A 142537-nucleotide genomic window follows, 5' to 3' on the forward strand; every position below is an offset into this window, starting at 1 on the left:
GCTCACAGAGGCCAGGCCAGGGTCCCAGAGCACAGCTTCTCTAGGAATGGATCCAGAACGGGAGAAGGAGGGAGCTCCTTCCCTCAAGCCCACCCCCAGGCTCATTGCTATGGGCTCCAGGGGTGGAAAGTCAACCAGCTTTTAAAAATTAAATGATTTTTATTGGTATCTTTTGCTTGGCTACCCTCTACATTTCCCAAAGTATCTTTCATCGTCCTCCCAGATGTCTATCCCTTTGGAACAAGAAAGAGTTCAGCATCCCCTGTAGTGCTCCACATCCACACCCCCATCTCTGGAGGGGAAACGTTTTCTCATCCGGAATCCACTTAATTGTCATCCCGTTACTGACATGTCATTATCCCTCATGGTCCGATGTGAAAAAAGAGCTTTTGGTCACCGCGATTCAACATCACCAGTTCCTCGGCAATCTCTGCATCTGACGCTATGAGTCCGAGGAGTGGCTACGGGTTTCACACAACGGGGTCCAAGATGCCCTGGAGGGCGGGAAACCCTGTCGTCCACCAGAATGACGTGGGATCTAAGAAGACTTTGCCTCCGGAAGTCCCTTGATCTCTTTGTCACTAGACAAACTGTCAAAGCGGAAAATGAGAGGAGTACAGGGAGACTGCCCCCTCTTCCCTATAGCCAAGTTTCTTCAGGTAATTAGGGGTCCCCAATATGCAATTCTCTCCTGACTCCCACCGTGGTTCCTTTACACCTAAACCCTGTCCCTTTCAGGGAGATTCCCCCTTTCCAAGCATAGGCTGGCAGGCTCTGCCCTCCCCATGGTACCCCGTTCGCCCCCTTGCTGCCCCTCTCCTTAGAGCTCATGCCCTGGTGCCCCGTTCTCTCCCTTGCTGCCCTCTCCTTAGAGCTTGTGCCCTGGTGCCCCATTCGCCCCTTGCTGCCCCTCTCCTTAGAGCTCGTGCCCTGGTGCCCCATTCTCCCCCTTGCTGCCCCTCTCCTTAGAGCTCGTGCCCTGGTGCCCCATTCGCCCCCTTGCTGCCCCTCTCCTTAGAGCTCGTGCCCTGGTGCCCCGTTCTCCCCCTTGCTGCCCCTCTCCTTAGAGCTCGTGCCCTGGTGCCCCGTTCGCCCCCTTGCTGCCCCTCTCCTTAGAGCTCGTGCCCTGGTGCCCCGTTCGCCCCCTTGCTGCCCCTCTCCAGCCATCACTGCGCTGTGTTGTACAGGCTCTGGTAGTTTGTGACTTAGACTGGCCCCCCACTTCATGCCCCCGAGCCCATCCCAGGCCCAGAGATCTCAGGGCCCTCCACGTCTCTGCTTTCTCTGGGCCTCTCCCTCTCTCCCCTTCCTGCTGGAGGCCGCTCTCACTAGAGTGCTCATTAGGACTGCCAGCAAACAGTGATTGAGAGCTGGCTCTATGTAGGGCATCGCGTCTCTGCGCTCATATTCCCAGCAGCTCATTAAAATGCACTCGATGCCCAGATTGAGTCATGAACAAGTGCAGGGGAGAAGGGGCGGAGGACAGGGGAGATGGGGATGGAGGGGCACCTGCCGCCGACTCTCTGGACATCCTAGATCCCCAGCTGCGGCTGCTCCCGGGCCTGGTGCCCATGGCCTGCGGGTGGAAGGGTCCGCTTAGCAATGGACCATCCCAAGGTGGCCGATTCCCTCCTTCCCCTCCCCCTCCGACCCATTCAGACATGTCTTGTCTCAGTTTGAATCTGCTCCAAGGACTTCAGCCTCGGTAGCTGCAGCTGCTCACAAACACCTGTGGTTTGGGCTTCTTGCTCCCTAGCCGGCCCACTGGAGGCTTCTTGGTGGGACAAGGCTTGCGTCCAGGCAGCTAGCAGCACCAAGTTCCAGCCTGGAGTCAGAGGACCCGAGTTGCCTCAGACACTTCCTAGCTGTGTGACTGTACCAGTCACTTCACTTGTCTGCCTCAGTTTCCTCCCCTGCAAATAATACACTTCCCTCCTGAGAGTCAAACGCAATAACATTTCTTTTTTCCTATTTTTCTCTGGATGCAACGTTTTCCATCCCAAGTTTATTGCCATCGTCTCAGATCAGCGTATTGCCGAGAAGAACTGCTCTGTCGCCTGATCATCCCCCAGTCTTGCTGTTGCCAGGTTCAGGGTTTTCCTGGCCCTGTGCTCTCTTCACTCCGCATTAGTTCATTTAAGTCTTTCCGGGCTTGAAATAGCGTTTCCACAGGCGGTTTTCAAAGTGCCGCCTCAGTGTGAGCGATTGTTCCAAAAGAGCGGCTGATGAGGGGGACCTGTCCTTCTGGGCTAGAGCGTGTGTGGACACTGCCGGGCCCAGGCGTGGTGAGGGGGCCCTTTCCAAAAGCTGCTGAGCTGCGTCTTCCACACTAACCAGAGCTGACCAGGGAGGCTGGGGAGGACTTTCTCTCCCACACAGGCCCGTCGTTGCCCAGGGCCCTTCTGGCTGCTGCCTCTGTCCTTATTTGCTCCTTCATTCTCTTGGGAGAAGGAAACGAGGGAAGCTCCCCCTCAGAGCCTTCGGCAGGCCAGAGGGAGTCAGCTGAGTGCAGCAGCTGCAGGTCAGGTGATGAGCTTCCAAGGGCCCGGAGGAGGGAGAAGACCCCCATGCCCTTTTGTCTCAGGCAAGACTGAAGGTGGCCAGGAGAGAAGGTCAGTGACTCCTTCTCCGCCAGCTGGGGAGAATTCAGATGCAGGCCTCCTCAAGCTCCTGAAGGGGAGCGTAGCAGCACCCTGAGGTCCTCGGCCAGTCAGTGACAGAAATCACCCTAGGTCTTACAGTCATAAGGATGGGACTCCAGCCTGATTAACTCCAGCCTTGTGGGGGAAGGCTAGACGGGGTTGTAAAATTAAATTTAAATGGTGGCTAAAAACTCAAGTGAGCGTGGAAGAGGGAGACCCCTGATTCCCAAGCGAGTGGGGAGCTGCCATGAATGAAATCAGCAGCACTCAGGGGATTGTGTCCGGAACTCCTGGCTGACCCAGTCTCAAGGAGTCCCTGGCTATACCCTCTCCTGCTGCCCCAATGTCTGGGAGTCTCCAGCATGGTCTGGGAGAGGGGGCAGAGAAAGGAGAGCTGTGCTTTGTTGTTGCAGGAAAGGAACAAGGCACACCAGGTCACTCCCCATGGGCAGCCTCTGCCCAGCACACACGTCTGACTGGCCCTTGGGTAAAGGAGGGCTGGCATTAGATAAATGTGCTCAGAGTCCTGGCTCAAAACAGCCTCTGGCCTTTCTCCACAGCCCCCCTGCTTCAGGCGCCCTGTTCTCTCAAGTTGCCCCTCCTGACAAACTCGGTCTGCATTCTGGGCACTGGCCAGGATGGCCTTCACATCTGGAAGGCCGCTGGCCAGCAAGACTAGACGCCGACAGCCCTCCATCGTCCGCTTACTGGGCGGCCCCGAGTGGTCCCACCTGTCACCAGAAATCTCGGGGAGCCCGGAGGTTTTGTCCAGCTTCCCTGGAGAGCAGAGTCCTGATTTAGAACCAGGCTTGGAATCTATCAGGAGTTCTCTGGGGAGGAAAAAGCGGGGGATGCTTGATCCCCAAGTGTCTGAGCCAGGTGGAGGAGTGCTCCCTGTGGGAAGGGAGGAGTCAAGCTAGCTAGTGTCAACAGTACCTTGCTGACTTAGGCAAGGTCCCCATTTGTCTGTGGTTCCCTTAAAAGATGTACTCGTTCTGAAGATGGCTTTCTGGATGCTTTCTGGCCAGGGGAGGGGTCAGAGTGCCATGGCCATTTTTTGTCTGGACAATGAATTTCTATTGGCTCCTTTGGGAGCTCTCTGTCTAAGAGATGCTGGCCCTGAGACAGACTCGGACGTGCTGGGGAGGGGTGAAAGCCGACGGCTTTGAACAAGTCACTAAACGCATCAAAATGGAAGGTCTGGCTTTTCTGGACCCCCCTGACCCCCCTCCAGCCCAGGGAGAAGGCAGAGGTGCTCACTGAGGGCAGCCCCTCAGGTCCTTGATGAACACAGAAATAAACAAATGTCAGTGTTGGGGGGGGGATGAAAGGAGGCTCATGCCTCCCTTTGGAAAAAGTTGTGTCCCTGCCAATCCAAAGGGAAGGATAAATCTGCCAGCTAAGAGGACACAGCAGCCACTCACCAAAAAGCCGGACCAGGGAACCTACCCAGCAAAGATGTGGAATCCCGAGAACTCTAGACACTAACTGCTTGCCTGGCCCCATCCAGCAGCAGTGACTCCATCTACCAGCCAACCTTCCATTCAGCCGAGTCTACACACAACATTCAGCAAGCTCAACCAGCAAAGGTACCATGCCTTATAAGGAGCCAGCCACACCAAGAAGCCGAGCATTTATCCATTACGAATGCCTTGTATCGGAGTTCCAAAAGATCTTCTGCATCCCCACAAAACCAGATTAAAAAGCAAATGGAAAATATCTAATAAAATTCATAAAATGCAATATAGCATAAGATTAATTTGTCAGTTTCTAATTCAATATCTAGATCACAGGGATCCATTTTTATTTGAGTTTGACACTATTGTTGTAGAGGCAGGTCTACTGGCTGAATATTAGGGAAAAGCACACTGCTGGGGGCTTATGAACTAGTTTAAGTAGAATAGTCATGCATAGGTTTACTCCTAGAACCCTGGTTATATTAGTAAGTAGCCCTCTGGAGACCCAGTCTTCTAGTGACAATGTAAGTTTGGGTGAATGAACCTAGAGGAGATATTACATTATCCTTTTGGCTTCTTCTCTTACATATTTGTTGATGACATTTACAAGCAGAGGTGTAATGATCATATACTTTGTGTTGCTATTTGACCAATGGGGCAAACTCAAGTAGTGATGGGGACATTAACCTGTATGTAGGGATCCCTGCAGGTAGCAAATTTACCATTTAAAATTGTGATGTTACCTATATTCTATTCTACTTATTCTGTTAAATAGTTCCCAATTCCATTTTTATCTGGTTTGGGTCACACATATTATAGCTCTATGGGTTTTGGACAGTCTCAGAGATTTGGTCCGTAAGCTAGTTCATGTTTTGAAACTATACTTCATCACTGGGAGAATCCATTGTTTAAAAAACATGAGTTTGAGGAGAAGCTTGAGGTCGTTCATTAGCAGTACTTCATCTTCTCCAAAGGACAGCTAACCTGCTCATCTCCTTTTCACTGTCTATCTGCAAAATCTGTCCAAGACAGAAGATATTTATATTAATGGGTCAACTCCATGGGCTATCCACCCATCTACTTATCACCATAGACAATAGGAATCATTAATCATCTTCATACTTACTGTCTATTTGTGTAGTGATTATGTGGTTTAGTGATTTTGGACAGTGCCATAGGACTGGAGGTAATCCCCACAAGGTGATCAACAACCAGGGGTATCTGGAGCATCTGCCCTCCACAGGAAGCTCCCTTTGATTTGGGTTTTGCTCTGGACTTCTTTCTTGCCAGTGACAAATTTCTTTGGTGTTAGCCAGTTTCCTATTTTATGCCTAGTCAATGAGTCATTGAACAAAGTTGGTTATTTTCATATTTTCTAGGAAATTTCATATGATTTTAACCATGTATGAGAGATTTTGTTGAAAAGATTCTTTAGGCTCCAGAAAAGTTTTAGTTTGTCCCCTTTTCAATAATTGTATGACTGAAGATAGAGTTTATAGTCTCATTTCTGAAAGCCTTCCTCCTTCTTTCTTACATCTTTATCAATGGAGCTCCTTGATCTATTTGTAAACAACTTTCATAAAGTTTTTAAAATAATAATAAGAGCTTTTTATCTTTCAAAACGCATGCAAAGATAACTGTCAACATTCACCCCTGCAAAACCTTATGTTCCATTTTTTTCCTATCTCCCTCCTTCCTACCACCCTCCGCTAGACAGTATGTAATACAATATAGGTTAAACATGTGCAATTTTTTAAACATATTTCCACATTTGTCATGCTGTGTGAGAAAAATTAGTTTAGAAGGGAGAAAATGAAAAAAGGCAAAAAGCAATAACAATAACAATACTATGGTTTTATCCACATTCAATCTCCATAGTTCTCTGGATGCACATGGCTCTTTCTGTCACAAGTCTATTGAAATTGTCTTGAACCACCTCATTATTTTCATAAAATTTTAGATCTAAGAAAGTAGGCATAGGGATCAACAAATGCTAATATTTTCTCAATTCTTACTTTCTGGTAGTAGTAAAGTTGTTTTTTGGTTTGTTTTTCTAAACATTTATTGTCTTTTCTCAAAGGAACTTTGGGAATGCCCTCAAAATTGTATTGCCTGCAGTTCCAATCTTTTCTGTGCCTATTTGGGTTGCTTTTATTCTTTTTTACACCTTTGTTTTCTTGGATGTCATTTGTCTTTGAAGTCCATTGAAAGACCAGAATGCAGAGTATATATGCCAGCTTCACCATCCTTGATGGAGGGAATAATTTAGCATAAAAATGTTGAACTAATTGCTGCTTTTCATCTATTTGTTGTACTCTTCTCTCCACTCCCACCTCTCAGTATCATCTTTGAATGTTCTTGGAAAGATCTATCTTAATTGGGCCTCTTATTACATTTCCTGAACGTTTGTTTCCTCCCTCCTTCTCTACCCTGTTGTTGTTTTGATGGGATGATATTGCTCACAGTACCTTCTATCATACTCCCCTGGAGAATTCTATGGATGAATGAGTATCCATTACAGCATTGTCTATGGATCTCATGTCTTCCCACATGCAAAGAGATGAAGAATTTGCTGATGAGGGAAGATTTTAAGCTCTTTTATTCTCAACATGATGGTTGATTTATATTGGTTAAACTTCCCTAGGACATATTGATGATCTTTGTCAGTGTCTGTTTAATCCATTTTCCATTTTTCAATATCAATAGTTCATTTATATAGGTAAGATTGAAGTTACTCTAATTGAACATCATACCTTCTCACTCCTGTTCTTTTTTCTAATTTGATATTGATTTTGATCTTTGCTCTAACAAGGTGATTGTCTCTAGGTGCACACGGACAGAAAACTGATTCCAAAATGACTTCCACATCAATAGCAGTTTGTTCCTATCTGGTTAGACACAGTCAGCTTTGTTTGCTGATGTACTCCAGGCTCATCACATCCACACATCCCCCAGAGTCTCTTCTTGAAAGAATAATCCATGCTGGATTGCCTTGAGGGATCCCTTGGGTCCATTCACTTCTGCCTTCCTCAGCTTCTTACATCTAAGACATTACTCAACATATTTTTTCCCTCTCTTCCCCATGCTCTCCTTTTATGGAAGTCATTGAGTGCTAAAGAATCTCTTGTCTTAATCTGGAGGGTTAAGTTGAGTTCTCCATAGATCTTCTCCATCTCCTCATTCTTGGCAGTAGAAATTGATGTATGAGCGGCAATTGTGTTCATAGGACTTTTTTGACAAATTAGAGACTTGTGAACTGCAATGCCGTTAGACCAAGTGTTTTTTTTAAATAGCCTTTTATTTACAAGATATATGCATGGGTAATTTTTCAGCATTGACAATTGTGAAACCTTTTGTTCCAATTTTTCCCCTCCTTCCCCCCACCCTTTCCCCCATATGGCAGATTGACCAATAATACATGTTAAGTATGTTAAAGTATAAGTTAAATACAATATATGTATATATGTCCTAACACTTATTTTGCTGTACAAAAAGAATTGGACTTCGAAATTAGCCTGTGAAGGAAATCAAAAATGCAGGCAGACAAAAATAGAGGGATTGGGAATTCCATGTAGTGGTTCATAGTCATCTCCCAGAGTTTTTTCGCTGGGTGTAGCTGGTCCAGTTCATTATTGCTCTATTGGAATTGATTTGGTTCATCTTATTGTTGAAAAAGGCCCCGTCCATCAGAATTGATCATCATATAGTATTGTTGTTGAAGTAAATAATGATCTCCTGGTCCTGCTCATTTCCCTCAGCATCAGATCCTGTAAGTCCCTCCAGGCCTTTCTGAAATCATCCTGTTAGACCAAGTGGTTTTTGAAGTGACATTTCATGTTGCCTGTGTGTCTTATAAAGCCAACTCCGCTGATTCCTTCATTTGTGTCACCAAAAAAGTCTCGGAGACTTTCTTCCTTATGTTTGCACCTTCTTGCTCTGATTTTATATATAAGAAGAATATTACCCTGAGAACATTCCCTTCCTCTAAGACCATGAACAGGATAGTCTTATCATCCCTCCAGATGCTTGTGCTCTCATATTGAAAGAACATCTGCACAGATGGCATTTGCTCCTTCAGGACCAAGGACAGGGGAGTCCTTCATCTGGAAGCAGGAAGTTTCTGATGGGAGACAATTCAGTACATCTGGATCAAAAAAGAGCATTGAGATGCATACTTGGGGGGTGCAGGGGTCCAGCCTCTGCAGGGAATCCAGGGAGGTAAGCAGGAGGAATAGGGTTGGTGTCAAAGGAAGACAGGAGTCGTGGGGTAGTTTGAGTGAGAAACTGATGGAAGTGATGCTCCCACTTCTCCCAGGCTCCTTCAGGCTTTATTTTATACTATATCATGATCATACACTTTTCTTTAGGTCAACATAGTCTTCAGACATGTGTCTGACTTATTGACTTTTATATGTTACTACATTTGACATTTAATATTTGAGTAAGTTTTTTTATGATTAAGTGTTCATTACTGATTAAATTACGCGAAGGCTATAATGAAAGATAAATGTCCTACAAGGTGAAATGTCAGTGAATTTTGTTAGTTTACTTATGTCTTCTTTGTCAATCCTATGGATTGTTTGATTCCTCTACTTCCCTGACTCGAAGCCATATCCATAGGCATTTAGGGCAATTCCTAGTCATACTTCGACCATCTTTTGGTTCCTAGGTAGACTGGTCTTTTCTGAGTCTAAGTCGGTAAACACCATTATTTCTTGGACCTTTGGATTCTCTCCCACAGTGACAATGCTTTCCATGGTGTTCTCTCCTTTATCATTTGTCTCAGTGCAAGATCAGTTTTATTAGGACAGAAATATGCCTGTGGAATCGTTTCTAGTTAACTTGTCCAAATTCCCCTGGTCACCAGATTTTTTTAGATAATGTTTTAGTGCTGTAATCAAGTCAATTATAAATAATATAGGAAATAGTAGTCCACTAATGAGAATCATAGAGGGAAATGTTGTTCCTGCATGAGTGCTGTGCACATTTGATCTCAGTGCTTAGCTTTGCCAATCAGCTTAGAGATTGCGGCTTCCAATAGGAGGTAAGGGAGAAGAGAGAGCTTTATGGAGAGAAAATAAGTCATAGGATTTCCCCACGAGGAAGCCTGGGATCTTTCTGAACAGAGGGGTCAATGTAGAGAAGGAACTAAGAATTACTAGTCTACAGGAAGCACAATTGTGATGTAGGAGAACCCAAAGAGGATTCTGAGGAGCCCAGAGATTCTCCTCTCCCACTTCTCATCACAGAGATGACCAGCTTTCTCTACTAGTCTTTCAAAACTTACTGAGAGATTGACTAATATAACAAAAAAGGAATATGATAAGTGTTGGAGGGAATGTGGGAAACCTGCAATGGTTTCCCAAATGGGAAACACTAATGTCCTGGTGGTGTTCTTCCTTTGGCACCACCCTGACCAGATTGGGCAGGTCCTGCTTAGAGAGATTAAGTGAATGCCTCCAAAAGAAGCATTCAAGTCAAGAGAAATGGTGGTCTTAAAAGTCGAATGTCTTCTGGAAAAGAGAACTTTGAGTGGACCTCACTGCAAGAAAACCTATTGTATCCAAACCTAGATTTTTCAGCCAAAGAAGAAGCAATCATTTAAGTAAGACCACTTTCTCTACAACAGGCTTCAAATCAAGGTTCCAGAGCCCTTTAAATAGAGCTTAATTTTTAAAAATACTTAAATACCAGTCTTTGGGACCGTGGGAGATGCATATGACAAAGCACACCTCCACCTACCATACTTCTGGACCCAGAACTGCTTCCATAGAGCTGTAACCTCCTGATATAGACACTCCTGTTTCCTTTAGGGCAAACTGACTTGGCTCTTCCCAAATATAATTTGAGTCTATTTGAGTCTTGACACTTCAACTAAACATGTGTAACTCAATCACCCCTAGACTTTAGACTAAGTGCCAAAGCCCTTGGAACTGGCATGAGAGGCAGTTGTCAGCACTGGCATCAAGTTGGCATTGAGAGCCAAGGACTGATCAGACTCATGGCTCTACCTGTTCAGGGGAACTTCATTGACATCCCATGAGTGCAAGAAAAGACTTTCGAAAAGCCAGGAGCCTGGCATTATCTGTTGCCATAAGTGCTCTCTAAGCTTGAGTTCACTCTCCTCTGGACTTTGTATGGACTCATGGGAGAAGGAGAAGGTCTCAGATACCTTGTATACCACCTAAAGAAATGCCCCTTTCACAAAGCAATTTAGGCTGGTCAATTAAGTTTTTTCAGCTAATTATCCAATGATTAACCAATGAATGGGAGCTTAAGCCAATTGCATGAGAGAACTGTCTCTGAGCCATCAAAAGTACCCCTGAAATATCTGTGGAGATATGTAGACAAGATGTGGGCACCTAAATCTGCATCAGCAGTGAGGTTGGGACAAGTATCCTCAAACTCATAGCAGCTGTCAGAAACTGCCAAAAATTTCTCTTTGATCAACCTCCAGCCTCCCCCCAAGCACTGGCTACCTCTGTCTGTTTCTTGGAATATTTTGTAAGCCTCTGAACAGCACTGGGGCTGTCCATCTGGTATCCCCACTCTTTCGTGATATTTGGGTATTATTTTTGGCAAATGACTTTTCAAGGAAATTCATATTTTTGAATTTTTAAATGTAGTATTTTTCTGACAGTTTATGCAAAATGGCTTAAATTAAGTTTACTTCTTTACCATCTTTTGATTATTAGCTAAGTATACTGAGAATGATACCTGATCCCCAGAAGCAGGAAAAAATGCTCCCAAGTTTTTCTTTCTATTCAGTTCTATGGCTCCCCAAGAGCTTATTTCCTGACTACGCAGGGAGGTGAGATTCGGGTCTGGGCTGCTGTGATGCAACGCTGGCAATTGCCCAATGCCACAGAGGAGGCACAGACACAGTTTATGTGGTAGAATGGGGTCCATGTGAAGGAGAAGGAGTTTAAGCAGACTAGATCAGAGGAAACTGTAGGGAAGGGGTAGCATTATTTCATCATTTGACAGGACACTGTCCACAGAATCTCAGACTGCACCTGACCAATGGTAATGAAGCCTTTGCCAGAAGTCTGAGAGGGTGGAAGGAAACTTTACCTCAAATAAGTCTCAAAGACAGGAAGTCCTTCCTGACATCCAGTCTAAATGTTCTTCTCCTTTCCTTCCCTTCACTGCCCCTAGTTCTGCCATCTAGGGTCAAGCAAAACAAGACCAATTCCTTTTCCACATGGTCGTTCTTCATGTGTCCTACTGCTCCATGCCTTTTCTTCACTGGGATAAACATTCCCTAGTTCTTTTAGTCAAATGGCAAAAACACAATACTCTTCACCCTGCTGGCTCCCACACTCTAGCTACTCTCCAGTTGTCCAATGTTTTTGGTCAAATCTGGCTCCCAGAACTGGATACTCCTGAAATTGACTGGTCATGGATCAGGTTGATGGGATGATCCTTTCCTTATTCTGGCCATTTTTCTTCAATTCAGCCTTGGATCTCATTCAATTTCTTAGCTACAAATCACATTGTTGATTCATGTTGATCTTGAACTCAACCCAAACCCCTTAATATTTTCTGAAACAATTAGAATGAATTTCTAAACGTAGCAAACCCCCAACCTTATACTTTTGAAGTTATTTTAGAATCTATATGTAATAGTTTTAGGAACTATATGAAATGTAGTTTTATGTATATGTGCATAAATCTATATATAATAGTGAAGTTAAATTCCATCATATTCTAGATTCAAACCAATGCTTTTGCCTATAAAGATCTCTTTGAATTTTGACCATCATATTATGTTAGCTGTTCATGTCACCTTTGTGTAACCTGCAAGTCTGATAACCATGCCACTTCTGTCATTATCCAAATTATTTGTAAAAGTGTTTTTTTTTAAAATTACACAGTACCAAGCACATATCTCTAAAGTATTTCACTGGAGATTTCTTCAAATTTGACATTGCACCAGTAACGATTATTTTTTGGATCCAGCTACCAACCAGGTATGGATAGATAGATGCATTATTATCCAGCCCTCATTTCTTTCTCTTTTCTTTAAGAACATCAGGACATATTCTGTCAAATGCTTTGCTGAAATCTGGACAAACTATATTTATAGCATTCTCTTGTCTAAGGTTAATCTGGTGTGACCTATTCTCAATGAAGAAAGGCTGGATCACTGTGTCCTTTTAATTTATTTTTTATTTTAAACTTAAATACATATTGAAAGTAGAAAAAAATTACTATATACATAAAAGAGCACAAGAGAGGATTGAATATATGAATTTCTGTTTCAAGAAAATCTATGTAAGAAATACTTCATATTATTTTCAAAGATGTCCAGCTTTTCTTTGCTTCTTGTTTGTTTTCTTTTGTTCTCTATTATATTCTTTTTATTTTGTTTTTTCCTCCCTTCCCTCCCCCTACCCTAAAGAAAGCTACAATTAAGTGTGGAGATATAGATATAGATACATATATAGATATATATGCATTGATAACCTATAATATACACTTATATACAGATTTTACTCATACACACATATGTAACTATACTATACTTATTCTACTTGCCATCTGTTTCTCTAAAAGTGGACAGCCTCTTCTTTCATAAGTCCAAGTATTTCCATGTTTTTCTAAATCAGCGAGCCCATTATTTTCCACCCAACAACAGTATTCTAACTGAATCACATCCTATTCAAGAGATTGTCTATGAAAGATTTCCCTCCCCCCAATTTTCTGTATTTCTTCTATTCTTGGCTACATAAGTTTTATTTCTAAAACAAGATTTTAATTTAAAGTAATCAAAATTATTCTTTTTATACTTCAGCAATGCTCTCTTTATACTATAATTTAAGACCTGTTATCTGTTTCTTTGAAGTTTTATTCTTCCAAATGAACTTTGTTATTTTTTTCTAATTCAGTAAATTAATTTTTAGCAATTTAATTGAGATGCCATTAAATAAGTAGATTAAGGTAAAATGTCATTTAAAATTAATTGGCTTTATCTACCCATGAACAATAAATATTGCTTCAATATTTAGATCTGAGTTTTTGTATAAAAAGTTTTATGTTTATGTTCATGCAGTTTTTATATCTGGTTTGACTGGTATATGCTCAAGCATTTTTCCCTATCTAGGTATTTTAAATGGTCTAAAACAATAGTGAATAATATTGCTGACATATTGCAGTTTTTTACTTTTTATTAAATCTATTTTCACTTTAACTTTGCTTGAGATCATGACTACTTTCTGTTTTTTCAATATAATAAATTCTACTCCTGCCCTTTATCTTTGTGCATATCTCTCATTTTTATAATGTTTTCTGAAAGCAACATATTGTTGAATTCAAAATTTTAATCTGCTATTTTCATTTTATGTGTAAATTTGTCCCACTCACATTCTAAGCTACAGTTGTGTATTTTCCTGCTCTCTATTTTTCCTCACTATCCTCCTCTCCCTATTTACATTATCTCTCCTCATTCCTTTGCTTTACTTTTACCTGCAACTGTGCCCCTCCTATTCCTTAATCTATCAACTTCTCTAATACATCCTCTCTTGTTCTCTCCCTGACCCAATCTCATTTCCTTCTTATTTCTGGATTTAGAAGAATATACACATACACATATATAAATATGCATATATATATATATAAATCCATTCCTGATGAAAATAAGTTTCCAGCATTACCTGCCTTCCCCCCGATAGCTTCTTCTGTATCAGTTTTTCCTTTTAGGTCTCATTTGTATGAGATAATTACTTCTTTTTATCTCTCCCCACAGTTTTGTTTTTTAGAATCACCCCATCATACTCAGCTCGGCCCAAGCCTTTCTTTCAGAGTAATCAAATTATGATGACAATCATAATAGTACTGTCAATATTTTCATATATACAAAATAAACAGTTTGACCTTATTGAGTCTCTTATAATTAGTCTTTAATGTTTACCTTATATTTTTTTCTTGATGTCATATGTCAAATTTTTCCTTAAGTCTGGGTTATTATTTGGTTAAAAGAACAAGAATAATAATCATGGTATCAGACAAAGTTAAAGTTAAAATAGATTTAATGAAAAGTGAAAAATAAACTACAATAATGTGTCAACATTGTTATTCAATATTATTTTAGACCATTTCAAATGCCTAGATGGTATAAAATACTTCAGCAAATGATGTTGCTCCCCAAAGTCCCTCAGGTAGCTACATTTAGGTCCCACCTACAAACTACAATTATCTTCTCTGCCCTGGACCTAAAACCAGGGACTCTGCTCTCCAGTAAGTGCCCGCAGGATCCCTGGCCCTCGCCACTGCACTTACCAGGTGTGTGCTAGCTCCTTCTCCCCCTCAGCAGCAGCCCCACCTGGGACTCTCTGGCCAATACAGCTGTGCTTAGCATCCCTCCACAGTGGAAGGTCCTCCACTCTTCTCCTACTCAGCCATCAGACCCCACACCCGCCTGCAAAATGAAAGGCTGAGGCTCCCTCTCAACCCAGCTGCCCCTGGGCTTGTTGTTAATTCCCCAGAGTTGGCCTGGACTTGTCTGTACTACACTCAGGCCAAAACTCCATCCCAGAGCCTCCAGAATTCCTCACCTCTGCTTCCTTTTTAGACAATTGCTGACCATGATTCATATATTCTACAACTTTGCCAGGAATTGAAAACAAGCCAGTGACCCACAGGCTGCATGCTCCAGGGTCAATCTTCCACTGGGTCTCCTTATTCTGGTGCATCGGTCCTGGCTCAGGAGAGGCAGCTGTTACCTCACTCACTGTCCCACCAACTCTCCTTTTCCCCACACACATTTTCTCAACATCATTAGGTTCCTATGATTGGGACAGATAATACCACTTAAGCTACTTGTACCCACAATTCATTTCTCCCCCTCCCCAGTATTATACTTTGTGACACTCAAGAAGTTACCACTAACCAGTCTTTCCTGGAGGATATTTGTATTCAGAAGTTGGGTCTTTGTGCAAGGGACTAGCTTGGGAGTACTTAAGCCAATCTGCCTTGCCCATGTTCTTCTATTTAACTTTGGCCCCAACTCAGGGCTGACATCCACACTCATCATCTCCCCAATACGAACAATGAGGCATTAGCTCTATGAACTGTTTGGAGGATGTCAGCAGTGGGAAGAGAGGCAATTTCATCCAGTTCGTTTTTCCTGGGTGAATTTTTAGGCTGATCTCTTTGGGAATCAAAGATCTCATTGAAGAAGCCCTGAAATTCTCCTTCGCACAATCAGTCAAACATCTATAAAGTACCCACCATGTGCCAGGTGCTGTGTTGGTCACTGGGTAAAACCCAAAGCAGTCCCTGTTCCATATTCTATGGAGTCGGAAGAGACAACAGGAGCCTAGAGTGCAGAATACAGCAGCCACAGAGAAACCTCTGGCAGAGGGAAATATTGGCAGCTGGGGCAGGAGAAAGGTTCAGGAAATGTCTCAGGTGACTCCTGAACTGAGTTTTGAAGAAAACAAAAAATTCAAGAGGGTGAAGTATGCTGGAAAAGTATTTTAGGCAGGATAGCCAGATGGTTCACAGGAATGGAGATGGGAGGTCCTAACTCTCTGGGCTGAATTCCTTCTGTCAGACTCTTGACCGCCTTCTGAAGCCCTCCTCCAGCCCTGGAATTCCCACAACAGAAGGATCCTTCACTGCTCTACAAGCCAGCCATTCTCTTTCCTGTCCAGGTTGAATTGCTAATTATCTTCACAGAACTTTTGGCTACTTTCTTCTCCTCCCCCATTGTCAGATCCTTTTATGTATTTTATCCCCTCCTCTGCCCTCCCCACTCCCATCAGAATGTAAGCTCTTTGAGGACAGGGAATGTCTTTCCTTCTGCTTTTCACCAATTTCATTGCATTTCACCAATACTCGTTGACTGGCCAAGTCCACTGCCAGGAGATCACTAATTTGTACTGGGCAGCACTAATGGCTGATATGACTAGAAACTGAAGTAGGGCCATAATGTGAAGAATTTTAAGTGCCAGATGGGGTCATTGACATTTGATCATGGAAGTAATAAGGAATTGCTGGAATTTGTCGAGTAGGGAAGTAATGTGGTAAGACTAGTTCTTTGAGAGATCTCTGGGATAGGGACTGGGAGGTGAGACAGGAAGCAGGGAGAGAGTTAAAGGTGAAAGGTGGTGAGAATCTGAATGAGATTATAGTGGCCACTATGTAAGTAGAGAAAAGGGGTAGGTGGTTAGGTGATGCAGTGAATAGAGGGTCAGCCCTAGAGTCAGGAAAGAGAGAGTTCAAATTCAGCCTCAGACACTTACTAGCTTTGATAGAAATAGGAAAGTTCAGAAGAGGCATAGGTTTGGAGTTAAAGAGAATGACTACTGAATTTTGATACAAGCGGTACAATACCATCTATGAATAGGATGCTCTTGTGGATTTTGTCATCCACAGAGAATCAAGCCCCTGGAACTACCCTGGGCTTGCTTTATTATGCTTGGATCCAGGTTTCCACTTCATTTCCTCACTGTGCCTTAATCGTACCATTAACCATGGATCTTATCCCTTTCTTTTTTTTTTAATTTCATAGCTTTTTATTTACAAGTCATATGTATGAATAATTTTACAACATTGACAACTGCCAAGCCTTTTGTTTCAATTTTTCCCCTTCTTCTCCCTACCCCCTCCCCTAGATGGCAGGATGACCAGTAGATGTTAAATATATTAAAGTTAAATTAGGATCTTATCCCTTTCAACCACCTTAGTGTGTTGTTGTCCACTCCAACTCCCTTTAAAATATAAGTTCCTTGAGGGAAAGGACTATATTGCTTGTTTGTATTTGGATTCCTAGTGCTTGGCATTTAAAAAACTTAAAATTATGCTCTCTCTCTCTGTCTCTCTGTCTCTCTCTGTCTCCTTTTCCTTTCTCTCTCTGAAAGTGATGACTGCAGCCCTCTTTGCTTCATATCTCATATGATATTAATAATTGAAGATCTCTTTGTTTTTCCTACATCAAGTAATTGAGTTTCAGCACATATGTTCAGGAGAGAAAACTATTTTTGCTTTGAAAATCAAAGGCTTTTCCAGTAACCAATAATTGATAATAAATGCTGAAGGACCTTGTATTTTCTGTATCTTTTGGTCAACTATGTGACTAAAAATAGTCTAGAGAAAACTATTGGTGAAATCCTGCCAGATGCATTCTTATATATTCATCAAAGGTACCCCTTGATTACAGAAGTGGCTCATCTTTATCAAGATTTTACAAAGATAAAAAGTGAAACTACATCTCAGTAGTCACCAATGTTCTATTTTTCATCTTCCATATATAAAAACATTTTTAACATTAATTTTTTTAATTATGAGTTTCAAATTCTCTCCCTTCTTTTCTCCGTTTCCTCCTCCCTAAGATGGTAGCAAATTGATATAGGTTATACCCATGTAGTCATGCAAAACATATTTCCACATTAGTCACATTGTGAAAGAAAACACAGATTCCCTCTCCCAATAAAAACACCAGGAAAAATGAACTTTAAAATGTATGCTTTGACCTGCACTTAGACCAAAGCTTCTTAAACTGTGATTGTGACCATGATGAGGTCTTATAACTGAATGTGGGGGTCATGAAATTATGATTTATTATCAGTAAATATTTGATTTGTACATCTATTTTATATACCAATATACCAGGAATCCCATAAAAATTTCTCAGGTAAAAAGGAATCATGAATAGAAAAGACTTAAGAAGCCTTGACTAGATTTGATCAGTTCTTTCTCTGGAAGTGGATACTATTTTTCATTATAAGTCCTTTGGAATTGTCATTCATAGTTGTTCATCACACTTCAATTTGTATAACATTTTCCTGGTTCTGCTCACTTCCCTTTAAATTAGTTCATGTAAGCCCTTCCAGGTTTTTCTGATATCATCCTGCTTACCATTCTTATAGCACAATAAGTATTCATCACAACCATATATCACAACTTTTCATCAATTCCCCAACAGACGGCCATCCCCTCAATTTCCAATTTTTTGCCACCACAAAAAGAACTTCCCTTAATATTTGTGTACATTAAGATCTTTTTCATTTCAAAAAATCTCTTTGCAATATAGACCTAGTGGTGATATTGCTGGGTCAAAGGCTATACACAGTTTTATGGAACTTGGAGCATAGTTGCATTAGTGCCCCAATTTTCCCACACCCCCTCTACTATTGTCATTTTTCTTTTCCATTATATTAACTAATTTGATATGAGGAGATATCTCAGAGTTATTTTAATTTGCAATTCTTTAATCAATAGTAATTTAGAGTATTTTTCCTATAACTATAGATAGCATTGATTTCTTCATTTGAAAACTGCCTTTTCATATTTTTTGTCCATTTACCAATTGGGGAATGACTTATATTCTTTCAAATTTGGATTAATTCTCTATATTTCAGAAATGAGTCTTTTCTTTTTTTCCTCTTATTGCTATAGCTAGCATTTCTAATACAATATTGAACAAAAGTGATGAAAATGGTCAATCTTGCTTTGCCCCTCCCCCCCAATCTTATTTGGAATACTTTTAGCTTATCTCCATTACAGATAATACTTGCTGATGGTTTTAGATAGATTCTACATATAATTTTAAGGAAAGCTTCATTTATTCTTATAATTTCTATTGTTTTTAATAGGGATGGATGCCATATCTTTTCTTTTCTTTTTTGTTTGTTTGTTTTTTCTTTAAATAACTTTTTATTGACAGAACCCATGCCAGGGTAATTTTTTACAGCATTATCCCTTGCATTCACTTCTGTTCCGATTTTTCCCCTCCCTCCCTCCATCCCCTCCCCCAGATGACAAGCAGTCCTTTACATGTTAAATAGGTTACAGTATATCCTAGATACAATATATGTGTGCAGAACCAAACAGTTCTCTTGTTGCACAGGGAAAATTGGATTCAGAAGGTATAAATAACCCGGGAAGAAAAACAAAAATGCAAGCAGTTTATATTCATTTCCCAGTGTTCTTTCTTTGGGTGTAGCGGCTTCTGTCCATCCTTGATCAATTGCCATATCTTTTCAAAAAGATTTTTCTGCATCTACTAAGATAATCATATGATTTTTGTTAGTTTTGTTACTGATATAATTAATTATGTGGTGGTTTTCCTAATATTAAACCAGTCCTGCATTCTTGGAACAAATCCTATCTGCTCATGGTCATTTATTTCTGTAATCTATTTCTTGGTATTTTATTTTAAATGTTTTCATTAATATTTATTAGAGAAGTTGTCTTTCTCTGTTTTTGCTCTTCCTGGTTTAGGTATCAGCACCATATGTGTGATTAAAAGAAACTTGATAGTATTTCTTTTTGCATATTATTTCCAAATAGTTCATATTGTTTTGGAATCAATTGTTCTTTAAATATTTAGTAGATTTCACTGGTGAATCCATCTGTTTTGAGGAATTTTTTCTTAGGAAGCTCATTGATGTCTTCTTCAATTTCTTTTGATAGGGTTATTTAGTATTCCAATTCTTCTGTTAATCTCAGTCTGTTGGCTCTGGCTCTGCATATTAATTCATATGTTTGGGAGCACTTGCTAAAGAGATCAAAAGTTGACTGGCTAAGATAGTTCCTGCTCTCTCTTGGCTTCCTAATTATGGGATAGAGCGTTTACATCATTTAAGCTTTTGTAGAAAATGGTGATAATGTAAAATAGTATCTTGGCCTTTTTTCTTTCCTCCCTTTTTTGTGCATCACTGTCTTGTCTGAGCAGGTCAGACAGAAGCTCTTTTAATTGTTCCAAATACGATTTTCTTTTCTTCAGTCTTTCTACTCTGACTCAGCTTTGCATCCTTGCAGCTGAATGTCTAGTTGCATCTCGGCTTTGGGGAACTCACTGAAGCTCAAGCAGATCAGATCTGTTTGTTGCGTAGTTGTTGTCTTTAAAGCAAGCACTTCCCACACCCTGTGCCTTCCTGCTCTCTCTTTTGGGAGCTAGTGCTTATGTTGAGCAGGAGCTTTTGAATAGACTGCAAACCTTTGGTCTCCTAACTCATTCATAAAGCCAGAGTGAAATTTGTCAGTATTTTCCATCTTTTCATAGACTATTCGAGAGTCAAAATTTATATGGACTTGTTTCCTCCGCAGAAAATTCCCCTTGACAATCCCCCAAGATGAGTATAGAGGAGGACACTGAGTAAGGAGACAGGTCGTCTCCCTGGTGCTAGCCAAGGTGCTGGAGTACCAAGGTAATCCCAGTGGGAAAATGCAACTCTCCTAATGCCAGTTTCTCTAGGGCCTGTTTTTTTTTTTTTTTTTGAGAGGATTAAGCTACTACTACCAAGGACTGGGAAATACTGGACCATGTCAAAGATATCAGGCTAGATACTTATTTAGGACAAAGCCAAGAAGCTGAGGAAGGAGCATTCTACAGATATTGGTCCATGTTTGAAGGCGGAGCCCACTGTGCCAGTTCTTCAGCTTGTATGTTTAATCTAGGTCCCCTAATGGACAGTGGTGAGGGACAGTGTAGGAAGGACAACCTGCCTGGGCGATCAATAAGAGACTGGACAAAATTCTCAATATGCCCTAGCTGCTAAAAAAAAAAAATTCCACGTGTTCAACATTGAGATTCTCCTGGGAACATCATATGGTTATGAGTCATGAACCATGATGTCCTCCACAGAGTGACTCTGGGAAAGTGGAGAGAAGCCCCATGGGTGCAGGCAGTGGAGACAGACTCCTTTTCCGCAGATTACTGAGGATAGTCTAAACCCAGGATGTGATGGAAAAAATGGCCAGTGTCATATGTTACTAGAACTTAGATGGCCACTGGTGGAATAAGAGTGGAGTAGAAGTGGAGGGAGAGGGAAGGGAAGCCTACATGTTGCTCTTGTGCTTATGAAACATCAGGAGATCACAAGGGGGAAAGAGGGCCTCTTAAACATTATATGTATGCTCTTTATGGAGAGTTTAGAGGTTTTGGAAGTATGTGATCAAGAATCACAAGGATAAGGAGGCATGGATGGTGGGAGTTCAGTGTGAGAGAGTGAAGATAGTGAAGAGAATATCCATGGATTGTAGGATCTAGGGAAGCAAATTATACACATAAAAAATGCTCATGAACGTGTACAAACACTGATGTACATGGAAATACACTCAAAAAGTTCATGTGAATGTCCACATAGCCACAAATGCTACAAAATAAGAAAAACACTTTTGTAGTGATAAGGAACTAGAAACTGAGTGGTTGCCCATAAGTTGGCAAATGGCTGAATAAATGATAGTATATGAATGTTATGAAATATTATTGTTCTGTAAAAAATGATCAGCAGGAGGATTTCAGAGAGGCTTGGAGAGACTTATAGGAACTGATGCTGAGTGAAATGAGTAGGACCAGGAGATCATTGTTCACAGCAACAAGATTATGTGATGACCAACTGTGATGGACGTGGCTTTCTTCAACGATTGGATGATTCAGGTCAGTTCCAGTAGACTTGTAATGAAGAGAGTCATCTGCATCTAGAGAGGATGATGGGAACTGAATGTGCATCACAACAGAACATGTTTGTTATTGTTTGCTTGGTTTTTTTCCATTCTTGGTTTTTTTCCTTTTTAATTTTACTTTTCTTGTGCAGCATGATAAATGTGGAAATATGTTTAGAAGAACTGCACATGTTTAAGCTATACTAGATTACCTGCTGTCGAGAGGAGGAGAGTGGAAGGAGGGGAAAAATTTGGAGCACAAGGTTTTGTAAGAGTGAATGTTGAAAACTACCTTTGTATGCATTTTTATCTTTTTAAAATTCAATTTAATTTTATTTTCAGTTACAAATTCTCTCCCCACCAGTCCTCTGCCCTACATGCTGAGAAAGTAAGAAAAATAAAACCCATTAAATACATACAGTTATGCAAAACAAATGTCCGCATAGTCATCTCTTTTTCCCCACCCATCCAAAAAAAAAAAAAAAGAGAGAGAGAGAGAGAGAGAGAGAGAGAGAGAGAAAAGAAAATGTGCTTCGTTATATACCATGAGTCCATCAGTTCTCTATCTGGAAGTTATGTCGTCAAGAGTCCTTTGAAATTGTTGTTGGTAACTTCTTGATTGGAGTTTCTAAGTCTTTCAGAGTTGATTACAATATTGTAGCTACTGCATAAATTATTCTCTCTGTTCTGCTCATTTCACACTATATTAGTTCATCTTTGCACGTATTTTGAAAATAAAAAAGCCATTATTTTTAAAAATTGAGGATATAAACAAAGACAGTGCCTATCTTCATGGGGGATACATTCTAATGGAGGAAGAGAACACACAAAAAGAAGCTATTGTAATACTCTAAGTAACTACGCTAAAATGGAATCAGAGTGTAAGTGAAGGGAAGCCCAAGAGGCGCGCAGGGAGGAACAGCAACTGATTGGATTCTGGGGAGACAGAATGCATAACAGGGGTCAAGGTGTGTGATCAGGAGAGATGGGAGCACTCGGAGTGCCACTGAAAGAAGAAGGAAAATTTACAAGAGAGAATGGGGAAAGTAATGGGAGTTCAGATTGGGACACATTGAATTTAAGATGTCAATGAGCCTCCAGCTTGAGATGTCCAATAGGCAGCTGGGAGGTGAGAGTAGGTGCCCTTTGATTGGGTAATAATTAACAAAAGGTGGTACTTGAATGTCATGGAAGATTACTGTCATGTCTAAAGAAAGTAGAAGAGAAACCAGTCGATAGGGAGAAGTTGAAGAGGAAGAGACAGACAGACAGGGTTAAGGTGAGAGAAGGAGAGGGAAAGGCACAAGATCAAGGTCTTGTCAAGGAGAAGGGTCACTTCTATCAGAGTCTGGAGGAAAAGGAGAAGTTGGGGGTGATGTCAGGAGGTTCTGAGAGTCCTCAAAGAGTTTGGGGTTGATCTGGATCTCTCCATGAAGTAGTCATCTAACACTAGACTATGCACAAAGGTAAGTGCCCCTGAAGGCAGAGAAAGCCTTGGCCAAGCAAACAGAGAGGGTCCCAACTGTGCCAAAAGCAGCCCTCTTCACTTCTCAATGCATCTATATCAAGGTCTTGAGGAATGTGATATTGTAGTTCATTATTCAGGGCTAGCTAAGGGTTACCATAGCACATAGAGCCCTGAGCCTGGAAGATGAAAAAGCTGAGTTCAAAGCCAATCTCAGACACTTATTGTTGGAATCTTTACAAACTGCTAACTAATTAGAGTTGATCTGATCTTACAAGAAGATGTTCAGGTTCTGCCCAAAACATCTTCTTGTAAGATCAGATCAAATCTAATTAGTTAGCAGTTTGTAAAGATTCCAACAACTTATTAGCTGTGTGATCCCAGGCAAGTCAGTTAACTTTGTTTGCCTCAGTTTCCTCATCTGTAAAATGAGCTGGAGAAGGAAATTATGAACCATTCTAGCATATTTGCCAAGAAGACCCCAAATGGAGTCCCGAAGAGTCAGACGTGCCTGAAAAACAACCATAAACAAGATGCTCTTCAACAAAATGATCCATCTGACTCCACAACCTAGAAGCAGGATCAAATTTAGAAAGGTGTAGAAAATCTTCATCATTCTCAGAACCATTCAAAATGGTCTGGACTGCCCTGAGGAAGGGGAACTTCCTGGATGTTTTGTCTTGGAGAAGGTGTAAAGGGAATTCAGAGGAGGACTTAGAGATTCTCTGGCCTCTGGTGCCCGTAGGAGGTGGGGACAACCCCGACCATGGCAGGCTCACCCTGCTCTTGCATCTCACCCAAAAGCTCCCTTCCTGCCTGGCAGGCTCTGAGGCTCTGAAGATGTGAATGAGAGAAGCAAAGAAGCAGATAAGAGAGGGGATATATGAGGAGCAGGAAGGGAGGAACAGAGGGAGAGAGACAGGGAAACATTGTACACACACACATATACATAGAGTTAGAGGCACATAGAGCGGGGCTAGGGAGAGATAGGGAACACTCAGAGACGCTCAGAGACCCCACACAGAGGCTCTGCAGTAGCAGAGAGGTCCCCCCCTTTTCACTTGCTCCCCCTACTCTGAGCTCAGATTAAAATGATAGAAGATACTTCCTGCTTCTCTGGCCCCTGCATCAGCCTGGAGATGCTTCCTTTCATTCAGGACCACGTTGCTATGGTGACCAAGTTTCTGACTCCCTCCCTCTGGCATCCTGTTAATTCTCTGTTCAGCCTTAGATTGTGTTGTCTCCACTGTCCATCCCTTTCCCTCACAAGCATCACTGAGGAACTTCTGGAGTATCCCTCAACTGCGTACCTGTCTCCCATTCTGTGCCGTGGCTGGAAGACACCCAGCCTGTACCCCTGTTCCCTCGGGACCTCCTCTAGAATCCCCACCTTCCTGTAAGTCCCCCTCCTTCTTGTGGCTCCCAGATGGCTGACGTTCACTAGAGCGCTCTCCCAGCATAGAATGAGGAATGTGGTAAGGGACAGGGAGCAGGTCTTGAGAGTCTCAATACTGTTCTGTTCTAAGTTGTCTTGGTTGAGCCATTGAGTTCTCTTGGACTTGTGCTACAATTATTAAAATCCTTGACTTGGGGCAAGCTTTTCTTCATTTCCTTGACCTTCTCCACAAAGTAGAGGGGAGCTGGCCATGGCTTTGGCAGACACTACTGGATGACCTTCAATAATGAGGAGCTCACTCACTGTGAACCAAGGAAGTCTCTTCCATTTCTGAATGAGATGGAGCCTAAACAGAACTCTCTGCCCCTCCCCTCACTATTGCTCCTGGGCTACTCTGGGACCAAACAGAACACATCTAATCCATTCTGCTTGTGTCCCATGTGGCCTCTGAGCCTTCTCTTCCCCAGGATGGGTCCCTTCCATCTTCAGCTCCCTTATCTGCCTTATCTGCTCCCTTATCTCCCTTATCTGCCTCTGCATGGTCTTGAATAGACTTTCCAACTCTTAATGGCCAAATGAAGAAGATGCTGTGTTTAGTAGGAGATGGCTCTCTAACAGACAGCTATCCCTGGTGCAGGAGGGTTCAGTGGAACAGCCTGGGAAAGCTCTCAGCTTTCCCCACCCTCTGGGGCCAAGGCAATGGAACAGCTCAGCTCTCCTCCTAGCACAGACAAGCCAGAGTTATGCTGATTCTCCTTGCCTGCTGCTCCTCAAAAACAAATTGGGGACCAATCTTGCTGCATGTGTGACTCTGGTACAAGGTATTTTCTGCACACTCGGCAGAATCTGCATCTTCAGAAATTATTTAAGGAACTGAATCAAATTTACTGTGGTCAGAGGTCAGGGAATCTGTAAGCAATGGAGTCCCAGCAGGCACTGAGGTAATTGGTGAAATCCTGAACCACTGTAGGACCTGTGCAGATGGAAGCAGAACTGCTTAGCTCCAGTTATGCTCTGAGAAATGGCAAACTGAAAGATAGCAGAAGCTTCTCACTAGCTCTGCTCGGTTCATACCAGCCCCAAACTCACTCACAAAGCCATGGAGGGCTTACTCACACTAGCTCTCCCTTGTTCACACTAGCTACAGACTTACACCAGCCAGGGCTGATTTATACCATCAGTAGCCCCACTCACACCAGCCATAGACTCACATCATTAATAGCCTCAACCATATCGGCCACAAATCCACTCATGCCAGTCCCAGGCTCATTTATACCATCAATAGCTCCCCTCATACCAACTATTTCCTGTTCACACCAGCCACAGACTCACACCAGCCACAGTCTCACTCATAGCAGTAACCTAATTCACGACAGCTCTGCCTTAAGTACATGGAATTCCCCTAAGAAAACTTACAGAAAGGTTTTTGCATATTCAGGAAGTTTAAAAGGAGGTGTCAGTGTGTGTATGTGTCATATAAGATCTGAGACCTGGTCATCTGGCAACTTGAGCAAGAATACCCACTTCATTCTTGTTGGTTTTGCCCTTTACGATCTGGTTCGCCGTAAATCTTACTGAGGTGGCTGGGACCCTGGGAGTCACTTTGGGCAGCTGTGGCTAGCACCCACCAGAAGTGCCCACCACTGCGGTCCCCACTAGTTCTGTTTATGGATGAATAGAGCTAAAGATTCCAGAGTGGAGCCCAGCCCGAGCCAGCTGAGAGTTTGCGCCTCAAGAGCAGAAACGCAAGGACTTAGGGTGTCTGGCTTTATCAGGACGCTTCATAGGGCAGGAAATGTTACGTTTGCTGGAGACAATATTAATTTTCTTGTCATCTGCAATGAGGCTCATGAAACCAGATAAAGCCAGAGGCTTTCAGCCTTGATTTTCCTGGAGGGTCACACAGCGGGATCTCTTTCACCCTTATCTCCCTGGCTATGTGCCCATGCAGCACAGAGTCAAGTCCTTGGCTCTGGGCTCAGTTCTTCTGATACATCTCACCTGGATGGGCTGATCTCCTGGGAAACTCAGTGTCTTCATCTCTACAGTGAGGGGGGAGGTGGTTGGGCTCTCAGATCCCCCACCTTGTATCTTACTTCCAAAAGCAGCAGGATACTCAGTCCACTGCAGCATATCCTAAGCTTTCATACCTTGCTTTAGGAACCCAAAGCTCTGTAGAACCCAGGGAATGTTCCAAGGAATTGTCCAAGAATCTCTCTGTGTAAGGGGATGGGATTGCTGCACATTCCCAGCAGGACCGTCTGGCCAGAATGATCACTGGCTGGCCCGGTGATCTTGTTCTTTTAAAATAAATAAGATGAATGGTTCTCTCTGGGGGAGAGGTGCAGGTTTCTCGGGGAGGTTTTCTTGGAGGCAGCTTTAGCATCAGTTGAAAGTAATAATCACCTCAAAACTCAGCCAGGTGATAAAAGTTCAGATCTTTTATTGCCTCCAATATAGCCCGGTTAGCTTAGAGGTCTATCTCTTTGCTTGGTTCCAAGAGCTCTTGCTGCTTTGTCCTTTGCTTCTGCCTCTGCTTTCTTCAGCCTCCAGAGCCAGCACCAAGTTGAATCTGTCTTGCCTCGGAGAGGCAATGGAGAGTCTCCATTGTAAGATGTCAATCAGAAGCCCACTACCCAGATCTTTCTCACTTGCACCCTTCTCTTCTCTCCTTGCTTAATGATGAGATTCTAGTACCCACTTCCATCTTGCTGGTTCCTGTAATGATTTCTGTTGGCTTGTGGGATGATGGGAAGGAAGGCAGATTTTAGATCTTATTATATAGTTTTTAAGTTCATCTGATGGGGAAAATACTGTAATTGATGCTATTGGTGAATATATTTCAAAAGAGCCACAAATTGGGTCAGAATTATATTCCATAAAATGAAGTCAGTTAAAGGAAGATTCCTCACTCTTTCTTTTCTTTTCTTCTTTACTTTCTTCTTCCCTCTCTCTCCCTCTCTCTTTCTTTCTCTCTTTTCTTTCTTTTTTCTTCCTTCCTTCCTTCCTTCCTTCCTTCCTTCCTTCCTTCCTTCCTTTCTTTCTTTCTTTCTTCTCTTTCTTTTTCTGTTCCCTTGTCTTCTCAGAACCTGAAATTGCTGGAGATAGGCAGATGTGCTTCCTGGTTAGGTGCTGTCCAACCACAGTCCTACAAACCAATGGTTTTAAGATAATTTATACCACAGTGAGAAGTTTGAAAATGGGTCTAGTAGGCTGCTAAAAGCATCATAAATCAGCCGTGCAGGAGGCAGAACAAATGCAGAGGAGGTGGAAGTGGGATGGAGGTAGGGTGGGGGTGGGAATGCAGCTGTGTTAGCAGGAAGGTTCCTGAGAAGGGGCAGCTTGGTGAGTGGACTGGCTGACTTCCTATAATTTCTACAATTCCAGTTACTGTGGGTGTTTGCCCTGGATCCTACAGAGCTTTGGGTTCTTAAAGCAAACCTTAGCTACCATGATTTCCTGCCTTGAACTCAGAAATCTAAAACTAAGATTTCCTTCCTCCTCCTCTTCTTCCTCCTTATCAACATGTTTCCAAATCTAAAGTGACGGCCTTGGGTGGAGGCTCCTTGAGGATGCTGTGTCTTGACTTTTATTTCCTCTAACTCTTTCATTAGCTCACAGCATGTCAGAGCTGCAAGAGACCTCCAAGACCAAGTCCACCCATCCTGCCATTTTACATAGGAGGTACCTGAAGTCCAGATCCCTTCCTGCAGACCCCCAGGAAGGTTCTTCCCTAAGGAATCTAGCAGAATGAAGCCAGTCCCTTCTCCAGACAACATGCTTTGGGCAAACAGTTGGTCCAGTCATTCTGGAGAGCCATGTGGAAGTCCTAAACAGTGCATATGCTCTGACCCATCCGGATTCCATAGGGAATCAAAGAGAACAGAAAAAGAGGGAAGGTCTTAAGGAAGAAACCGTCTTCCAGCTTGACTTCCTGATGTGTCCAAGAACTAGAGACAAAGGGGACCCTGTACGTTGGGGAAAGGCCAAATAAATCAATCCTACAGATGTTCCTGATCTGTAAAATGGAGATAGTCACAGCACCCATCTCCCGAGGCTGTCGAGGACCAATCAAGATCATATTTGTGAAGCATTTTGTAAACCTCCTGGTGCGATCTAAATGTGGGCTAGGATTATCGACTTGTATAAAGGAGCTTTTGGAATACATAAAGGAGCTCTGGAAAACAGCATGGAATTATACTAAATTATGCTAATCACTAATTTGAATGTATCCTTTGCCCCAGCGATACCAGGGATAGCAGGCATAGAATCCACCGAAGAGGTCAGAGAAGGAAGGACACCTTATGTCACTGCCTCCAGTTCCCTCTTCTCTCTCTCTCCGGATTCTCCCAGTAGCTCATGCCCTCCCTCCCTCCCTCTATCCACAGTACATTTGTTTTGTGCAGACCTCCATATTTACTTCTCTATAAGCAGGTAATTGCCACACTCAGAGCTTTCTCAGTCTGTATGTCAGTGTCTGGTCTTGGCTGGTACATAGTAGGCTTCATAAACACTGGTTGATTGGTTGAATACACTTGGAAATTAGCCTGGATTTGATTTCCTCCCTTTACTTTTGTAATTTTTTCATGGAGTTTTCCATTCTCTTTTTAAAATTTCCTCGATTAATATCTCTCTTGTGTTAATTTGGGGTGTTTTCTATTTTTTGCAGGAAATCATTCATTTCCTCTAAATCCTCCCTTTTGCCAGCACCTAATTGTGTGTGGCAGGCTCTGCTCCTTCTTTTCATTTTTGTTCTGCTCATTATGAACAGGCCTTGTTCATTTTTTATTGGGAGTAATTTGATTTTCCTCTCTCTTGTTTTAATCAGACCAGCTCAAGGGTTATTGATTTTGTTCATCTTTTCCAAGAACCGGTTTTTGGTTTGGTTTTTTTCTCTATAGAGATGAGTCCTTAGGGAAGGATGTGAAAGTCATGTCACCTGACCTTCTGACTTTACATGTGAAAAAGCTTCGGCCTGTAGAATTTGAATGACTCATTCAAAATCATTCATCAATCGACCAACAAACATTTATTAAGTCTTTCTTAGGGGCCAGGCAGCTGCTAGATTTTAGGGTTGCAACAACAAGCACAAAACATGCGCCCTCTCCTCCAGGAGACTCACTCTAACAAGACAGACAACATAGTCTGTAAGAGTTTGTTAAAAAGAAAAAAAAACATAAAGTGATTTGGGAAGAATTGGAAAAAGTGGAATTGAAGAAAACTATTCAGGGAACATGTAATGGTGAGGTAGGAGTGTATTCTGGGAATTGTGGGTAGAAGTGTGGGGCCTCTGGATGAAATGCTGAGTGTTAACAAGAGACATAAGAACAATTTGGCTGTATTATGTCTCATATTGAGGAGAAATGCAAGAGAGAGCTGGAAAGGTATATTGGTCTTGGGTTGTGAAAAACTCTAAATAGCCCATAGAAGCATGTTTTGCTCCTAGAGGTAATAGGGAGTGTTTGAGAAGGGGACTTGCATGGTCCCTCTTGAGCTTTAGGACTGTAACATTGCCATGGAAGATTTAAAAAGGGGAGATAACTGAACCAGAGGATAGGCTATTTCAAGAGTTGTGGTGACTGGTGATGATGGCTGAATTAGGGTGATGGCTGTGGGAGTAGAGAGAAGGGAGTGTATCAGAGAGAGCTGTGTGGTGATGGGTTAGATGTGTGTGAAGAATACGGGCTAGCTCCCTGGAAGGCCTCGGGGTCAGCCAGAGTCAGCATAAATTAAAGTCCTTGGTCTTTAGGGGGAAAAGTGAAGGGGGCAGGCAAACAGCCATGAGGCTTGCCAAAGATCTATCCTGGATCCTGGAGTCCAGAGTCACCAACCTCTCTCCTCCTTGTCCTGCCATCAAGTGTCTCTGCCTGCCTCCCTCCCTTCGCCCTCCAATTCTTGCCTATGATTATCTTAACACCAAACATTGAGCCAGCACCAACAGTGAGAAAAGCCATTTATCCAAATATATGCTAATAGAGTCATTGTCTCACATCGAAGAGATAATTAGCCTTAAGTGCTCGGTTGTCTGATTCAAGCTGCACCTTTTTGGAGTTTCAGCCCTCTACAATGTGGGGCAAGGAAGAAGGAAAAATTAGGGATGGCTCAGAGTTTGTGAACTGGGGTGACTAGAGAAAATGGGGTGCTTTTCAAAACTAGAAAAATTTAGAAGAGGAGTAAGTGTGGGGAGAAAGATGATTCTTTTGGATATGTTGGCTCTCAGAAGAAGTTTTTTTTTTTTTTAATAGGCAATAGGCTGCTTTTAGGGTTAGGGTTAGTGGTACAGGGCAGGACCCAGGAGAGAGACTGAGGTTGGATATAGAGATTTGGGAGTCATCTGCAGAGAATATATTTAGCCCTATGGAAGATTATGAGGCTTCCAGGAGAGAAAGAGAAGGAAGAGAAAAGGACCCAGGAAAAAAATCTTAGTGTCTATTCTCAAATGAGAATGTGAAAAATTAATGATGATTTTACAAAAGAGAGGAAAACTGAGAGAAAGGGATATCACAAAAACATAGATGAAAAAATCCACAAGAAGAGAAGTCAGTCAATAATGTCTGATTCTGCTGAGAAGCCTGGAAGAACAAAGAATTTTTTAAAGGCCATTTGATTTTGCAAATAAGTCATTACTGGTAACTTTGAGGAACAGGTTTCTTCCTTTTTGCATCTATAATTTCTCTACATGCTAGTGTATGGTCTATTTTTGTTAAGGTAACTTGTGAGGCTGAGAAATATATCTTTCTATTTGGAAGACACCATAAGTCTTTCAAATCTCAACAGTTTGTTCAGTTCTATATTTTCCATTTGTTTACCTTTCTGTTAGCGTTCTACAACTCGGAAAGAAGAACATTAAAATTTCCTACAATTACTGTGTTTCTATATATGGCTTTTTTTTTACTGTATCTATATTTAGTAGTGATATTTTTCCTTTTTTTCCTAATGTTTCCCATCTATTTCATACCAATATTCTACCAATAAGTGTGTTTGATAGTGAGAGATAGAAGACAATAGTCTCCAAAGGATTCAAAATTGATATCGCATAGAAGGTAATAGGGAAGTCTGGTGGATCTGAGCATAGAACTAATCAGAAACTTAGATCTAAGTAAAAGACATCACCCAGAAATTTTCTGGTAGTGAAAGACAGGTAGAAGCTCAAGGGTGCCAATGGCACTGCCAGGAGCAATCTGGGAAGGACTCCAGCATGTGGGAGGGACTCCCCATGCACAACAACAAGAAGACTTCAGGATAGACAGATGTGGATGGTTGTTAATATGCTTCTTGGCTTCCCAGCTACAGGAAACCTTTTCCAGTCTTCCTTAACACCAGTGCCTTTTCCCTGTTAATTATCTCCAATTTACCTTGTCTGTAGCTTAATTAGACTGAGTATTTGCTCATTGTCTCTCCCCATCGGACTGGGAGCTCCTTGAGAGCAGGCACTGGCTTTTCCCTTTCCCCAGTGCCTAGTACATAATAAGCTAGTTTTTATTTGACTTGACTTGAACCACTGGAGAGACCTCCCAAACTGCTGAGATTAAAACTTCATTTAAGTATGTTTTTTTTCAACCTACTGTGACTTTTAGCATCGAATCAGTCAGTTATCTAGGCTATATTAAGCACCTACTATTTGGCAAGACCCGTGCTAAATTGTGGGAATAGAAAAAAAAAAAAATCAGTCCTAGCAGCCAAGATAGTCGTTCTAATTCTAATGGAGGAAAAAGCATGACAATGATAAACAAACAAGAGCCACGCAGGAAGGACTGGTGCTCCTCGCAGAGGGAAGACACCCATGTGGAGGAGGGCTGGGAAAGGCTTCCTGCGGAAGCCAAAGCCGCTTGGAGGAGATGTTGGGCATCTTGGAGGCATATGAACAACCAGTGAGGAGGCTTGGGAGGCAGAGGTTGCTGTGTGAGGAGGGGGGGCAGTTCTGGAGCATGGAGGAGTCAGGTATAAGAAAACTGAGAAGGTTTTGAAGGGCTTAAAAAGCCAGAGACTTTGGTATTTGACCCTAGCAATCACAGGGAACTGGGGGAGGTGACTGAATGAGGAGGAGACGGATTTTGTCAGGTCCATGAGCGCTTTAGGAAGATCTCTTTGGCAGCTAGTAACAGGGAGGAGGGCAGCTACAGCGGTTAGGAAGTCAGGAAGACACAGCTTCAAAGCTGGCCTTGTGTGATCCTGGACACTGTGCCTCAGTTCCTCATCTGTTAAAAAGTAAAACTGGAGAAGGAAGTGGTAAATCACCCCCATATCTTTCCCCAGAAAACCCCAAATGGAAGCATGACTGACAACTGGACTGTGGTGAGGACAGAGTTGAAGCAGGAACCCCCTCCAGCTAGTTAATGGTGGTAGTTCTGTTCCGATGTGATGAGAGTCTGTGGTGTCAGAGGAGGAAAGGGAGCTAATGCTGATGGTTGTTATGGAGACAGAAATGATAGGATTTGGCAAAAAAAAAAACATTGGGACTGGGGAGGGAGAAAAATCAAGGAGCTGGAGATGCCCCTGAGACTGTCTGCCAAGGGGAGGACTCAACACTAACAGTAGGAAGTGAGGAGGGATTCAGAAGCGGAAGATTGAAGGAGTTTGGGGCTTGGTGAATTTATAGTCCGGTAGAAACCTGGAGATGGTAGCCTGAGATCAGAGCTGGAGAAGTGGACCTGAGAGTCTGATTGGGAAGAGATAATCAAGTGAAACTTCAAAAGGAGACTGAGTCAGGGGTGTGATGCGGATGAGCAAAGGGAACAGGCAAGGAACCAAGGAAAAGAACTAGGAGGGGACGGTGTCCCTGAGACCTGGGGGAGGCCATCAAGAAGCTAAATGGCAGCAGCAAGGGCTTCCGAGGAAAGTCGAGAAGCATGAGAAAAGACATTGAGGTTTGGCAGTCGGGAGGTCACTGGTAACCTCGGAGAGAGCAGTGAACCATCATTCAGGTCAGGCTGGAAGCCAGATCTCAGAGAATCAAGAAGAGTTCCAAAGGAACTGGAAGCCTGGATGCAGATGTCCTCCTCAAGAAGTTTAGCCCCGAAGGGGAAGAGGAAGCATTTTAAAGCACCCACTAGGTGCCTGGCGCTGTGCAAGCACTTTTACAAATTTCAGCCCAACAATCCTGAGGGGCAAGGGCTCCTGGGATCCCATTTTATAGTCGAGGACACTGAGGCAAAATGAGATGTCCCATCTGCAAGGTTGCTGAGCTGCCTGGGGCAGAGGCTCTGCTGTTGCCTTCCTGCTACTAGCTGTCTGATGGATGTCGCCTCTCAGCAGCTCTCGCCTGCTTTCTGCCGGGTCTTTTCCTTGCTGCTTTCTGCTACCTTCTTCTGCTCTGCCTACGTGCCTGGCACATAGTAGGTGCTTAATCAGGGCTTCGTGCAGCAGCAGATGGGGTTACAAGTTCTCCGTGCAGGGAGGAAGCTCTGCTCGGTATTGCCACCACATCCAGACGGGCGGCCAGCAAAAGCCAACAGAAGCCTTCAAGTGGGATGGAGTCCGTCTTTTGATTTTTTTCCCTCTTGCTGCCACAAAATCTTAACTCTGATTTATGGTCTAAATTTCCTTTTAGTTTATCCTGCCTCAGAGCCATGGCTTCTTGAACTTCCCAAAGGTTCCCCGCTCAGCAAAGCTGCAGAGGGCCTAAAGCTGAAGAGGGCCATCCCATTTAATCCCTGAGGATGCCTCTGTATGACCCGCAGATCTGCTCTGGAGCAGACCCAAAGGGACAGAGAGGACGTGGCAGAGCTGATAGAGCTGCCTCCCAGTGAATTCCCAACCCCCAACAGTCAGAAACTGCCCTCACCCTTGGGTTCTCCCTCATTTGAGTTTCCATCAAATAATCCCCCAAAGCCCTTCCCCACTCCTCGGATGACGAGCTCTCAGCGGCTTCCCCTCGGTTTGCCAGAGGTTAGCTTTGTCCTTAGTCCTGGGGGAGCACCACGACCTCGGGAGGATGACACCTTGACTTGCCAGCGAACTGGACGTAAGTGAGCCAAGGCTGTGCCAAATCACCGGCCTCATCCTCCCCTCTGGAGAAATGGGTCGTCTAGCTCCGACTGAGCTCTCGGGGTTCCCCTCCCACAGCTCTGCACTCCGGTGACCTGGTCTCCACGCTGCCTCCCCAAGGCCTTGGCCACGGCTCTAGGTATTTTGCTGTTCCCAGGCCCGGGATTCTCCCCACCCCCTGCTTTTGCCCACCCTCGTGGACGCCCTTATCCTTTCAGGTCCCCCCACCCCGGGGATCTCTCCTCTTGCCGGCAGGTGTTCTTACTGTCCACAGGCACACGCCTGGCACTGGCTGGGCAGTCCTGTGGGCCCCAGGAAGACCAGGGTCTTGTTTAGCTGTCGTGGCTGCTCATCCCTCATTCCCTGGCCCCACTCCCATCCGGGGCTTTGCCCAGGTCGGTGCTTGAGCGATGGAGCGCTCTCGTCTCCCTGCCAGCAGGGCTTCTCTGAAAGGGCCATGATGCAGCAGTGACCTTGGCTCAGCTAGCCCCGATTCTCAAGATGTCTGCAATGGTCTTTCTCGAAGCGAGCTGATCGAGTGTCTCGAGGCATCTTCTGAATCAAAAGACACTGATGAAGACCTACTGCGTGCACAGCCTACCTGGGCACTGAAGGTTCTGAAGTCCGAAAGTCAAGCAGCCCCTGCCCTCGAGGAGCTTGCTGTCCTTTGGGTGGAAGAAATGGGACATTCGTGGAGGTGAACATGGAGCAAAGACGTCTTCCTCCAACCCCCAATCTGACTGGTGGGAGCAGGCGGGACCAAGGAAAGTGGGGGCAGAGCATGGCTCCCTTTGCCCACATCACCAAGCACATGCACATACGGAAAGGGGCGGTGGGAATCATTCCACCCGGTCAGCCATGACACATGGATTCAGCAGGTGTGGACCCTCCTACGCCCGACAGAAAGTCTGTTCATGTTCCAGCTCAAACTAATAAACTCTAAATAAGCACCTCCTATGGATGCGGCTCTGGGCTGAACCCAGAATTGTTTGTCCTTTGCTTTGAGGAGAACCAATGTGATCATGGGGAAATGTCTTAATTCTTGTGTGAATTGGATTGAAATGAGTCCAGACTATGCAGAGTCATCAGCTTACTCTCTGTTCCAGAGCCATCATGCGGCAGGACAGTCTGGTGATGGTGACGGTAATGGCAGGATGTCTGACTGGTGATGGGGACGGCAGAATGACTGGTAACGGGGACAACAGGATGACTGGTAATGGGGACAACAGGATGACTGGTAATGGGGACAACAGGATGACTGGGTTTGGGGACAGCAGGATGACTGGGGATGGAGACAGCAGAATGACTGACTGGGGATGGGGATTCCAGGATGACTGGGAATGGGGACAGCAGGATGACTGGGGATGGAGACAGCAGGATGACTGACTGGGGATGGGGATTTCAGGATGACTGGGGATGGAGACAGCAGGATGACTGACTGATGACGGTGATTCCAGGATGACTGACTGGTGATGGGGACATGAGGATGACAATGAATGACTTTGACAACTTTGCTCTCTCACCACTCTCTAAGACTCCACCACCTTCATGGCTATTGGAGCAAGCTGTTCTGGAGGGGCTTATACTTCTTGGGGGGAAATAGGAGACAAGAAGAGGCCGGAATTGGGGTGAGAACTAGAGCATCTTGGTCCTGCTGTTGAGACCATGCAAAGCAGTTCAGTTTCTGCTCGCTTTAAAGGAAGGCTTTAAGGGGAATCTGGTAGCCACCCTCCAGCCCAGCAATCAGAGGGGAGAGGAGGCTGAGGGAGCTGTGTCAGCCATGGCTTGAGTTAGCAGGATGGTGAGGATAGAAATGAGGAGCTTAACCCGAGAGGGGTACCTTGCTCTGTGGGGCTGAGCCAGGCAGAGCAGAAGATACCCGGGGAGGGTAGACTGCGAGCCTTGTATTGCCCTGGAGGACTTTAATAAAATTATGCAGTTCATTGGAATCAAAGTTGAGTGAGCCAGAAGATTAAAAACTCTGGGCAAGCCCTGGAGAATTGGAAGGACACGTTGGAGTGGGGGAGCAGGGAAGAGAAGCTCAGAGTTGCCTTTATTTTCCTTCCCTTTGGACAGAACCACTTCTGTCCTGTGAACTCCAAGAGTGAAGTGAGACATGTGATCTACCCATCTTCCCTAGTGCAATAGTGGCCTAGAGCATAGGGACTATGTCAGTAGTTTGAGCACATGGTAAAAGCTCACGGAAAGGAAACATCACATCTGAATAGAGATTGAAGCACGCTGGACTTACTTTATTTTCCTTGAGGAGGGGTCTGTGTTTTCTTTCACAACATGACTAATCTGGAAATATATTTTCTGTGACTACAGACGGGTGTAGAGCCCATCTCAAACTGCTCGCCTTCTCAGAGAGGGGCTAGGGAGGAAGGGAGAGAACTCAGATTAAAAAAACAAACAAACAAATGTTAAAAACTCTTTTTTACATGTAATTGGGGGAAATAAAACCCCTTTTAAAAAAGAAGAGAACCATCAGCAAAGCTACACGACCCTCAAGGAGGACATGGTGGCACGGGGGAGAGGGCTGGCCTTGGGTCAGGAATTTTGTTGTGTTTGTGGTCGTTTAGTTGTCTTGGTCGTTTCAACACTTCCTGACTTGTGGTTTTCTTGGTAAAAACACTGAAGTAGTTTTCCATTTTCTTCTTCAGCTCAATTGACAGACTGGGAAACTGAGGCAAACAAGACTATTTGACTTGCTCAGCTTCATACAGCTAGTGTCTGAGAATGGATTTATGCTCAGTCCTCCTGATTCCAGGGCTCTGTCCACTCTGTCTCCCACTGCCCCGGAGAGAACTGGACATGACTGAAGCAACTAAATAACACGACCCTTCAGGACACATCTTCAGGGCTTCTGCAAAAAGATGTCCAGGAGCCGAGTTGTCCCCCTTTTCACCTAAGCTCCCTAAGCATGAGTCCACCTTCCCAGAGACTCTAGATGCTAATGAGAGGGTGTGCCAAAGACTTTTGGGTGGATGTTCTGCCTCCTATTTTACAGAAAGAGCTGAAGCCATTCACTGCGAGCTCTCCTTTGTCCCTTCTTGCCCATCTCCGATCACTCAGCCCCCTTCTGCCTTGTCTCCTCTTCCTCCCATCTCGCACGAGGAAACCGTCTCCCTGCTGACCAAGGCCAAGCCTCCCCCTGCCCAAGGTCCCCTTCCATCCCAGCTCCTCCAGCACACTGCCCCTCTGCCATCCCCGCTTTTTCTTATTTTTAATCAATCCCTGTCCACTGGCTCATTTCTTACTGTCTATAAACATGATTCTATCTCTCCCATCCTGAAAAAAACATCCCTCGCTTCAGCCTTCCATCCTATATCTCTCTTGCCCTTTGTGGCTAAATTCATAAAAGCTTGTCTACACCAGGAGCTTCTGTTGCCTCTCCTCCCACTCCCTGCTTAACCCCTCGCAATCTGGCTACCAACCTTGTCATTCCACTGAAAATTCTCTGTCCAGAATTGATAATTGCTAAATCCAATGGCCTTTACCCCATCCTCATTCTCCCTCACCCCTCTCTGCAGCAGAACACCTCCTCCATGATACCCTCTTCTCTCTGGGTTTTCAGGATTCCTTTCTGTGTCTCTGTCTCTGCCTCTCTGTCTATCTCTGTCTCTCTATCTCTCTCTCTGAGTCTCTGTCTCTCTGGGTCTCTGTCTCTCTAGGTCTCTATCTCTCTGTGTCTGTCTCTGTCTCTCTTTGTCTCTGTCTCTATATCTCTGACTCTCTTTTTCTCTGTCTCTTTGTTTCTCTCTGTCTCTCTCTGTATATCTGTCTCTCTTGCTTTCTCTGATTCTGTCTCTGCCTCTCTGTCTCTCTCTGTCTCTTTCTCTCTGTGTGTCTCTCTCTCTTTCTCTGTCTCTGTGTGTGTGTCTCCATGTCTGATTCTTTCTCTCTCTGTCTCTCTCTGTCTCTTTCTCTCTGTGTGTCTCTCTCTCTTTCTCTGTCTCTGTGTGTGTGTGTCTCCATGTCTGATTCTTTCTGTCTGTCTGTCTCTCTCTCTCTCTCTCTCTCTCTCTCTCTCTCTCTCTCTCTCTCTCTCTCTCTCTCTCTCTCTCTCTCTCTCCTCTCTGTCTCCATGTCTGTTTCTCTCTGTCTCTGTCTCTCTTGTGCATTATGTGATATGTGTAGGTGTATAAGTGTGTATTTAGCTGTATGGTGTGTGTGAGTGCATTATGTGGTATGTGTATTTTTGAGTGTGTGTATAGCTATATGGTGTGTTGTGTAGGTGCATTATATGGTATGTGTAGGTATATAACTGTATGGTGTATTGCATGTGTGCAACCTTGTGGTGTATGTGTGTAGGTGCATTGTGTGTGTGTGTGTGTGTAACTGTATGGTGTGTGTGTATGTAGGTGCATTATGTGCTATGTGTATGTACGTGAGTATGTGTACGTATATACAACTGTATTGTGTGTGTGTGTGTGGGGGGTGTGGTGTGTTATGTGTATGACTGTATATATGTGAGGAATTGTAGCTGTATTGCAGGGTGTGGGTGAGTGTATTGTGTATGTGTTTGTTGTGTGTATATATATGACTGTACATATGTGAGCACAGGTGGGGAGTTGTAGCGCTATTGCAGGGTGTGTGTGTGTGTGAGCGTGTGCACACCCGTGGCAGTGTGTGATCCCTGCAGCCGCCTCGCTGTGTGACTGCCCCAGGCAGGGCCCCGGGATCCCCTTGATTTCCGTGGCCTGCGCTGCCCCGCGTGTCCCTGCGTGGCCGTGTCGCTGGGTGTCACTGTGGCGCGGCCGTCATGTCCCGGTCACCGTCCGTCACCGTGGCGCGGGCTCCCGCTGGGATGCTCGGGGTGGCTGGGGGCCGCCGCCGGGGTCCCACTGACTCACGGGGCAGAGCCGGCCGCTACCTCTTCCCAGGTAGAGGGCTTGGAGGGCGGGGGGAGGGAGGAGGGGGTGCCGGGAGGGGGGCGGGGGCCCAGAAGCCTCCGCCGGCCCGCTGCCTCTAGGACCCGAGTGGGCCGCTCTGCCGAGATGCTGGGCATGTGCAGAGCAGGAAGGCGGGGGATGGGATGGGGGGGAGGCGGAGGAGCCGGAGGGAGGCGGAGCCCCAGCCCGAGCCCCAGCCTGGGGAGCGGGGCTGTGCAGGGCAGGGCAGGACGGAGCGGGGCTGGCGGGGGCGAGCCGCACGGAGCGGGGGCCGTGGACTGACGACTGACGACGGACCCACGGACCGACTGACGCCTCCGGAGGCTTCCCAGCCGGGGCGGATCGAGGAGGCGGAGGGGGAGGCTCCGGGGAGCCCGGCGGCTGCGGCGGCGACACCGGAGTCTGCTGACCGGACCGGAGGAGGGTCGGGAGGGCGGTGAGGAGAGCGCGGGGGGAGGCAGGTGCGGCGGCGGCGGCGGCGGCGGCGGCGCCGCCCCCCTCCCCCCAGGATGCCCTCTGGAGTCCTGACGCAGCGCGCTCCAGCGGCCCGGACCCGCCGCTCCCGGACCAGCGCTCCGAGGTGAGTTGAGCAAGCGGGGAGCGAGCCCGGCCGCCGCCGTCGCCGCCTCCGGGCCTCCCTGTGCTCTCTCGGGAAGGGGGGCTGGGGGAGGCTCCGGGGCTGGGCGCCAAGGTAGCCTTCCCCACAGAACTTTGCGTCCTCTTCCCCACCCGGGTCCCAGATGCGACAGCGCGCCCCGCTCCGGGCAGCCCCTGCCGCGGGCGCTCCGGTCCCCAGCTCGGGACTGGGGGCAGATTTGGAAGCGGGGGTGGGGGCTTGGTTCCTACGGAACGTGGAAGAGTGTGTGTGTGTGTGTGTGTGTGTGTGTGTGTGTGTGTGTGGCGCGAGTGTGAGCAGAATCCAGGGTGAGGGAGGCATCGAAGTGGCTGGGGGGGGGGACACTTTCACACACACTGGCGTGCCCAGCCAACAGAACAAACACCCGTTCGCAGACGCCTTCCCCGAGAGGGAGATAGGGCTGTGTGCCCTAGCGGTCCCGCTCTGCGCGTTCTCCCTCCGGCTCTGCCCGTTCTCCCTCCGGCCCTGCCCGTTCTCCCTCCGGTTCTGCCCGTTCTTTCTCCGGTTCTGCCCGTTCTCCCTCCGGTTCTGCCCGTTCTCCATCGGCCCTGCCCGTTTCCCCTCCGGCCCTGCTGGGAGCCCTCTGCCCACTCCTCTCCCGCCCCAGGTTCCCAGGCAGCCTGCATTTTGCTCTTCTGCGTCTGTAAACTCCGGCAGAGGGGCCGCCAGGGCAGACGTGAGCGGTTTGGAAATCGCAGGGGCAAAGCTAAGCATCTGCCCAGATGTTGGCTGGTGCTGGTGCGCGGGCCCCAGCCGCGGTAGCCCATGCTGGGGTCGTTCCTGCCCGGAACCGTGGGCATGTTGCCATCTTCCTGAGGGTTTGGGCACATGCCCAGATAAACACCAGCCCGACAGAGGTATGGGGAGCCTGACAGGGTCTCCTCCTCCTGGCCAGCTGTCACTGGGGCAGAAGAGTGGTGGGGAGGGCAACGGGGCGATCTCTCCGCTGGGGGGGGTAGCTGCCCCACTGGGCACTCTCTCCCCAGCCACGACAAGGCCCCCAGGATGGCAGTTCGAGTTCTTTGCCACCCGCTTGTCTTCCCCCCTCTCCCTGTTGCTGCCCCATGGCTGGTAGGGAGCAGAAACAGTATTTTCATTCTTATATCTGAATGACCCCCAAATTGACTCCTCCAAAGAAATGGCCCAAATCCAGGCTTCTTGGAAGATAGCCCCTCTTCTGTGGCAGAGCCGCAGGTGGCAGAGGCTCACCCTCCCAGGGCTGAGAAGAATGGCCTTTATTTCCCCCTGTGCTCTCTGGGTGTTGCTGTAGCTGCCCTTCCCCGTGGCTGATGGCCCAGCCTCCCAGCCTTCGAGGTTCCCCTCACTGGTGTGGGGGGCTGGAGCTCCTGCTCTACTGGTCACTCGACCCTCAGGAGCCAGGAGGCCAAAGGCAGACCAGCTGATGCTCAGCAGCTTGCCCCGTGTGGAGGGGGAGGGCCGACAGGCCGGCCTCCTCTGCGTCTGAGCCTGGCTGGCTCAAGTCCTGGCCCTCAGCTCTTCATGTCATCCATCCTGAAGTGTCACCATTATGCCTGAGGACATGTGGCAGACAGGAGGATGGAGGCTGAGAGGGCCTGCCCCTTTCCATGGGGAGCTGTCCAGAAGCTGAGGATGGTCTGAGAAGCCCCACAGGCTCCCCAAGGGATTGGATAGAGGTCTGGGCCCCCACTGCTAACGGGCATTTCACAAGGGGTGGACGGCCCAGGGAGGGGCAGCTGGTAGAGGAAGCACCCCGGAACAGACCCTCCAAACCAGGGGCAATGCCATTCCTCCCCGTCCCCTGCTGTGATTTCAGATAGAATTTCAGTTTTCCAGGGACTAAAAAGCCCCTGCTATATAAAAAGCCCAGATACATGAAAAACTGAAGCAGAGAACAAAGTACAAGCTTCCTGATTCTACTGTCTCTGTCTCTCTCTCTCTGTTTCTCTGTCTCTGTTACTCTGCCTCTGCCTTTTTCTCTGTCTCTGTGTCTCTATACCTCTGTCTCTCTCCCTCCCCCCACCCTCATTCAGCTTCAGGAAACCCTATCTCATCCCTCCCCCTGAAAAGAAATCAAGCACACAGATCTTCCTGGACACTTAGTGTGATAATTTCCCCAAAGCATCCTCAGCTCCTCCAGAAACAAGCAGGTGCCCAGAGGAGACCCCAAGCTTGCTGTTGCTAGGAGAGATTCTCAGAAGATGGAATCGTCTCCAAAGGTCGGCTCCCTTCCCCGCAGCCACCTGGTTGACTAGCACAGGGAACGGTAAAAAGGTTTCAGGCAGGTAGGCCACACCTGCAGTGTGGACAATGACCCCTGGGCTGGAGATTGCAAAGGATGTGGAATCTACTTGCACCCGCAGCATGGACAAAGACCTGCCTGGGATTTAATTGCAAGATCCCACTGTCTTATAGGAGGATCCCAGGTAGATGGTCCTCAGAGGCTACCTAGTACCACTGAATCTCCATGGCCATGCCACTCGGCCTCTGCTTACAGTCCTCCAGCTCACAAATCCCCACTTCCCAGCGCTTCCCATCATACTCCCTGAGAGTGAGCAGGTTCCTCCAGGGCATCCACTCAGCAGGAGCTGCTTTGCCACCCTGCCCCCCTTCCCCTGCCCCAGCTTTGCTCGGAGCAGCTTTGCAGGCTTAGTGACTAGTCTGTACCGGCTGGGGGTGGGCAGGTGCCATCCCGCCTTCTCTCCTGATTTCCTGGAATTGCCGTGAAGGTCGCAGAAGTAGATACGAGTGAGTCACTCTTGCCATCAGAGTCCACAGTCGGGGTCCCACTCGCCGGGCCCTGGGGGTGGCATTCCTTGGGCCTAAGAAATTGGGGCATCAGGGAACATGAGCCACAGCAGAAGGCCGGGTCTCCTCCCCTGAGCAGCTCCCCTTGCCTCCCCAGAGTCAGTCTTCTGGCTGCAGGGCCTTGTTGCAAAGGCATGAGCTTGATGGTTTGGCAATGGGGGGCCCCAAGGGGAGACACTGCAGCCCTGTCTCTTTGCTTCTGCTCTTGTCTTCACAAATCCTTGCTCCAGGAAGGGGTTGCCAAGGAAATATGCTTTAAGAGAGAAGTTAGCCAAGCTTCCCAGCAGGGGAACTGAAAGGGGGAAGGGTGGAGAAGCCCAGAGACAGAGCTGAGTTCAGCAGCTGGGCTTGGCCAGGGCAGTGGGAGCTCTCAATCAGTTGTGGAGAATCAGGGAAACTTGGCACAGGATGGGATCTATTCCACATGGCTTCTGAGCAAACTATTTTTTTTCCCTTTTGGGGTCTCAGTAGGCTCATCTTTAAAATGGGGGCACTGTTATTTGCTTGCCCACCTGCAGTGAGTTTGGGGTGGATGAGGCAATCTCTGTATGGCTGGTGATTAGAAACAGTCAAGTGTAGGGAGGATGCCAGTGAGAAGGGTGTTTGGGCATCCCAGGATCCTCCAATAGGGAATAATAATAAAGAAGCTAATAGCGACCAGGGGCAGGCTGGAGACAGAACTGCCAACACAATGCTCCGTAGCCCTGCTCAGTCAGGACCGTCCCAGGTCGGCTAGCTGAGGCAGGGAGAGAGTTGCCAGCCTTCTCTGTCTCTGTAACTAGCTCTCGAAGGCTTTCCCATGGTCCCATAGAACTTGCTATTGTATCTCTAAGAGAGAAGGGGATCTTGGGTTGTTACAGCATATCTGCCATCCAAGAGGAGCTGTCAGTTTAGAGGAAGCCATGTGTGAGAGGCAAGGGGGAGGAGAACTTGTCTCCTGAGAGGCTGACTGCATGGAGCGGTCTCCATGATTTTCTGTCTGTGATAGCTTGGGAGATGCTAAGAGGTGTTTGCGTTGGCTGCTTGTTGTCCTTCGTGCGTCGGGGTGCCTGTGTAGGGTGTCTAGCCGTGCCATCCCACCCAGGGGAGAGCGCTGCTTATTACAATGTCAGTGAGCTGTGTGGACACTTACAGAGGTTTACTGAAGCCTGCGAGGCCGGCTGAGATGGACAGGCATGGATGTGCTGCGTTACACATACATACACACACGTGCATGCACAAGCTCATCTCAGAGCCCACAGAATGTCCCAGCTCTAATATTTGGTGAATTCTATCCTAGGAAAGGGAGAAGGGTGGGATGGGGGCTGGGAATCCGAGGGGATCCTCGAGAGACCATGTGGCCCGGCCCCTTCCCCTGGAGAAATTGAGACCAGAGGGGATAGTAAATCTTGGAGCAAATCGACCCAAGCCCTCCAACCCCAAATCTCATGCTCCTTTGGCCTAGAACGTGAAAGTTCTAGTAGGCAGAGCTGGGCCCGGGCCCTGAGGAGTAGCCTGACTATTTGCAGTCATTTTTAATGGGATGATAGGTTCAGGGCTGGTAGGATCACCAGATGGTTTTTGCTCCAGGAGAGGAAGCCCAAGCTCAGAGACCTGCTTAGGATCATGGCACATCACAGTCAGGATTGGAATCCAGGGCTTCTGGTTTTATCTGCAGCACTTTGCTGTGATTCCAGGGAGGCGATAGTGGTTCAGGAGTTTTCCGAGGCTTGGCTGGCCCCACTTCCCAACTGTTCTCGTAATAAATGTCCTGTAATATGAATTGAACCAGACTTTGGGTTGGAGAGCTTGTGTCCTGGCTCCTACACGGATTAACGAGGTGGGAGTTTGGGCCCGCCGCTCGGCCTCTATGGACCTCAGGGTCTGACTCTAAAAATGAGAATGAGAATACTTATAGAGCTACATCTGAGAAAGGAAGCGAGCAAGCATTTCTGCAGCGCCGTCTAGCTACACGCCAGGCTGAGAGCTGAGGGCTTAGACAAACTATCTCATGGTCATTGAAGCTCGCTAAGAGCATCGAGGGAGAGGGAGACCGCCAAGCCCTTTGTCAAATTTAAAGAAAGGCATGGGTTGTCGTTGTCACTGTCATGGTGGTCGTCAAAATCATTGTCATTGTCACTGTCATGTCTGATGTCATTGCTGTCATTGTCACTGCCATTGTTGCCTTTGTCATGGTCACTGTCATCTGCCATTGTTGTTGTCGTTATTGTTGTCATAGTTGCCTTTGTCATTGTCACTGTCATCCCTGTCATGTCTGATGTTATCGCCATTGATGTCATTGTCGCTGTCATTGTTGCTGTCATCTGCCATTGTTGTTGTCATTACCGTTGTCATAGTTGCCTTTGTCATTGTCACTGTCATCCCTGTCATGTCTGATGTTATCACCATTGCTGTCATTGTCGCTGTCATTGTCACTGTCATCCCTGTCATGTCTGATGTTATTGTCATCACTGTCATTATAGTTGTCATTGTCACTGTCATTGACACTTACATTGTTGCCTTTGTCATGGTCACTGTCATCTGCCATTGTTGTTGTCGTTACTGTTGTCATAGTTGCCTTTGTCATTGTCACTGTCATCCCTGTCATGTCTGATGTTATCGCCATTGCTGTCATTGTCGCTGTCATCCCTGCCATTGTTGTTGTCGTTACCGTTGTCATAGTTGCCTTTGTCATTGTCACTGTCATCCCTGTCATGTCTGATGTTTTTGCCATTGCTGTCATTATTGTTGTCATTGTCACAATGGCATTATTGCCACTGTTGTCACTGGTGTTTCCTATGTGTGAAGCTTCTCTTTTTGGAGTCAGGGTCGCCTCTGGACGTGAGGGCTGTGGCTCCCTCAATGCAGCCCTTCTAGGAACAGGGTGGGTTCTTCCCAGTCTCCTTTTCTGATACGGTCGCCACCCTGGCAGACTGGGGAAGGGGGCGCCACTGAGGTCCGTTGCGTAGATTTTAGCAAAACATCTGACAAACATATTGATGCTGTTTGTCTAGAAACTGGACCAAATGGTGATAGGACAGGTGCCATCAGAGCAGGTGGACTGGATGTACCAGAAGAGTGGTCCTCCATGGTGCCCAGGGATCTGTGCCCAGGCTTGTGCTGTCAAACACTTGGATTCCGGCAGTGAGAACCAGGGCAGGTCTTTTTTCTAGATTTAGCCCAGATAAGGTATCTCATGGGTCTTTCCCTCTAGAAACCTGCTGGCCCTGGTGTAGAAGGAGGACTCAGAGACATGGAAGATGAGGGCAGGAGGAACCCTGGCACAGGACAATGGATTAACCCCTTTACTCTCTACCAGGACGGGAATAGTTACAGATGCCTGAAAGAGATTCAGATGTTCCAACAAGGGAATAGCCACCATATTCATTGAGGCACTTGCTAGAGAAGAGACCCTGGCCCAGAACTAAAAAGCTCCTTTTTACCTCCTTCTCCTCCCTCTCCTCTTAACCCCTAAACTGTCTGACCACTATGGCAGAGCTGGGGACCCAGCCTGGGGGCAGAGTTTTAGATATTAGCCTCCTGCCAAAGGGACTTCATCTTGGATGAAGAGCTGTCAGCCCAGCCCCAAGCTCTCTTCCTCTAAAATGTTACCTCAGCCCTCTCAGGATTCATGCCTGGCCAGGGAGGGTTAGAATCTTCCTGGCTTATCTCCACAACCAGACCATAGACTTCTTCACCTTGGAAGTACTTCTCAATGGACTACTTCTCACAGTGGACATACCCTTTGCCTCTGAGCCCTGGCTTTCTGATGGACTGAATCCTCCCAGAACCTTTAATTCAAGGAGCCCCAGACCAAAGGCTGCACTGATGACATCTCCACAGGGGAAGTGGTGCTTCCCTTCTTTTTTGGCCTCAATTTATGTATTGTCCTCCCTTTAGAATATAAGCCCCTGAGCAGAGACTCTCTTTCTGCTTCTGTCTGTATTCCCAGCACTTAGGACAGTACCTGGCACATTGATGAGGTTGAGTTTGGCAGAGATACTGGAGCGGTTGGCCATTTCCTTTTCCAACTCATCTTGCAGATGAGAAATCCAAGGCAAATAGGGTAACATGACTTGCCCAGGGTCAGCGTCTGAAGGCAGATCATCTTTCTGTCCCAAGGTCTGATGCCCTATTCACTTCTCCACCTGGCTGACTGAAGGTTCTGTATACCTAGCCCCAATCTCTGAATCACCAACCCCCTCTCTGGTGACCAAGAGCCACTGGCAACCTTCCAGTCATCCAGGCCAAAGACCTCCATTGTCCTGCATCCAAACAAGATGACTCTTCCTCCATAATCCCTCTGCTAGCCATCCCCTTCTCTCTCCCTAGTTGACTCTACTTCATAAACCCTCTTCTATCCATCTTCTTCTTCTCTCTCCCTAGTTTAGCCTTTTGTCACCTGTGACCTAAGAAATAATTGGCTTCCTTTCTCCCCATCTACTGTCCAGAGAGCCACTGGATCTTGCTAAAGCACCCCTGCTGCCTCTGCTGAGGAAATGCCCATGATTCTCTGCTGCCTGTAGTGCCTCAGCCTGACACTAAAAACCTTCCCTTCCAATCTCTGGGCTCATTGAACATTCTAAATCTTTACACAGTCCTCATTCCAGCCAACAAACTACCAGGCTATTCCCCAGACTTGAGGGTCCAATCTTGCTTGTGCCTCTGTACACCCCGTCTCTAATGCACAGAATGCACCCTCTCCTCCTTACGGTCTCTGGAGCCTTGGCAGACCACCTCCTACAGACTGCCCTCCCTGATTCCCCCAAGTTTGGGATGGATGGCTTTCATTTTTTCATAACTTTTTTATCCCATGTATAGTGCATGTGTCTGTATATTGTCCCCCCACCCCACGCAAGACAATGTTAGCCCCTTGGAAATAGGATTTTTTTTCTCAGCATCCCAAAGGTCTGAATATCCTGGCACAAACTAGGTGCCTGGGTTGCTTGGATTTCCTCTAGGTGACTTTGGCCAAGGTGACTTGGGTAGGCAGATGAAGTTGAGAATTCAGAGAGAAAACACTCAGAACTCGTCTTCGTTTCCCCTCCTCTCCCCTCTCTTCCTGCTTCTCTGCTCATATCATGAATGCAGGTCCTGGGTGCTGGGCAATCAGAGACCGATGGGCTGACCCACCAGGCTCTGCACAGGGCCCTCTGTTCATGACTTTCCCCGGGGAGGAGGAGGGGATCTAACTGGGGGCTTCTTTCTAAGAACTCCCCCAGCTCAATGGCTGATGGATGTACTCTGCATCCAGTCCCAGCCTGGAGCTGGGAGAAGCCCAAGTGCCAGAGGAAGGAGAACTGGCCTTGTGCCCAGCACTGAGACCCAACTTTCCTGGTCTTGCCATAGATACCATATGGAGGGACCAAGAATTTGGCCATCAAAAAGTTACACTTTTGGACAGCCTCTCTTGTAGTGCCACTTTTCCTTTCCCCGGGCAAGGGAGGGGTGGAGAGGGAGGGAGGAAGAGACAGAAAGAGAGAGGGAGGGAGAGGGAGATAGTGAATCTTAAATGGGAGGGATCTTTAGAGTGAGAATAGCTCCCAGAGAAGGGAAGGGAAGGGACTGGAGTCACACAGCCGTGGTTCCTGGCCCTCCCTACTCCTGCCCCAACCCCTGCAGTCCAGCCTTGCATTCAGCAAGGGCTCTGGCCATGGGGAGGGGAGGGCTGGCCCAGTCCTCTGGCTGATTTCATTAGTTTGGAGCAACATAAATTAAACAGGCAACAAGGGCATGGTTTTGCATCAGCAGATATTACCTCATGTCTGTCCTGTTCCTTATGTGTTTAATTCATTCATCCATAAAGTGTGTGTCTGCTCTTCCAGACACTAGAGTCTCAGCTCATCTAAAACCAAGAGGCTCTGGGGGCTTTGGAGGGGGCAGCCTCTGTGCCCCAGGAAGGAGACTTAGAAGGGCTGCCTTAGGTTAGGGGTGCCGTCCCTGACTTCCTCTCCAGCTTTAGGTCCAAGCCTCCAGGATTTGTTTTGGTTCCGGCTGCATCAACAAAACTTCCCTCACTTCAGCGTGGGGCCTGCTGGACAGGGACTGGACAGACCATCCTTTGCACAAGTCATGAGCCAGAAAAGGGGCTGCTCTCCGTGCAGAATGACCCTAAGCTCTGCAGGGGCAAGATGGCCAGCCACAGTGACCGGTCTGGGCAGGTTAGGGCTTTGCCGAACATTGGCAGGATCTGTGTGGGCCCGGGGGCTCTTGGGAAGAAGGGTGAGAAGCAGTCACTTTGCCATTCTATAGGACTCCTGAGCCAGCAACTTTCCAGGAGGTGAGAGGCAAGAGAACAAGACAAAGCCCGAGGTTACATGTTCCAAGTCTGGAATGATTTTTCAAGTCTCCTGCCTCTGGCTCTAAACAGATCATTTTACTCATGATGAAATCAGCTCGGAGGCGCTGAGTAACAGTCCCTGGGTCACACAGCTGGCAGGTGCTAGACTGAGACCATCCTAAGCAGGGACAGTCATCGCCCCGTGATAGCATCTCTCTCTTTTTGAATGCAGGAAAGATTTCTTTTATATTCTTCCGAGAATGGGTGCCCTAGGTTAGGAGATGGACATTGGAAACTCCAAAGGCAGCAATTGTATCCTGAAGCACAGGCCCCTCCCCTGATTCCTCACTAACTGGCTGTCCCAGAAGTTATATCATCTCTCTTGAAATAAGTGCACAAAGTGTGACTCCCAAGCAGGATGACTGGAGGTCCCAAAAACTTGGGTATCCCTTGAGCCTTGACAGACAGGCTCCATACCTGGTCTATGAGGACCCAGTGTTCTGCCCTTCTGGAAGGGTGTTTAAATGTCTAATAACTGGTGCTCCAGAAAAAAGTACATACAACACGATTTTAGGTTTAATTTGAAATATTAACATTTTCTCCATCATTTGCTTTGGATAATTAATGATATAAAACCAAGTCCTAATTTGTAACACTGGCCAGTTTCTGAGGTGAAAATGTAACCGTCAGCTCTCCTGACCAGCCATGACCCATCCCATAAGCACGTGCATTTAGGATTAGGCTTCTGACTTGGCCCTGTGGCCTTTACTTTTTCAAATCAGAAACTGAAGATTTATGTAGATGCACCTTCACTTAGCTTAGCTCACTTTTGGCTGGGGAAGGAGCCTTATTTTTCTAAACATCGATTAATGGCCAAGACGGTCCCTGCACTCTGGACACTTACAGTCTGAGATGATGTGCAAACACCTACAAACTAACAGATCCAGGACAAATGGGAAATCGTTAAGGGAGGGAAGGTGTTAGAATGTAGAGGGTTGGGGAAGGGTTCTGGTAAAAGATGGAATTATAGTAGGAGGAATTAAGAAGGGAGAATATCCCAGCCACAGATGGCCAGAGAACACTTTTGTTGTTCGCGTCTGACTCTGTGAGCCTGTTTGGGGTTTCCTTGGCAAAGATCCTTGGATGCCGTATATTGCCTTCTCCAGCTCATCTTACGGATGAGGAAACTGAGGCAAACAGGGTGAAGTGACTGGGCCAGAGTCACAGAGATAAGAAGTGGGTGAGGGCAGATTTGAACTCGGAAGTCTTCTCAGCATTAGGCCTGGTGCCCCATCCACTTCATCCTAGCTGCTAATACCTGGAGTGTCTTGTGTGTGGAGCAGCTAGGAGGCCAGTGTCACTCAAGATGCAAGGGCAGAAGGAGGAAGTAAGAAGCCTAGAAAGGGAGGAAGAAACTGGGTTATGAGGGGTTATGAGGGGCTTTGGATGCCAACCATTTTGTATTTGCCCCTGAGACAATCAGGAGACACAGGAGTTTACTGAATAGGGGCTAACCAGGTCACTTCAGCAGTTGGAGAATGGCTTGAAATGGGGTCCAAGATTTGGACTGGGGGGAAAGCAGATAGACCCCCCCCAATAGCTGTGGCAATGGCCTGAGGTGATGGGAGCTTGCGGCAGTGTCCGGGCAGGGTCAGTGCGTTGGAGAAATTCTCCAGTGGCACCATGTTGGATGTGGGCCCTGAGAGGAGGCCAGGATGGCCCCTGGGTTCGGAGTCTGGGGATCTGGTGGGAGGGGGCGTCCTCTCTTCCCAGCTGGGAAGGTGTTGGGGGGAGAGGAAGTGAATGAGTTCTCTTTTGGCCATGTCTACTGGGCTTCCATCTTGAAGAGATTCGAGTTTGAGGGTGAGGAGAAACTGAGAGAATCATCAGACTAGAGAAGGGCATTCAGTCTGTGGGAGCTGATGATGTCACCAAGGATAGAGAAGATGGCCCAGGCCAGAGCTCTGAGGGAGAAGAGGGAGGGGAAGGGAGAGCAAAGAGGGAGGGAGGGAGGGAGAGAGAGAGGGGGGAGGAGAGAAGGGGAGGGGAGGGGGAGAGAGAAGAAAGAGGAGGAGAGGGAGAGAGGAGACCGGCAAGAAGGCCAGGTGCCCTTGGCTCCTCTCTCCAGCGCTGACTGGGGGTGACCCAGCTGCTCTCAGTCCTCTCCTTCCTCTCTCCTCTCTTCCCAGACCAGGACTCTCTGCCGTCTCCTCTAAAGGAGGCTTAGGATGACTCCGAAGGTTTAACAGGGAAATCCAGGGGATGGGGGAGGTGTGGGGGCCCCTCAGCCCCGCTCCCATGGCCTCCCCCGCCCGCCTCTTCACGCCCAAGGGAGCCGCTCACATTTGGAGGCAGCGAGGGGCCGCCCACGTGAGGGGCACAGAGGCGCAATTGACCGGGAGGCTGGGCCCTGGCCGGGCCCCAGCTCTCATTAGTTACTGGCCCAAGGGTTAGTCACAGCTCACAGGAGCTTTTCTTCCCTGGACAATCCCCCGCCCTATGAAGAGTAGCCTTCCTCGCGGATCAGCCAAGGCGGAAGGCAGCTGAGGCGGCATCTGCCAGCCTTCCCAGAGGCGCCGCCTCTCGGCCCGGCCTCCGCAGCCGCGGCCGGCGCTCGGCCCTCTCTACCCCCTCTTTCTCCCCCCTTCCCCCCCGCGTCCTCCTCATTAGAATACAGGTGCACTGGCCCGGCCCGGCCTAGCGGCTCCCCTCCCCCCTCCCCCCTCACTCAGGCCAGGAAGGAGGAGGGGACGGCCCTTCCTCCCCTCATTCCCCTGCTGTTTGTCGCCAGTTCTGTCCCGAGTGAAGCCCGGGAAATAGAGCGCTTGGAAATAGCGCCGTGCGCAGACCCAGGCTCCCGGGGCGGCCCCGCTGCCTCCCCCGCCCTCCCCAGGGCCGCCCCCTCCCCCGGCCCTCCCGGCTCCCTCCCGCTGGCTCTGAGCCCCTCTCTCTGCCCCTCCAGGGTTCTGCCTAGCTCCAGACTCGGGTGATGGAGCCGTCCCTGAGGCTGCTCCGGAGGCTTCCGCAGGCGCCGGGCTCCAGGGGTGTCGCAGCCAAGTTGTGATGGGAGCCGGGATCCGCCTGCAAGCAGAGCGAGCGGGAGCTGAGGCCGCCCGGACCATGCGAGGCTGAGCCGGGGGCTGGAGGCGGCCCCCAGGCCGCCGCCCCCCGCGAGGGAATGGCCAAACCCTTCTTCAGACTCCAGAAGCTCCTGCGGCGCACCCAGTTCCTGCTCTTCGTGGTCACGGCCGCCTACCTGATGGCGGGAAGCCTCCTGCTTCTGCAGCGGTCCCGCCTGGCCCTGGCGCCCCAGGGGCCGCGGCCCGCGCCCAGCCCGCTGCAGGCTCTGCCCGTGGCGGCCGTGGCCCTGGGCGTCGGCCTCCTGGACGGCGGCCCCGGACCTCCCGAAGGTCCCCGGCTGCTCCTGGGAGTAGACGTGCTTCACCGGCCGCCCGGGGCCGAGCCCAGGCTGGGGCCCCGCTGGCTCATGGCCCGCAACTCGGAGCTCCGGCAGCTCCGGCGCCACAGGTTCCGTCACCTTGTGAGTGAGCGGGAAGGAGCTCGGGGCCCGGGCCCCCGAGCTGGAGACCCCAAGGCCTTGAAAGAGGCCGCCGAGAGCCAAGGTAAGTCGGGGCGTCTGCTCGGGCCGTCAGCGTGTCCACAGTGTGCAAGGGCTGGGCACCTGCACCAGAGAGCGCTCCCCTCCGAGCACGGCTTGGGCCAGCCCCCTGGGGAGGGGGAGGGGCGGGGAGGGGAGGGGAGGGAAGGACGGGGGAGGGGCGGGGAGGGCCAGTCATCCGATTCCATTGCTCTCGGCTCCTCCCATCTTGAGGGTCCCGCACCTTGTGCCCCGCACTGTGTTCAGGGCTCGTTTCTCCAGTTTCAGAGAAAGGCTGGACCGAGACCCCAAGGGGGGAAGGGTAGCCTGCTCGTGGTTCTGGGCAGTGACTTAACTATTTGCCTCACTTTCCTCATCTGTAAAAACAGGGATAATAGCCGCCCTTCCCTCCCTGGCAGGATTGTTGGGAAGAATCAATGAGAAAATAGCGGTACAGCGCTTAGCACAGTGTCTGGCACGCAGTAGGTGCTTAATAAGTGCTAGTTCCCTTCTTCACTCCACCTCCTCCTGGCTGTGGCTACAGGAAAGCCGGACTCTCAGACACCCTTAGGCTAGCCAAGGGCTGCCCTCCTGCCCTGGTGGGGGGGCTTCTGAATTCTCCTTCTTCCCTTGTGTATTTCTGAATCTGTCCATCCCGGGGTCTGCGCCAGGCTCCAGAAAAGCTGGGTTTTAGGGCAGAGACTGTGGGGGGAGGAGGCCTTTTGCATGCCCCGAGCTCCCACCACCCAGGGCCCCCAGAGTCAGATCTGCTTGGTCCCATGGCAAGTTCACTTTGGGGCTGGGGGGGGGCAGACCTCTGGGTGACATGGGGATGCTTAACCTGGAGGCGAAGGCAGGTAGGCCTCTCTTGGGCCTTGCCCCTGTCCTCTCTGCACCTTCCCCAGCAGTGGGCCTGGAACAGGAGCGGGGGAGAGCCCCTTGTTGATGTGGACAACACAGGGGAGCCACTGAGTCCTAAGCCCAGGACCTTTTGGGGCCACACTGCTACTCTGGGTGGTCTGGCTCATCTTGGCTTGTGTCCAGTGATGAGATGGGTAGGAAGGGCAGGGTGGCTGTGGCCTGGCCCGGCGTGGGGGTGGAGGCCGGAGGTAGCTCTCCCAGCTCCAGACAGGCAGCATTCTGGGCCCAGACCTCTGGGTGTGGGGCTCAGGGAGGTCCTGCTGTAGGGAGGCCCTCCTGGACCTAGTCCTGGGGGGGGCAGAGCCCCCCTGCTCTGACAGGCTGGTCAGAGTGGCCAGTGGAGGACTCTGGGTGTGGGGCTCCTGGCCTGAGACCAGGGAAATAAGCCCGCTTAGGCCAGATTACCTCCTTCTGGGAGCCTCCTGGGGGGCAATGAGTGCCAAAGTCGCCCCTCCCCCCGGCCAAACTGTAGTTTCCAGAGCTTGCTTCTCTCTGAGGCAGGTCGGGAGGAGCGGCCCAGCCTGGGAACGGCTCTCCCGCTCCAGCGCCCCATGAGAGCCCCATTGTCCTGGCCGAGGCTCTTTGAAAAGGCATTTACATCTCCTTTTTCATGCTTTACTTGGGGCTGGGGGAAACAAAGCTGCGGAGCCCCTCAGTCAGCTGGTCAGCTGCGGGGGGCAGGGGGCTGTGTTCCCAGAGACCCCGGACTTTCAGACCCTGTCAGAGAGGAGGAAAGGGCTCCTTCTGGGGGGGATTCAGAGGACTGGCACTACAGGGGAGCCGGAACCTGAGACAGCCCTGGACTTTGCCTCCACCTCATCCCAGGCAGGCCAGGAAGCCTGAATGGGAAGGGGCTTCTCCCCCGGGATAGGCTGGAGCAGTTGGCCATGGCCTTCTTCAGCTCATGTGACAGATAAGGAAATTGAGGCAAGCATGATTGTGACTTGTTCAAGGCTACACAGGTTGGATTTGAACTCGGAGATGAGTAAGGTTCTAAGCCCCAAATCCTCAGTTTTCCAGATTAGATTTTGTTCCTGCTGAGATCTTGGCCTCCCCCCTTCTGTATGATGTCAGATTGTGGCGGAATCTGTCCCCTCTCCCCCTTAGCTGCCTTTGGTTTGTGTTATGCACTTGCCCCTCTGCAATCGAGGACCTTTGTCAGCATGAGATGTGTCCCCCCACCCCTTTCTTCCCCATGGGACATATCCAGTGACTGAGGGCTCCTCATCCCTGCAGGCCGGCTTTATTCTTGGAATCCATCCTCTCTCAGGACTATGTCATTCTTAGCAGCATCTGTCAGGGCCCATCACTTCTGGCAGAGGCCAAGGAGAAGGAAACGAAGGAGTGAAGGAAGGAAAAGGGAGAGGAAAGGAAAGAGGGAGGAAGGGATAGAGGAGGGAAGGAAGGAGGGAGGGAGGGAGGGAGGGAGGGAAGGAGGAAGGAAGAAAGGAAGGAAGGAAAGATGGAAAGGAAAGGAAAGGAAAGGAAAGGAAAGGAAAGGAAAGGAAAGGAAAGGAAAGGAAAGGAAAGGAAAGGAAAGGAAAGGAAAGGAAAGGAAAGGAAAGGAAAGGAGAGAGGGAGGGAAGGAAGGAGAGAGGAAGGGAGGGAGGAAGGAAGGGAGGAAAGAAGGAAGCAGCAAAGGAAGGAGAGAGGGGAGAAATGAGGAAGGAAAGGAGCATGGGAAAATGGAGGGAAGCCAAACAGACTTGCCTAAAGGTCACACAAAGCACTGTATAAATGGGAGCTGCTGCTGCTGCTGGAGTCTATAATGGCTCCTGGCAGCAGAGCCCCCCAGGGCTGGAAGCTGCCCCCTGGCCCGGGGGAGTGATGCCCTGGCCGCATTGAGCAATGCCCACCGTGGCCAGGAGGTGCTGGGAGCAGGATCTGTCCCATAAGCACTTCCTCAGAATTAAAGGCTAGGGGTTCAGAGGCAAAACCCAATGTCTGCTGTGGAGGAGCTGTCTGGCTAACCGAGTGTGTAGCTAGAGGATGGAAGGCAGGGAAAGGAGGACATATTTGTATGTCCTTACTATGTTCCAGAACTGTAACACATAGGATGGCCCCTTAGGAGGTGCTTGGGTGGCCAGGTCTAGAGTTCAGATCTGTGTTCAAATGCAGCCTCACACACTGACCAGTGTGACCCTGGGCAAGTCATTTCACCCTGTTTGCTCCAGTTTCCTCCTCTGTCAAATAAGGACCCTGGAGAAGGAGATGGTAAACCACTTCAGTATCTTTGCCAAGAAAACCCCAAAGTGGGATCCCAAAAGGAGGCTGTGACAGAAATGATTGAACAGCAGGAGCCCTTTCCTGTTCTGAGTGTCCGGGAACTCTGGGAAGTGGGATACCTGCCAGCTCCCTTCCAAGTCTGACTACTGTCCACTGAGCTTCTCCACCAAGCTCAGGCCTTGAGCTGTGCTGGGGGAGGATGAGCCCCGGCCAGGACTTCCTCTAGGATCACCCTCCCCTTCTCCTCCCCCCCAGAAGCCTTGCCCCAGGCCTTGTACATGCCTGGGGCCAACAAGGGAAAGAGCAAGGTCAGCTTCCCCCTCAGAGACAGGGACTCTCCGGAGCCCGCCAGAGGCCGCCCGAGTGAGGGCAGGAAGGTGGAAGAGCTGTCTCACTGAGGGAAGGGCTCTGCCAAACTGAAGGGCAGGGACCCATGTTACCTATTCAGTTCATCACAACCCAATTCAACAGACAATTCTTGTCTTCTGTGCACACAGAGAGCTTACATTGCGCTGGGGAATGAGTAAATACAGAATAATTTCAGAATGGAGGGGGGGCTCAGGAGCTGGAGAGGGGCTCAGGAGCTAGAGGGGGGCTCAGGAGCTGGAGAGGGGCTCAGGAGCTGGAGGGGGCTCAGGAATTGGAGGGGGCTCAGGAGCTGGAGGGGGCTCAGGAGTTGGAGGAGGATCAGGAACTGGAGGGGGCTCAGGAGCTGGAGAGGGGCTCAGGAGCTAGAGGGGGGCTCAGAGCTGGAGAGGGGCTCAGGAGCTAGAGGGGGACTCAGGAGCTGGAGAGGGGCTCAGGAGCTGGAGGGGGCTCAGGAGCTGGAGGGGGCTCAGGAGCTGGAGGGGGCTCAGGAGTTGGAGGAGGATCAGGAACTGGAGGGGGCTCAGGAGCTGGAGGGGGCTCATGAGCTGGAGGGGGGGCTCATGAGCTGGAGGGGGCTCAGGAGTTGGAGGAGGATCAGGAGCTAATGACAGGCAAAGGGGAAAGCGGGCTTAGGGGTCTTGGCCAGGAACTGGCCAAGGACGAGGAGTCTGCAAAGGTCTTTGGGGCCTCGGATGCCAGGCTTCCAATGCCAGGACAAAGCAGGAGGAGGGAAGGAGGCTCAGCTGCTGACTCGGGACTCGTCATTCGTTGGGAGCCGCCGGGCTCTGCAGCCCCTGCCGCCCCCAGAAGTGGCCCTCAGACAAGCGACAAGTCAAGTTCCAGAGTCCTCTGTGAGGGGAGCTGGCCAGGGCTCTCACTCCCAGGATGGCATGGGATGATGGCACGGGCCGGCTCCCCGAGCAGGGTCCGCGCATCTGCAGGAAAGGGTGCCTGCTCTCTGCCCTGGGCCGGCCGAGCAGCTTCTTCGGGACTTCGGGACTTCGGGACTTCAAGCCTGCGCCGGACTAAGCAGACGCACCGGGATTCCTGCACGGTTAGCTAAGGGCAGCCGCCCAAACGGGGCCAGAGATTGCTTCCCGGCTCGCCTCCTGCCTCCTCAACCCGTGCTCTCAGCTCCATTTCCCAGATGAGGAAACTGAGACGGGCAGAGAGAGTCCCGGGGGAGGCACGCACCTGGGAGGGCTGGGAAAGGCTCCTCGAAGGGATGGGAGGGGGAGGGGGGAGATTTAGCTAAGGGCTGGAGGAGCCCAGGGCCGAGATCGGGAGGTTCTCGGGAGATCAGCATGAAGAAAGCAAGGGAGGAAGCCGGCGGCCTTCGGTGAGAGCAGGGGCTGCCATGAAAGGGGGCGGGTCAAGTAGTCCAGCCAATCAGAGGCAGACGAGAGCACTGCGGGACAGAAGGCCGGGCCCTCCAGTGGGGAGGGGGCTTTGGGCAGTGATTGCGGGTGCGGGGAGAGGTGTTTGCGCTGGGGAGGGGCAAGGGGGGGAGAGAGGGAGGGGCAAGGAGACGGGGAGTAAGATGGTGCGGCAGGAGACTAGAAGCTGCAGAGACTGGGGAGTCTCTGGAACCCTCTCCCTCCTACGGGAAAGCACCGGGGAGGGGGAGGGCCCAGCGCGAGGGGCAAGGGCGGCGGCGTCGCCAGGCCAGTGGAGGACTCGAATTCTAGGCCGGACTCAGGCTTTCTTCCCGCTCCCTTCACCAGTTCCGCGAGGAGAGGCAGCGATGGCCGGAGTAGTCCGAGGCTGGAACTTGGCAGGGACGCCCGAAATCGGGGGGCGGGAAACGCCGGGGTCTCCAGGGGGTCCAGATGGGGAGGGAGGAGAACGGAGCTAGGGCCGGGAATGGCCCGGGAGGGAGAGCAGCGGAGGGGGAGGATGAAGACCCAGAGCCGCGAGTCTCAGGCCCCGGACACGGAGTGACCGAGGCCGTGGCCCTTTTGGAGCCGGCGTGCGTGGGGAGGAGGGGAAGGGAGCGGGTTGGAGGGGCATCTGTCTGCGCTGACGTTGCCAGGTTGGGCGCGGGAGCGGGGAGGGGAGCCGAGCTGGCCATCGGTCAGTGGGGAAGCCGAGGGACGGTTTTTGGTGCGTGTGGGGGCCCTTTCCAACCGGGATGCAGTAACCGGGCCCAGCTGATACCGTGGTAGTTAATAAGGATATAAGTTAGCATTTATATAGCGCCTGCTGTGTGCCAGACACTGTGGCTCTAAGTGCTTCGCGATGACAATCTCATTGAATTCTGGGAGGGAGGTGCTACTGTCAGCCTGATCACACAAATGAGGAAACTGAGGCAAAGAGAGCTAAGTGACTTCTTCAAGCTTGTAAGTGTCTGAGGCTGGATTTGAACTCAGGTCCTTCTGAACCTAACATTCCACCACCCCCCCCTTCCCCCGCAGCAGGACCCTGGACACACACGTCCCAGGCTCCCTCAAGCTCTGTTGGCTGGCGGCCTCCCTGAAACTCAGCTTGGAAACAGTAACAGTGTGTGCCAGCCTGAGGGAATCAAGGGAGAGCTTGGGGCAAAGGCAGGGCTGGACTGACTCAGCTCCTTGGGTGCCCTTGTCCCTCAGCCTGAAGCCTTCTAATCCTGGATACTCTTAGACCAGCTGCCCACCCCATCCCCTCACCCCCAGTCCCCTACCCTCGTCCCTCATCCCAGCCCCCTCACCCTCGTCCCTCACCCCCAGTCCCCTACCCTCGTCCCTCATCCCAGCCTCCTCACCCTCCTCCCTCATCCCAGCCCCCTCACCCTCCTCCCTCATCCCAGCCTCCTCACCCTCCTCCCTCATTCCCAGCCTCCTCACCCTCCTCCCTCATTCCCAGCCCCCTCACTCTCGTCCTCATCCCAGTCTCCTCACCCTCCTCCCTCATCCCAGCCCCCTCACCCTCCTCCCTCATCCCAGCCTCCTCACCCTCCTCCCTCATCCCAGCCCCTACACCTTTTCCCACACCCCCTCCCCATATCTTCTCCCTCCAGTCCCCTGCCATTACCCCCAGCCTCTCCTCGCCCCATCGCCGCTGCCATGCTGACTGTTCTCAGGACCACGGCTCTGACCCCTGCACTCAGCATGGCCTGCCTGGCTCACATTGGGGTGTATGGGAAGGGGGAAGGCCGGGGTCTTGCTCTCCCAGGCCCTGGGGCCTAACGTCCATCTTGGGTCGGGCAGCAGCAGCTTGCAGCCCGTGTCTTCTCCTCCTGTTGGGATGGGCTCATTCTCCCTCCGAGTGAGTCTTCTGGGAGAAGGGAGACTTCTGGCCAAGGCGGGGCGTCTCTGTCCCCACAGACTCAGACCTGCCTGCTGGACAGATTGTGGGGGGAGGGAGAAAAGTGGGGCCGCCCGCTGAGACGCCAAGTCCCGTTGGTCCGCTGGAGGTTTGCGGCCGTGAGCCAGAGTCCGGCGGGGCCGCCCAGGCAGAGAGATGACCCACATGCAAGGAGGGGAGCTGAGCAGGGGCGTGCAGACAAAGCTGGCCTTTCTCTTGTGCCGAGCAGCCACCATCTTCCCGAAAGGGAGGCCGTGCCCACCTCGGCCAGCTTCATGACTTCCTGGGAGGGACAGGAGGCCCTCCCCATGGAGCTTCACTTCCTATTGACGGTAGTTTTCGGGGCGCACCGATGTTTCCCACCTGGGGAATGCCCTTGTCCCTGCGCGGCCATCCAGATGCTCCAGGAGCACCACGATCATCTGTGTGGAAGGACCGGCCCCGTGTGATGCTGCGTCCCAGCACTCCCTCCGGGGCAGCCCGCCTGAAGCCTCCCATGGCCCCGGACTGGGGCCCTGCCCCGGCAGCAGCCACTGGACCCCCTGGTGAGAAGAGGCGCTCAGCCAGAGATGGGCCCGTTCTGCTGGATGGCAGAATCCCAGGGCTTGGAGAGAACTTCGAGGCTGGCCAGTCCAAGAGCTCAGCCAAGAAGCTGAACCGTGGCCACCTGAGCTATGGCGCTGGAGGATGGCTGTCTACTTTGGACTTTCCAGTGGCCGAGTCCCTTGGCGGCTGGCACACACAGCTGCCCCTCCGTGCCCACGGCCGTCACGCCCAACCTGGCCGTCCTCACAGGATCACGGGACTAAGTGCCGGACCCTCTGCCCTTTGCACCCAGTTATCCCTTCCAGTCTCCCAGTTCTGCTGCTTCTGGCCCGTCAGAACCAGTCCCATCTCCCAGTGACTGCCCTTCACACACAGCGCTCCTCCCCCTTCCCACCCTGGCCCCTTTTCTCCTCGCTAGCCTGAGACCTGCAGTTCTTCCAGTGCTCCGTGTAATGCCCAGACGCAAGCCCCCGCCGCGTACGTGGAGCTCATTACTGCCTTCCCCAACATTTTGACGTTTTCTGAATGTAACAAGGTTCTCCAGGTGTAAACTAGCGTTGCTCCTGGGCCATAGGATTCTCTGTAAGTCGCCTCAGCTTGTACCCATTTTCATGACTGTTGACCGATCGATCTACATTTATTAAGCACCACATTTGTGCCAGGCACTGGGCTAAGTGCTGAGGACAGTCCCTGTCCTTAAGGGGCGTACATCTAGGAGAAGACAAATGGAACTTGCTGTGGCTGTCACCTTCCTCCCTTTCCAGCTCTCTGGGGCTGGGTTCTTACCCCAATCTGGGGCCCATCTGACAAGTGGGCCATTTGTGCCAGTGGCTGTGGGAACACTTGGGGGGATTGCCAAGATCTCCCAGCTCCCTCTGCTCCCCTACCAGGACTGAGAGGCTGCCCCTCTCAGTAGGTGGTCTCTGGCTCCAGCCCTCAATTCCCAGGAAAATCCCCTTTTATCTGCGTTTCCCACAGGCCCCAACCTCCCAAGGAGAGAGAGTGAGAAGAAAGGCTTCCCGGGAATAATGATACGAAAGGGTGGGTGGGGGCCAGCGCCTGGTCTCATTCCCCCCCACTGAGATTTAAACTTCCCAAAGTCTGTGGAGTGGACTGGAGGAAGGGGGGTGGCCAGAACTGCCCCCCCCTCTGCAAAGCACTCGTCCTGGCCCCGCGAGGCCCGAACTCGGCTCCTCTGAGGTCCCATCGCTGCTGAAAACTTCCGCTGAGCATCCAGATGCTTCCCCGACATCCCGCGGGGCTGCAGCGGCCCCCGGCCCATTCTGGGGAGCCGTCTCAACAAGCACAATGTTGCTTCCTGGAGGAACCATTTATTTTAAAGCAAACATTTCCAGGATCCGGCAGCTGCTCTCTGGATTTCCTTCTCGGGCTGTTAAGACGGCCAGACATTTTCCAACATTTCCTCCTTTTCCTCTCCTGAACAGAAGCCACCCCGTGGGGGGCCCTTGCCAAGCTCCCTAGAAAAGCCAGGGCACCACCTGGGGGATGGAAACGTGCACTTGGAGGATCAGGGCTGGGAGACGAGCCTCAGGGTGCCTCGGGACCTCCAGCTGGACTCCCAATCCCCCCAAACAACAAGAAACGGGCCGGGTGCCAAATGGGCCTCTCCCTCAAAAAGACAGAAGTCCTTTCCCAGCAGGGGCAGCTCGCCCTCTGCCTCAGCCCCCTTCGCCCTGAGGGCTTCATAGTTTAAAGTTCAGAAGAAGCAACTTTTGGGGAAACTGGAGCAAACCGACCTCCCCAAGTCCCGGCGCCCCAGGCTGCTCCCCGGCAGTGGGCCCCGTGGTAGAATGCAGGTTTTGGGGGGGCGGACCCCTGCGTGCTGCCTGCTCCTGCCCCAGTGGGAGTCAAGCCACTCCCACCCTATTGGGGAGGGGCCACTCTGCGGGGGTGTCCCAAGGGGACACAGGTTTGAATTCTGTAATTGCACCCGGGACAGTTCTCGTCAATCCCTGTGATGTTCGGGGACCCTTGAGGGTCTGCTCCCTCACCTTCCAGCCCTGTGCTGGGACAGGAAGCTAAGGATTCTGGGGCAGCTGGGCCGGGGGCCAGAGCAGGCGCAGATATCAGGGACCGGGGCACAGATGCCACAGAGTGGGCTTCTGGCCTCCCACCCCCCCACCCCTGCTGGGAGCTGAGCAGACCCTGCTCACTCCCCAGCTAGCCCCCCCTCCTCCGAGGGGCTCCCCCTGACCTCTCTCCCACCCCCACAGGCTCCTACATGGGCTGCTTCGTTGACAGTGTCCAGGACAGGACCCTGAAGGGAGCTGTGTTCTATGACTTGAGGAAGATGACAGTGTCTAACTGTCAGGAAGCCTGTGCTGAGCGGTGAGTGGGAGTGGGGGGGGGGCGCTACCAGGGAGAGGTGCAGGCAGCGGGAGCCACCCATCCCCTCCCTTTCCCCCCACCCCGACACCTCTCTTGGGCCTGAGAGTCAGAGGAAGAGCCACCAGCACGGCCTGGAGGAAGGGGGCGGCAGCATGAGGCACGTGCCCGGGCTTCGATGTCCGTGTGTCCCGCGTGGTGGCCACGTGTCCATGTGGGTACCCAGGACACTTGTGTCCATGCATGTGTCTGTGGGGCTGGGAGTGGCCGCCGCCTGGACGTGCCCCGGGGTCTTCCTCTGAGGCTTGACCTCTCCTTCTATCCAGCCTAACCTTGCCCCTGGCGTCCCCCCTCCCTAGCCCTGCCCCTGACTCTGCTGGGAGCCTTTCCAAGAAGCCCCCTCACTGGTGATTGTCTCTGGGGCTGGGACCCCTCCCAGCGCACTCCCCTGCCCCACAAAGCCCCCTGACCCGCCCTCTGTCCCCCAGGTCCTACATCTACGCAGGCCTCCAATACGGCACCGAGTGTTACTGTGGGAACCGGCTCCCCAAGAGGAGCTCCAAGGCAGAGGAGTGCAACCGGGAGTGTCGAGGGGAGAAGGGCTCCGTGTGCGGGGGGCTCAACCGGCTCTCCATCTACCACGTCGGGGGGCTCTCTCTCAGTCCCGCCAAACGTAAGTGCTGGGGCCCATCTGGAGCCCAGAGAGCCTCTTGTGTGCCCAGCCCCAGCTGGTCTGCCAGTAAGGGTATGGAAGAGGAGGAGGAGGAGAAGAGGAGAAGGTTGTCAGGGAAGAGGAGGAGGAAGAGGAGGAGGAGGAAGAGGAGGAAGAGGAGGAAGAAGAAGAGAAAGAGGAGAAGGAGAAAAAAAGGAGGATGAGGAGGAAGAGGAGGAGGAGGAGGAAAAAAAGGAGGAGAAGAGGAGGAAGAGGAGGAGGAGGAGGAGGAAGAGGAGGAAGAGAAGAGAAAGAGGAGAAGGAGAAAAAAAGGAGGAGGAGGAGGAGAAGAGGAGGAGGAGGAGGAGGAAAAAAAGGAGGAGAAGAGGAGGAGGAGGAGAGGAGGAGGAGGAGGAGGAGGAAAAAAAGGAGGAGAAGGAGGAGGAAGAGGAGGAGGAGGAGGAGGAGGAGGAGGAAAAAAAGGAGGAGAAGGAGGAGGAAGAGGAGGAAGAGGAGGAGAAGGAGGAGGAAGAGGAGGAGAGGAGGAGGAAAAAAAGGAGGAGAAGGAGGAGAAGAGGAGGAAGAGGAGGAGGAGGAGGAGGAAGAGGAGGAGGAAGAAGAAGAGAAAGAGGAGGAGGAGGAAAAAAAGGAGGAGGAGGAGGAGGAAGAGGAGGAGGAGGAGGAGGAAAAAAAGGAGGAAAAGGAGGAGGAAGAGGAGGAGGAGGAGGAGGAGGAGGAGGAAAAAAAGGAGGAGAAGGAGGAGGAAGAGGAGGAGGAGGAGGAGGAGGAGGAGGAAAAAAAGGAGGAGAAGGAGGAGGAAGAGGAGGAAGAGGAGGAGAAGGAGGAGGAAGAGGAGGAGGAGGAGGAGGAAAAAAGGAGGAGAAGGAGGAGGAAGAGGAGGAAGAGGAGGAGGAGGAGGAGGAGGAGGAGATCGGGGAGGAGGAGAAGAGGAGGTCTAGCTCTGTCTACTCCCATCTCAGCTGGCATGGTCCAGTCCTGGACCAGGTGCCACATCTGACATGGCCAGAGAGACCTGATACAGGGGCTGGGATCCAAGTTAGGCTTTGTGTGAAGGGCAGGCCAGAAACTGGCCCCCTCAGAGAGAGGGAAGTGGCCACAGAGGCTCCTGCCTCCCATCCTTCCCTGGGCCTCGACAGTGAGCCCTTTATCCTTCAGCCTCTATCCTGAGGGGCTCTGGGACTAGACTGGACACGGTCCAGGGCCTGGCTCCCAGCAGCCAGTGGGGCCTGTGTCCAAGGCATGGCCCGGGAAGGCAGATGCTGCCTGTGCCGTCCAGGGCATGCGTATGGGAGGTCACCCAGGGTGCCCGTGTTCGGATTGTGGGCTGCACGGCTGGGGGCTGGGCTCTCAGGGCGCACCGAGGGCATCGGATTCCTGTGCTGCCCTCCCCTCCAGGGCCCAGGTCTGGGGTGGCCCACAGCTCTCATCCAAAGGGAACCAGTTAAGCAGGATCAGGGGAGCCCACCCAGAGGTGCTGGTACCCTCACCCCTGCCCCCAAACCAACATTGGTTCATTGTTCCCTAGGTTCTCCCCAGCCTGGTGTCCGTATGTGGGCACAGGCATGGGTATGTCCCTGTGGGGGCACATGAATGCCCATGCATGTGGGTGGTTTCCCCAAGGCCTTGGCCCTGCCCTGGGGAGGAGGCTTCCCAAAGAACAGAAGGGGACTGCCTGAGCTGTGGAGGATCCGGATGTTCGCACGCCTGGGAGGGCTCCTCCTGGTGCAGGGGCAGCGAGTGCCAGGGTCAGCTGAAGTTCCCCCAGGGCCCAGCTGGCCTCCAGATGCCCACTGAGGGGTTGGCTGTCATTCGCCAATTGGGGATTGATCCCTTCATTAACAGCATGTATAAGAAAAGCCAGGCGGACCCCCAGGGATGGCACAGGGCATGGGTGGAGCTGTGGAGGCTCAGAGCCCTGAAAGAGGGAGAGCCACAGCTGGGGAGGGTATTGAAGAGGCTGCATGGGAGGACAGAACCAAGGCTGGAAATCATGAGGGTGAGGGCGAGGGTTAGGAGGGCCTGGGTCTCCTCTCCTTGCTTGCCTCTCTGAGCTCCTTCCAGCAGAGCCCACCCCCAGCAGCTCCTGGTATTGTCTCTAACCCCCCCCCCAGCCCAGCAGAGCACCTCCTCCAGCTGCTCCCCATGCTGTTTCTCTAGCCCCCCCCCAGCTCAACTTGATGAGGCTTTTCCCTTCAGGATATTACAGTTTTCTATCCACTTGCTCCTGAGCTGAAAGGTTTTCCGTGCCCTCAGCCCCCCTACAGCTCCCCCCACTTCTTCCTCAAGCCCAGCCCTTTTCTTCTCCCTTTCCAGGAGACCCCTGAGGAGTAGGGGCTGTCCAAATGCCTGGCCCTGGAGGTTCCATCCCTGCCCCCTTTACTATTGATGGTGGAGAAAGTATTTGTGGTTGCCATAGCAACCTGCAGGCCCTGGCTCTCCAGTGGGCCCTGGTCCTAGCGTTACCCTCCGAGCCAGAATCCCATCACTGGCCTGAGAGGCAAAGCCCGCGCTAGGTTAAGGGGCCAGCCGGCCCCTCCTTGCTTTCAGAGGTCGGGATCTGTGGGCTCCCTCACTCACCCCGGTGAGCTTTTAGCAACAGAGAAAAGCTTAGAACCCGGCAGCTACCGGGCATGTAGTAAACGCTAGCTGGGCGTCGGCGTGGCTGACACGGCTCCCTCAAGGAGCTTCCACTTAACAGGAGCCAACCTCCCTGCACAAGCAGCACAGGCTAAAGCAGAGAGGAGCCACTGAGGGCAGGGGCCAAGAGCCCTGAGAAAGGGGACCATCCTCTTGGTGACCCCACTCGGCAGAGTTAGCAGCTAGCAAATATTCGTTCACTCATTCATTCATTCACACAGGCATTCATTCACTCACTCATTCATTCATCCATTCATTTGCTCATTCATTCATCCTCTCACTAACTCACTCACCCATTCATCTATTCACTTGCTTACTCACTCCTTCCTTACAGGGTTCTCTCTGTCAAGCTCCAGAGAAGCAGGGCTGGGGGAGGACCTGGAGTTGAATCCTATCCTACCACTTATTAGCCACGTGACCAAGCCCACACTTTACCTCTGTTCTTATGGGTACAGAGGAGGCAGCTGGACTCAGTAGCTTGAAGGTCCCTCCTGGCGGAACAGAATCTCTGAGCATGGGGACCTTGTCCCAGAGACATGGCTGCCCCTGGGCTATCGGGGTCTGCAGCCCATGTTTGCGGGGGCTCCTTCCTCACCATCCTGTGGGGGCCTGGGAACTGTCCAACCTGTCGTGTGGGGGCCCAGGAGCTATCCAGCCTATCCTGTGGGGGGCCGGGAGCTGTCCAGCCTATCCTGTGGGGGGCCGGGAGCTGTCCAGCCTGTCCTATGGGGGCTTGGGAGCTGTCCAGCCTGTTCTGTGGGGGCCCAGGAGCTGTCCAATCTGTCCTGTGGGGGCTTGGGAGCTATCCAGACTATCCTGTGGGGGCCCAGGAGCTGTCCAGCCTGTTCTGTGGGAGCCTGGGAGTTGTGCATAGGAGGCCCGGGAGCTGTCCAGCCTATCCTGTGGGGGCCTGTCCAGCTGTTCTGTGGGAGCACTGGAGTTGTGCAGAGGGGGCCCAGGAGCTGTCCAGCCTATCCTGTGGGGGCCCGGGAGCTGTCCAGCTGTTCTGTGGGGGCCTGGGAATTGTGCAGAGGGGGCCCGGGAGCTGTCCAACCTGTCCTGTGGGGGCCCGGGAGTTATCCAGCCTATCCTGTGGGGGCCCGGGAGCTGTCCAGTTTGTTCTGTGGGGGCCTGAGAATTGTGCAGAGGGGGCTTGGGAGCTGTCCAGCCTATCCTGTGGGGGCCCGGGAGCTGTCCAGCTGTTCTGTGGGGGTCTGGGAGCTGTCCAACCTGTTCTGTGGAGTCCGGAAGCTGTCCAGCTTGCCCCAGCATCATGTTTCCAAGCACAACTTTGCTGGTATCCAGGAATCCTCAAACTTTTTAAATAGGGGGCCAGTTCACTGTCCCTCAGACTGTTGGAAGGCCAGATTATTGTAAAAACAAAAACTTTGTTTTGTGGGCTTTTAAATAAAGAAACTTCATAGCCCTGGATGAGGGGAATAAACACCCTCAGCTGCCGCATCTGGCCTGTAGGCCGTAGTTTGAGGACCCTGGTATCCCTTCACCAGGACTCCCTCTTGTCCAGCCTCGTGCAGGGAGGTCTGCTCAGAGCAGAACAGCTGAGTGAGGCGTGGCACAGAGACCCAAGGGGCTCCCGAGGGGCTGCCTGGAGCCCTGGCATGAGTAGGAGTACAAATACCCAGCCAGTCATTAAATACAGGAAGCTGGAGGGGTGTGAGAATCAGCAAAGGCTTCAGGAGAAAGGCTGGCCCCTGAGCTGCATAATAAAGGAAGGGGGAAGGTAGAGACAGAGACAAAGAAAGGAAAGAGACATAGAGAGGAGACACACAGGAAAACAGAGCAAGAAGGATAGAAAGAGAAAGAGAGAAAAGGGGGAGAAAGGGAGGGAGGGAGGGAATAGAAGAGGGCAGAGAGAGGAGAGAGAAAGAAGGAAGGAGAGGAGAAGAGAAGGAGAGGGAGGTTAGGGGAGGGAGGGGGAGAGAAAATAAAAATGGGACAAAGGAAAAGGGAGGGACCCCATGGTGTCCAGGCCTTCTGGTCTGATGCCCCTTTCATGGATCTGGAACTAGGATGACACAGCTACACTTGTCCCAGGATTGACCCAGCACAACCTGGAAGACACCCTAAAAGCAGCCTTCTAGGGGTAGCGACGCAGCCCACCTGAGCAGGGCAGAGGTGCTGCCAGGACGGCAGGCATGCCTCTGCTTTCTTGACCCTGTTCTCTTGGCTCACCTTCCTGGACCATGGGCCACACAGGCCTCTCCTTAGCCCCTCAGGCCAGCTCTCTCTTTCCTTACCTGGGGACTCCAGCTGTTTTGGAGTCACCCCCCACTCTCACCCCAATCTTGGCCATCCAGATGTTTCATCTGGGTGGGGAATGAGCTAGGCTAGGATCTTCTTTGCAGCAGCCCCCTTTCCCCCTCTACATTCTCCGACCCCAGCACTGCCCTCACTGCTCTAAGGAAAACCTTATTGCTGTCCCCGCAGGAAGGACGGTCATCTACCGGGGATGTTTCCGAGTGCCTGGGAACCTCACTGACACCTTGGCCAACTCTTTAACCCAGCCCAACCTGACAGTGGAGATGTGTTCACAGCTTTGCTCCAATAAAGTAAGAGCATCCCATGTTCCTTGGCCTTCCTTTCTCTCCTCCTCCTTTCCCTCCTCCTCCTCTCATCTTCCCCTTCTGCTCCTCCTGCTGCTGTTGCCATCCACACTCCCAGTGCATGGAGAGGGGATTGGGCAGCCACTCTCAGCATTAAGGAAGGGGCTTAAGGAAAAGAAATGAGGCCCTTGTGAGTGCTGTGTAGACACACTAGATCCTCATCTCCCCCAGGGAGAGTCCAGCTCCTCTAGGTTCAGCATCCATGTTTTAACTGCTTCTATCCAGGCTGAGGGCTGGGCTGGGCTAGGAAGCTCATGGACAGGGGCTCAGATGTTGGCTTGCAGGGCAGCAGATGTCCAAGACTGTTAGAGCTGACCCTATAATTAACCTGGCTCTGCTTCTGTGGATGGTCTTTTCAGACCCTCTCAATGACCCCTATGGATCAGAGATGTCTCCTTGGCTCGGAGCTCACAATCTGTGATCCTGCAGCAGGGGGATTTCTATCCCACAGACATCCAAAGATTGGGATAAAAACCCCTGGCTGGGCCCATCAGAGCAGGGGTCTTAAGATGCACAGGCATCTCCCCCAGTCTCTTGGTTGGGAAGGACTGTCTTTGTGGTGCTTTGGGGGGTTCAAAAATGAGTTATAAATATTTGTGAACATCCTTAGAATTTGTTTTATTTAGGACTAATCTCTTTCTTTATCTTCTTTTCTTCTAATCCTCATCCCCCCTTTTTTTGCCTCCTATTTCACTATTGAGTGAAATGTATATTTGTATCTAGTTCTCTCTGTGTGTCTCTTTTCTTTCCTTTTTTATTTCTTTTCTTTTCTTTTATCTACAAAGCATATGCATGGGTAATTTTTCCAATATAGATCCTTGCATAGCCTTTTGTTCCAAATTTTCCTCTCCTTCCCCCCACCCCCTCTCCTAACTGACAGGTAGTCCAACACATGTTAAATATGTTAAACATATGTTAAATACAATATATGTGTACACATTTATACAGTTATCTTGCCATACAAGAAAAATCAGATCAAGAAGGATAAAAAAAAACTGAGAAAAAAATGCAAGCAAACAACAACAAAGAGAGTGAAAATGCTATGTTGTGGTACACACTCAGTTCCCACAGTCCTCTCTGGGTGTAGATGGCTCCCTTCATCACAAGATCACTGGAACTGGCCTCAATCATCTCATTGTTGAAGAGGGCCACATCCATCAGAATTGATCATCAAATAATCTTGTTGTTGCCATGTACAATGATCTCCTGGTTCTACTCACTTCACGCAGCACCAGTTCATGCAAGTCTCTCCAGAATTTTCTCCAGAATCATCCTGCTGGTCATTTCTTATAGAACAATAATATTCCATAACATACACATACCATAACTTGTTCAGTCATTCCCCAACTGATGGGCACCCACTCAATTTCCAGTCTCTTGCCACTACAAAAAGGGCTGCCACAAACATTCTTGCATGTCTGGGTCTCTTTCCCTCCTTTAAGATCTTTTTGGGATATAAATCCAGTAGAAGCACTGCTGGGTCAAAGGGTATGCACAGTTTGATAACTTTTTGAGCATAGTAATGCTGGATCTGTTCACGACTCCACCAACAATGTATTAGTGTCCCAATTTTCCCACATCTCCTCCAACATTGGTCATTATCATTTCCTGTCATCTCTCTGCCTTTTTCCTTCTCTGTCTGTCTCTGTCTCTTCCCTTCTTTCTCTCTTCCTCCCTTTCTTCCTCCCTCCCTATCTCTTTCCCACTTTTTTCTGTCTCTTTTCCTCTCTCTGTCTTTGTCTGTCCACCTCTGTCTGTCTGTCTGTCTGTCTGTCTCTCTCTTTCTCTCTCTCTCTCTCTCTCTCTCTCTCTCTCTCTGTCTCTCTGTCTCTCTTTGTCTCTCTCTGGCTATCTCTCTATGTCTGTCTTTTTCTTGTCTCTCTGTCTCTGTCTCTCTCTGTTTCTGTCTCTCTATCTTTCTGTCTCTCTCTCTCTGTGTCTGTCTCTGTCCATCTCTCTCTCTTTGTCTCTCTGTGTCTGTCTCTGTTTTTGTCTCTTTCTGTCTCTATCTCTGTTTCTTTCTGTCTCTCTGTGTCCATCTCTCTGTTTCCGTGTTCTTCCTTCCTTCAGTTCAGATGTGAGGCATATAGACGATTTGCTTCTTCCACCCCATGCTCCTTTGTGTAGATGTCTACTTTTGGACCCAACTATGTGAGAAAATTGTCCCCTAACCTTCTTTTCCCTTTCCCCTCCCCAGGCCCCGGTGTATTCCTCTTCTCTTCCTTTTGCATTTTTCTTAAGACGATCGGGATATTATCCAAGTGCTCTGGAGTCATCTCCAATTGGACTCCCCTGCTGTCCTAGTTGACGCTAGGAATCCGAGGGGACACACGTGCCAGATATGAATGGCAGCAGTTTTTCCCTGCTTAGTCCTTCACCATTGTTCATCCATGCTGATGGTTCCGTGGTTCTCCTGCCTCCCTCTTGTGCTTGTACTCTGTATTTCTCCTGCATCTCTGGTCTTTTTATCAGGACTTCATTTTCCAGTTTGGCTCTGGATTCTAGAGGGAAGATTTGGGCAGGTTTGGCTGCTCTCACGGCGTTCTGAGTGTAAGGTTATCCCAGGATCTCAGGGACAGGTCAGAACTGTGAGCTCTCGGCCTTTCTCGAGTGGCCCAAGGCAGGAAAAGTGTGTGCTCTGTTCAGGGCTCTGCAAGCTTGGTCTGGGCTGTGCAAGAGCGGATGGCTGCTGCAGGCAGTCCGTTTCACTAGTGGGAAATGACTCAGAACAGCAGAATTGTGAGCCCTCTTTGGTCTGAGACGCCTTCCTGCCTCGGTCATTTAGCACGCTGGGCTAGAGACTGGCAGTGAGACTGCATGCGACTGAGCCGGCTTTCTCCACGTCGGTGGTTGAGTCGATTTTCTCCATGCCTGGATTTAACTCTAACCTTAAATGTGCCCCAGGCTTCCCAACCAGGGAGCTCTCTGGAAGCCCAGGAAAGCAGGGCTATCTAAGGCAGTCATCTTATCTTCTGCCTTTTGCTACAAAAGGGATGAGTTCCTCACCCTCAGTCCCACTCACACCTCTTGCCTATTTTTTTAACTCCTACTCAGAGGATAGTAGTTATAGCAATTTCTGTGGAAATTAGGGTTTGTGAATTGACCCTTCTGTGACTCCACTAAAATCCCCGTGAGTGCTCTCACCAAAACTCACTTCTCCAGCATCCACCTCCTCGTGAGCGTTAGGTGACCCTAGTGGGCTTCAAGGCCCTTGAGTACAGGAAGTCCCTTTTTTCCTTTGAGTTAATATTTGGAAAGTGCTTAGCACAGTATCTGGCGCATAGTAGGCCCTCTGTAAATGTCTCACTGTTATGACGCTATTGACCATGACACCCTTTCCTCGTCTGTCTTTTTGGACGAATTTATGAATGTCTATTGTTGCCTTCTTTGAGACTCACATCACAACACCCACTTCCTAGAGTACTATGAAGCATAATCGAACTTGCTCCGTCCCCTCATTTTCATTCTATATGTGGCTTTGGGTTTGTTATATGCAGGAAGCGCTTTGTTTTTGTTTTTTTCTTTATTCCTCGATTTTTTTTCTTGTTACTGGAGAAATCGGTGCCTTCACTTTTAGGCTGATAATGGATTTTTCTTCCACTTTTGTACATGGGAAGGGAAAGAAATAAGGGAAGACCTGGAGAACAGGGAGAGATGAATGGGGTGGCAGCCATGGTAAAAGAGGAGCGATGCGGAGGGAAAATGATGATGGATAGAAGGGAAACGACAGATAGGAGGTTAGAGAGAGGAAGTTCACGGGTCTGGCTCACTGAAGCAGAACACTTCTGGGCAATGGTCAGGTCTAGGGCATGACCACTCCCATGTTTGACCGGGGCAGAGGACAGAGAAGCCTGGTTTCTCCCGGTTACTCTTTCCGGATACAACTGGGTTTGCAAAACACTTGCCATATACCAGTTGTTGTCAGAGTGGCAGTCAACCCACTTTACAAATGATGAAACTGAAGCTCAAAGAGGCTGGGTCTTGCCTGGTGGGTATCCATGGTTAAAACTGACTCTAAGTCAAGGCATCCAGGTGGCCGGGCAGATAGAGCCTAGACTTTGAGTCATGAAGCCCAAGTTCAAATCCTGCCTCATACTCCCTGGTGGTGACTCTTAGCAAGTCAATCAAATGGTCTGTGCCTCAGTTTCCCCATTTGTAAAACTGGGATAACAAAAGCACCTGCCTCTCATATAAAGGGCTGTCCTAGAAATGGCAGCTATATTATTAATAGGATTAATATGCATATTAACATATTATATATACATTAATAGGATTTATATTAATATATATTAATAGGATATATATATTAATTATAGTGCCAGGAGTGGTGAGCCTAGCCTTCCTTCTGCTAGACCACTGTTGCTCTCAAAGGCAGCTTGATTCTGCCCCCTGAGCCTCGGGCCTGGGCCAGGCCACTGAGCGACCCACCCCTCACTTCTGGCCTTTGATGGTCGAGGCTGACAAACACATGAGCAGAAAGGCTCGCCTGAGTTCGTGGAAGGACAGTGGACGAGGTCCAGCGGGCTCCCCCTCAATGGCCTCGGCTTCCCCTTGATGGCCTCGGCTCCCCCTCGATGGCTTCAGCTCTCTGGGAGAATTTCCCTGTGCTTAGACAGCCTGTGGATGCAAGGCTTCTGATTGAAGCTCCGCTCACGTAGCGCCTGCCTGCCTGAGAAATGACCAGCGGCTCTTTGGGGATGGAATCAAATTGAAGCAATCTCTCGTATTTATAAACCTTTCATTCTCCCATTTACAAACCGAGTCCGTCCCCTCCCGGAGCTGGCCGGAGCCTCCTGTGGGGGGGCGTCCTCCAAGACACGGGGTCCTGCCTTGGGGGTGATCTCCTCCCCCTGCCCCCACTGCAGGGGGCCCGGGCAAGGCTGAGGCTTCTGTGGGCTGCGCAGGAATAGTCCGTGCCCGGCCCCAGCGGGCGTCTCATTCAGGGCATGGTGCCTCATCCAGGTGGTAGGTGCCCATTTTATAGATGAGGAAAGTGGGACAGTGGAAAAGACTGGCCTTAGGACACGTCCTGGGGGGGCTGGACCTCAGGTCCTGGTGACCCCTGGTCCAGCGCGCCATGCACTGTGCTGTCCTCAGCGGGGCCCCGGAGGGACACGGAGCCTTTCCCATGATTGCAGACTTAAGAGCCAAAAGAACATCCTAACTGGCTCCCCAGCTTTGGCCATCATGGCACCTCAGAGACCTCCAGCCCAACTCCCACGTAGGGGTCACTCCATCGGCTCCCCTCCTCCAAGGCGTCGCCCCCTCAGCTCCCCTCCCCTGAGGGGTCACTCCATTAGCTCCTCTCCCCCAAGGGGTTGCCCCCTGGAGTCGCCCCCTCAGCTCCTCTCCCCCGAGGGGTCACTCCGTCGGCTCCCCTCCTCCAAGGAGTCACCCCCTCGGCTCCAGATGGCATGGCACCCTGTTGGGTGGGCAGTTACTCAGGGGGGTACAAGTTATCAGACCCACTTTAGAGATGGGTAACCCGAGGCCCTGAGAAGTGCCATGGACGACCCAGACACAATCGGTTATCGCGGCTCCAAGTTTGGCCCTCCTGCGCCAGCCCCTGTGGGAAACCGTTCCCGGTACCCAGCAGGGATTCCGTCTCTGCGTCTGTCCACACGCCCTCTATCTGTTTGCTCCGACAGGAGTTCCCGCTGGCCGTGATCAGGGGCCCCGAGTGCTTCTGTGGCTTCCCCACCCCGAGGTTCAGCCTGCATGATGCGGTGGACAGCTCCCTGTGCTCCTGGGGCCCTGAGACCCCAGGCTGGGGGGATTACTGCGTGGTCTACCAGACGCCCATCCAAGGTGAGTTCGGGCTGAGGCAGGCCGGGGACACTGCCTCGGTGCCCACGGGAGAGCATCTCTGTAGGCGGACGCCCTGAGCTGGACAGCCTGGCACTGGGGGAGAGATTGGAACTTTGGGGAATTGGGGATAAGGGGAGGGGGGGAAAGTACTTCAGCGCAGAGGGGGCAGCTCCGAGGAGGCCCGAGGCAAGGAAGGTCCCACTGACCTCGGCCCCAGAGGAGCACTGACCTGGAAACTGGAGGGAGTACCGATGGGCCCGGCTCTGCCCTCTCAGGGAGCCTGTGGAAGCAAGCCTGAGCCTTCCTCAGCCCTCCAGACTGACGGTCTCATTACTGTGGCTCCGCCACGCTGGCTGGCAGAGAAGGTGGCCTGGGCAGGGTTCGGGTCCGAGAGAGGCTGGCCAGCGGGCACCTGGGAGCGTTGGGGGCTTGCTGCTCCTTCTGTGCTCGTGGATGTTCCAGTCCCCCTGGGCATATACTCATCACCTTTTGGGCACTCCCCCAAGGAGGGTCTGGAAGCCTGAAGGGAGCCCCAGGATGACAAGGTGTCCTTGTCCTGATGGGCACAAATCTGGGCTGTGGAAGTTGGGCTTGGCCCCGCAGGCCAGGGCTGCCCCCCAGCCCAACCCCCTCGTCTTCCAGAGGAGGCTGTGGCCCGTCAGGGATTCCGGGCAGGCCCCCAGACTGGCTCCAGGGCTCAGCCACAGCCTTGGCCCTGGCCTGTTCTACCCGACACTTCCTCTCATAATCGTTACTAATGGGCACCAGGCAGAGACAGCCCCGCGCGCTAGGACCACCCGCGGAGGGTCTCAGCCGAGAGTCAGGCAGAAGTGTCTGATCCTTGGGGAGCAGCAGAGGGTGCTCTGGCCCCTCCGTGCAAGCATTCCCACAGATAAGGTCGCTGTCTGCTGTGTCTGATCTCGGACCCCTGCCTGTGCCAAGGGCTCTCCCTACCGGGGCTTTGGCAGCTGCGGCCATGACTCCTGCAGGGGCTCTTCCCACTGCCCCAGGGAGGGCCCTTGGATGAATGGTGCTGGGGCTGGTGGGACGCCATGTTTCCCTCCTTGGTGGCTGTGGGGGCTGAGGTTAGAGCGAGGCTGGGGTCCGCAGGGCCCTCCCACTCCCAGGGCTCTGAGATACAGTGCTGGGGTCACTGGGCCAAGGAACGATGGCGTCGGCCGCCATCGTTCCCTTCATTGGTGGGGGCGAGGCTGGGGTCTGCAGGGCACAATCATTTCAGCGGTGGAGACCCCTCTGGCTCCTGATGGTTGAGACATCCCCTCCCCAGACTCTGTAGTTTACCCGGCACCTGCGCTAACAGAGAGCAGCTCCTTTCACATGGGAGTGGCCATGACGGGCCGGTTCCTGCTGGGCCAGCAGAGCCAGGAGCCCTGGGCCGATGCTTTCCTTTTACAGTCAAGCTGCTGAGTGCCCCATGGAGGGAGATTCCACACTGGGAGCTCCGCCCCCTGAGGCACTTGTAGGGACCGTCACGTGCCCAGCAGGCGGGCACCAGGAGGCCAGTGGTCCTCCATAAAGCCCCGTCTCCCACCCCTCTGACTCACCCGCAGCCAAAAGCTCTGAGAGGCCGCCGGTGTCTCGGGCACGATGTTCTGGGGTCCCGTGGCTGGAGTCCACTCTAGGCAGGTCCAGCTGAGAGCGGCCCCGGCTCTGGCCGAGGGGCCGCCCCCCTCCCCAGCCACCCCCTCGTCCTTTCCTACAGACACTCGGTGCACCGACAGGCGCTTCCTGCCCAGCAAAGCCAAGGTCTTCGTGGCGCTGTCCAGCTTCCCAGGTGCCGGCAACACATGGGCGCGCCACCTCATCGAGCACGCCACGGGTTTCTACACTGGCAGCTACTACTTCGATGGGGCGCTCTATAACAAAGGTGAGTTCTGGCAGCCTGGGGGCACAGAGGGGGGAGCCTCTGGGAGGGCCGGGCCCCAGCAGGGTCCTGTCCCCCTCCCACACCCTCAAAGAAGCAAGCACCAGGGTCCTCAACCCTTGGGGGTCACTGGTCACGAGGCTCTGGAGACTGAACCTCCAGCCCCACATCTCCACGGACTCGGCAGGGCTGGCTGGGGTAGGCGACAGCTTCACAGCCAGGATTCTGAGGAGTCAGTTGTTCCCAAGTCAGCCCAGGGCACCCGGACAGAGCGCCCAGACATCCAGGAGAGGCTCGTGCTAGGGGCTTCCTTCTGAACACACGGGGGGCTTCTTATGCTGAGAAGAGGGAACAAAACTTCGGAGCTCTAACTGAGCACCTCAGGGATGGAGGCTGGGAACTCGGGCCTTCAGAGCGACTCCCACCTTCCCTGCGTGTTGTGGGGGGGGCAGCTTTCATACAAGTCACTGAACTGTTAGACCTGGAAGGAACCTGCCCGATCATCTGAGCCTCATCTGTCCTGTCCCAGGCCCAGTGAGGGGAGGGACATGTGGCCACAGTCACTCCTCAGTGCTGTGAGGGGGTGTTAGGAAACAGCTGGAAGGGCCTGGCTGAAGGGCCGGGGCCACGGCCCTGCTCTGGCTCAGTCCTGGTCAGGCTCAGTCCTTGTCAGGCTCGGCCCCACAGCCATGGTCTGGCTTGGTTCTGCTCTGGCTCAGTCCTGGCCTGTCCCTGGTTTGGCCTGCAACAGGGCCAGCTCCTGGAAAGGTTCAGGCCACAGCTAGACACAAGGTCCCCCTCATTTCAAAGATATGGAAGCTGGGCAAGAAAGCGCTTGTTTTTATCTGAAAACAGCAGTTATTTGTCAAGCTGGGGGAGTTGTGAAAAACGTGGTCCAGTTCTTCCAACTTACAAATGAGGAAACTGAGGTCTCAGGCAGGAAGCAACACTGCCTCAGTGAGCCTGAATGGGCGCCTCCAATATGGCTCCCTCAGGTACCACCTTGTCTCACCAGGCTCACAATCTGTGGAAGCCATTGTGGACAGACTCTCCCAGCCAGGAAAGTGTAGACATGGGTCAGCCAGGAAAGTGTAGACATGAGTCAGCCAGGAAAGTGTAGACATGGGTCAGCCAGGAAAGTGTAGACATGAGTCAGCCAGGAAAGTGTAGACATGGGTCAGCCAGGAAAGTGTGGCCATGGGTCAGCCAGGAAAGTGGACATGGGTCAGCCAGGAAAGTGGCCATGGCTCAGCCAGGAAAATGGCCATGGCTCAGCCGGGAAAGTGGCCATGGCTCAGTCGGGAAAGTGGCCATGGGTCAGCCGGGAAAGTGGCCATGGGTCAGCCGGGAAAGTGGCCATGGCTCAGTTGGGAAAGTGGCCATGGGTCAGCCGGGAAAGTGGCCATGGGTCAGCCTGGAAAGTGTGGCCATGGGTCAGCCGGGAAAGTGGCCATGGGTCAGCCAGGAAAGTGTGGCCATGGGTCAGCCGGGAAAGTGTGGCCATGGGTCAGTCGGGAAAGTGGCCATGGGTCAGCCGGGAAAGTGTGGCCATGGGTCAGCCGGGAAAGTGGCCATGGGTCAGCCAGAAAAGTGGCCATGGGTCAGCCGGGAAAGTGGCCATGGCTCAGCCGGGAAAGTGTGGCCATGGGTCAGCCGGGAAAGTGGCCATGGGTCAGCCGGAAAAGTGGCCATGGGTCAGCGGGAAAGTGTGGCCATGGGTCAGCCGGGAAAGTGGCCATGGGTCAGCCGGAAAAGTGGCCATGGGTCAGCCGGGAAAGTGGACATGGATCAGCCAGGAAAGTGTAGACATGGGTCAGCCAGGAAAGTGTGGACATGGGTCAGCCAGGAAAGTGGACATGGTTCAGCCAGGCCGGACACTTCACTCTCCCTCGGGCCCAGCCAGCCAGTTTGTCAGTTCTTGCATTTCCTACATTGGCCACGTCTCTCAACAGCGCCCTCCTTGGTGTTCTGGCTCTGGGCATTTCCCCTGGCCATCCTTGGGCCTGGACTCCCCTCCCTCCCCAACTCCTGACCTCTCGGCTCCCTTTGTGTCCTGACTGAGATCCTAGCTTATAGGAAGCCTTCCCAGCCCCTCTTAGTTCGACTGATCCATCATGGGCCGTGTTTGTCTGGAGCAGCTGCTTGTTTGCACCTGGTTGGGCTGTGATTTGTACCCAGTCAATCAATCTGCCCTTAGATTGTAAGCCCCGGGAGGCCAGGGACTTCTTTTTGCTTCCTTTTCATCCCCAGAACTTGGCCCAGCCTGGTACACAGTAGGTGCTTAATGAATGTTGATTTGTTGATTATTTTAGGCTGAGTTTCTATCCCAGTCCTTGGCATGGGCCTGGCACATGGTACGTGCTTGATGATGGCTTGTTATTTGATTGATTGGCCTGGGGTGGGGGGAGTAGTGGTTGCTAACCTAACAAACCATCAGAGTGGTCCAGGGTCCAGACCATCCACACCCTCCCTGGTCATTGAGCCTGCCAGGCATGAGACAGCTGGGGGCCACACAGTCTCTGGTGGGTGGAAGAAACAGCCCAGTGTGGAAGGGTCTGATGGCCAGAGAGATTTCTTGCCCTTTCTGAGATGAGGACAGCTCACAGAGTGGGACCCAAGGACCAAGCCACAAGGTAGTCGTGGATGTAGCATCTTCCACAGATGGAGAACTGGCAAATGGCCCCATCCACAGTGAGACCAAGACGTTGGCCAGGCCAGACTCGCTCGTCCCGTGGCCTTCCACACCCCCCCCCCGTGCTCCTTCTTCCAGAGGGCTTGCCAAGCGTCCCGTGGGTGCAGAATGGAGGCAAACGTTCTCAGTGATGGGAGGTTACTCATATGCGAGTCAAGGAAGGGCCAGGGTAAAAATAAAAGTGGCAGTGCTGACTTCCTACCTCGCCCTCAGCTTCTCATGGGAAGGGGAGCAGACTGTGGGATGCTTGAGCTTGATTTCCTTTTTTCACTTTAAGGTTTTAAAGGGGAGAAAGACCACTGGAGGAGCCGAAGGACCATCTGCGTGAAGACCCACGAGAGTGGGAAGAGAGAGATCGAGATGTTCGATGCCGCCATTCTGCTCATACGCAACCCGTACAGGTCACTCATGGCGGAGTTTAACCGGAAGTGCGCCGGCCACTTGGGATACGCCACAGACAGGAACTGGAAGAGTCAAGGTAATGGGCACCAGGATGGCAGGAGGCAGGTGGCCATCAGTTAAGGGAGGGAGTTGGGCCACGTGGTTTTCGGGGTCTCCTCCAGCTGCTCGTCCCCAAGCTCAGCACACACTCCAAGCAGTTGGACGTCTCTCCAGTAGAAAGAGTCCCTTAAAAATGATGTTTGTGTTTGCCTTCAGTTCTGAGTCAGTCCCTCACCCTCCCATGTGCAGAGTCACAAAGAATAAAGCTAAGAAAGAGCTCAGCAGGCTCACAATGCCAACCAGGACAGTAATTGAGCCCCGCAGCTGTGTAGGCCAGTGCTCCACCCCCACAGGTCTCCCCCTGCCTCAGAGGAAGGAGAGCCTGGGATGTAGTGCAGCCCAGTTCTGCCTCTGTTGCGGCCTTCTCCCCATCCGCCATGGCCAGGGTCTCGCAGGCCACAGCAGGGATTTTCCAAGGTGTGCACGTGCCCTCACTGCACTGCTCCCATGAGTGTCTCTACCCTAAGAATACTCAGTCCAAAAGGAGAAGCTACACCCTAAGCCTGCTGAGCCTGCTGTCCACCATCGCTCCCTGTTGAGACTAGGTTGTGGTATTGGCCCAATTGGTCCTGGCTGCTGCCTGTCCATCTCCAAGCAAGGCCTCCACCATAGTCAGCATGGCCAGGCTTCCTCCAGCCTCCTCAGCTTCCCAGAGGGACAGACCTCCGCACTTCCCCAGCTCATTCACTAAACCTGGGATGGAGACAGTCAGCTCTGAAAGGCACTTCCACATGGCTTTCTACTTGGAAGGGGTGTGTATGCGTGTGTATGTGTGTGTGTGTGTGTGTGTGTGTGTGTGTGTGTCTGTGTGAGTGTGTGTGTGTGTGTGTGTGTGTGTGTGTGGTGTGTATGTGTGTGAGTGTGTGTGTGTGTGTGAGTGTGGTGTGTATGTGTGTGTGAGTGTGAGAGTGGAGTGTAAAAAGCACACGGAGGTCACTTCTCCCTGCCCCTTACCTTTGTTCCCTTCTGAAGCCCAATCCCACTGTGTACTGCATAAAGTCTTGTTGACTGGCTAACTAAAAGCCGAACTGAGATTCTGGAGACCTCCGGGAGCCACTGCAGTTTGCTTGGTTGTTCTAATGACATCACTATGTTAGAGCGGAGTCACGGTGTGTCCAACTGGGGCGAATCGGACCAGTACAAGCTCGGGGTGCTTTGCCAGAGGTCAGACACAAAAATCCCCGTGAACATCTGGGGGCTTCTCTGATCTTGTGCATCCCGAGTTTCTTCTAAGCTAATCCACTTTGCGCACAGCCACTTCTCTAAGGAGGGCCCGCCATGCTGGGTGGTCCTGTGCCACTGTCCCCCATGGCATCCTGTGATTCTAAAGTTCCTAAGAGAGACCTCGAGACTGTCCTTGTAGTGCTTTTTCTGACTGCATTGTGAGTGCTTGCCACAGGGAGAACAAGGAGTGGGGAATATCACACAGTTATCATGACAGTGGAAACAACAGGTTGTAGCAACAGACTGAATCTGGAGTGCGAGGAGGGCAGTGGAGACGCCAAGTTGGAATTTGGGGGGGCTGGAAGGGGGTGGTGCCCTCCGCAGTAAGGAGTACGTTTGGAAGAGGGAGGAGTTTGGAGAAAGGAGAGTGAGTTCAGTTCTGGACCTGCTAACTTTGAGATATTTACAGGACATGAGATCAATATATCAGGGGACCATGGAGTAAGACAAGAAGCTGGGGGAGGGATTCGATATGTGTGGAGAAGTCTGGGGATCATCTGCAGGGAGGCACAAATGGACAGCTGGATCGGAGGACTGATGGATGGATGCTAGAGCACAGAAAAGGAGAGAAGAGTATATGGTGTATTCCTTGGAAACACCCACAATTGGTGGGAACCACACAGGGCAGTGTCCCACAGAGGAGACTGTTCAGGACCATGGAGAGCACAGAAGGAAGAGGATTTAAAAAGACCTTTGGATTTGACTTTAGGGAGACTGGGGAGAGAGCCACTGCAGTTGGATGAAGAGCCTGAGAACCCGGTTCCATGGCATTTAGAAAGGAAGGAGGAGGGGGAATGGAAGCATTGAATGCAGAGTTCTCTCCAGGTGTTTGAGAGCCGCTAACATAAGAAACCCTGGGAACTTCCCTGACAAGAGACAATGTGGCCAAGTGGCTGACTTCCTTATGGATCTAAAAATGATTGTGGCCCAATCTTTATTTTAGCCCTTTACTGCTATGTGTGTATTCATCAGGGAAATTGGTGTGCAAGTTTTTGGTGTTATTTTAACCTGATTTTCAAATTTCAAATTACTACTGTATTTTTCTGACCAGAGACATTGGGTAATACTCAATAATTCTCTATATATGAATGATCTAGAAATTCCTTGTTCCTAGACGTCCTAGAAAATTAGAAGGAATTCCTCTGGGATTTCACAATAAGGAAATTATCCATCACGACTAGGGAGGGTTTATGCCAGGCCATGCAAGGCTAATTCAATATCAGAAAACACAGGAACAAAACCTCTGACTAGAGACCTCATTAGTATCAGGGACAGTCTAGCCAAAGAACCAGGGACCACTGATGGTAGAACTGCTTTTAATATAAATTTGGACCAATAATTATTATGAGAAATTGGACAAGACCACGAGTGAAGAAGGCAAGTGTGCCCATAGGCGAGATGGAAGAGGAAGCGGACCAGATATAATGTGAGGATGGCATGGATGCAGGGAATATGAAACTGGCAGCTTCTCAGCCTGGTGCATGGGGTATGTTTTTAGCAAACTAAAAATAATGTTTGGAAAAGCCTAATAAAAGTGCAAAGAGATTTCAATTCTGAAAAGTTTCAAGCAAAAGTCTGGAACTGAATGAATTACCCAAATATTGTCTCATTATGCAAAGGAGAAAATCCAAGCCTTAAGAGTCCACAGCAAAAGGAGCCCTGATCACCAAGGCTGCTCCCCGTGAGTAGCAGAGGAGATGCTCATCGTATTCTGAGTAAACCAGCCCAAAAATATGAGTTTCTTATAAACAAACGAGTCATTTATTGGGCATTAACTATGTGTAAAATGTTGCTAAGTGCTAGGGACACAGAGAGAAAAGTCAGGTGGTTACTGCATCAGAGAACTTCCATTCTCATGGGGAAGATGAGACATGGTAGAAATTCATCAGTTTCTGATGTTGAGCCACTGGACAATCAAGGACTTGGATGACAGGGACTCTCTACGGGAGCAATCAGTTCCCAGGAAGGGGGCCGCTTCCCCAATTAATGTCTGTGGGCCCTGAGCATCTTGCCCAAACTCTTGGACTCGGAATCTGTCTTCACCGAGATCTGGAGGAGAGATGGTGTTCAAGGTGATTGTGGTGGTGGTTCAACTTGCTTGACCTATGCTGCCTCCCCTGCTTTTGTTGAGCTGGTTGCCAGTCCTGTGGGTGACAGTGTGTGTGGATAGCTGGCCCTTCCAGCTCTAGGTGTACTGTCCCATAATCCTTAGTCACTTTCTCTTCTGGGCCTCAATTTTCTCATTAATAAAATGAGGTTCTAAGGTTCCTTCTTGCTCTAGATGTTATCCACATTTCTGGATGGTCTTTTGGAAGAACCTATCAAGACCTGCTCACTGGTACAAGCAGGAGAAGAGAGAGAGTCAAAAAGAACCATATTAGAATACAAGATTGTAAACTCCTGAAGGCCAGGTGCCCTAGCATTTACCACAGCATTTGGGACAGAGCAAGCACTTGCCTCTAGCTCGCAGAAGCCCTGAGCTTTCAGAAACCCTCTCACTCCCTTTCTCCTCAGCAGCATCCTTGCCAAGCAGCTAGGTGAGCTTAGCTCGAGGGCCTTTGAGGAGGGGGAGCCCACTGCCAGTTGAGAAGTCCTCCCCACTGTGGGACAGCTTTACACATCAGGAGTCCTTGACATGAGTTCTAAGGACAGAGCCATGTCCCAAAGCAGCTCTTGTCTCCCCTTGGCCTTCTCTTCAGCCAGTCCTAGGGGGCTGGATTTCAAGGCCCCCCACCCTTCTTCCATGCTCTCTCAGATGATGAGCTCATTGAGATGGTTTCTTGGTACCTTGATCTTGGACAGACATGGGATGTGGGCACTAAATGGGGCCCAGAAGTGAGCAGCAGGAGGACGAGGGGGAGGCAAATTGCCGTGCAGAAATGGCGGCATTCTCTGAGGGATCCTGAACTCTCTGAAATGAAGGTTCTCCCTCTTTTGGAAGGACCAACATGGGGTGCATCTGCTGCCCACAAAACAGCCCCGTGCCCCATCCAGGAGTCTCCAGGAAACTGTGGGAGGGCCATGAGGCAATGAGAGGGCGAGTGATGGGCAGTCTGGGCCCTCTGTTGGTATCCCCACATTGTCTCTAGAGGACCAATAGCCCATACACCCCAGTCTTCCAGGAGCCTCTGGGGTCCAGCCTTCCAGTGGGGGCTTTGAGAGCCCATCAGGCCGTATATAGCATATAATGCTTTATATAATGCAGGAGAGAGGTGGGGGCGGAGGTAATCACAAAACCACTGGCAGTCCTGGTACAATGACCTGGTTGTCAGCAAGCAACAGACTTGCTCGTTCCCCAAAGACTCCAAAGCTCAGGGGCCAGAGCCGCTGAAGACACAGGGCCAGCCCATGTGGGCACAGCAGAGTTCTCTGCCTGGGGGCCCTGGCCAGGGCAAAGGGGCATCTGCCCAGGGGCCCTGGAGCCATCCCCAAGACTCCCCCTGGGGCCAGACCTGCCAGGCTAGGGAGGGTACGGTCCAGGATATCCCCTGGGAAGGGAGTGGGGTTCCTCGTGGGTCTAAGGGTCTGGGGGCATTGTCCTCTGCTGGCTCTGAGAGACTCATGGGCCCCAAAGAGATCTTGACCTTTCCCTCCCTCTGTGCCCCTCTCTCCTGCTCCAGAGTGGCCCGACTTCGTCAACAGCTATGCATCCTGGTGGTCGTCCCACGTCCTGGACTGGCTCAAGTACGGCAAGCGGCTCTTGGTCGTCCACTACGAGGACCTGCGCCGGAGCCTCCTCCCCAAGCTGAGGGAGATGGTGGCCTTCCTGAACGTATCGGTGACAGAAGAGCGGCTCCTCTGCGTGGAGAGCAACAGGGAAGGCAGCTTCCGGAGGGTGGGGGGGCGGCTGCGAGAACCCGAGCAAGCCTTCACGGCCGAGATGAAGGAGCTCATCGATGGCTACATTCGGACTGTGGACCGGGCCCTGCGGGAGAGGAACTGGACGGGCTTGCCCAGCGAGTATGTGCCCAGATGATGGGGCCCTGGCACACGGACCGGGCACTGCCCCGCTCCCAGCACCCCCAACCGTGCTCACCCACAAGCTCCTGTGAACACACACTGGCCCCCTGACACCCTCGTGCACACACTTACAGGCTCACACTCTCACACACTCAGAGTCTCCTGTAGCCACACACTCATTCACTCACACACACCCTCCCTCACACACATGCACTTATGCACACTTACGTCCCTCACAGGTGCACGCTTTCACATACATACATATTCACCCAGGTGCACACTCCCAAGCATATGTACCTACACACATGCAGTCACACACACTCACACACACACACACAGATACACTCCCACATATACTCACACACACTCACACACACTCACACACACTCACACACACACTCACACACACACACACACAGATACACTCCCACATATACTCACACACACTTACACACACCTAGACACACACACTCATACTCACACTCTCCTGTAGCCACACATTCACACACACACACATCCTCCCTCACACACATGCACTTATGCACACTTACGTCCCTCACAGGTGCACGCTTTCACATACATACATATTCACCCAGGTGCACACTCCCAAGCATATGTACATACTCTCCCACACATGCAGTCACACACACTCACACACACACACACACACAGATACACTCCCACATATACTCACACACACTCACACACACACCTAGACACACACACTCAGACACACACTCACACTCACACTCTCCTGTAGCCACACATTCACACACACACACACATCCTCCCTCACACACATGCACTTACACACACTTACACACGTCCCTCACAGGTGCACACTTTCACATACATACATATTCACCCAGACGCACACTCACAAGCATATGTACATAGTCTCCTACACATGCAGTCACACACACTCTCACACTCACACACACTCACTCACACACACACACACACTCCCACACTGGCTCTCAGAAGCTCCATAGGTTTACAGCCCCAGTGCCTTGCTGGGGTTGGCCAGGGGAGGCAGTTTTCTTTGGCTCTGGAGGCACCCCGCGACTCTCCCTAACCATGGCAGTGCCACAAGCTGGAGGCTGGACACGAGGGCACAGACTGAGCCAAACCTGCTTTGGGGTGTCCTATGAAAGGCTGAGGACCTGAGCAGCTGCAGTGACTCCGTGGGCTGCTAGTCTGGAGAAAGCCTCCCGGGCACTCAGATCTGCAGAATGGGATTGATCGTCATAATCTATGAGTCGCCCCTGCCAAAACAGACACCCCGGCCATGTCTCAGAGACCTCCATTAAGTCCCCCATCTCCATCTCAGGCTCCCCAGAAGCTCATGGCCACATTGCCTCCTTCTGGGCCTTGGGGGATGAACAGAGGGAAGGAAGCAGGATCCAGAAGCTGGCCAGCAGCCCTCGCTCCAGTGGGGGTGAAGAAGGCCTGCTGAAGGACCCCTGGGCTGCGGCCGGGCTTCAGCCTGAGTAGGAGGCTCATAGCTCCTGAGGAAGCCTGGATTTGGGAGTGGGGAAGAGGCCGGCTAGGCAGCATCTCAGGGGGCACAGAGAGGGGCTTCCTCTGCCCCTGGCTGCAGTTTCTTGGGAAAATGGGATGGTTGGCTCTGTTCTTCTGTCTCCTGTAATAACCTGGCCTTTCTGGTCTGCCTGTGTTCTTGGTGTGTGTCTGTCCTGCTCAAAACTCTCCCCCCCATCCTCTCTCTCTGCTCTTTTTGGTTCTCTGTGTGCTGGGACCTTGAGAAGATGGCCTGGGTATGGTCCATGATGGTCAAGAGAAGTGACCTGAGGCAGGTGGCAGACAGCAGGCATTTATTAGCCTGTGCCCAGTCCTGAGGGCACAGAGAGAGGCAGCCCTTGCCCAGCAGGTCCAGCATAATGGCGGGGGCGCACTCAAATTTCCTTAAAGCTAAGCCCTGCCTATGCTAGGAGCATTTCCTAAGTAAAAGAGTGGCCCCAGAGTAGACTGCACAGCCAAGGGGCTGGAGGCTGCAATTTGGGGGAGTGTCAGGAGGCCCTCCGAGCCTGGGGAGTCCCTCCCTTCTCTAAGTGTCTGAGTCTCTGAACATACCCTGAGAAGTGTCCAGAGAAAGCCCTTGTGTGCTTGTGCAGTTATGGCAACTCACCGAGTGTGAGCTCCAGGGGTGTGGATGCTTCCCAGATCTGTCCCCCCTCGCTCATTCCTTGGAAGCCCTTGGTGGTCGAGGAGAATTGCTCACCATTGTGCTAACTTGCCTTCCTGTGGTGGTTGAAGGCTTCCAAAGCTCATCCGTCCTATCACAACCCAATAGGTTATGCTGATACTTTCTCCCCTGTTTTACAGATGAGGAGCCTGAGGATCAGGGAGTTCCCATGGTTTAGTCCATGACATTTAGCACCAGAGCTAAGCCCTGATTCCGTGATCTTAAGTTTAGAGCTGCAGTTACACATGCTTTGCTGTCCAAGTGAAGACACAGTACTGCCCTGAAGGAAGACCCGGCTCTCCTTGTGGTGAGCATGGGAGCCCCTTTGAGGTGCCTGTTTCTGGGAATCCTCCTTAGACCTGACAAGACCTGGCCAGTGCCCTCCCCTGGGGGCCCTTAGTGGCCCTATCCCTGCACTTCTCAGGCAGATTCTAGTGAGGGAACTTTGGGGCTCTCTACCCTCATTTTGGAAAGTGTCCGTGTATCGGTTAGCCTTCTCTGGGAATCAGTGAGAGCCTTTGGCTTTTCCATGCTCTCCCTTGCCTTTTTTGCATTGAAACACTTCCTAAAGCAGGTTGAGTCAGCATTACCAGGTTGAGGCCCCATTACACGATGGGGCCATGTTTGCACTGATGAGGGAGGGAAGGGCCTTTCTAGGAATCAGAGCTCTTCAAATATTTGCAAATAGTGTGTAGCTTTCTGGGATCCTCCAAGCAAGATTACTGGCTGATGACCAATGAGATGGAAGCAGGAGCAACAGAAACCTACCTGTGCAAGAGCCAAGCAGGAGAAGGTTTGCCAATCCTCCTGACAGGGTCAGGGGGAGCATGTAGAGATGGCTCCGAGGCTTCAGAACTACTCTCTTACCGAATACGTGTCCCCTTGCCTTGAAGGGCTCATGATGAAGGAGCCTGTGGACAAGGAGGAAGCTGGTTTTAGCTTTGGTGCTGATGTGTGGTTCATAGCAAAGATTCTGCAAAGAGATCCCAAAGATCCTTTATTTTGATCATTTTGGTCATTGGTAGTGTTTCTGTGAGCATGGGCACAGGGTAAGGTTTGGTTCAAAAGCAAGTGATGAAAGTGGCCAAAGACATTTCTGTGACTGACTCTAAAATGTCTCACTTATCTATCACGCCTACCTTTCGAGCTGGACTTGATCAGCATGGAATGACTTCATAAAAGGGGATCTGACTTTGTTTTAATAGCTAAGGGATAAACATGGTAGATGTAGGGATCATTTTGGGCTTCACTGTCTTCATGCAGCCTGGTTAGAGCCAAAATTGATGTTCACTAGCTACCATGCTAATGTGGGCTCTGACTCATGGGCTCTGAAAAGTGAACTTAGGCTTAAGAGTCAACATGACCTCAGCATTGTGAAGAAGGCAAGTCAAGTAGGAAAATAAGGCAACCTTGGCAATGGTCCTGCCCATTCAGCCAGCATGTTCTGGTCATGGGGCCATGGGGCTTAAAGCTGAGAGAGACCATGGCAGTCTCTAGTCCAGATCATACCCAAAGGAATCCCAACGTGGCAATCCAACAAGTAGGAGGAAGGTGTCCCTGACTGTCCAAGGCAGCCCACTCCCTCCTGGAACAGCTCAAATTGTAAGGACCGTCAGCCTCTTTGAATTGTCCAGCTCCAGCTCCTGACTCTGCCCTGTGGGATCAGAGGGCAACTTACATCACTCTTCTATATGAGGGTCCTTTAGAGCTTGAAAATAGATATTCCATAAACAATTATTTCAGTTGTTACTAGAAGTATAAAAATGGACTAATTAATCAATCCCAGGCTCCCAAACTGAGATCAAGTATGGATTAGATTTGGTGGCCTGCAAGGTCCCTCTGAGCCCCTAAATTCAGGGATTCTGGAATCTCCCAGATGTCCCAGATCTCAGTGGACATCTAGTTCAATCTGTTATACCTCAAATCAAACTTTCCACAATCTATCCAGCAAGTGTCCATCCAGATTCTAAGCCTGCCCATCTCTTTGAGTCTTGGAGCAGATCTAATAGAAGGTTTCTACAAATCAAGACTAAATGGACATCTTTGCAACTTCTTCTACTGTTCTCTGCTCTCCGAGACCAAACCATACAAATACAACTCTCTCAACCATGGCAACTCTTCAAGTATTTGAAAACAGCTATCAGGCTCCCCCCAAGTCTTTTCCTCTTCAGGCTAAACATGCCCAGTCCATTCACCCAGTCCTTAAGTGGCCTGGTCTGAGAGTTCTCCCTCCTGGCTTCCTTTCTGTGAATGTACTTTAGTTCATCAATGTCTTTCCTAAAATGCATCCCACTCTATGACAGCCAAATGTGTCTTCCTCAGGGTTGGGTACTCTGGCTCCAGTGAGGCTCAGTAGCTCCTTACTGCAGCCCAGTAAAGCTCTCCTTTTCCCTGATTTCCATATGGCACCATTGACCTATGTCGGACATTAGTGTCTTGTCCAGAAGAGGAACATGATGACTGTTGAATTGGCTAAATCCCCAGGTTGCTTTCAGATGAGCTTCTGCCCAGCCACACCTCACTGAGCTGCTTTTGGTGGATTTTGAAATTCTAATTTAGAACTTTCCATTACATTTCATCCTATTAGATTCAGCCCACATTCTAGCTGTCACAGTCCCGACTCTGCCATTTGGGGTGTTAGCTATACCTCTCAGCAAATTAAATCAATGCCATCTGTGCCTTCATACCAGTCAGGAACATTTTGAATGGCTCAGGACCAAGGACAGCTCCCCCCTTTAATAGCTTCATCCCCCAGGCCAGGTCATTCTTGACTATTTTGGGGGGCCTGGAGAGAATTAGGGTTCATTTCAACCCTTCTGAATTCACCTAACTGCATTGTGGTCTAGCTTCCAACTTTCTGTATGAGCCACAGGGAGAGGAAAGAGCTTTTGTATCATATTTAATGGAAAGATGAGCAAATAATATTTAAAGTGCTTCTTCCACTGGCCAGTTATCCTGGGGTAAGGGCAGGGAAGAAGGCAGAATAAAGCTAGTCTGCCCTGATCTTTTCTTGGTAGCTCTTTGGCTAGCTCTTTGGGACCTTTGCTTCCTTTTTTGGATAGATTCACTAACCTTCTCTTTTATGATGCATTCAAGAATTTTGCCCAGAATTAAAGACAGACTCTCTGGCCTATGGTGTAAAGACTTTTTTTCCTCCTGAAGACCAGGACATTTGTCCTCTTCCACTGTGTGGTACTTCATCCATCCTTAATCTTTTGAATATCACTGACAAGGATTCAGAAGTCACATTTGCTAGTTCTTTTAGCACCAAGGGACACAGTTCTTTTGGGCAGGTGACTTGACCTCCCTAATTGGCAATGATTATTCCTTTCAGTTATCATAACAGCAAAAACAGCAGGTCATCTTTATAAAAAGCTCCAGTATTTTCTGAATGCTCTATGTGCACTCTCATTAGAGCCTCATGATCATCTGGTAAAGGGGAAGTTCTTAATATCCCCATTTTGCAGATGAGGAAGTGGCCACTCAGAGATTAAGTCACTTGCAAAGGGTTACAGAAATAGGAAGTATTCCAGGGCTTCCTGACTTCAAGTACAGCCCATTATACTCTGTCATACTGACTCTTTTCCTTTTTTCATGAAGCATATTGCCAGCCCTAGAACACTACATGAACATCAGCTAAGTCAAATGACATTGTCCATAGCAGAGAAGAGAGATGCAAAATAGGAATTGAATCATTCCCCTTTCTTTTGTCATTTCCTGTCATCCCATCGACCCCAAGCTAGCATCCTGTCTCTTTGATGATGCTTTCTCCCCAAGATAGCTTTAAAACCCACAACAAAATAGTAATAAAAACATCAGCCTCAGCTCATCCGGCCTTTAGTGTCTGGGACGTGGTTCCTGTGTGTGTATCTGTCCTTTGTTATTGTTTTGCAAGGTTTTTCCAAGTCCATCAGGATGATGAGCTCCCTGTGTCTCTCCATTTATCCCTTCCAGTGACTATGCTTTCCCTTCTCACTGGAAGGGTTCTTTTTGGTGCCTTCAGTATTTTATTCTCAAGAGTTTACCATTCATCCTGTGCTTATTTTTCCTATAAAACTGTAATCCTTGAGACCTTTTCTACACCCTGTGAAAAAATCATCTAAATATCTTCCCCTGCTTATGAACATGAGTTCCAGGTCAGTTTTTAGTCTCGCAATTTTGGGTGGGAGTTGGCGGGGACAACCTGGCACTGCAATTGGATCAGTGTGGGGAATGCCTGGAGAGCGAATCCCTGGCACTCGGCCACCCGGGGAAAGTAAGAAGTTAGGGAGCTTGCCAGTCACATGGCCCACCTGCGTCAGAGGAGGGATTTGCACACCGGGTCTCCCCGCCCCCAAGTTCAGCTCTCTAGCCACTTCACCAGGGTTGCCTCTGCCGGCACCTGCCCGTGATTAAGTGTGGACCACAAAGTCAGTGCAGGCAGAGAGTGGGAAGGAAGAGCGACACTGGAGCCCTACCCAGCCAATATTTCATCAGAGTGATCTCTTCTGGCAGTGATGGAAGTTTCCCAAGTGTGAGATTCAATTCATTTTGAGGATGCATCATAAGTTTTATTAGCATTTGCAGCCAAAAATGTCTTTTGCTGCTTCTGTGTTAATTACTCAAGACCATTTACAAGTGACCCACGAGAACAGCCAGATTAACCTTCTGGACCTCTTCTCCATGGGCGCCTGTCTGCTGTGCCTGGATTCTTCCCAGCTACCCACCTGGCAGGTTTTGAAACACTTCTGATCTGCATCATCAAAAGAAGTGAAGATGGAAAGTGGGGGCCCAACTGGTAGAAGGGGGAGGCCTGGGACCTCCCAGTGACACAGGAAATGCCCACCCTTTGATTCTCCCAGACTTCAGGGGCAGAGCTGATCCTCGACAGCAACCCATGCTCTTTCCCCTTAAGCGGGGTAGTTCTATGTGTGGGTACGCATGTGTATAGATTTATATTCTCATGTATTCTCACGAGCACATCCACGTATCTGCTTTCCACCTGGGATCCACTGAAAATCAGGTATTTTGATTTCAGGGTCACTGGAGCCCGTGGTCCCTGTAAATCATACTGAGCAAAAGTATCCCCTCTTCACACAGCTTTTAGCTGCTACCTCATGTGCAGGCAGACCCCAAACCCATAAATAGAGCAAGTTTCTTTGCCAGTGTTCCAGAGGCGCAGTCAGGAATGGAGTGTGTCCTCCCCATCCCTAGCCCCAGTCCACTTTGCAGGAGAAAGGGGGCATGGGATCATTCGTAAGAACGCTTCAGTCAGATGTCTGTGCTGGACTCTGGGATGACAAATTAACATGAACAATAGGGAGGGTGTGGAGGGGTATGGAAAGCGAGAAAAAGATAAATGGACAAAAAGGTAAGAGAGATGTAGAGAGTATTCTGGGAAAAGAAGGTGCTGAGGTTTCCCCTCCTTATGGACACTCATTCTGAATCAGTATTCAGTCATGACATTTTGTTTGGGTGTGTACGACAGTCTAGAGAAGACCTGGAGGGTCTTTGATTTTGTGTAACCAAATCGATTGTGACATCTTAAACCAGCCCCAGCGAGTGACTCAGTGATTTATACATTGTTGTCACAGCAGGGAGAATGGGGCCACATTCTACATCATTGAGGTCAGGAATAGAGCTGTGTCCAAAGAAGTGGGGAGCTAGGGGCAGCAAGATGGCACATTGGATAGAGCATTATCCCCGAAGTCAGGAGACTTGAGTTCAAATCCAGACTCAGACACTTAATACTTTTTAGTTGTGTGACTCTAGGTAAGTCATGTAACCCCAATTGCCTCAGCAAAAAAAAAAAATGGAAACCTAGGTCATCATTCCCCTCTGGAGGAACCCTTAAAGAACTTCACTTTTAGTCTCACTTTGATTCTCTGAACCTTTTATATCATTTACAACTTCTCTACTCTGGATTTCTGCAACCATCTATTTCCTCCCTCTCCTTCCACTGAGATTAATAAGACAGCATGGCTCCGCAGCTAGAAGGAACTTCCTAAAGTGACCTGGCTCAGAGCTCTCTTTCAGCACAAGTACCGGGAAGCACAGGAGCCATGTCTCTTGTTCAGACTCTATAGGCAAGGATGGCACGGTGGAACTCGGACCAGGAACCCAATCATGAGCCCGTACCCTTAAGCCTTTCCTGGATCTTCATACTGTAGCTTAAATGGATTTCTTCAGGTCCATTGGACCAGGGGATGAAGAGAGCTCTTTCTCCAACCAGACCAGTAAAGTGCTTTCATGTGGATTTCATAATTTCTATTTCCCTTTCCCAAAGTCAGAGCTCCAGGTCTCAGGTTTGGCCATCCCAGAAAACAATGTCAAATATATTTGTAAGATATAGCACCAAGTCTAGGTCTTAAGTAGACCTGACACTCAATGAATGTTTTATGAACAAATGAATGAATGATAAAGGATGACTATAGAAGAGATGGATGGAGGGATGGGTACATGGATGGAAAACCTGGCTCATTCCCATTTGGTTTTTAAAGAACTAGAAAAACATGGCTCCCAAACCTTTCTCTTTCCCAAGGGACTGTGTCCACACAGAATCTGATTGGAAAAGACCTGATTGAATTCCCTCCTCCAGATTTTGAGAGGACAGATTTGGGGACTAAAGTCCTGTTCTTTCCTGAGCCAATCTATGTTGGGCTAGAGGACTAGCTAGGTCACTGGAGATGTCCAGTGACAATGGGCCTAATGACCAAGACAACTCCAGCAGCCATTTGTTCCCTCCCTTGCCTCAGCTACTATGGCTTCTGGCTTCAGTCTTGGTGAATGTCCCTACTTTCTCACCCTTGTCCAACTGAATCTGTGTCTGGCACCTCCACTGCTGCCAACTTTGTTGATATTGGTGGAAAGAAAAGAAACTGGTATTTTCATAGAAATTTAGGGGAGAGATAGAGACAAACAGAGACAGAGAAGAGGGAAGGAGAGAGGAGAGGGAGCGGGAGCCAGAGAGCCAGAGGCTCTTTTGTTCCCTGAAGAAGAAGGGCAATTGCTCCTCCCCTTGGGCTCCTTCATATCACATGGTTGGACCTAATGTCCCAACCCAGGCCAGAGGGATGCTGCCCCATTATTTCTCCCCTATCCTTCAGTCAGAACCCCTCCTACTCTTCACCAGTGTCTTCCCCAATTGTTTCCATTGTGTTCACGTTTGCCAAAATAGAAGAAAGGAAAGAAGGAAGGGAAGGGGGTGTCTCCTAGGCAGGGCAGAGGGAGGGGCTTCCTGTTTCCACATCTCTTCATAAGCCCAGGAAAGCCCAGTGGGAATCGTCTCTTGTCCTGTCGGCAGGCTGACTCCTGGCACAGTCAATCTGTTTATAACTTTCCAGGTGACGATTTCACATCACATTGAGCTGGGAAATCAAACCAGCCTTGATGTGCCCTCATTCCCACTGGCTCTTCCTGTCACCTTCCATGATAATGGCTCTTGGTTTAGCTGCCAGGCTCCATTGAGATCCATTATCTCCATTAATGCCCAGTCTCTTCTCCTCTGGGGCAACTTTACCCTTCAGGGCCGGATCTCTGGAGGAAGGCTGGCATTCAATTCTCCTCTCTGGGATCATCTGTGTCTTTCAGTGGAGGAGAATTGGCTGAGGTGATGTTCAGGCTCTATGCTTGGACTCAGTGAGATTTCATGGTGGCTGCTCTTGGGATCATGGCTTCTGCTCTGGGATCATGGTGGTTGCTCTTGGGATCATGGTGGCTGCTCTTTAGAAGTCCCTTGGCTAGCTTCCCCTACTTTATGAGCATTTAATCAAGGTTAGTGAAGGCATTTTCAGATACACAAATTCTCTCAGAAAAGTGACTCCATTTCTCCTTGAACCCCAGTCTAACACCCCTACTCTCCCTCAAACTCCAAATCCATACACTGTAGATCCCCAAACTGGTTTCTCTCATGAAAGGATTCTCACGTGGGGAGAGTTCGGGAAGCTTCAGGTGTCAGTGTTGTGTCCCTTGCGTGAGTGGGTACGATGAGGTAGAAAGGGTCCCTGAGTCGGGATGACTTCTGACCCTGACTTTTAAACCTTAGTTTATCTGGCTTTATAATGGAATAAACAGCACCTACCTACCTCACGGGATCAGCAGACTTTAGGGTAAATGCTGGCTGGGGCTCAGAGGGGGCAGGAAGCATATGAGGTTTCAGCCAGACTGGCCGGGGAGCAGCTCAAAAGCAGCCCTTGGATGGTGGCTGTTGACTGTCCCATGGCCATCAGAAGCAGGATGTGGCTTCCTGACAATGCTGAAGGGTGTTTGGCAACCCTGAAAAGAATCGGAATGAGGAGGCGGGGGCATTGAGGGGCCCCCACGCAGGGCAGGGCTTAGGGAGAGGACGTGGGATGCCAAATTGGGAGGTGATGCTGAGAGCGTGGAGACAGGTCCCCAGAGAGCATCCAAGCCCTGGGCTGCAGTCACTGCCCGAGGACTGAGGCTTCCCAGAGCATGCTCAGGACTTCCTGAAGCAGGGAGGACAGATTTGACAGCTGAGCTCACCTGCCCTCAGGGTCTCTGCCCAGCTTGGGGCATGCTTGAGGGCCTGTGGCCCCTCCTGCTGGTGGCCAGCTGGGGCCAGGCCCTCACCTCCCTGCAGAGCCAGCCGGGTCTGATGGTTGAGGAGGCCTCTTCCAATGAGCAGCCTTGGGAAGTGCACTCTTTTCAGTAGCCATTGGTATCCCAGCTGGGGGGGGGGTGCGCTCCCTGGCTCGGAGCTGCTGGCCCCCGTCCTGGCCACCCCAGCCTTTCTTTCTTCTTCAGTATTCTCTAAACTGACACATTCTCTGGCTGCCTCTCTGGCCCTTGTCTGGGCCCCTTCCCCCTGAGCACCCACTCTGGCCCAGTCAGCGGGTCACACCCATGGGCAGCTTCTCAACAAGGCCATCCGGAGGCAAGCTCAGCCCTTGCACCGTGCCCTGAAACGTGCCCTGAAATGTGCCCCCGAGAGAGCAGCTGGGCCCGAGGGGCACAAAGCCACCCAGGGTCCAGATCCAGTTTGGGGGCCGACAGCCACTCTCACGGACGCTTCTTTCTTATTTGTATCTGAAGTGCTATTTTAACAGAGGTTCCTGGTGAATTCGTTGACATATTTCTCCATTTATTGCTAAAATTTTCAAGTTCCTTTTTAAAAAAAACACCTCATCTTTTAGAAGAAATCTGGAAATGGACCCGACCTGCACACAACCATGCTAGGGCAGGAACGGGGAGGAGGAATGGGCTCAGCTTGGAATCCTGTGGTAGAAGGAGGGAGTTCCCTCTCCGGGACTTCCTACACCCAGTGACCTCTCGGGTCCAAACAATCAGAAAGTCCTGTGAAGCTCTGCCCCGGCTGCAGACAGTGTGCCGGTCACTCTCATGCATGGGGCGTCTCTGCTCCCCCAAGACCCAACAAGAAGCTGGTGAGGAGAGGCGTGGGGGCCACCTGGGGCCCAGAAGCCGCCCCATCAGACATGTCCCATGGCTCGGTCCAGGAGCAGATAGTTCTGGATCCCTTTCCTGTGCTCAGCCCAACTAGGGGCTTCTCTTCCTGCTGGAGACCAGGGAGTAGGACCCAAAGAGGGTGGCCCTGGCTCCCTCAGACTCGGGGCTCATGGCCCTTGGGGGGGTGGTACAAAGGCCTTGCTGCACCAGTGTCTGGGGAGATGAGATCTCCATCTGGCACCTCTCAGGAGGTTGAGCAGAAGGGAAGCAGGTTGCAGAGGGCGGGACAGAAGGATGGATGGAGTGGGCGGCACAGGTGCCAGTGGAAGGTGACCGCCAGGACCTCTGAACAGAAGCCTGAGGGTGCTGCCCGCTCCCGTGCTCTTATTTCTGTGCAAATCCGTCCTGTGAGCTTTCCCAGTCTCCTTTGCTACAGATCTCTGGGAAGGAATTAATAAGTCTCTCCACCATTGGGATACACTGAGGAGGCTCAGGAAGTGATACCGGATGGTCGCACCCCCAGCACGTCAGAACACTCCAAGCCCAGGGGCGGCCTTAGTGTGGCTCCTTCCAGCTTCAGACTGGCAGGTCCCCAGCCCTGGAGTAGTTCCCTGTGACTGCAGCCTGGCGGGGTCCCCAGCCCTGGGGATGGTTCTGGCTGTAGACTGGTGGGACCCCTGGTCCTTGCATGGTTCCCTCTGGCTGCAGCCTGGCAGGGCCCCCAGCCCCAGGGCCTTGCTTTATCCCCACGGGTGACAACACCCTTTCTCCCCTGATTCCCGGCTGTACAGTAACCGTGGGTGAGAGAGACAGACTGTAACAGTAATTCATCTCCATGTGGGCTCTCCAACCTTAATTTATCTTCACTGCTGCCAAGGTTTGGATTAATCTGTGGCTCGGTGTCTCTCTCGCTGCTGTGAGGCCCAGAAGGATCACAGGGAATTGATGTACACAAGGAACTGAATTTCAATTAACGCGAGCTTGTTGCTAATTTTCTAACACATAACCAAGAAACATTCTAATTCATTACTGTTTTGTCATTGCCGGCCTCCAGAGGAAACTCTTCTGCACACTCATTTTTCTTGAAGCTTTATTCATCAGGCTGGGGGACTGGATCCCTCTCCTCTGCCCCAGCAGGAAAGGAGACCCTGCTCTATTGTCCACCCCAGGACTCCCAAGGTCTGTCAGGATGCTAATTCTGAGGCTGGCTGCCTGCTTGGACACCATCTGGGTCTCCACTGCATCATCTGTGAGCTGCTGCTGAGTCATCTAACCCTGAAGAAAGGAAAGAATGGAGTGAGGGAGGAATGAAGAAGGAAGAGGGGAAGGGAGGGAGGGAAGAAAGAAGGAAGGAAGGAAGGAAGGAAGGAAGGAAGGAAGGAAGGAAGGAAGGAAGGAAGGAAGGAAGGAAGGAAGGAAGGAAGGAGGAAGGAAGGAAGGAGGGAAGGAAGGAAGGAAGGAGGAAGGAAGGAAGGGAGGGAGGGAGGAAGGGATGGAGGGAGGAAGGAAGGAAGGAAGGCGAAAGATAGAAAGGGAGGGAGGGAGGGAGGAAGAGGGAGAAGAAGGAAGAGTTACCTCTGGCAGCACCAGCTCTCATCCCTGTATATTTTTATAAATGCATTTAGTGGTCAAGCTCTAGTTTTAAATTATTAAAACTATTCTTCTTTCCTTCAGAGATAATCTCTCACATCTGTCAAATGGAGATGATATTTAACCTTGTAGCTAAATAATATGAAAGGCTTGATGGATTCTACTCATCACTGCCAGTATGGGTGCCTGGGAGTCCCTATTTCTGCTGTCCATGAGGTTATCTTTGGGAACCATAGGAAATTATCTTTCTAAGATTCCTGATGCTCTGGATTTTCCCTAGTATGAATGCCCTAGCCACCTCTTCCTCCCAGAAAGTCACTCTTCCCTTGGACTTTTCACCCTTGGAAGCACCCTCTGCTTCTATGGCCTTTTTGGAGTAGCTGGCTCCTCCCAGAACCTCCACATGAAGCGGATGTCTAGGTTAGCTATATCTTTATGCCTCTCCTTTCCCTGTATAAGGTCCCTCATCTCTTCCCCCACTTCCTCCTACATTTTATATATTGCATTTCCCAATTTAAATGTAAGTTCCTTTCTGCAAATGTCTGTATTGTTTCTCTTTTTGTGAGGCAATTGGGGTTAAGTGACTTGCCTAGAATCCCACAGCTAGTAAGTATTTGAGGTCAAATTTGAATTCAGGTCTTCGTGATCCCAGGCCCAGCATTTTACCCTCTGAGCTAATGCATAGTCTAATGAACTTAGTAAGCACTTAATAAAGGCTTGTTGACTTCTGAAACATTGGATTTTGCTGTCTGCAAACACACACACACACACACACACACACACACAGCTGGCTATGCCCTTTCCTCTATCCCAGATATGAAGCAGAACGAAGATACAATAAAAAAAAGCAATCAATTCACAGATCAATGAGTATTTATTAAGCACCTACTATGTGGCAGGCCCTTTGCTAGGTTCCAACATTCTAACAGAGGGACAATAAGGAGATATATATAGAGAGTAAGCAGAAAGAGAATAAATGCCCAGAGTAATCAAACACAAGGTAGTGAGGAAGGACACGAGGGAGACTCAGTGGAGAAGGGAGCACTTGAGCTAGATCTTGGAGGAAGAGAAAGATTTATGACTTTAGGAGGGACTGAATATTCCAGCAAGATGGCACAACCCAGGCAAAGGCAGGGAGGAGGGAGATGAAGGGAAGACAAATAATATCCAAAGAAATGGTAAGAATGAGTGGGAACTGCATCTGAAGATCTTTAACAGCCACATGGGGTTTGTACTTTTGTAAAAGTGAAAGGGAATCACCAGAGTTGGTTGTATGAGAGAGTCATATGATCAAATCTTGATTTAAAGAAAAATCATTTCAATGGCTGAGTTCAATAGATTGGAAAGAGGAGAAATGAATTGTGGAGACCCATCAGGAAGCTACTGAAATGATATGGGCAAGGACTGTGAAGGCCTGAACTATGGTGAGGGCTGGAAGGGAGGAGGAGGGTCTGGATTCATGAGATGTGATGGGGGTAGAAATGACAAAGTTTGTCAACTGATTGGATCTATGAGAAGAAAGGGAAAGAGAGAAGGGAAGAAGAGGGGAGCAAGAGGGGGGAAGAGGGGGAAGGAGGGAGACAGAGAAAGAGAAACAGAGACAGTTGGGAAAAAGAAAAAGAGAGAGACAAAGAGAGTGAAAGATATACAGAGAGAGAGAGACAGAGAGAGAGGGGGGAGGGAGGGAAAGAGAGAGAGAGAAAGAGAGAGAGAGAGAGAGAGAGAGAGAGAGAGAGAGAGAGAGAGAGAGAGAGAGAGAGAGAGAGAGAGAGGGCACCAGTACTCTTGGTTATCTTCATCCTCACTCTTGCAGTCTGGCGCTGTCAATGGTCCTGAAAACACCAGCATGGGCGCATTGTGCTTTACCAAACCCATGCTTTGGGAAAAGCTCAGATTATATTTGGGCCAATCCAGTAATGGAAACACTAGTGGGGATCATTCCAATCACACAGAGCAAACTTCTCTCCACAGCCCAGCTGGTTTTCTGCCAGAGCTCCAAGGTCAGTTTCCACAGCCAATCTTGGAGATTTCTCTATGCTGCCTTAGGGCAGCAAAGGGAGAATTCTCTATTAGAGGATGAGACCCCCTTTAATGCTCCATGCCCTCAGAGAAATCATCAAAAAAGATGCTTCAGGACATCAGAAAGGGAAGTAATGCTCACAGAGGGGGGCATGGATTCAGCAAGAAGAAGCCAACTACACCTACTTCATCTCTTTCTAATAATTATTTGACAAGCATCAAGGAATCACAAAATCTCAGAGCGAGAAGGGACATGGTTGTTGTTGATCAATTAATTTTCAGTTAGATCTTATTTTTTTGTGACCTCATTTGAGGTTTTCCTGACAAAATATTGGAAATTTCCTTTTCCAGCTTATTTTACAGATGAGAAAACTGAAGCAAATAGAGTTAAGTGACTTGCCCAGGATCACACAAGTATCTGAGACCAGCTCTGAACTCAGGAAAAGTCTTTCTGACTCTATGCTTTCCTCACTACTTAATTCTCAGGGGAGACTTGAGAAGCCTAAAATCCAATCCCTCCTTGACAAGGCTTCTATGCTATACATGACAAGCAATCACCCAACTCCCACTTGAAGACCTTCAAGGAGGGGGCACCTCCCACCTCCCAAGGCAGCCTACTCTACTTTGGAAGAGGTCACATTGTTGTTTTCCTGATATGTCTCCTAAATTTGCCACTATTTCTTCTAATTTTGGGGAACATAACAGTCCTTAGGATATTTGAAGGCCAATTTCATGTGCTCCAGAGCTTTCTGCTCTCCAAGTCAAATTTTCCTCTTCCTTCAGCCACTCCCCCACTTTTCACAGACAAGCTCTCCAGTTTCTCTATGTCCTCCCTAAAACGCAATGTCCAGAATTGAATGCATTTTCCAATGTAGCTGACAAGAATAGAGGCAGCCAGTGATGTGGAAGTGAATGGTCTTGTGGAAGTGATGTGGTGATGTGGAAATCGGGATGGTCAAGGATGACTTAAAGTCAGTGGGATGGCCCAAGTCTCCCCCAGAATCCAAAAGCTTGTGTTGTGCTCCTTTTTTGAGGGCAGAACAGGGCAGTATCACCAGCTCCTCCCCATATTCTTCTGCCTTCTCTGTCCTCTGGGGTTGATATGCTCATCTCCTCAATTCCCTCTTCTAAGTCTCCCTAAGTATTTCTGGCAGCCTCTGTGGAGGATCCTATTTCTCCATTCATTCTACTCTGCCCTCCCAGAGAGGCCCAGAAGAGAGAATAAATGGTGGGCTGAGCTGTAGGGAGGAAAAAACTTTCTCCAAAGCTGAAGAAACCCACTCCCCAGAAGCTGAACCCCGATTACAACTGAAGCTCCAAGCCAATGCCGCTCATCCAGCACTAACTCTGTTTGGCTTAAATATTTTAGGACATAATGGCCATGTGTGCCATAGAGATGCATTGTCTCCCATTGTAAGCTGTGGGCTGAGTTTGGTATTTTGCAAGTGCGTCTCTCTGTAGAGATGGAGTAATTAATGTAATTATTAGGGGGTTAATGGAGCTGGGAACAGTGTATCCAAGCACACTGGGATGGAGGCTGGTAAAGTGGGTGACTTTGCTTGCTCAGATTCCTCCTCCTTCACTAGAATTCCAGCTAGCAATAAAAACACCAGTTTGATCTTGTTCTCTGTGATCAGTCTGTTGAATTTTCCAGGAGGTCAACCAGTCCCAGACTTAGCCTCCCCTTACAGAAGAAGAGCATACAATGGGAATGGCTTCCACTCTTGGGGCTGCCTTTAAGATAAAGGACCAGTGGTTCCAGCTACCAAGGCAAACAGCCAAAGATTTTTTTCTTTCCTTATCCCAGCCTTCCAGAGGCCTAATAGACCAATGGGGCAAGCTTGCCTCTAACCCCACAGCCCAGGTCGTATTTCTTCTTGAAATGACCCAGAGTCCACTCGGACCCATGTATCCATCGGCCTTTTCCCACTAGTCATAGTGGGGATCATCCGCCTTGTCATTGTTCTCCAAGGACCTAGGAACCTTACCATCTGCCTTGTTGCTTCACATACTGAACTCTAAGGATAACAAAGCCTTGCCAACATTCCCACTGCTTTGCTTTCCCAGTTCTATAGATCATGGGGCCTTTCCTGCAAGTTGTGTCTCGTAGAACATAAGCTCTCTCTACAAGACCATGGATGGTATTATTTTTTCTAGTGCTTGGTACAGAATAAGTGATTAACAAATGGCTTCCCATTCTGCTTTTGGAAAGCAGAAAGTTGGAAAACTTTTGGAAGTTTTAGAAAAATGGACTCTATCATGTCCTGGAGCCCTTATCCTATCTCACTAACTCTTGTGTAGCCCTTGCCTTTGGCTCTGCCTTTTCCCCTTTTAAAAAGTCACTGGGATTCTGATGGACATGGCTCTCTTCAACAATGAGAGGATCCAAATCAGTTCCAATTGATCAGTAATGAACATAACCTGCTACACCCAGAGAAAGAACACTGGGAAATGAGTGTGGACCACAACATAGCATTTGCACTCTTTCTATTACTATTTGCATGCATTTTTGTTTTTTCTTCTCAGGTTATTTTTACCTTCTTTTTAAATCTGATCTTTCTTGTACAACAAGATAACTGTATAAATATGTACACATATATTGTATTTAACATATTCTTATACATGTTAAACATGTATACCTATCATCTAGGAGAGAGGGTGGAAGGAAGGAGAGGAAAAGTTGAAACAGAAGTTTTTGCAAAGGTCAATGTTGAAAAATTACCCGTGCATATGTTTTGCATATAAAAAGCTAAAATAAAAAAAGCAAAAACAAAAAAAAGTCACTGGGACCCAGACCTCATGTGCTTGTGGACAGGAACGCATGAAAGTCCTGGCTCTGAAGCCACTTCATTTCTCTGAGCTCTGTTAAATCAAGTGGTTGACTTCCATCGCCTCTGAGGGCCTTTCTCGCTGTAGTAACACAGGCCTGTGAGGGATGTACAAAGGAAGATGAGTCCCTGGCTGAGGAGAGGGTCAGAAACTGCAAGATCAAGGAAAGGAGAGGAGCTTTGCTGGGGAGGGGGCAATAAATAAAGGATAATCATTATTTACAGCTGGAAGGGATTTCAGAGCTGCTCTAGTCTTTTGCCCTCCTTTTATACAAATGAAGAGAGGCTCTTGCCAAGATAACAGAACAGGAAAAGCTCTTTTCTCCCCTCCAATTCCTGCCTAGAGCATGAGATTGAGGAGAAATTGGGAACCATCTCCCCCTCCTCTACCCTTTCATGTAGGCCACTGGAGATGGCCAGCCATCTGCCTATTTTTAGTAAGCAATCTTTTGATCAGTTTACTTACAAACCCTTCATGAGCCCATATTAGATAATGGAGATACAGAGATTAAAGTCTAACTTTCCTGGTGTGGGAATGGATATTTCACACTTCCTCCTCCCAGGACCAAATGTAAATTTACAGCTTAATTTGTGGGAGTCAATTGAATTGGAAATGTAGAAGTAACTTATTCAGATGGACCATGGATTAGTCTGGATGTTTGGTCCCCACCGTCCTATGTAGCTAAGATAAGCAAACTTCTTATTATTACCTTGGTGATGGGTGGTAACCCCATCAAAGTGGGAAGTTCCCCATCTATATAGCACCCAGAGAGATACGCTAATGTTTGTCTAGGTGAGAAGTAAGGAGGATTTGTACTTTGGGCAGCTCTTGAATGAGGTGGGATCCTAGAGGTAGAATGGCTCCATTTCTTCCTCGTGCTTCTAGTGCTGCCCCCCACCACAATCACAGATGGAGGCAGCAGGGTAGCTTCTTCTAATGTCATTGCCTTGAGCCCCCCACTAAATAATCCTATCATTAGATAGCCAAGTTAGAAAAGAGTATTTACTAAGGTGGGACCAAAAGATGGTCCCGTAATGGTGTGTGATTCTCTCCCACTAGGACAAAGTGTCCGTGGAAATGTGGATATAAGTTAAGCGTAGCACATGTGGCAAAGGGGGAAATCATCGTTCCTGATTGCTAAAAGTTATTTTCTCCCTTCCATAGATTGCTCATTTTCCCCTTAAATGTAGGAGTGCTCTTTGCTAGGTTCCCATGTAAAGCCTAGTCTGTCCTTGGCTCCTGATAATGCTAACTATACCCTGAATGATCCTCAGAAATATCATGTAGAATACATTGGAAGATGTGGAGTCCAATATTCTCTGAATCCTTCAAAGCTGGGAAATCCTTTGTTGGCCAAAGATGAGGGAGGAGAAATCAGGAACTTTTTCCTCTCCTCCAAGCTGTTTCTTTTTAGGGGGTTCAACACTCTGATTTCTGAAATTTATCCTTCTCAATTCAACTGATAATTTATAAAGTATTATTGGGATGTAAGCAAGTTTTTTTAACTTAATTTAAGGTCCTTTGATTGACTGATATGTTTTCATCTATTAAGAGCTCAGAGATAAAATGTTGGCAGGGTGGTTTCTAGTCTACTTTTATTCGGGAAAAGCCTCCAAATAATGACCTGGACCAGTACTTGAAGCTGATTGAGCAGATTGAGTGTGTTGGGATCCTTTTAATGGAGCTGAAGAGAGATGTTTCTTATTTTTGCTCAACCTATGAGCCCCTGACATTAAGTTCCAGAGAGATGAGGCCACAGAAAAAGCCAAATCTTTTACAGAGCTCTGAGAATAGAAAGAGAAAAACAGGAAGAGCAGGTAGGGCAGAGGAGGGAAGCTGCAAGGGAAGGAAATGATGGGGCGAAGGAAAAAGAGGACAGAGGAGGGAACTACTTAACCTGGAAATTCACCTCTAACTTAGACTAGTGGTCACACCAGATTAGACATTTTGTACTTGCTCGGGCATCCCAGAGTGACCTTGAGTCTCTCCAGATAAGTGGGATACGGTTTCAGGGAGCCTGGGCAGGAGGCAGCTTCCTATCCTTTGGGGATCACTCAGGGAATCATGCTGAGTCTGAATGGAGTAAGGAACAAAGCCTGAAAGGAGACAATGAGACTCTGTCCTTCCCCTTCCCCCAGCACTTAAGAATCAGCTTCAGAGCTTCCTAGAAGGTTCTGCCTTTGGGGCTGGCTCCCTTTGGGGCTGGCTCACTTCTCTCTGAGTAAGAGGATTAGTGGCAGGGACTGGAGTGAGGGGAATCATGCAAAATCCAACCACGTCAGTCATCATGGAAACAAAGGCAGGTGATATGTGCCAGGAAAGTGAAGCCTCATCTTTACAAAACCATAATCCCTCACGGCCATCAAGGAATTGTATTTCAATGGAACTGTAAGTATCAGAAGTCACTGAGCCATCCAGACCCTGTGGCCAAGTGCTGAATAGCCAAAGAAATGATTGGCAAAAGAAAAGTCCTACAGAAATGAGAAAATTCACCGTGGTAAGAAGCTCTTTTTGTTCCCTTGCCTCAAGCCCAGCTCATCCAATGAGCATTTATTAAATGTCTACTAGGTGCCAGGAATTGTTCTGAATGCTGGGGATACAAATAAGAAATAGTCAGTCCCTGCTTCAAGAAGCTTACAATCTAATAAGGGAAGGCAAGAGACAAAAGAAGGCTTTAAAAAGGAATAGGAATACAGCAGGCACTCAGTGCAGGAAGTATGATGCTACTGGAATAGTGGCCAAGAAGAGCAGCTGGTGGAAAATGGAGTTACCAAGAAGGTGGTGAGCCCTCCACAAAGGAAGGCTTTGGGAGGAATCCAAGATGAGAGGCAACAGAGTGTGTGAGTTGAGAAAGTGTAGAGCGTTCAAACCTTAATTAGTCTTCCTTAGGAAGAGATTTCAGAGCATCACCTTATCCTAGGGGGAGGGGCAGTAACTTCAAGGAGTTGAAGCCAGGAAGAGCTTCTAATGACAATGGAACTCATCCAAAGCGTTGGTATGCCTACCAGCCCACTGTAGTTTTTCTCTGCCAGCATCCCCATTGCTTCCCTCTTTCCTTCTTTTTTCTTTACCTCATTGGTCTTTTATTGGCTCCTTAGAACACTGAGCACCAACCCGTCTCCTTGTTCTTTGTCTTGCCAGATCGTCTCACTAGTCCATCTCACTCCTTTTCCCCAGGTCCTTCTTTTTCTCTTCATGCTCTTCCTTCTCCTCCTCTCACTTTCTTTGTTTTTTTGCTTGACTATTCCTCTTGTTTCTCCTTCCTTTCTTCCTTCAACATCTCAAGTCCTTTCAAATTTCCCCTCTCCCAATTCAGTTTCTGATATATCTCCCAATGACTTCTCCTAAGTTAAGGGAAACTGTGATGAAACTCAATGATTAGAACTCAAGAAATAGCTTTTGATTGATGACAGGTAAAAAAAGTTAATTTAACCAAACCAGGAAGCATCATTATGACAAGGTCAATGTATTGACAAAGCTGGAAGAGGGAGAATGGAAGGAGGAGCTCTCATTGGTGACCAACAGATGATCACAGAGTACTAAACAGCAAAGAGGAGGAGAGTTAGTTGGGTCCTAAGAAGCTAGTACCCAGTGAAACCTGGTGGGGGAGGGAATTGGAAGAGGATATGAAAGAGCTAATGCTCATGTCCAACTTAGGAAAACCTTAGGAAAAAGGACCCTGACTGTGGTCTTGATATCTGTACAGGAACCATAGCTTAGACAGTTAGCCCATTAGTTGTGATTGCTGGAAGAGTCCTTCTGTTGGTGGTTTGGTTTTATTTTAAAACCACATCCACACGGTCTTATTGACAGTAAGAACACAAAGAAAACATCAATGGCATGAATAATGTAAAGAATAAAAGATACAATGGGACAAAAACAAGAAGAGAGTCAGTGTACAAGAGGTGAATGGACTGATGCAGAGAAATAAGCAGGACCAAGAGCATGAGCTGGTCACTGATGGTGATTATGTAAATAAGAAAACAAATTCACAAACTCCAACACCAGTGATGTGTTTGATAACGAGTCCTGGAAGAGAAGTAAGGAATTACTATGACACAATATATACCAAAGTACCACCATTGTGGTTCCTCTGCTGGACGTTCTTGCTTGAATTATCTGCTTGGTCCCAAATAAGTGTTCATTTTGGGAGAGGGAGCTGAATGGCCTGTGATGTGGTGACAGAAGACATAGGGATAATTCCTATGCTGGCTGTTTGACCATTGCCATCGGCTGCCATCATCCTCATCACCATCCTCATCATCCTCCTCCTCATCATCATCCTCACAAGGAGAAGGCATAAAAAGATTAATAGAGCCTCTCAGGTCCCAGCAAAAGTGTAGCCCTGAAGAAATCCTTCCAGAATCAGAAGACTTCACTTCATGGAGTGGCAGACCAGGACTGATGATAGACAGCCGGTGGGTTTCTCAAGTGAAAACCAAAGATGGAGCCAAGGAAGAAACTTGTCATCATCCAAACATGTAATAGAAAGATCTTCCATGGATGACATTCACGGGATTTCAACTGACATGTAAACAATGAGACAGTAAACAAATAGTTGAGTCACATAGATTTGTTTACAGAAATAGAGGCATTTGTGATAACAGAACAAGACCAAGTTACTACCACTAGAAATTATAGGAGGGTTCTCCCAAAGGATCCCAGACTCGCTAATCAACACAGATTATACAAAGGAATGATAATAACTATGCAGCATATTACCCCAAGTGACAAAAATTTAGTGCCTCCCAAGGAGCAAGGAAAACATAATTGGATGGGCAGAATTATACACTAGAAGCTCATGATCTTTCATAAACTAACGAACAAGAGGTCCCCATACTGTAACAACAGATTCCCAAACATCCTTGAGAATTCAGCAGCTAACTATGCTGTACTTTCCAGAGAATGAACAAAGACAGACTTATTGTCTCTAGTCACTCAGACATAATGTGCATTCATGAAGATTTAAGGTCAGTATTTTTTCAGAATGAACATTTATAATATCCATAATAAGTGGGAATGTAAAACTCTCAAAACATAGACCCCTAGAAGAAGGAATAGAAATAGCATGGAAAGAGGACAAGGTTTACAGCAGTCCATCATCCTCTCTGCTCCGGCAGTTGCCCCAAAGATGCTTTCAATTACTCCCCAGAATGTAAGCTTAAATCCCAATAGTTTGTTTAATGCAAAGATCAGTCATTTCCCACCATCACACTAATTCAACAAACATTAGCCATTAATGCTTGTCCCAGCAATATTTCCATCTGATTGCCAGAAAAATAAAGATGGCAGTAATGATGATGATGACAATGACATTGTTTATGTAAGATTTCCAATTTGCAAATGGTCTTTGAGTCCAAAAAAAGTCGTCCAGCTTCTCCTGGACTCAGATTCTCACTGTGTAAATGCAGATAATAACATTGCTCTATGGACCACGCAAGACCTGCATGGGAATGAGGTCTGAAAATGGTCTTCGCCAGAGTCCTCTGGAGATGTGAGCTCATATGGTTCTCTTCCAAGCTGGATACCCACCTCAACAGTCTTCCTTTGGGAAAACTCCCTCCTCCCCATCCTGAGGACTTCCCAAAATAGAGGAAGGAAGCAGAGCCAACAAAGGCCACAGCAGCTCCTCCTGGGATGACTCTGCATGATTGTGGGAATGGATGTTCTCTCCTCCTCTATTTCTTTCCCGAGGAAGAGTATCCAGTGCATGCATTAAGCCCACATCAGAAGCAAGACTGCTGCGATACTTTAAATGACTCTTAACAATAAGAGACCTAGATCCTAATAGCATTACCACACCCCAGGGGGTGCTTCCGTCCCATTATACATCATGCCTGGCTGGATCTCCATTTGTCACTGAGTACCAGGCATGTGGTAATAGTCCTGTAAAACATGCCCTGTTGGGTCTTAATGCTTATTTAATGATACCTGCTACTTCGGTGCCCATAAAGGAAAGCATAATGGGAGGAAAAAGCATCCCGGGGCTGGAAAAAGAAAAGTTCTCTGAGTGACAGGTCATTTCCAGGCCCATTTTAGTCACTGACTGTGTATTTCCAGTGATCACGGAGCAAGAAGGCATCACGTGCTTTAGAGCCTGGTATTTTGTCACTGTGGCCCCAAGTTTCGGGTTTACTCTTGGCTCTTCCCGCAGCTACGGTTCTACTCAAGGCAGAAGACTTGAGGGCAGGAATCTCAGACATCTAGTCCAATCGTAGCTGAACCAGTCAGCCAGCAAAGGACATCCAACCTCTTCCTGAAGTCTTCACGTGAACAGAGACCCAGGTGCCACTTTGGGACAAATTGTGAAGTGTCATGTTAAAATTGAAAACCTAAGGGACATCTTATTGAACAGATTCAGAAGAGAGAAGAGCAGCCTGGGGAAGTGAACAGGAGGCTAAAAAGATGATGTTTGAGAATGGCATCTGGATTTCTAGGACTATGACTTACAATGCAGAAGGAGGAGGAGGAAGAGGAGGAGGAAGAAGAAAAGGAGGAAGAGGAGGAGAAGGAGGAAGAGGAAGAGGAGAAGAAGAGGAGGAAGAGGAGGAGAAGAAGAAATTTCTAGCAGCTGAGATGTCAATACAGGTTCACAGGACACAGGAGCAGTGCCCATGGCCTTTAATGTCCACACAAAAATTTATAAAGCATGGTGGACAAGCAGGATGAACTCAGATCCCGAGGTAATAACCCAAAAGGGCCAGACAAGTCTCGTGTGACTGGGGAGATTGCGACCCCAGAATAGAACACAGCTCTGGAAGCTCTGGATGTTAGACTCTATCCATAAGCCTAAATCTACCTAGTTACAACTGCCCACTCCCACTGTTCATAGCTGTTTCCATGGGCGTCAAGAGGAGCAAGCATTGGCTCTCCAGAAGACAGAGCAGAACAGTCCCAAATGTGGTTTGAGGAGGCCAGAGGACACAGGTTTGGGGTTCTGTGCCTCCGATGCAGGCCATGTCACGTGTGGGTGGTGTGATATCACATTATGACGTAGCTGGAGCTTGTGGTCTATCCAGCCTCAGATCTTCCTCCTTCGTCAGCTCTCTGCCATCTTGTACTTTTGATGTTGCTTTTCCCCCCAGGACAAGTGTGGGATTTCTGCTCCCAGAACCACCGACTGATGTCACAGAGGGGAACCACAGAAGCCATCTGATCCAAGGTCCTTACATCATGGACTCAGATAAACTTCACCCGGTGCTTTTTATTAACTCCATTTGCTTCTCTGAGAGAAGCTGGGCTGTGAGCTGGACAGAAATAGCTCAGGAAGGGACACGGGGCTGTCCACAGGAGAGCAAGATTCTAGTGCTCTCCCTGCTGCAGCTACAGGGAATTTTATCCAGTTATTTCATGCCTCTGAGTCTCAGTTTCTGGGTTCATAACAGGAGCAGCTTAGACTGCTGGCTCTAGCCGCCTCGCTCTTATGTTCTCTGTGAGACTTCCCAGTGGGGGAGTCCCATTCATCCAGGGCTTCCCCACATTTCTTTCTTTCCTTCTCTTTTCTTCTCTACCTTGAACCTGCTTCTCAGGCAGGAAAACAGGAACTGATTCATCTTAGTGGCGGCTAGGTGGTGCAGTGGATAGAGTCCCAGCCCTGGAGTCAGGAAGAAAACTTCTTAAGTTCAAATCTGGACTCAAATACTTACTAGCTTGTGACTCTAGGTAAGTCACTTTGCTCTGTTTGCCTCAGTTTACTCATCTGTAAAATGAGTTGGAGGAGGAAATGTTAAACTGCTCCAGTATCTTTGCCAAGAAAACCCCAAATGGGATTATGAAGAGCTGGGCATGGCTAAGGTGACTGAACAACAAAGGAAGTGAGCAGGAAGGAGATAAGGTACCTAGGATCTGGTGTTTAAGCACCTACCCCCATAAAGTGAGCAAATTACTAAGCCCCTCCGGGCACCTATGACCCTCTCTCCCAGTTCCACTCCTCAATTCAGATTTTTACCTCGTGGTCCCAGTAGCTTTTACATCCTAGAAGCTCTTTGTTCAGCTTCCCCCTCCAAATGGTAAAGCTCCTTCCCAGAATCCCCCAGATTCCAGGAGAGTCAGGCTCATTTCTCTCCTGGCTCCATTCATGATCCTCTCAGCTAACCCTTTGCACCTCCCTTGGGGGTTCCCTTTTCTGTTTTCTTGCCTCATTAGAATGTAAGCACCTGATAAGGGATTACCTTTCTTTTTGCTTGTATTTGCAGGCCTAGTGCTCATCACAGTACCTGGCATATAATCAGTGCCTAATAGATGTTCTCTCCACCTTCCTACCTATATCTATCTATCCATCCATCCATCCCTACATCTCTCCAACTCTCTCCATCTGTCCTGTCATCTACCTCCACTATCTGTCATTGATCCACACTGATGACTTCAATCTGTAATGATCCTTCCCTACACAGACCTTGCCCAGTACTCATCAATGAGTCAATAAGCATTTATTAAGCTCCAATTATGTTCTAGGCAGTATGCTAAATTCTAGGGATGCATAGAAAGGCAGAATCTCAGTTCCCTCAAGGAACTCACAATCTAAACTTCTCTTATCTTGTTTCTCTGTGTACTTGGTTCCAACCCAGTCAAGACCAAATGGCTTCCACCCCTGAGCATCTGAGTTTGGAGGTTCTGTGGTCTCAGATATAAATGGCTTTCATATGGGAAGACTGAGCCATTCTGTGCTTTTTCATCCTCTTAAATATATAGTGTAAAATTATACAGCATGGCTTTTTCTCTCAGACTCCCAGGCTACATGTGACAGTCTTGGTTACTCACAGATGGTGACGTTCAAGCTCAAAACAGAGCTTTCCCCATGGTCAGTGGTTTACTCTCATGTTATTTGCTTTGGGGACCTGAAAGTCCCGATTTTGATCCTCTGCTCTTTGGAGAAAGGCCCAGGATTTACTTTGATAGAGCACTCTCAACATGGGAAGGGCTTCAGTGGGTGGGGGGCAGAGAACAGAGACAGAAGGCAGCTTGGATCCAGAGGCTTTCTGAGTCTGGATAACTCTGGAGAATTCTCACCGCTCAGAAGTGAGGGTTTTGAAAAGAAGAGCCTTGGCCAGAATATTTGAGGGGTCTCAGCTTCAGCTGGAGGGAACAGACATGAAGTACTAGAGCAAGTGAAGGTCTTTAGAAGATCTTTAAAGACTCTCCACCCCAGCTTTTAAGGGGAAATGACTCATGGTATTACTTCTTGTCTTTTCTTCTTTGTCCTCCCTGCTTTCAAAGCTCCTTGAGTATCTCAGCTTCATGAATCTGGAATTGTTCCAGTTCCTTTAGTCTTCCTCACCCTACATATTCAATGGTCTCCAGTTCATCCTACAGAATACTGCCAATGAAATTTCCCTCTAGCTCAGATTTGATCTGATCAAATGGGACTCTCCTACTCATCAACTCCAAAGGTTCCCCATTCTCTTTAGAATCAAAAAGAAAATCATCTGTTTTACTTTTAAACCATATATAGTCTGGCTTCAATCTATCTTTCCAGTCTCATTGGACATTACCCCGACCCCATCTCCTTTTTGTTGCGTCTCAGAAATCTTGGCATGTTGTTTCATAATTATCATTTCCTTATATATATAATTGTCATTTATTTCTATTGTTTTTTTTTCCTCTGATTCACTTATTATTTAGAATTTTATTTTCAAACCTCCATCTGGATCAGTGCCATTTGCTTATACTTCTTGATCTGCTTACCATTTTTGTTGTGTAATGGTCTGTAAAAGAAGTATTACTATTTCTATCTTTTTTACATTTGTTTGCAATATCTCTGTGCCCTGACACACGGTCATTATTTTTGCCAAAAGTTTCATGTGATGCTAAGAAATGCTATATTCTTCAGCAGTGCCATTTAAAAGACACCATAATTCTTTTAGTTTTAGTTTCCCCAGCAATTTGTTCAATCCCATATTTTCCATTTGTGTTCCTCTTATGCTACTCTTTATTTTCTGTGTCTTCTTGCAGTTCAGTTAATTTTTCCCTTGTGAATTTGTGGCAAGCTACTTAGAGCATATAAGTTTAATACTGACATGGGTTTGTAGTCCATGGTCCCCTTCAGTATATAGCTAGATCTCAATTAGTGTGAATAATGAACTCTATAAAGTCCACATTATTCAAAGTCCCACTATCTGAAACTATAATAACATATATAATAAATGTATAATGTATAATAACATACTTTCCAGATCAGGAAAATAGACAATAAACACTTTAAATAAGTTTTTGTTAATTAACATAATAGCATAAGAAAAATATATTTTTGGTTTAAGTTATTATAAAGTAATAGAGTGGATATAGAAAGCAAAATTTTAAATGATGAAATATCATACCTAAAGCCTACATGATGATATGATGAAAATATCATTATAGTTGTTTGAAATATTTTAGCAACAGATTTTCCTCTTTCTTTAAATCTTCACACATACACTGGAAGATAGAAAGAATTTTATTCACATTTCTGCAAATTTGCATGCTCACAATTTCATACAATGAGCCAAGTTGTAATTGGATGACCTTGAGTGTTATCTAAAATCAATATGCTCTAAATGTGATATTATTGGCCTTATCATATTTTTCAACAGCTTGGCTAGGCTTGGAAACTAAGGGTTTTTTAAAGTAGTATTTTCTTTTCCCAATTACATGTAAAAACAATTTTTAGCATTTTTAAAAATTTGAGTTCCCAATTCTCTCCCTCCCTGCTTCTCTTCTTCCCTTTGCCCCTCCTTGAGATGGTAAGTAATCTGACAATAGATTATCCATGTGCAATCATATAAGACATATTCCATATTAGACATTTTGTGGACAAAAAATAAAGAAAAAAAGTGGAAAAATAGTAAGATTTGGTCAGCATTCAGACTCCATCAGTTCTTTCTCTGGAGGCAAATAGCTTTTTTAAAATCATAAATCCTTTGACATTATCTTGGATCATTGAATTGCTGAGAATTGCTAAGTTATTTACAATTTATAATATAATATTGCTGTTAGTGTGTGCAATATTCTTCTGATTCTATTCATTTCACTGTGCATCACTTCATGTAAGTTTTTCCATGTTTTCCAAAATCATCCTGATATCATTTCTTATAACACAATAATACTCTCTTTAGAATCATATATAGATATAGATATATGCATGTACATGTATGTGTGTGCGTGTGTGCACATATAATCATATATCCAACTTGTTCAGCCATTCCTCTAATTAATGAGCATCCCCTCGATTTCTAATTCTTTGCCACCATAAAAGGACAAATAAGTCACCCATCCTTTTATCTCTTGATGATATAGACCTAGTAGTAGTATGCATAATTTTATAATCCTTTGAGCACATTTCCATATGGTTCTTCAGGATGGTTGGATCAGTTCATTACTCCATCAACAATGCATTCATATCCCAATTCATGTCCTACATCACTCCAACATTTGTCACTGTCCTTTTCCTATCAGCCAATCTGACAGGCACCTAATGAGGTGGTATCTCAGAGTTGTTTTAATTTTCATTTTTCTAACCAATGGTCATCTAGAGAACTTTTTTATATGACTATAGATAGTTTTGATTTCTTCATTTGAAAATTGCTTGTTCATATCATTTGACTATTTATCAATTAGGGAATGACTTGTAGCCTTATAAATTTGGTCCAGTTCTCTTTATATTTGAGAAATGAGGATTTTACAGAGATATTTGGTATAAAAATTTATCTCAGTTTTCTGGGGGTTTTTTCCCTAATTTTGTGTGCATTGCTTTTATTTGTGTAAAACATTTTAAATTTATTATACCAAAATTATCCATCTTACATTTTGTGATGCTCTCTATTTTTTTGTTCAGTTCTAAATTCTTTCTTATCCATGGGGCTGACAGATAAACTATTTCATGCTCCCCTAATTTACTTACGGTTAGGTGTATAAATCAAGCACCTATTTTGGTCTTATCTTGGTATATCAGGTGAGAAGTTGGTCTATAACTAGTTTCTGCCATACTGCTTTAGAGTTTTGAAAATACTTTTATTCACCCAAAGGCAGCTAGGTGCCACAGTAGATAGCACGCTGCAGCTGGAGTCAGGAAGACTCATTTTCCTGAGTTTAAATTTGGCCTCAGACAGTTACTTGCTGTGTGGTGCTGACCAAGTCACTTCACGCTGTTTGCACCAATCCCTCATATGTAAAATGAGCTGGAGAAGGAAACGGCAAATTCCTCCAGCATCTCTGCCAAGAAAACTCAAAAATGGGATGGTGAAGAGTTGGAAACACCTGAACAGGGATTAGTTACACAGGTTTTCTGGGTTGACTGCTAAAGAACTGGAAGCAGGTGATGAGTGTAGACTGTCAGAATGTGAGGATTCAGAGATGGAAAAGCAATTGCAGGTTTTAATATAAAATCTCCTTTGGAATCATTTCAATAAAAACCTTAACTGATCCTTAGACTCTTAAAATCTAGGAGGAGTTCTTTTCTTTTTTCTTAGAAATGTACATTATGGAAGGCATCCTCCAGAACAAGCCTGTTTCATCCACATTCAAAGTTCATGGATCATTGGGTATGTTTACCTTCCTAATTATTTGCTCCTTTACCTTTGTCATTAGGGTTAGAGTGGAATTTATCTTCAGGTTCTTGGGGCATTTTCATTTATGCATCCAACTTGCTTTTAAAGTGATCCAACCGGGACCAACATTTGTAGTAACTGTTAGTTGTCATTCTACCCAGCATCTCCATTTTCTTTTGTTGGCCTAAACCAATTTGAAGCTTTTGTCTGAATGGCTCCTCTGTAAGGGAAAGGCATTTTAAAAATTGTAATCTCCTTTTCTGTGCAGTTCAAAGATGTTTCATTTCTATAATAGTAACACTTCTATCCCTTGCAGTTGTTTGCCCACTGCAGAAGACTGATGCAGCTTTGCCATTTTTCTTTTATTTCTATATTGTTTCTAATGTTCCACATTGTAGATTAAGGTGTTTCAACATATCAAACTATTTTAGAGTTCCTAGAGCCAAATTCATGTGTTTCAATTATGTCAAAGCTTAGTTTATTTGGTTTAATAACAAAAAGCCTTCTTTTGTGATGCAATGCTTTTATCTGAATCATTCCTTCTTTGCCCACTTTCTTAAGGGTTCTTTGTTTTTTTTTAAGACATCTGTTGGTGAAATGATCAGAAGCAGCACATGACGTTCACACACGATGATGGGCCAATGCAGATAGATGATATAGAGACATGATACAGTTCTCAGCTGGCTCCCATGCGCTGCATTAATGATATTTTATTCCCATTCAATGTGACTGGGCACCATTTTATTATTTACCCTCAATCAAATTTCACACAACCTTGTGCATCTCTTTTTATGCTGTAGGTGTTTGTTTTTGCTCTGTCTGATAACATAATTGTCACTCCGGCTTTTGTTTTGCTTTCGAGAACCTTCAGGAGAAGCTCGGTTTAGTGAAGGCTTGGAGTGTGAGATGGAGGATTTTCTAGTTGCTCCTGGAGGTGATGAAGAGGTACTGAAGTTTGAGTTGAGAGGCGTGAGATAGTCATATCTGTGCCTTAGCCCCAGTGACAGGGGAGAGAGGGGGCCCTGTCCAAGAGATGCTGGAGACTAAAATCAACGGGACTTGGGAAGAGATTCAGTTAGTGAGGAGTCCAGGATGACATCTAGGTTGTGAGCCTGAGTGGCAGGGAGGATGTACCAGTAATAGGGAAATTTGAAAGAGGGGGGGGATTGGGGGGAGCGGTGAAAGTGAGTTCCGTTAAACACGCTGAGTTTGAAAGGGCGACGGAACAGCCAGGGGAGGCGTGAGTCAGGGTTGCCCTCCGCCTTCATCGGGATGTTGGATCGTGGGAGGAGAGGCTGAGACTGGGTGACTCACAGACCCTTCTCCCTCAAGGAAGTCCCCCCTCTGTGTGATGGTGCAGCCATCCACAGAACCAGCTCTCAATTCATGGTTTCCAAGGAAACATCAGCAAAGGCTTCAAAAGTACCCACAGTTTTCAGCTGTTTGTTCCAGCACGTAGGAGCCGAGTTGATGTGCAGAGCTGCCCCCGCCCCCTCCCTTGGGCAGCTGCTGAGCCATCAGAGCTGCCAAAGTCTTGCTGAATGACAAAAGTATTTCTTTCCTGTTTTCCCATTCCGTGCAGCTCCTGAGCAGCTGAGAGTGAGGAGGGGGCGCTGGGGGTGGGGAGCTCTGGCTCCCTTCACGGGTTTGCTCTAAATGACCGTTCTCTGGATGGCCTTTGCTGGCCCCGGCCTGCGGATGTGCCCAGGTTCAGGACTGCCTGCCCAAAGTCACAGTCTTTCTGAGAGCCTTGGGGGTCCAGAGCCCGGCAGCGGAGAGCTGGGCCCGACCATGTGTAGCCCCCGACTCTGTAAGGGAAGGGCCAGGAGAGACGTAGGTTGGAAGGTCACCTCATATACAAACAAGCAGCTGCCTGATCCTGGCTTCTCATTTATAAAATAGCTTTGTGAGCCCTATTGTCCTTCCACGCAGAGTTCCTGAGGGAAACCCAGGAGACAATGGGCAGCAATTGCTTTACAGAGGTCAGCTCTTTTCAGTGATTATTATGGTGTGGAAAGAAACTCTTGGAGACTTGAAATCTCTGATTTTCTTTGAAATTCATTTGTCTTTTCTGAACCTGCTGGGTCTTCCTCTCCTAATCCTAGCCTCGGATTGGTTTCATATATAATTGTCAATGTAAAGAGACACTTTATATATGAATGTATGTATGTATGCACTTTGTCCACATATCCTCTGCCCCTGTGCCATGTAAGCCCCCGGGGCGCAGGGACTATTTACTTTTTATAATCTTTGAATATGTCTGCTACTTTTTAAAAATGCTTGTGGGCTGGTTGATTGACTGACTGGATGATTGATTCGTGATGGGAGCCAGGAACTGCCTTGGGTGAGCAAAAGAAAAGTATGAGGTGCTAATGGAAGATTATTTTAGCATCTAATTGTAGTAGAGGAATGGGATAAGGAGGCTCAGCCCCAAGAACAAGCTTGGAAAGTGAGCTGGGGTCTGGGGATGTCATGGAGCAGAGGAGCCAAACACTACCATGGGAGCCAAAGTCAGTGGCTTCAAAGAAAGATCTGGATGCCCTCAGGGGTACCCCTAAAGCCCCAGGGGGAGACCCAGCCCCTTTGGGTCTTGCCTCCTCAGTGTGAGTTGAAGTTCAGATAAGGATGTAAAAGCTACAAGTGGGGCCCTTTCCATTTGCAGGGACCTCCTGGAGAGATTCTCCACTGAGGACTTTTGCAGCTGGATGCTGTAACTCCCAGGAGCCTCTAGAGAAAATGTGGCTTTTTTTTCCCTCCAGTTCTAGGCTGATTTTGCACAGTCACTTGTTCTGGTGCGGTTCCTTTTAAAGTCGGACCAATTCACGTAGAGATGATTTTTGCATAGCTCAGCATTTAAGTTCTGTTCCCTGCTGTGTCCCTTAATTCTTTCCAAGTGCTGGTTTGGGGGCTGATGGGAAGAGTGTGGGTTTTGCTAAACGGTTCCATGTTTCTTCTTCTGCCTTTGTACAAACTGCCAGGGCTTGTCTGATTGTGAGACTCTCGTGCACCTCGGGGCCACATTTCATGTCCTCCGACCGCAGGTCCTGACTGCAGCGAGGCAGTCCCGTTTGCTGTGCACCTGCCACATTCCTGGCTCCGTACTAAGCATTGCAGAGCCGCTCTCAGGAGCTTCCACACTAAGGGGGGACACTGAAAAGTGGGGAGGGGGAAGATCCAAGAGGGAGCAAGGTGAAGAAATCCAGAATATCAGGAGTGGAGCTGGGGGAGCAGGGAGGCTCCAGAACTGGATCACTCCTGGCCTTTTACACCTGGAGATATCCCAAACTCATTTGCTCCCCAAAACCTCCCTCCTCCACAGCCCCCTCCCCACATTCCCAGTCACTTACCAAACCTTGCTCTTTCTACCTTCACATCCTCTTCCTCAATTCATTCCATCCTTTCCATCCCTTGATTCACCCAGGAGTCCCCATCACTTCTGCCTCAATTGCTTCAAGAGTCAGGCCAGCCTCCACACTACTATCAATAGGACTTTTCTCACGTGTGACCTTGGGCCTCCCCTATTGCATCAGTGCAGCTGAAGTAGCTCTGATGGGTCCAGGGTGGAATATGTTGCCCCCCCTCTCTTAGCCCCTTGCGTCTGAGACCGTCTCCCATTTACAGAGTCCAGAAACCTTATATATAAAAGGAGGGCTCCCCGGCGTGGTGGAGGAGGCAGGTTCCTCTGCATCTGCAGTGCTCAGTCCAGTGTCAGCCACACATAAACGCTGGATAAATAAGCTTTGCTAACTGACCGGCTGAATCTGTTTATCTTCTAAAACCCTTCACGATGGAGTTCGTCTGCTTTTCCAGTCCTGCTGGACACCCTTCTCCTGACTCTGCAACCCAGCCAAGCCGTGCTTCTGTTGCTTACCCAGGGCCCTTGACCAGACAAGCAGGGCCAGGGGTGAACCCCCAGAGTCCCCTGGGGTGACACAAAATCTCTGCGGGAGATTCCAGCCAGACAAGGCTTCCTGGAAGCCTGGCAAGGTCACTTCTCCTTAGGCTGCACTTGGTACATGCCTCAGGACCTTGGCCAGCGTCTGGCCTTTCAAAAACAGGATGTTTGTTGATTCCAAGGGGCCTTGGGGGCCCCTCCTGTTTCCCGTCCCAGAACCTTCGGGATCCCCACCCTTTCCTGGGGTGTCTCAGCCAAGTTGTATTATGGCGGAAACTGCAGATGCGGACTGCTCCTAGCCCACCCAGCATCCCCTGGGGCTTCCAGGAGAAAGTAACCACATTTCAAAAGGCATTTTTCACTCTGGTCTGTGGGGAAGCAGGGCAGTTGAGTGCTAATCCTGACTCCAACTTTGTGTGTGTTCTTGGAATATTTATTTAAATTTTGTTTCTACACATCTGTATAGATGAAGAGGTTGCACTGGGGCGCTTCAGGCTTGGAAGGGCAATGAATAAGGCAGGAAAGCTCTTCCTTTCTTAGCCGTTTAGCCCCCGAATGCCATCCCAGGAGACAGTGAGGAGAGCTGGAAGGGAGCCACCAGCTCGTGCTTTCAAAGGGCTGGAGAAGGACATGTCCGTGGGCAGACAGGGACCAGAAGATCCTAGGTCCAAAGTCTTCGCCAACCCCCGTGGCTCAGATCTCATGACCCGGGATGACCTGCCCTAAGGGAGACTGGTCCACCCTCCAGCTGTGACAGTACCTCTTCCTTTCACAGGAAGTCAGTTCTCATGGGTCCTTCCAGAACCAGTGATTGTTAGGTCCCCTCCCCATGTTACAGAGGAATTGGAGCCAGGGGGTCCCCCTGTAGTCCTGGGCTCTTTGGGAAGTCTGGGGTGACATAGAAGGTTAAATGGATTGCCTTGGTGTGGGGGCCTCCCAGAAAGCTGGAGGCAGAGCCAAGGTAAGGAGGCTAGAGAAGACCTGGCCCAGCCTGGCTCCCATACCAGTAAGGAAGACGGTGTCCAAGGAGCCCCCAGTGTCTGTACAGAGACTGCGTATTGGAGGCTGGTGAATAGTGGAGTTTGGGGGAGGACGGAGCCCCCATTCCAACTGCCCCTCAGAGCAGTACAACAAAGTGAAGTATCAGGATCTCAGGTCTGAAGGAGACCCCCTGATCCTCTCCTTTGGCCCAGGAGGAAATGAGTGGGAGGGGTGAAGAGAGAGGTGAGATGAACCCGCATCTGGAGCCCCAACCTTTCAGTCTTCTCCCCATGCCAGGAAGGGAGGGTCCGGCTCCACCACGGACATCTTATGCAGCCCTCCCTCCCAGGGAGGTCCCCCTTCCTGGGGACGAGCAGGGCGGAGGCAGGGCTGGCTAGCTTATCGGAAGCTCTGGGGAAGTTACCGGGCGACAGCCCCAACAGAGCCCAGAGGGATTTTATTTATTAAGCAACGGCTCACATTTGTTTATCAGCCTTCAAGGCTACAGAGAGGTTCCTCATGATGCACTAGGAGTAAGTGAGGAAATCATGATGATCCTCCCTCTGCACAAGAAGGGGTTGGCCACAGAGAAGTGTTTGTCCTGGACATGCAGCTGGGAGGACTCAGAAGCAGCGTTTGGACCCAGGACTCTTGGCTCTCACTATGAGTTCTACGCAAGTGCAGGTCCAGGGCAGGGAAGAGGACACTCAGATGGGTCTTCTGGCAGTCCCTTTGGGGTGGACAGTACTGCATGGGGGAGAGAGGGACCGTAATGGCTAGTGTCCACTATCTGAAGGGCTGGCCCTGCCAGAAGGCAGAGCTAAGAGTGGGAGGGCAAGGGAAGAAGGGCGTCCTTAGGCATCCTCGGAGAGTCTGGTCAGTGAGCCGGCAGACCCAAGAGGTGAATCACTCATTCCCTCATTTGTTCATTCATTCATTCATTCCCTCATTTGTTTATTCATCCATTCATTCATTCCCCCATTTGTTCATTCATTCATTCTTTGATGAAGCACCTTCTGTGGGAGATGAATGAGACCCGGCAAGACCCTCTCCGGGTTACCAGGCTCTCCTAGGGAAAGCCCCGAGCTCAGGAGCCACCAGAAAAATCAGGACTAGCCCTGACTCATTGGCCCATCTCTCAAGCTGGGTTATGTCCAGGGAACTTCGGTGGTGATTCTGGCTCTGGCTGTCCAGTGAGAATTCTGAGACAGGGTCAGCTCTTCACGTCTGCCCGGGAGCATCGGCCTCGATTGGCACATCAGGACCAGGACGTCGGTGCCCTTATACAGAGCAGCTCATTCTGTCTGGATGAGTGGATTCTGACCACCTCGCCCAGGCCCCCGAAGGTGCCCACTGAGCCCTGCAGCCCCTGGGCACTAATCAAAGGGAGAGTGGATCTGGACAGAGCGGGAGCAGCCCCCGATGCTGATGGGCTGAGAGGAAATGAGCTGAAGCTCCTCTGCTCTGTGTGGCTCCTGGGCAGAGGGACAAAGGAGAGCCAGAGTCCTCAAAACGGCCTGTAGAACCAGGAGCCACACTCTGCTCCAACTGTCATGACTGAAAAGCTTTGTGTATGATCGATGTGTTGCTTAAATGTCCGCAGTGTCCTCCTTCCCCTCCCAGTCAGCCGTCGCTTACAGCACAGAACTTTTTAAGGGAAAAAAAGGGGAAAAATCACCAAGCTGCAAAAGTGATCCACATCTCAGCAAAGTCTGAAAATAGATGCAGCGAACGCACTTAGGTAATAAAATCTTAACTGAGTCGAGGCCCTGGGAGGTGAGAGATCTGATCCTCACCCAGGAGAGGTAAGGATGGAAGTGGCAGGAAGATAGAAAGGAATGGAAGAAGGGATAGATGGAAGAGTGGAGGAAAAGAATGGATGCATGGACGGATAGATAAATGGGTGGGCGGATAAATGGAGAGACAGATGGATGAGTGGATGGATGGACAGATGATGGACAGATGGATGGATGGACGATTGGATGGGTGGGTGGATAAATGGAGAGACAGATGGATGAGTGGATGAATGGACAGATGATAGACAGATGGATAAATAAATGAGGATGAATATCTCTGTGACTGTGTGAGCTTGACTGCCTGGGTGAGTGTGTGAGTATGAAATGCTGAATATGAACCACATCAGAAGAATTCCAAAACTTAACAGCCAAGCAACCTGGACTTCAATTTCTGAGCTTGGAAGCTAAGATGGGCACACTGTTTATTGTTCCCAAGTTGAAGAAGTGTATCTCCCACCCCCGGCCTTCTTTCTCTCCTTCCTTATTGTCATCCCAAGTCAGCCAGAGTCCAGGTTGCCATGTGAAGGATCCCAAAAGACATCTGGGAGGAGACAGTGATCAGGAAGGGCCACGTGACAGATTCCAAAACATCTACAAGTAAAGTCTCAATGAAAAATACACTTGGGCACCAATTCAACTGTAAGAGATGAATCAAGAGTTAAATAATGTAATTTTTATATAAATGAAACAAAAGCACCAAAGGGAAAAATGAAGAGAATTGTGGGAAAAAATGGAAAGGGAATTAACAGTTTGGCACAAGAGATACAAAACCTTTTCCAAGCACCAAACTCCCTGAAAAATATGAACCAACTAGAAGCAAATGTCTACAAGAAAAAAATTATTAAAGCATTAAAATACTGAAAAACAAATGTAATATATCTAATAGCAACACACACACACAGAGACACATTCAATCAACAACCTGGAAAACAGATCAAGAATAAATATCTGTGTCATAACAAAAAAATACTAGACATTTTTCAAAAAAATTATAAAACAAAACTGCCCAGATCTCTTAAAACCACAGGGTAAAGTAGAAATAGGAAGAATCTGTCAATCACCTCCTGAAAAAAAAAAAAACCTAAAATGAAAACTCTAGAACATGACAATCAGAAGTTTCCAGATCAAAGGAAAAAATATGCAAGCAGCTGGAAAATCATTCAAATCCTGTAGAACCACAGATGGGCTCACACATAATTGAGCAGCTACTGTTCTAAAGGAGTAGTTAACTTGAAATGTAAAATTCCACAAAGTAAAGCTTATTGATCGACAACCAAGAATGACTTATAATCATACTGGGGGAAATAAACCCTAAATAAAATAGAGGACTTCCAAGCATTCCTAATGAGAAGGCCAGAGCTACAGAGAAACTCTGAAGTGCAAACAAAGGAGCTAATAGAAGCACAAAAAGGTAAATACAAATAAGCAGTCATAAAGAACTAAGGATAGATCATTCCCATTGTAGTATGAGAGATCCATGAGTTTCTTCAGAGCCCTACCACTCTCAAGGATCACAGAAGAAATCTCATTAGAGGGCCTGGAAATGATTTGGTTGTGCCTCGATTTTAAGAGAAATGTAAAGGGAGGAAAGGAAAAATACATTGCTGGGGAAGGGAGAGGAAGATTGGGGAACATTATCTCACATAATCAAGGGGCATAAGTAGAAATCTAAACACACAGAGGAAAAGGAGTAGGGGGAACATTTGACACTTGAGCCTGTCATTTGAATTGGTCAAAGGATGCGAGAATACTTATATAAACACAGATACAGAAATGTGTTTCACTGAGCAGGGATGCAAAGGGGAAAGGAGAGAAGAGAAATGAAAAAATTAGAGATAGGTAGATTAAAGGAGGAATTAGTCCTAAGAAAAAGAAACTTTAAAGATGACTTTTTGTGGTGACAAGTAATTGGAAACTTAAAAAACATTCATCAATTGGGGAGTGGCTGAATAAGTTATGGTATTTAAATGTGTTGGAATACTAGGGGACAGTAAGAAATGATAAAGGGGAGGGTTTCAGAAAAACCTGGGAAAGCTCACATTGACTGACACAGAATGAAGTGAATAGAACCAAGAAAACATTTTATGCAGTTACAATTTTGTAAAGATAAACTGTTTAGAGAATCGGGAACTCATAATGACCAACCACAATTCCAGAGGACTAACTAAAGAACAGAAAGACTCAGGGTGCAGAATGAGATATGTTTTATTGGACATGGTCAGTTTTGCCTGACTATGCATGTTTGTCATAGATTCCCCGCTGCCCTTCTTTTTCTTGGGGGGGGGGGGAGGAGGGGCAGAGAGACAGCAAATTTTTGCTGTTTGCTGATTGAAAAAAAAATAAACTTAAAAGCCATTCAAACAAAAAAAAATACTATTTCCTCCATGTGGAACAAAGAAGACAATTTTAGCTGGGAGACATTGGATTCTGAGAAGATGAGCTGAACCTGGGAAGAAGAGGAGACTGAACCATCTTATTCTCAGAGAAGTTCTCAGCAGACACAAGTGCTGAGCCATTCAGGAGCTCTTCAGAGCCATGTGAAATCTCAGTTTCCTCATCTGTAAAATAGAAGCACTGAAAAAGACTTGAACTCCTAACCTCATAGGTGGTTGTGAGGACAGAGTACCATGAGTCTGGCTGAAGGACGTCGAGAACCTGGGGACTTGTGCGAGCAGCCCCTTCAGAGAGGGGACCATCGGGATCCCTGGAGCTGTGAGAGGAACACGCCAAGAGTGAGAAGGTGATCGATCTAAAGACTCCCTCGGTCACTGGCTCTCTAAATCAAAGAACTTGGCAGATTTTCCAAGGGAGAATCAATCTTGCTGTCTCTGCAGTAAATACTGTAATCCCTTTGCCAGCACAGTTTAGTGAATGTAACTGCCACGTTTAAGATATATTAGAAAATATTCTTCCAAATTGTGTGAACATGTTGAGCCGAAAGGCTTTTAAACAGGAAATCAACACTCTGAAAATAGTTCTTTCCTCAGCCTTTGCTGCGACTCCACGTTAGAGAGGAAGGGGATGTGCCTCTCCCATGCAAACAAGAATCTCCCTAATTAAAAGGCAAGCTCAGCTACAGACCCTTCAAGGAATGTCACAAAGGAAAAGCCATCAGGTTCACTCACTCAGACAGAATCATGACGCCTCAGATCTCCAAATTGTGGACCCACAGAACAGGAGAAAGATGAAATTTAACAATCATCAAATCATCGGGTCTGGCAGTGATCCCATGCTCTCTTCCCCCATGGGACATTTCCTGCTTTGTCCTTGGGTATTTGTCTTCTGTCTCCTCAGAGCCCTCCTTGGAGGGCTCCTACATATGAGCTCCTTGAGGGCAGAGATTGCCTGTTGCCTTTCTTTGTGTGCTCAGCACTTAGTTTATGACACATAGAAAGTACTTAATAAATCTGAAATCTGGAAGAGATCTTACTGACTCCAGGTCTGGCACTCTATCCACTGTGTCACCAAGCTGCCCATACCTGGTAAATAGTAGGTGCTTAATAAATTTATTATTTATTTATAACATTCTGATTTTTTAATTTTGAGTTCCAAATTCTCTCCCTTCCTGCTCCTCCTCCTTCCCACTGGAAAAACAAACAAAATGTTAATTATGCAAATGAAATCACACAAAACATGAAATCACACAAAACATTTCCATACTAACCATATCACAAAAAGGTACATACACACAAAAAAGCAAAACGTTATGCCTCAATTTGCATTCAGCGTTCACCAGATCTTCTTCTGTAGGTGATGGCTTTTTTCACCATACGTCCTTTGCAATTGCCATGGACCATTGTTTTGATCAGAAGAAGCTTTCACAGTTGATCATTTTACCATTGCTGTTGCTGTGTACACTGTTCTGGTTCTGTTCACTTTGCTTCAGCTCGTAGAAGCTTCGCCATTTTTTTCCTGAAATCACCCTTTTGTCACTTCCTTGTCCTTCCTTCTCCCAGACTGAGCTTTAGATGTTTCACAAGCCATTTCTCCAACCAAACTGGGAGCTCCCTCAGGACAGGGACCCATCTCCCATTTCTCTGACTTTTCATGAATAAGTGAGCAGCTGCTTAATTAATTAAATGATGGATGTTCCAGTGCATCCACAGACAAGGGCAAAAGTGAATTTGCTATGGAGTGTTAGCCCGTACGCTTGCACAGGGAGGAGCTTAGGGTCTTCTCACTTATAACTACAGATACCTAGAGTAAGCTATATTCTGCCATTTCTAGGGGCAGGGGGATTCAAAGGTTTCCATGGAAAATTCTAGATGGGGACAGTAACCAAAGCTGCCAGGCTGAACCCAGTCCCTGTATGTGCTGGACTGCAGGTTCTAATGACCAGAGGGACCTGAGTCTGTGTCACGTGACAAGGAGACTGGAGCCTCCTCTCAGCTCTGACCTCCCCTCCCTGTCTCCCCACCCCGTGTGACCCAGGGCCATCACCTTGTCTCTGGGGGCCTGGGGCTTCCCCTCTGAAGAATGGTTCGAGCAGTCCTGACTAGTGGAAAATGGAGCCCTTAGACCATGGCACGAGCAGGCTGGGAGATGATTTTGTCCCTTTATGCCGTTCTCTGCTCTCTCTGCATGGGCTAATGTCTCCACACACAGAGTGCTCCCTTTAGTGGGATAAAAATGAAAGAAAACGTATTTATTGCATTAGAGGAAATATCCCAGGAACCAGACAATAAAAGTATGAACATTAGTGGGCCTTGGGGAGGGAAACGAATGAGAAGGGGAGCGCCACGTTTCCCAGACGCCCCGAGTGGAGGCTGCTGCTGCAGCAAGTCCCTCTTAATTGGTGCTCACTAGGAGCTGGAGAGCCTCTAGCTGGCTGACCCTGGATTCAGGTCCGGGGAAAGTGGGGTGCTCTCGTGACCACAGGGCACTTCAAAGCTCCCACAAATTCTGAATTGATTACCCAGTCACAATGAAACTGGCTTCTCTTTGTAGAGAAGGCTTTGAGGTATCAAGACAGATGATTTAATCACTCTTTGGAGAGATGGTGCAATGGAAATCTCATAAAGAAACATCCCATTCTAGCCAAATCACTGCATTGTGACATCTCAAGGCCTTTCTGCCTGGATATCTCTTCCTGTGATGGAACAGGCCAACTAGGGAGCACGCCGGCTCTGTTATTTCGGGAGCCGCACATATTTCCTCACCAGCCATCCCCATCTGTCCACAGCTGCCCACAGCACCCGCCTCGCCACCAGGTCTTCATGAAGAGGGGCAGAGCATCCCTTCCCTGTACTGCTAGACCTTGATTTGCCAAGTTGTACTTTTGGCTCAATTTCCAAACGGTTAAATCAGTTCAGAAGAGAGCAGAAACCCAGGGAGAGGTCCAGTCACATCACAATAGTCCTTCCAACAAACTGAAGGAGGCCGACTCACAGACATGACCTGGAACATCCCTGCGCAAGGGGTAAGGCAGCTCAGGGAACATGTGAAGGAGAAAAAAGTTTGCCCACTCAAGGAAACTTCACTTTAAAGGCCGATTCTTGTGTGACTCTCTGTGCCCCTCTGGACCTGCCTTTGGAGGTGGAAGATGAATTCTGGGCAATGTCTGGCCCTCCAGTTTTGGACAGTGGGCGTTGCTGGCTGGGTCCAGTTGTGTCTTTACTACTCCCAGAAGACAGTGAGGAAGTGGGGAGGGAAGGATGAGTGGCTCAGCAGCCATATTTGGGCAGAGGGTCTTTAGGTAGAAGGTCAGAAACTAGTAGTTTGTTCTGAGATATCTTGTTTGTATACACATGTTGTCTATACCCATTTCCCTCCAAATGAACTGGGAACTCCTTGAGAACAAGGATTGTCTTATGCCCCTCAGCATTTAGTATAGTGCTTGGCACATGGTAGGCACTCAATAAATGCTTATTATTTGTTTGAAGGCATTTTCCTCCAAAAATGTTTATTTCATCTTTTCTTATGACATAACAACATCCTTTAAAATCATCTACCACTATTTGTTTAGTCTTTTACAATTAGGAGAGTATCCCTTTACATTCAAATTTTTGGCTATCACAGAAAGTTCTACAAATATTCTTATATGTTGTCTCTTTTCCTTTTCAAAACAATTTCTTTGGGGATAAAGGCCTAAGGTGTAATGGGGTTGGAGGGCATGCATACTTTGGCAACTTTGTGGACATATCTCAGATCAGAGCTTCACCAACAGGGCACCAGTGTCCATTTACCCATAGCCTCGCCAACACTGGCCATTTTCCTCTTTTGTCATATTTGTCAATCTGATAGGTAGGAGAGGGAAATGCATAGTTGTTTTAATTTGTCTTTAATTATTAGCGACTGAGAGCATTTTTTCCTATGATTGCTAATAGCCTAAATTTCTCAGGTCTTCCTGACTCCAGGAGATCTAGTGCTCTATACAGTCACCAGCTAGCTGCCTCAATACAGTATAGCATAAGTAAATTCATTTAAGTAGTATTAACATTTTTGTTATGTTGACTTGACCTAACCATGAACAATTCATTTTTCTCCAATTATTTAGATCTATTTTTATTTCTGCAAAGCGTATTTTATAATTAGATTCATATAGTCCCTGGATACATCTTGGTAGATACACTCCTATATATTTTAAAGCTGTTGTGGCTATTTTGAATGCAATTTTTTTTGTAACTCTTCTTGCTGAACTTTGCTGTTTATGTATAAAAATACTAATCAATTAGGTTATATTTGTCTTATATTTTGTTTAATTATTAATTAAGTCACATATTTTTAATTGGCTATCTTGGGCATCCTATGAAGCAAGGTCTTCATCGGAAGATTCTTTTCTCCATTATATATTGTGTTTGCTCTTGGTTTTAGAAAAATAATATTCACTGTATTAAAACAATTAAATAATTAATGCTATATTAGTATAAGTAATATCATTAAAATAAATAATTGACACTAAGCTAATATTTGCTATATTATTGCAACAATTCTAGAGACTTTTAAACAGAAATGAGTGTTGGAGTTGTCAAAACCCTTATTAGTATCTATTGACCTAATCCTGTAGCTTTAATTATTTATACATTTACTATGTTTCTTAGATTGAATGAATTCCTGCTACAAACTTCATCCCAGCACTTTGAAGTCCCTACTTCCCTTTCCATGGACCCACAGGCCATCACTTTAATAATACATCTCAGAATTGATAGGAATAAATGGGGCTCCCAAAGCTTCAAAACTGAACAACAGGTCAAAGTGGAACCATCCAGGTGCTTTATGCTAAGGTTAAGCTTTCTTTCTTCCCCTAACCTCCCAGGAGAGTTAGGGAGGAGAATGTGGCTCCATTAGTATGCAGTCTTGCTCTTAATAAAATGAGTGAGTGATTTCACAGCAGCTCAGAAGCCTGTCTGGAGACCCTGCAGCAGCCTGATCCGGCCCTGGTCTCATTTTATGACCTCAACCAGAGCCCTTACGTGAGGTTTGGGAATAAACCGTCCATGCTTGAACTCCCCTCAGGGCTCATTGCTTCCTCTCCATAAACTCAGATGCAAAGATGAAACTGCCTTCGGTCACTTTCATGCAGTGGTCTCCTGGGAGTTACAGGCTTAGAAATGGGGTGCAAGACAAGGGGGGGGGGGCACCTGAACCTTTCCCCCTTGTACCTCACACCCGGATGTTTGAATAGAATTGGGCAACTCCCTGAGCTGGGGGCTGTAGGGCTAGGGCTAGACATGGAGGAGAGCTCCATGTGGGCTGGGTGGCAGAGCAGCCTCCTCCCTCTTTATGCTCTCAGAACCAAGGACTATGGGTCAGGAGGAGTCATTACTGAAGAAAACATCCAATACGGGAGAAAGCAGGGGCCACTCTCACAGGGAAGAAGCAGCGGATCTGGGCTAGGGACTCCTTATTAGAACTGGGCTAACCCAAGTCTTACAGTTGTAAATCTCCAGATGTCTCTGTTGGGCCATAGCCCCTCTCTTACAGAACCAGGAGAAGCCAAAGTCTAGCTGGCCGGGAGCTGTCCCAGGTTCTGACACAAGTGAAACAAGGCCACATAATCTGGTAGTTTGGTCCAAATTAATTGCCAGGAAAAAAATTAAACCTGTGATCAACATAATGTCAAATCATTCTTCCTGAGGACAGAGAAGGAAGTCTGCTGACCTATCTCTGATAGGAAAGAGTGTGGCCTACTGGGCAGAATGAGAGAGAGAGAGAGAGAGAGAGAGAGAGAGAGAGAGAGAGAGAGAGACAGAGACAGAGACAGAGAGACAGAGACAAAGAGAGACAGAGAGACAGAGAGACAGACATAGAGACAGAGAGAGACAGGGAGAGAGAGAAAGAGAGAGACATAGACAGAGAGACAGACAGAGAGAGAGACAGAGATAGAGAGAGACAGACAGAGACAGAGAGACAGACATACAGACAGACAGAGATAGAGAGAGAGACAGACAGACAGACAGAGACAGAGAGATAGAGACATACAGAGAGAGAAAGAGAGAGAGACAGAGAGACAGAGACAGAGAGACAGACAGACAGAGAGAGAGACAGAGACAGATAGACAGACAGAGACAGAGAGAGACAGAGACACAGAGAGAGGAGGGGGGAGGAGAAGGAGGGAGAGGGGGGGAGAGGGAGAGAGAGAGAGAGAGAGAGAGAGAGAGAGAGAGAGAGAGAGAGAGAGAGAAAGGACATGGCCAGTTCAGAGTTTTGTTTTCCTATGCTTATTTATGACAAAGCTCTTTTTTATGTTGAGGGAGAGGTGGAAGCCAGAAAAAATATATAAATGTTTGATAATTGGGGAAAAACAAACATAATTGCCAGATGCTCAACCCATCATCCTGAATATCTGCTCGGGGGCAAAATCAAGCTCCTCCTGTATGTGAGCAGGAGCTCCCTGTGACGCGCCCAGCATGAGGTCATCTAGGCCCTGCCTGCCACCCCAACCAGGCTGGGAAGGCTCTGAAGGCTGCTCTGAATCAGCCGGACCAGGGCCACTGGCCTCTGCCTCAAACTCCCCCAATGAGGGCCACCCACCCCTTCCCCAGGACTCCCAGGAGCACCTGATGCAGCACAGCTGACAGACCCCCTTCACCTTAACCCTTTTCCTTCCTCAGCCCCTGACTCCTGGCTCTCACTGGAGACCCGGCTCCCCTCTCTGCCACCTGGTGCCCTCCCGGGATGTGGGGTCAGAGGGCATTTCTGGCTGGGTCCCTAAGGGCCTGGCAGATCCCCGGGAGAGTCAGGACTGAATCCTGCTGCTGTCTCCTGGAGATGAGAGGGTCCATCAGGACAGTGGCCGAGGTTGCTGGTGGATCCCTCGAAATCCCAGCCCCAAACTGCTGGTTGAGCTTGAGCTCCTCTCGATCCTCCCGATCCTCTGCGTCCCGTCCAGAGCTGGGCTTTCTTGCCCAAGTGCTCTCCTGGCTTCTCTAGGCCCAAGGCTCCTTTTCAGTTCCCAGCTGTTGCTCTTTGACTTTTCTGTCAACCTCCCAAGAGACTCCCCTCGAAACCTTATACATGACATTTCTTGGGCCGGGCCCAGTTCTGGGGCACGCTCTCACTTCTGGGGGGACGAGGGCCCGGAGCAGATCAGCTCGAGGAGCCCCCCAGGTGCCGCCTTCCTCCCTCCTGCTTGGGACAGCCGTTCCCCACCTGAAAGTCTGCCTTCCTCCTCCCTTTGCGTTCTGGGCCACGCCCTCCCTGGCTCCCCTGACTCCGGGAAGGGCCATCCTTAGTCAGCCGCCAGCTCGGATTCTCCTCGAATCTCCCCATGGCTCTGGAGCTGGGAGGGCAAAGCCCGTTCCCCACGGCCGTCCTCCCTGGGGTCAAGGGCGGGGGCAGGAGGGGCTCAGACCCATCCCCGGGTGTTGGGAGGCCGCCCTGCTGGGGGAAGCCGCGGCCTGGGGCGGCAGAAGCGGAAGAAGTCAGAGAAGTCAGAGAAGTCCGCCTTCCTGGGAACAGACGCCTCCGGGAGCGCCTTCCAAAGGGTATTCTTCAACTTTATTAAAATCAATAAGAGGTTTTATTACAATATAAATTAAATGAGCTACACAGAACAATGCGGTGAATGCGGTCCTGAGCGCCGGCATCCGGCCAAAGCCCGGGCTCCCCGGGGTCTGGGGCAGGCCCTTCTCCCCCCCTTGTCTCCTGGGCTCAGGTGAGGGGCGGCCTTCCCGGGGGGGGGAAGGGAGGGCAAAGGTCTGGGAGGGCTTAGGGCGACCAGGGTGGGGAAGGCTCCCTGGAGCTGCCTGGCCAGGTCTCATGCCTGAAGGGCTTTCCTCCAACTGCCCTCGGCTGGAGGCCCAGGGATGCCAAGACAGCAGGATTCGAATCCAGGTCACTCCCCAAAGGCCCAAGGTCCTTCCCACCTTCCCATTAAAAGTCCCTAAAAGGGGACCGGGCATTCCTGGGCGAGCCCGGGGCCTGGCACAGTACTTGGCACACAGTAGGCGCCTAATGAATGGTTACTGATGGTTGGCCATGGCCTGGGTCTGACCAGAGGCTCCAAGCCTGTCATCAAGTTACAGCTGATGTTACATGAATTAATAATGGGCATCTGAAGTTGTCCCAGCGCCGCGACAGCTCATTATTATCTTAATGAATAATGGATCAAGCAAGGAACTGGATCCTGCCGCCTGTGTCAGCATTCACACATGGGAAGGGCCACGAGCCCGCATCTGGGAGGGGTCTCCGGACGCCCCCTTTCTTACTGGGAAAGAGACTGGGACTGGGAGGGGCAGAACAGGACTGCGCAGATCCCTGACCGGGCCCCTTGCACACTCACACATGTGTGCACATCACACACAAGCCCCCTATGTACACCCCCACATGCGCACAAGCCCACCCATGTGCACCCCCATAAGCACACAAGCCCACCCATGTGCACCCCCACATGCACACAAGCCCACCCATGTGCACCCCCACATGCACACAAGCCCACCCATGTGCACCCCCACATGCACACAAGCCCACCCATGTGCACCCCCACATGCACACAAGCCCACCCATGTGCACCCCCATAAGCGCACAAGCCCACCCGTGTGCACCCCTATATGCACACAAGCCCACCCATGTGCACCCCCATAAGCGCACAAGCCCACCCATGTGCACCCCCATAAGCGCACAAGCCCACTCATGTGCACCCCCATATGCGCACAAGCCCACCCATGTGCACCCCCATATGCACACAAGCCCACCCATGTGCACCCCCACATGCACACAAGCCCACCCATGTGCACCCCCATATGCACACAAGCCCACCCATGTGCACATACCGGCGCACCCCTCCCCCCGAGCTTGAAGGTCAGAGCACCAGGCTGTCCAAAGCGTCCTGGGCCTGGGACACAACCTCCAGCAGGCTGGGGGGGAGGCGCTGGCCGGCCCCTCTGTCCTTCTGCCCTCCCAGACCTCCCGCACACGCCCTCCTTCCCCAGGCCCAGGGAAGCCCTCTTCCCTTCTCCTGGTACCCCTGCCCGGGGCCGGGCCTGGCCTTTGGACTTAATCCTTGAGGATGGAGTGACTCAAGTCTGTCTGACCCGCTCGTGGGCCTTGGCCAAAGGCCTGGGAGATGCTGGGCGGGAGGAAGAGATTGCAGAGACCTCTTGGGGAGGGGTCCCTGCCTCCCTCTGGCTCTAGGAGGGGAGACAGGTCCTCAAGGCCAGGAGGACTGGCCCAGGTGGGAGTCTATTATCTAAGGTCCGGCCTAGACCCGGAAGGAAAGGCTGGTCCCCTGGGGAGCCCGTGGGAGGAGGGATTCTTTGGCCAGAGCATCCCATGCAAGAAGGAAAAGTCAGCGATCCTCAGTGCTCTTTGCTCTGGCTCCTCTGGAGGGAAGATGGGAAAGGGGAGCAGCGGGTCATGGTGCCATATGGGCACTCAGGTGGGCACTGCCCGGGCATCTCCCCCACTATCATTCCCTCCAGCCCATCTGTCAGAGCACAGAAGTCTGGGGGGAAAGACCTGCCTTATGTGGGGACTTGGAGCTCAGCCAGCCCTCAGTCCCTACCCTGGCCATTTTTGTCCCAGATAAGAGAGCCTCATGTCCATGCAGCGGGTGCATAATGGGTGTTGAGGGACTGTATCTGTATCCTCAATCTCAAGGCAGGGCCTGGCATACAGTAGGTGCTTAATAAAGGCTGGTTGGACAGAATATATTCGCCTTCACTCCACTGGCGATCCCACCGTGGGTTCTCAAAACCGGACACTTCCCCACGTCCCAGCAGTTGCTCCTGTGTCGTGCCTCCCTCCCCGGGGAGGGCCGCGAGGTGAGAGCCATGTCCGGTCTTGAATCTTACAGCAGCTTGGCTCACCAGCTTCCCCTTTGTGTACGTAACAGCAGAGACATACTATTATATGATAAGAAACCCGGCGACTGAAGCAAAATGCAAACGCGGCTACGGAATGGGTCAGAGGCGCACTTTGGGACAGGAGGCTAAAGGCATTCGGGAGAAAGGTACTTGAGGACATTGGGATGATAACTTTACTCTGGGATGTATCTCAGCTATTTATGGGCATCTCTGTGGAAGTAGCCGAGATCTGGGCGTAACCGTTTGTATCTCAGTAGATTGTGCTGGAAAGGACAGAGGAATATCAAATAGCGTATTTTGTATCGAGCCTATAAGCATTGGGAGTGACACACACACACACGCTCACACACACACACACACACACACACACACACACTTGTCTCTCGGATCAATAAAATTTGAAGAGTTCATATGGAACTTCCCTCCGCCTGGCCCCTGACTGACACGCCCTTAGTGCAGTCCTGGAGCTGGACTTCAACACTTTCCAAAGGAAACAGACCCTCGACCCCTGTCCTCAGGCTGATGTGCAAGCTCTGCTTAAGCCAAACAGCATCACAGTGAAGGGGAAAGTAGGGACTCATGCTTGAGTCTCATTCTCATCAGAACTTGAGATTCCAAGAGGAAAAAATATGTACAAGTCAATCTTACCTGACAGGTGGATAGAGGGAAAGGGTATAAGTTATGGGGAGGGGGATGAGGAAGAGATGGATTAAGGAAGGCATTGATAAGAAAAATAGACGTTTTAGAAGAGACAAGATAAAAAAAAAAGAAATAAGCAGAAGAAAATGGGATAGAAAGAAGTATACAATTAATCGTCGTAATAGTGAATGAGAATGGGATAAGCTCACTCATAAAAGGGAATGATAGCAAAATGGATTCGCGTCATGGGCCAGGACTTGAAACGAGGGGCTAAGTCAGTGGAATTGATAGAGACAATGGATCTTTAGCATGGTACTTAAAAGTTCTCTAGTACATGTACTTACTACAGTTCTACCAGATTCACACCTTTACGAGAGCGTACATAAGCTCGGAACTTCAGCCACGACTGAGTCAGGGAGAACTAAGGGAGATGGAGAAGGCAGTTGGACAGAACTAAGGAAAACAGAAGTGGCAGCAGGCTGTCCTGTGGAGAACACTGAAACCAAGATCCAGAAGCCTCCAGAAAAACGAGCTGTGAAGGAGACAAGATTTTGAAAGAGACAATAAAGGAGTTGGACTTTAACATCTGGCTGCATTTGGGGTGATTCCTGAACTGAAACAAAGGCTGCTTCTAGAGACCCCAAGGAAACCCCAACAAGAGAAGGCTACATTTTAGAGAGAATAGTACAGATTAGAAACCCAGAATACAAGAGTGAGCGAAATGGATTAGAAATCAGAATACAAAACTATGGCGTGCACAAGAGAACCAGAAAGACCCACAGAGAGTGAAAATACAAAGCTGGAATAGAATCTGTTACACTCCAGTTGAAGTAAAAATGGCACAGGTAGCAATCGTGATCTCTGAAACAACAAAAGCCAAAATACACTTAATTTAAAAAGTTAATTAGGGAAACTACATTTGGCTAAAAGGAGCCATAAACAATGAAATAATGCCAAAAATCAAAGGAATTTCCCTTATTAAGGACTCATTTCTCAAATATATAGGGAAGAGTCAAATTTCTAAAAATAAAAACCATTCCTTTATTGACAAATGATAAAAGGATACAAACATAAGGTTTTCAGAAGAAATAAAATATTGCTATAATCATATAAAATACTCTATATCACTATTGGTTGAAAATGCTAATTAAAACAACTATGAAGTACCACTTCACACCTACCAAAAATGACCAAAGATGGGGGGAGAGGGATAAGGAAAATAGGGATACAAACACATGATTGGTAGATCTATGAATTGATCCAACCTTTCTGGAGAACAATTTGAAACTATCCCCAAAGGATTATACAACTGTATGTACTCTTGAGTCCAGCAACATCTCTACTAGGTCTGTATTCCATATATCAAAGAAAAAGAAAAATGACCTATAAGGGAAATGTTTGTGGCGACTCTTTTTGTGATGGCAAAGAATTGGAAATTGAGGGATGCCCTTCAATTAGGAAATGGCTGAATAAACTGTGGTATATGATTATGCTCATAATCATAGGAAAGGAAGACAAGGAGGGGGATGAGGGGAGGAGAAGGGGAAGGAGGAGCAGGAGGGGAGAGGAGGAGGAGGAGGAGGAGGAGGAGGAGGAAGGCAGCATGGCATGGAGATTGTCCCCCTAGGGGAAACCACCAGGTCTTCCAGTAACAAACACCAGAAGCAAGATCCATGTGGGCTCCCACCATGAGCCAGGAAGGATGGCAAGGAGATGATGGCATCTCTTGCCCTCAAGCTCTGATCACTCGGACTGTGCAGGTCACTTCTGTGGCTTTTCTTTTAAAGAATTTACACTCACATTCATTATCCCCATTCTAAGCCCAAAGTTACACATGAAATGTCTGAGGCAGGAGTCCCAGCTGTATCCTCTGACCTCAGTCCCACATCATCATCTCTTGGATGTCCCTCATCTCACAGAGTCTGAAACTCAACAAATGAATTCATTCTCTTTCCCTCTAAGCCCTCTCTTCTTCCTAATGCTCCTGTTCTCCCAGCCTCAGCCCTCTTTCAACCTCACTCACCCTAGAATCCTCACTAGCAGTCTCCAAGAAATGCGCCAAGCATTTCCACCTTCCCATTTCCCCACTCTGAAAGCCACCACCTACTATGTGCCAAGCATTTCCACCTTCCCATTTCCCCACTCTGAAAGCCACCACCTACTATGTGCCAAGCATTTCCACCTTCCCATTCCCCCTCTCTGAAAGCCACCTCCTACTATGCACCAAGCATTTCCACCTTCCCATTCCCCCTCTCTGAAAGCCACCACCTACTATGTGCCAAGCATTTCCACCTTCCCATTTCCCCACTCTGAAAGCCACCACCTACTATGTGCCAAGCATTTCCACCTTCCCATTCCCCCTCTCTGAAAGCCACCACCTACTATGCGCCAAGCATTTCCACCTTCCCATTTCCCCACTCTGAAAGCCACCACCTACTATGTGCCAAGCATTTCCACCTTCCCATTTCCCCACTCTGAAAGCCACCACCTACTATGTGCCAAGCATTTCCACCTTCCCATTTCCCCACTCTGAAAGCCACCACCTACTATGTGCCAAGCATTTCCACCTTCCCATTTCCCGTCTTGGAAAGCTGCCATCCTCTCTTAGCCCTCTTCTCCTTAGTCTGGACAGTGTCCTTCTGGCTGGTCTCACCTCTCCGGTCTTTCCCAGTTCCCTTCAGTCTCTCTTTTCAATTTGCCAAAAGGCCTTTTCTAAAGCAGAGGTCTGGCCCCCAGGGGCTCCCCATCCCTCCTTTGTCCTTCAGAGGCTTCCTAGCCCGGCCGCTCCCACACTCCCATCTTTTCCCACTTGACTGACCTCAGGTCCTACTTGCAGGGACCCGAATCCTCAACGCGCACTAGGACCTCTCTGCATAGACTAGGAGGTCCTGGGTGGCGGCTCCGGTTTTGCCTTTCTTTGCACCCCTGTTGTTGCCAGGCCTGTAGTAGGAGCTTAAGAGAAGCTTGTTGAGGGACTGGTGGATGAGGCTTCCCGACCCAGGCTGAAGAGGATGCTGGCCCCCAGGCAGATGGGGACTTCTCTGGGGCCAAAGGGAATAGAGCCCTAGAGGCAAAGGCTGGGGCAGGGAGGAAATGGCAGAGTGAGGCTCCTGTCAAAAGCCTGGAAGCCAAACAGAAGGCGATGGAGGGCCGTTCTCTGAAAATGCCAAGTGCCTTTCTTCCTTTCAATAAAAGGAGGCACTTTTTATTTTACGGCACATTTATGGAAAGTGCTTCTGCTGTAGCTCCTTCTTGCATCCTGGGGGGGGGCCCTGAGCCTCTGCCTTGCCTAGGACTCAAGTGCTGAGCCTGCCAAAGAAACGGAAATGGCAGGGAAAGGGGCCAGGTGGTACGAGTGCCCCCAGGGACCGCTGTGGAGTCCCCGTCTTTCTTCCTCGAGCCCAGGGCCTGCAGGTCCATCTCAGAGGTAGCTGAGGGGCAGGAGGACCAGGGACCCAGGCAGGGACAAAATCATGATCAGCATCAGGGCACAGTTGGGAACAGGGCAAGGACAGAGAAGGGCAGAAGCAGAAATGGCAGCTACTGCTTGGCCATCTCAGGGCCTGGGCTCCCGAAGAGCCCCTGACTTGGGGGTATTTCCTAGCACCTGGGAGCCTCCTGAGTCCCAGACCTGAGTCTGTGCATTGGAGGAGAAGGGACGGCCCGAAGCGTCTGCTCCTACTCCCCATCTGGGCAGTGTCTCCATCCTGGCCCCACGGTTCTCGCCCCTGCCAGGTATTGTGTCCCCTTTAAAGATGAAGCAGCGCCCCCTCCCCAGTGACCTTCATCTGACCAAGCTGGTGGCTGTTCCAGCTCTTTCCTGGCAGGCTGAGAATGAGTTACTGCGACATCCGCCTAGTAAAAATAAAAGGTTCCATTCAGCGAGTGGCAGACGGCGGCAGCGCTGCAAACAGGAGCGCCGTATTTATTAATATTTTACTATATTGTCGCTGCTAAGTATCTGTTTTTATCCTTCCTACAATATGGCTTTAGTGCCTCAATTAAAGGCAGTAGATTTTAAAATTCAATAGAGCCCCATGTGACAAGATTATTGGAGCAATAAATCTCGGGAATACCTGGGTTAAACCATCTCTGCCAGACGGCACTCCCAGCCCCAGACTCTCTTCTCTGCTCTCAGCCCCGAGCACCCCACGGAAAGTGTGGGGAGGTCTCCTCCCAGCTCCGGGGGGCGCTCGTTCGCCCTCCTCCCCTCCGGGACTTTTCCTTCTCCTGCAGCACCGGTGACTGCTCACCTGGCTCTCTTCTACCTGTCTGACCCTCCTGCGCTGCACCAATAACCTCTCAGCCCTCAGCTGCGGGCATCCTCCAAGGACCCATTCTCGACCTCTTCTCCTTCTTGTTGACCCCCTTCATCAGCTCCCCTGCGCTCAGTGACCATTTCTATGCAGACGGCTTCTAGACCACTGCGTCCAGAACCAGTCCCTGCCCTCAGCTCTGGTCAGTCGCCTGCTGGACTTCTGCACGTCGATTCCTGCAGCTGCCTCAAGCTTGGAGTCCCTGCCTCCTTCAGCATCCTTCTGGTGGCCCAGGTTCATGCAGTCTCTTCCTCCCCCCGTCGGGTTCTTGTTGTTCTCCTCATCTTCCCTAAGCCTTTTCTGAGTCCTCAGAGGCTACTCCCCGCCACAAATTGCCTTCTATTGATTTTTATTTGCTAATATATGCGTGTGTATTATCACCCCAGGGAGAACGTCAGTTCCCGGAGATCAAGGACCACACGTGGGAGTTGGTCAATAAATGCCTCTTGCTTGACTAATGGCAGGCCTGGTTGAAATAGCATTTTTTTCCTTCTGAGGAGCTGTGGGAAAAATGGCTCAAGGTGTGGCTAATATTCATTAGCTTCTTCTCCAGGAAGAGAGCCTGGCTACATCCCCTCTTTATCTAGGGAGCACAGAGGCTCTGAATGCCTTCTCTGACATTTCAAGACCCCCCCCCTCCACATTAAGGAGCAGTTTCTTCTAGACAACTAACCTCCTTCAGCTTTTACAGAGGGTTACCTGCTTTAATGATGGGACACAGACATGTCCCCAGTCTCGGGGCAGCTCTGGCAGCATCTTGGTTCCCAGGGAGAGGAGACTCAGTGTAGCTGCTACCTCGCCCCGGGCTGGCCCAGCTCAGGGAGCCTGAGACGTCCATTCTTGCTGCTGAGGCCTCTGGGTACAAACATTTTTGCGCATGTGGGTCCTTTTCTCGTATATGACTAGAAATGGCTTTAATTTCTTCATTTGAAAAATTATATCCTTTGACCATTTATCAATTGGGGACTGCCTTGTATTCTTATAAATTTGAGTCTGTTTCCTATATATTTTAGTAATGAGGCCTGTATGAGAAACACTGGCTGTAAAAATCCTCCCCCCCAACTTTCTGCTTCCCTTCTAATCTTGGCTGCATTGGTTTTGTTTGTGCAAAACTTTTAAAATTTAATATAACCATTTTGCATTTCGTCATGTTCTCTAGTTCTTTGGCCAGGAATCCTCAGATCTCCACAGATCTGAGAGTTGGGCTATCCCTAGTCCTCCTGATTTGTTTATCATGTCGCCCTTCGTGTCTAAATCATGAACCCATTTCAACCTTATCTTGATAGAGGGGGTCAGGTGTTGATCAGTGCCTGGTTTCTGCCATACTCTTTTCTAGAATTTTTTGCCAAATAGTGAGTTCTTACCCCAAAGCTGGGGTCTTCGGGTTTGTCGAGCACTAGATTGCTCCGGTCACGGAGTATCGTGGCTTGTGAACCTACGGCACTGACCCACTACTCCGTTTCTCAGGCCGGAGGTTTTGCTGACGCTGCTTTAAAATAGAGTTTTAGGTCTGGCCCAGCCAGGCCACCTTCCTTGGCATTTTTTCATTAAACACCTTGAGATTCTTGCCCTTTGGTTCTTCCGGATGAGCTTTGATATTATTTTTTCTCGCTCCAAGTTAATTTCTTGGCCGTTTGATTAGCATGTAGAGGAATTTAGGGAGAATTCGCACTCGGGCTCCATTTAAGCCTTGTCACAGATGAGGGCTGATGGCTGATCTCCAGGACCGTCCTCTGGTTCTCCTGCTGGGCCTTAGAAAGCCACTCAGCCCGCTTCCGGCCACATGCTTAGGGGCTTCCCAGCGGGGGGAGCTCAGAGCTGGGGCTGCACCGGGGACCCTCCGGGTCACCCGCACGTCACGGAGACGCAGGTGTAGAACTGTTGGAGGCTGTGCCCTGAGCCACAGCCGCCGCAGGCGGGACGTTACTGAGGGCTTCACGGCCCTCCGGAGACCCCCCTGCCCCCGAGGTCCCCGCCCTCCTCAGCCCCTCCAGGAGGCGTGTCCTTACTACCCAGCCAAACATGCAGCTGCCTGAAGAGCCGGACACGGCTGCGCGGTGTTTCCCCGAGAGCGGGGGCGGCTGAGAACGTGGGGATTTGAGCAGCGCAGAGAGCGCGACATGGGCCGCGGGCAGCACGGACCGCGGGCACCCGGAGGGGCTCGAAGAGGCCCCTGCAGCATCCCCGGCGCAGGCAGCCACAGGCCCGCCCCCAACATCTTCCCTTACGAAGAGCCCGCACAGACTGGGGGGGACAAGGAAGCCTTTGCCCAGTTTGACGGCTTCTGATGCGGAAACAGGCACCTGTGCGGTGTTCAGGAGCCGGGGAAGATGCTGAGGAGGCAGAAACAGGGCGGGAGAAATGAAGGGCACAAAGGCTCACGTTTCCTGGGGGAGACGCTTCTGGGGGAGAGCCTCAAGTCAGAGCATTGGCAACTTGCGCCTCCAGGGGCACCTGCCCGTCCAAGGGCTGTTTGGACCCTGCACCGCAGGACTGACCAGCCCCAAAGCTGCCCAAGGAGTCCGGCCGCCCGGTGCATGAGGCAGCCTGGGAGCTGGGGGCTGGCTCGGGCTGGAAAAGTGGGCCACCGAGCCCCTGTGTGAGTCTGGCCCCCGACTAGGAGAAGGCAGACATGCATCTTGTCTCCTTTCCTCCTGCTTCAAGACCGAGGGAAGAGCCCCAGCCCCGAGAAGGTCTGGATTCGAATCCAGCCCTGACTCTTCTGTCTACTTTGGGCCTCAATTTCTTCAGCTCCCAAAGCAAAGGTTGGTCCCAACGAACTTAAGGTTGCTTCCTCGCCACACAACCTGCCCAGTACTGGGGACGTTTTCCCAGGGCCCATCTAGCGCCGGCTGCCGGCTTTGTTCCCAGAGCCCCCCCCCCCCAGGTTCTGTTAAGAGCAGCAGTGAACATGGTGTTTGGGAACCAGCCACAGCTCGGTCAGCATGAAGCTCCCCTCCCCTGAAGCCGCCGCTTCTCTTAGTGACGTCGCTAACCCTCTGGCGTTCCTGGTCACCGGGATGATCCGCGCCTGTTACTTCACCGCGCAGGGAGAGAACCATGCGAGAGCCGGTGGCTGGTCGGCCACACCTGCACTGAATGGGTCAGAGTTCTAGGGTCGCCCGGATTCCCGAACTCTGAGCAAGGTGGGGGGGGGGGGTGGGGGGGCGGGGGGCGATGATCTCATTCGTGTCTCTCCTACATGGCAGAGCTCTCCAACCACATGGCTCAGGCCGTCTCGGGCTCGGGAGAAAAGGCCGCATCTGCGAGAGCCATTTAGTCAGTAAAAATAGTCAGACTGAAAAGCTCAAGCTAGATTGTGTCCAAGGAAGTTAATTGAATTTCCCCCCCTTTGAGCTTAATACTAAGGAGAAATCCGTCCGAATGCTCCGATCATGAATGTGTCCCACGATTAAATGCTTAGCTCGCGGCCGGTTGGATCCCACTTCGGAGGGAGAGCTCACTATTTACTGAGGCAGCTCAGCCCTTCGGAGGAAGCTCGATTTTTGAAAGTTCCAAACCTGACTCCTGGGGAATTTTACCCATTTATTTTGGGCCGCGAAGAACTGCCTTGTTATTGGAATCTGTGAGACGATTAAATTTCGCATCCAGCAGCAGCCAGAGCCCAAGTTCGTCTCTGTCTTAAGGAATTAAAGGAGAACAGTAGGATTTGCTCCTAGGGCCCTAATTCTCTCCTCAGCGATTGTGAGGCAGAGGAGGAAGGAAAACATGGAAAGGTTTGAAAGCTGCGCAGAAACTTTCCGCATGAGCCGCCAGCCAATGTTCCAGCTCAAGGCAGAAGAGCCGTAATCAGAGGCAATTTAAGGTCCAATCTTTACCGTTTCCTCAGATCTCTGGCCTCATGGGAAGGGGGGGGGGGGGTCGGG

At 49.2% G+C, this 142537-nt stretch overlaps 1 protein-coding gene across 4 annotated transcripts; it reads left to right on the forward strand.

Annotated features, from left to right (window-relative positions):
• The first annotated feature begins 39428 nt into the window (after positions 1-39428).
• On the forward strand, positions 39429-89544 carry WSCD1 (WSC domain containing 1). 4 transcript variants are annotated; one of them, XM_051991487.1, is made up of 11 exons: positions 39429-39816; positions 51882-52542; positions 62096-62210; positions 62696-62880; positions 67966-68087; positions 73790-73949; positions 75673-75837; positions 78804-79004; positions 83872-84450; positions 84774-84807; positions 85081-89544. In XM_051991487.1, the coding sequence occupies exons 2-9, from the start codon at positions 52098-52100 to the stop codon at positions 84225-84227; spliced, it is 1749 nt and encodes a 582-aa protein (XP_051847447.1). In that variant the 5' UTR covers positions 39429-39816; positions 51882-52097; the 3' UTR covers positions 84228-84450; positions 84774-84807; positions 85081-89544. The 4 variants fall into 4 exon arrangements, with proteins under 4 accessions (XP_051847447.1, XP_051847446.1, XP_051847444.1 ...); XM_051991486.1 differs by lacking the exon at positions 84774-84807 and having other exon boundaries at positions 83872-84484; XM_051991484.1 differs by having other exon boundaries at positions 84774-89544.
• Positions 89545-142537: the final 52993 nt, after the last annotated feature.

The sequence above is a fragment of the Antechinus flavipes genome, chromosome 3 (assembly GCF_016432865.1).
Source record: "Antechinus flavipes isolate AdamAnt ecotype Samford, QLD, Australia chromosome 3, AdamAnt_v2, whole genome shotgun sequence".
In the NCBI taxonomy this organism is placed as follows: domain Eukaryota; kingdom Metazoa; phylum Chordata; class Mammalia; order Dasyuromorphia; family Dasyuridae; genus Antechinus; species Antechinus flavipes.

Coding starts and splice junctions, on each gene's coding strand:
- WSCD1 (XM_051991486.1), top strand. CDS start 52,098: ATGGCCAAACCCTTCTTCAGACTCCAGAAGCTCCTGCGGCGCACCCAG. Junction 52,543..62,095: donor AGAGGCCGCCGAGAGCCAAG/GTAAGTCGGGGC, acceptor CCACCCCCACAG/GCTCCTACATGGGCTGCTTC. Junction 62,881..67,965: donor CTCTCTCAGTCCCGCCAAAC/GTAAGTGCTGGG, acceptor CTGTCCCCGCAG/GAAGGACGGTCATCTACCGG.